Below are 138,193 nucleotides of genomic sequence, written 5' to 3'. Positions count from 1 at the left end.
GATTGAATTTTCGAAGGAGTTGATTATTTTTGTGATTTTTCTTTTTAAAACAAATTTCATTATAGAAGGATAGAATATATAAACAAAAGAGGTCTAACAATATAAAACACAATGTGGAAGGAGACATGAATGCAATGATACAAATTATAAAACCAGGATATATAAAAAACTGTATTTTGCTAAAGCAAGGCTGTAACTCCTTCATGTAAGTTTTGTCTTAATGTACAGTTTAAGCAAACTCAAATTCCTTTCAGGTTTTACTGCTGACAAACATTATGTACTTTGACTTTCCAAACTTTTGGTAATGGATATTCCTACTGAAGAGTATTCTATAAACTTGTGTTATGCAGAATGAAATCATAGACGGCAATAGCTAAAGTCATTACACGGTGTCCCTCATCGGTCTGTCAACAGATAATAATTTCATCCTCTTTTATGCCTCAGTCACACAGACATTTAATTCGAATTGAATGCGAATCGAATTCGAATCGAATTAGCTTATTTTGTTCACACACTCTTTTTTTTTAATTCGAATTGATTCAAATCGGCTTATTCAAATTATCCTATTCGCATTAGAAATACGCTTTTGTGAATACAAATTAAAAGTTAAAGTCGCTTGGACAGTAAAGTGAATTTGACGCGCATTGCAATTCAAATTAGAATTGACATTAGGATGTAAAACGTTTCCAATGCGAATTGACCTAATTTTAGAATTAGTTAATGCGATTCGAATTCGAATTACGTGTGAACTCAGCATAGGTATCACAAAATGAAACTTCATCTTTCAAAGAGCTTTTCATTTGATGCCAATTTTTCAACAGAAATTGCAAATATCTCATTGTAGTTCAAATTGTTTGAATTTAAAAAAAAAATCAAAAGAATGACACTTGAATTTTATTTCTATAAGATAATATACAAATAAGGAGATTGTATGATTACCAACGAGGTATCTAATGTGAAGCTTTAGCACAGGAAGCTTACACTAATTTTGTGATATTTTCCTGTATGCAGAGACCTAACTGCTAGATGTTTCATTACAACGTCGGCACCGCTCGCGAGAAAACCATGTTAAAAGAATGTAATCAAACGTGTGCTGAAAGGTCAAAAGTAATGCATGATTCTTAAAGAAAAAAATACAACAACAAATATAATTGTTACTGAAAAAAAATAGATTAAGAAATGGCTCTATCAATTCACTTGTTTGACAGTACTGGCTCCACAAAATTGTTAATCAATGTCACGATACGGTAATCGTCGGGAAACACTCGAAAGGTTATTAGCGACAACAATCATTGAATGAAAAAGTCAGTTACAGATTCGTAAAAAATATAAAACAAACAGCAAAAGTAAGTAAAACTTTATTTGGATTCGGCATATTTACAAACAGTACAAACATAAGCTCTAATGAGCTTTTCATCGAATATAAAACATATGCAATATCAAATAAAACAAGGCATGCAGCATGAAAAATAAAGAATAAAAAGCAGCACCAAAAATTAACTCTAAGCAATAGCATATACATGTATCTTGCAAATACCAAAACATATATATGAAGCACTAAAGAAGTAGGTTCAGTAAGACCCCTTTTTGGCCCTGAAATATAGCAGTTTTAGAAAATTGTGAAAAAGTAATCTTCAAGCTATATTTTGGAAAGTAAAATGCTTCTGCTATATGAATATGAGCTGTTTTTGACAATACAACGCACAAATATCGCGTTCTAGCATCATTAAGACAAGCTAAATTACTGAAATCTTTAAAATTGTAGAATTTTGGTTAATTTTTAGACGATTTCCGTCTAAATGAAAGTGGCCGCATTCGTGTTCATTCATAATATTGAAATGTAAGTTGTATTTGATGATAATACAAAAAATATATAAAGGTTGAGGATGAACACGGATGCGGCCACTTTCATTTTTTACCAAAACCATCTGAAAAGTGACGTGTTTTGGCATATTTGATAGATTTTCCATATTTAAGCTTGAATCAGAGCGTTTTTAATAACTAAATCAGTTAAAATCTTTCACATAAACTAATCGAATCAATTGAAATACACTTAAGTGTTTAAAAAGTGTCCAAAAACTTTCGTTAGATGAACATGAAATTTGAGGCCAAAATCGGCCTTTACCGGACCTATTCCTTTTTTAAAATTTGCAGTTTAAAAATTATTTTTAAGATAATTCATGATTTATAAAGTAAAAATATGAAATCTTTCAAAATTTAAAATGTAAAAGCAAAATTTCAGTTGCAATGCAAGCTGTTGCATAAAAAGCATAAATATAGTAACATAAATTATCTACAGGCAGAGCAGAAACATTCGGTTCCACTACAGGACTGAACAAGACTTAATAAATAGGGCTTAGATGAGTATATATGCATGCATTGGTTCAATAACTTACAGAACATTTAATTACAAAAATCAAATTGTAATTAAAAAAAGAAGAGTAAAGTACATGCAAGTGGTCGAGGAAAAAAGAAGAAAGTTTAAGTTTTCAACATTTTTGTAAACGTCTCACTTGTATGACAGCTACATCAAATCTTATTATATTGACAACAATGAGTGAACAAAACAAACAGACATAATAGGTAAACTGTCAAAAATAGAGTACAACAGTCAACATTCTGTTATATCTTAATCACTATAAAATCAAACCAATATGTAACAAAGAAGCCCAAAATGGTATAAAGGCGAAGCATATTAGCAAAAAAAATAATTAAAAACCAGAAAGCACAGTCACACATTTACCATAGTACAATAACAATAACGGGACGTATAAGTACAGAGCTACTTAAATTCATATATGTATCAAAGAAACATAAAAAAAAGGCATAGATAAAGCACATTAGCAAAAATGAAAGGAAAAAAAATAGAAAAATGTTTTACAAATTCACAATAACGAGATACATAAGTACAGAGCCGTGTCAAATGTATCAAAGAAAAACCAAAAGACATATTAACAAAACACATTAATTTTAGCAAAAATTAAAGACAAAAATACGAGAATTATCTTAGAAAATTTACACAATGACAGGGTGTATAACTTTAATCAAAATCTGGCAAATAATGAACACATGAGAGCGCTACAATGCACTTGTCCGTATAAATCTTAAAAATATTTGATCGTTACTGATTTTCTAACTTGTCCGAGACATTGCTGATATAAACGTTAACCAGTATAACACATTTAAAAAAAAATCAGGTTTCTTATATCTTAAATTATGACAATCAAATACCAGTTTTTAATGTTTTATATACTTTAAACATCAATCTATGAAATTCGAAAGTTTTTTTTTGCACCAACTGCTTGCTACATTTGGGAGTTAGGAACAGATGTTGTGCAGACCCCAATAAGTGTGGTTACGAGGCTATTTTTCATAAATTTATATTTCCAAGAGGCATATCATTTTTTAAAAAGTCGATCGGCCACCCTAATAGAAATGGTCCGACATATTGCTGATATTAACCTGTAGTTAAAGTTTTATAACAATCTGACAAGATTTGAGGCCATTTTACGTAAATTTAATATTTCCAAGGGGTATAACATTTGAAAACAAAAGTCGATCTCCTGATCGAAAATTATCTACTGATGTTGCTGTATAATTGTTTTCAATAGTCTTAATAAATGCTCTAGAACAAGTAGAAACCTAATGTAATCATACATTTCGAATGCCATTTTGCACAACCAGTGAAGTCTAACGGTGTTTCGACTCCAGATTTTGTTTTTAGGAAGAGAGTGACATCGCTTCCAATACAGAAAGGTCTGAAACGAATTGAAAAAAAGAGGAACTGATTAAGTCAAATCGTACGTACATGCATTGGAGATATAATAGCAGAAGAAAATGGAACGCTGCAGAAGAGGAACAAAGTTCTAAAAATCGGTGACAAACATTGATGGGACACCGTCAATAGATACCTTGATAGTCGTTTGGTTGCTGATAAGGACGATGCACTTAATTTGCGTTCCACTATTTCCGGTGCATCTAGAAAAGAAAAAGTTGAAAACAGTATGACCGGCCAAGCAATAATTATTCAGAAAGTGAAAATGGATTCAAAATTTGTTTCGTGGGATAAGTGAAAGCAATGGACTCAGAGAAAATACAGGGCAGTTACAGAACTGATCCGGGAAATGGTTTTATCGCAATCAACAAGGACATTTCGCTAGATCCTGCCCATTCAAGTGACGTCCGTCACCAACAGTCAGCACAACCCCAAAGAAAAGTCAAAGTAAAGAAAAGTTGTGAGATGAAATGAGAACGAAGAAAGTATATTTTGACGCTGTTAACAATTATGTAATCAAGCCTGGAGCTCAAGTTATCAACGTTAAAGGGAATTAAAAAAATATGATTTTTTTTGGAAAACTTTTTTACAGGCAAATGCTTTTTACTTAAATACGCTGTAATGAGTCCCTATATAATTGCATCCATTACTGAACACCTTGTATTCATTGACCTACTAATAAATCAGCTCTCTTAAGCCTGAAACTTTTGTTGAAAAGTAATAGATGAACTTCTTACTACTTATTGTATTAATGAAGTATAGTGTCCACCTTTTAAAGTAAATCTGTTAACTGTAATTCAGGTAAAACAAGACTTGTACTAGATTTGAAACATGTTAATAAATACGTAGAAAAGTAAAAAAAATAAAAAATTTAAAGGTGTTTATGAAGCATTTACTTTTGCATATAATTCAAAATGTAATTATAAATTTCATTTAAAGCATGGTTATCATCACATATATGTTCATAGTGATCATTAAAGATTTTAATGTTTTAATCATTGCCAGTGTGGTTAATTTAGATTACTGTTGGAAAACTTCATAAAATTTTGAAATTTGTGAAAATATGGCTTTACAGATTAGAAGTGATTTAAAAAAGTTTTGTTTTGTTGTAAATAATAGTCAGAGCATATGGACACCAGTTCAAATTATGGAATGGCTAGGTTTTAATTTAGGAGAAGGAACTTTAGAAATACCTCTAAATAAATTTGAGAAATTGAAAAATATTATATCTTCTTTATTTGAAAGTTATATATGTATATTACTTGTTGAAATTAAGCTACAGTATGTGGAAACATATTTTCTATTATTTGTTAATTAATGACAAGGCATTTACATATGACTATTTCTTGTAAAGATTATTGGGATTCTTGTATATATTTAAATAACAATGTTTTCCAAAAGACCAAAAGAGTGAAAAAGTATATTTAAACAAAACGCATTTGACTAACAGGTCGAACAACTGATGTTCTTTAACCCTGCTGACTGCCATTGGCGATTGCCAAATAAAATTGATCACAGGTTGTAACAAAATGGATCTTATTATAAATTTAATACGTCACAGAAAAAAAAAATTGTTAACTTGTGGACAGGATGTTGTGCCACAAACATTCGGTGTCAATATTTCTTTAGTACACCTTATCCGGATTTCGACAATAAATGTCTCTTCAGTGATGTTAGGGATCGAAACGGTATTTGGAAGGCCATATAAAAAGCACCCTCATTTTTAGATTAACTCTTGAATTTTAAGAGTCAATATATAGGATGAACGGATCATATAAACCGGAGGGAAAATATGATACATGCCCAAACAAAAAATATAAACGAGTCGAAATCCGGATATGGTGTACTAAACAAATATTGACACCGAATGTTTGTGGCACAACATCCTGTCCACAAGTTAACAATTTTTTTTTCTGTGACGTATTAAATTTATAATAAGATCCATTTTGTTACAACCTGTGATCAATTTTATTTGGCAATCGCCAATGGCAGTCAGCAGGGTTAAAGAACATCAGTTGTTCGACCTGTTAGTCAAATGCGTTTTGTTTAAATATACTTTTGCACTCTTTTGGTCTTTTGGAAAATGTTGTTTGTGCTGTTTTTAGACCCTTCTACAACGAAATTTGTTTGACATGCACACGTATAAAAATTGCGGTTTTTATCCAACACAGTCATAGGTTTGAACGTAGTTTTCAATTTAGACTCGTTTATATTTTTTGTTTGGGCATGTATCATATTTTCCCTCCGGTTTATATGATCCGTTCATCCTATATATTGACTCTTAAAATTCAAGAGTTAATCTAAAAATGAGGGTACTTTCTCTAAAAATGAGGGTGCTTTTTATATGGCCTTCCAAATACCGTTTCGATCCCTAACATCACTGAAGAGACATTTATTGTCGAAATCCGGATATGGTGTACTAAAGAAATATTGACACCGAATGTTTGTGGCACAACATCCTGTCCACAAGTTAACAATTTTTTTTTCTTTTTCTGTGACGTATTAAATTTATAATAAGATCCATTTTGTTACAATCTGTGATCAATTTTATTTGGCAATCGCCAATGGCAGTCAGCAGGGTTAAAGGACATCAGTTGTTCGACCTGTTAGTCAAATGCGTTTTGTTTAAATATACTTTTTCACTCTTTTGGTCTTTTGGAAAATGTTGTTTGTGCTGTTTTTAGACCCTTCTACAACGAAATTTGTTTGACATGCACACGTATAAAAATTGCGGTTTTTATCCAACGCAGTCATAGGTTTGAACGTAGTTTTCAATTTAGACTCGTTTAAATAACAATGTTATTGTTACTGTGACAAAATTAGTTTTAGGCATTTATATTGCTTATATTTATAGAATGTCTGAGTGAATGTCTTTCCGATGCCAGCGAATATGCAGATGCTGGTTTTATTGTCGGTTTATTAAATGTAGCTAATTTTATGTTGGACAAAACAGACAAGAGAGAATCAAAAGCCGTAATCAATATCTTAAACTTGTTAAAATTAACACTAATAATCAAAATGCAACAAAGATAATTAGAAAAGATGCTATCAAGAGCTTCGGGTAAGAGCTATATGTACAGATGTTTTTAAAATATTTTTAACTAATAATATTGTTCTAGAAATTGAACGGTTCCAAGAGATAAAAATATTCAAGCTGACGAATTGAATAAAATCTTCCATTTCGATGATAGGTGTGTTTTAGATATTATTTTCATCTGTAATGATGTCCTCTCACTTGGGATTTGTTTACGGACAGTAAAAATAGTAATGTATGTAAGTTTTTCTCAAAGTTTTTTAAAACCTGATACCTCCGGCGTTGGTGCATTTGTATATGCATGGTCGGTTTTTAATATCTGGATAGTTTCCCCTATTTATTTGATTAATAGGGCTATTAATTGTATGCAAATGTGTTGAGCAAAAGGAACATTAGTGGAACCTTAGTGGAAACAAGCTGTGTTATTGGCTTATGCTTGCGAATCGTTTAACATATTGATATTAAGGCTATATAAAAGAATATCTAGAAATCTAGAAATATGAAATCATTTTTTGTGCAAGGATAACTTCACACGATAACACTCTTCATTATCTTTAAAAAGGAAAATCACAAAAAAAACGAACTCCGAGGGAAATGCAAAACGGAAAGTCCCTAATCAAATGGCAAAATCAAATGATAAAACACATCAAACGAATGGACAACAACTGTCATATTCCTTACTTGTTACAGGCATTTACAATGTAGAACGGTCGATTTAACCTGGTTTTATAGCGCGTGTTTTTAAAATAAAATAAAATGTGTTCAGAGCTCTAAATTTGTTTAAAGAAATAAAGAAAATATCATTTGGTAGTCGTTCGACTAAACCAAAAATGTGATGGAAAAAAATGTTTGGTCTTGCGTTTCTATAGAGCAGCTTACCAACACACATAGAAACATGATTCTATGTGTTTCTATTATTCCAAATAGCAAGCCATGCAGAGTTTGATAATAATTAACATCATATTAATCTTATATATATATACTGCATGCTATTTTAGTGTTTCTTCAAATGTATTTTGTCCTTTTCAATAACCTTTAGGACCCCATGCCAAGTATGATGAATGGAAACTAACAGGGTTACTCTCTTTAAATTAAGGATATTATTTCTTTCATTATTAAAAATCGTTTTTACAGTATTGGATTACATATACATGATATAGTAAGGCTAATTAGTATTCATAATAACTTGACAACTATCAATTTGGTCTATTTCATCATGCGTTTATACACCAGTTTAATTATGCTTCTTATTAGAAATTGTCCTTGGTTTATTTCGAGGAAAAACTTGTTCATTGTTTGATAAGTACTATATATACCATGGTTTTTACGAGTTAACATATTTAAACAAACGAATCCGAAGGATGAGTTTGTTTAAATATGTTAATGAGTAAGACACATGGTATATAAAATTTGTAATATAAATAAAATGATTGACAGCTTCAAGACCTTCAACTTATATTGGAAATTGATCACGTTACAGTTTTATCCAATGAAATGGAAGCTCGCGCAAGTCACTTTTGCGCGCCTCGTGTATGATCTTTTGTGTATTTCATGTAATAGAACCCCTGAATTTGCAAAAAAGGAAAGGAAATGTCAGATTATCCCGACTTTTACTTAGTTTTGCGCCCCGTGTATGGTTGTTTGCGCAAGTTTATAATGTCATCAGACTGAGGTAAACAAAAATATCGGATTCCAGCGTCGAACAAGGATTAAATAATTATTCTAATGGCGGTAAGAATTGTTTTTTTTTGTTTTCAAGTATCATACAAATTAATCATATTTTACAGAATTTTCATCTCATTGAAAAATGCATATTTGTACATTTCTAGTTTTCGTACCAACTGCTTTCTTCCGTTATTTTATTAATTCGATTATTAGATTATTAATTTTATTAAAACACAATTTTAATGATAAAACACTGTATTTAAACAGTAGCGGATCCAGGGATCGTAGATAGTGTACGTTCCCCTAATTGATCGCAAAAAAATCATGTTTTTTCACAGATATTTGTAGCCGATATTTATTCCCTTTTCTATAGGTACCCCCTTTTTTTTAAATCGAAATTTAATTGGATCTTCGCAAAGGAAATGATAGTTTCACATTTCATTTTTTTCACAACTTAAAGAAGAAACATTTAGAAATTGTTTTCAAAATTAGGGGAATTATTTATTGCTTTTTGTTATGAAATGAAAACAAATGAAGATCTTGACCTTTTAGTACGTTTAACAGTTTTCTAAATATTTAAGAGGCGGATACATTTAAAACTGAAAAGGTGGAGCTTCAGCCATGGAATAACATGAACATGAATATGTTATTCCATGACTGAAGCTCCGCCTTTTTTCCTTTGAATTCTAGTTGAGTTGCATATTTAATCAGCAAAGTATGGTACAACATTAATTTGCATATAATATACCATGGTTTTCCCTCACCACACTTTTTAAGCAAATTATTTCATAAAAACATCAAAGGAAAGAATCTAATTTATGTTACAAGAATGGATATGTATTTCAAATCTTGAATGAGATTGAATTTAAAAAATGGGTCGAAACAATTACACATATACAATGTATATATATACTATTAACAAGTCTATACGTACGGTCGAGTTTGATATATTATTCTCCATATTTATATTCACATTTTAGTTTTTTCTATTTAACAAATTGAGGACACGGACTTGGGTTAATTATCTGATGAGTGAATATTTTTTTAAGACTTGTGCGGACTCACAAATAGCTAAGATCCACCCCTTTCTTTGCGCGGAGAGGGGGGAGCGGATCGTTATACCTTGTCTATCGAAGATTCATCTTCACATTGAAAAAATTGTAAGCTGTATAGACAGTAGATTATTGATATATTAAAAACCAATTGTTCAGAGAACAATTGTAGGTCTTTCCACTAGTAAAGATCTATTTTGATATTGAAATATTAAAAATCAGTTTTTAAAATGTTAGTTCCTATGGCTTTATGATGTATTTATATGAATTTAAAGCAAAGGTCAAAATCTAGAACGTCATATTAACCTATGACCTTGACCTCAATTTCAAGTTCACAAACCAAGGACCTTAAATCAAAAGACCCAAGGTCTTTAATATGTTTGGTTTATAAGTAATATCAATTTACGCGTAATTCTAAATGTAAGATGGGCAAAAACTCCCATTTATTGTCTGCGCACCCTTTCAATCAAAATATACAAGTAAGGACATGTCGCAACTAACAATTTATGAAAAATTATTTGTCTATATGTCGTAAGGTATTTGAAAATAAATGAAAATAAGCCAAAATCAAAATTTAGAATATGACCTTGACCTTTGACCTTGACCTCATTTTCATTTTTTTGGACAAAGGACCTCAAATCTGAGGACCCTAGGCCTATATCACTTATGGTTTACCATTTAGAAATGCATATCACTTAATTAAATGGAGAAGGGGGAATAACTCTCATATGGCGTCTCCGTAAAGCTTCGGTCCAAATGAATATCCTAATCCTGAAGAGGTAACAAGCAATTTGGTAAAAAAAAATTGTCGTAATCGTTAACGGTTGCGAAGGAGTAGTGGCCACAAGAAAAACAGTGTTTGTGGAGATAACTCTTACAACGTTAAGTATTTTGTTACGCAGTTGTGATTTTTTAAAGCGTATAAACTATACGATATCATATTCCAAATATCTATGCGACATCTTTTGAAACATCAAAACTACGCAAGAAATAAATTAGGTGGAAGAAAAAAAAAATAATTAAAAACCAATTGTTCAGAGAACAATTGAAGGTCTTTCCACTAGTAAAGATCTATTTTGATATTGAAATATGAAAAATCAGTTTAAAATGATAGTTCCTATGGCTTTATGATGTATTTATATGAATTTAAAGCAAAGGTCAAAATCTAGAACGACCTATTAACCTATTACCTTGACCTCAATTTCAAGGTCACAAACCAAGGACCTTAAATCAAAGGATCCTATGTCTTTAATAAGTTTGGTTAATGAGTTATATAACTTTAGGCGTAATTCTAAATGTAAGATGGGGAAAATCTCCCATTTATTGTCTGCGCACCCTTTCAACCAAAATATACAAGTAAAGACATGTCGCAACTAACAATTTATGAAAAATTATTTGTCGATATGTCATACGGTAATTGAAAAACAGTGAAAATAAGCCAAAATCAAAATTTAGAATATGACCTTGACCTTTGACCTTGACCTTATTTTCATTTTTTAGGACCAAGGACCTCAAATCCGCAGACCGTAGGCCTCTATCACTTATGGTTTACCAGTTAGAAATGCAAATCACTTATACCAAATACATAAGGGGAAATAACTCTCATATGGAGTCTCCGTATAGCTTTGGTCCAAACAGCCAACCTAATCCTGAAGATATAACGAGCAATTTGGTAAAATAAATTTGTCGTAATGTTTTATGGTTGCGAAGGGGTAGTGGCCACAAGAAAAACAGTGTTTGGGGAGATAACTCTTACAATGTAAAGTATTTAGTTACGCGGTTGTCAATTCTTGAAGCGCATAAACTATACGATATCATTTTCCAAAAATCTAAGCAACAACTAATGAAACAACCATACTACGCAAGAATAAAATTTGGCGGAAGAAAAAAAAAATAATAATTAAAAACCAATTGTTCAAAGAACAATTGAAGGTCTTCCCACCAGTTAAGATCTATTTTTTTTATCAAAATATTAAAAATTAATCTAAAATGTCAGTTCCTATGACTTTATAATGTATAAATATGAATTTAAAGCAAAGGTCAAAAGATAGAACGTCCTATTAACCTTTGACCTTGACCTCAATTTCAAGGTCACGAACCAAGGACCTCAAATAAAAAGACCCTAGGTCTGTAATATGTATGGTTAATGAGTTATATCACTTTAGGCATGATTTTAAATATAAGATGGGCGACAACTCTCATTTATTGTTTACGCACCCTTCCAACCAAAATTTATAAGTTACAACATGTCGCAACTCACAATTTAGAAAAAAATAAAGGTCTTTCCACTAGTAAAGTTCTATTTTGATATTGAAATATGAAAAATCAGTTTAAAATGTTAGTTCCTATGGCTTTAGGATGTATTGATATGAATTTAAAGCAAAGGTCAAAATCTAGAACGTCCTTTAACCTATGACCTTGACCTCAATTTTAAGGTCACAAACCAAGGACCTTAAATCAAAAGACCCTAGGTCTTTAATATGTTTGGTTATTGAGTAATATCACTTGACGCGTTATTCTAAATGTAAGATGGGCAAAAATTCCCATTTATTGTCTGCGCACCCTTTCAACCAGAATATACAAGTAAGGACATGTCGCAACTAACAATTTATGAAAAATTATTTGTCGATATGTCATAACGTATTTTAAAATATGTGAAAATAAGCCAAAATCAAAATTTAGAATATGACCTTGACCATGACCTTGACCTCATTTTCATTTTTTGGGACCAAGGACCTCAAATCTGAGGACCCTAGGTCTCTATCACTTATGGTTTACTAGTTAGAAATGCATATAACTTGAATCAAATGAAAAAGGGGGAATAACTCTCATATGGAGTCTCCGTAAAGCTTCGGTCCAAATGAATACCCTAATCTTTAAGAGGTAACGAGCAATTTGGTAAAATAAATTTGTCGTAATCCTTTACGGTTACGAAGGAGTAGTGGCCACAAGAAAAACAGTGTTTGGGCAGATAACTCTTACAACGTAAAGTTTTTTGTTATGTCGTTGTAAATTTTTAAAGCGTATAAACTATACGATATCATATTCCAAATATCTAAGCGACATCTTTTGAAACATCAATACTACGCAAGAAAAAAAATTAGGCGGAAGAAAAAAAAATAAAAAAATAATTAAAAACCAATTGTTCAAAGAACAATTGAAGGTCTTTCAACCAATAAGGATCTATTTTCATATTCAAATATTAAGATTCAGTTGAAATTTCAGTTGCTATGTCTTTATAATATAAAAATATGAATTTCGAGCAAATGTCAAAATCTAGAACGTCCAATTTACCTATGGCCTTGACCTCAATATCAAGGTCATAAACCAAGGATCCCAAATCAAAAGACCCTAGGTCTGTATTATGTATGGTTCATGAGTAATATCACTTTACGCATAATTCTAAATATAAGAGGGGCGAAAACTTCCATTTATTGTCTACGCACCCTTGCAACTAAAATTCATAAGTTACGACATGTCGCAACTAACAATTTAGTAAAAATGATTTGTCAATATCTTATAAGGTTAATGAAAATAAGTGAAAATAAGCCAAAATCAAAATTTAGAATTTGACCTTGACCTTTGACCTTGACCTAATTTTCCTTTTTTTGGACCAAGGATCTTAAATCTAAAGACCCTAGGTCTCTTTCACTTATGGTTTACCAGTTAGAAATGCATATCACTTATGTTATATACAAAAGGGGGGATAACTCTCAAATGGAGTCTCCGGATAGCTTCGGTTAAAACAAAAATCCTAATCCTGAAGATGTAACGAGCAATTTGGTAAAATAAATTTGTCCTTATCTTTTACTGTTGAGAAGGAGTAGTGGCCACAAGAAAAACAGTGTTTGGGGAGATAACTCTTACAACGTAAAGTTTTTGTGGTTACGCCTTTGTCAATTTTTAAAGCGTATAAATTTTATGATATCATATTCCAAATATCTAAGCGACATCTTTTGAAACATCAATAATATGCAAGAAAAAAGTTAGGCGGAAGAAAAAAAAAAAAAAAATAATAATCAGAACAAAACCTATAGGTCTTTCAACCGAAAAGGTTGAAAGACCTAATAATCAGAACAAATTCAATAGGTCTTTCCACGGAAAAGTGGAAAGACCTAATAATCAGAACAAATTCAATAGGTCTTTCCACGGAAAGGTGGAAAGACCTAATAATAATCAGAACAAAACCTATAGGTCTTTCCACGGAAAGGTGGAAAGACCTAATAATCAGAACAAATTCAATAGGTCTTTCCACGGAAAGGTGGAAAGACCTAATAATCAGAAAAAATTCAATAGGTCTTTCCACGGAAAGGTGGAAAGACCTAATTAAAAGTTAAACATTAAGTGGACAATCCAATGTTCTTAACTTTGTAGAATTAAATATTAGGAAAACAAATTATGCGTTTTAATTTACTGAAACCAAATCAATGTTAGTACTGATTACTTTTTTCTAAACCTATAGCCCCAATCAAAAGACCATTATACTATAACTTATTATTTTATACTTACAATTTAAAGTAAAGCAAAGTTTCAGAGTTAAGTGACTCATATCTAGTCCCAAGATCGCGTCTTTCAAAATTAATCTCAAAATCAAAAGTTCCTTCACGGAAAGAACGAAAGAACTACATTATAAATAATATACTTTAAATACTATAACACAGTTCATAAGAGCAGGCTATGTAAAAACCCACATATTCTTAGAATTCATAAAGGAATCATTTCAAAATAAAACACATGACGTCAGTACACGTCAAATCCCCGGACTATAAATTACAAACTATTTACTTAATAGACCAGTTATACTTGCACCTTCCTAGAGTTTTTTTTTTGTAACAAAGATGAATCTTAAGAACACAATTTTGACGGTAGTAATACAAATATTAATGGGAATTAATATTATAGACGGATCTCATTTTAGAGGTGGAATTATTTCATGGAAATACAGAGATAATAAGGTAAATTTCTACAATTGTATAATTCAGAAGATTACAGTAGCACTCAATATTTAAAAAAGTTAAATAACACAAATACCGAACACGAAGAAAAATTCAAAACGAAAAGTGTCTTATCAATTGCCAAATACCTCAAACTAATGGAAACAAGAATGTGTTCATAGTACACGGATGCCCCATCCGCACTATCATTTTCTATGTTCAATGGACCGTGAAAATGGTGGAAATCTTCGATTTGGCATTACAATAAGAAAGATCATATCACAAGGAAGATGTAAGTTTAAGTTTATTGGACTTCAACTTCATCAAAAACTCTGATACATGTACCTCGACCACACATTTTTACACAGCACAACAAATGTTAAAACTGAGTGTTCAGCAACACAAGTTTTTCATTCCAGATACTATTTTACAATCATGATGATTTAAATATTTTATATCTTAAAACTTTGATACATGTATCTAAAGTATAGAACTCTGATACATGAACCTAAAGTATAGAACTCTGATACATGTACCTAAAGTATAGAACTCTGATACATGTACCTAAAGTAAAGATCTCTGACACATGAACCTAAAGTATAGAACTCTGATACATGTACCTAAAGTATAGCACTCGGATACATGTACCTAAGTACAGAACTCTGTTACATGTACATAAAATATAGAACTCTGATAAATGTGCCTAAAGTAAAGGGAGTTCAATTTGCTACATGCGGTAGTTCAAAACACCGTCTAAAACTATTCAAACATATAATTTTGTTATTCAAGATACTATTTACAATATTGTAACTAGTGTAAGACTTTTAAACACTTTTAAAATACATATTAATTTTTACAATCAGATGCAATTTCAACATTCAATAGTAAAAAAAGGGGGGGGGGGGGTGTTAAAATAAAATGGCAATGAGCTAGTGTAATATAATCTTTCCAACATTCTTTTCTTTGAAATCCCGAATCTATAAAAGGTGAGGCAGTCTGAGTATTTCTAGTTAATTTGCAATCTGACCTATTAGGTGTTTATAGTGTGGGTGTGAAAAGAAAGGAGGGGACACATTTTACTCTGAAACTACGTATTTTGAAGCTTTGTTTCATAAATTAGAACGGACAGCGTAGATACAAGTATCTAGTTTCAGGAAAGGATAAAGAGTACTAAATGTAAAAAATCAATCTGACTCAAATAAAAAATTCTCTGAAACTGACACTAATAAGGTGTTTGATTTCTTCATTGACATTTGTCGCTGTGGGGACTTGTTTTTTCCCAAACAATCAGCATTCAGTACCTGATATTAATGTTTATAGTCAGCACTTTGGTGTTGACGTCAGTGAATACCAATGATATGGTCATTTTAATAAATTTCTTGTTTACAAAACTTTGAATTTTTCGATTTCTTATCCCACGTATAGATTACCTTAGCAGTATTTGGCACAATTTTATGAAATATTAGGTCCTCAATGCTCTTCAGCTATGTTCTTGTTTGGCTTTATACCTATTTTGATCTGAGCGTCACTGATGTGACTTATGTAGACGAAACGCTCGTCTGGCGTATTAAATTATAATCCTGGTACCTTTGTTAACTAATTATAATTTACCAGTTCATAGTAGAAATCCACGGAACTATCTACATCAAACTGTCGTCAGCTATTCCATGTATTCCGGTCATACGGACATAACGTGTAGATTAATCCAACTTTCACATTCTTGATAGTACTTACATTACATGTTTCAATTTATAAATCACTCTATGATTGTGTATTGGAAGTGGAATGTCTAATATTTTCTCGTAGATCAAACATTTGTTATGTGCAGTAACCGCAAGCAGCGGATATTAATATTGTTTAATTTTATGAATGATTTGAACTGACATGCGCAATAGAACAAATCTTCTCACTGACTACGATTTTTCAATAGATTCAATACTATTTCAACGTTTCGACAATTAATCATTAATCCCAAATCACTAATTCACAAGTTGTAAATCTAGTTTTTCTAAGTTTTCTTAATCTTTTGTTTATAGCATGTATAGTTGTATTCATTCTTTTGCCAAAATTCAGCAGATATAAATTTTTGTTTTAATTTATTCTCTGGTTACCTTTCATATTTTGCAGAGGAAGCTTCTTTTCAAATCCTTTGTCATTTAATGAATAGTTTGTAAACTATTATAAATAATCACTATTTATTGAAGGCATTAAAAGTATTCCATTATTTTTATATTATAAATACTAGAAATGTAACAATAATAACAAAATTTTGTAATTAATAGTAAAACATAATTTGGCAATGCAAAATAGGTTATATAAAAAAGTTTCTGTATTGACTGTTTCTTGAACTTGAAAGTCTTGTAGAAATTTTATGGTTTAAATATGGTTACTTAGTCTAACTTTATCATTTTGTCCATAAATTCAATTTGGTTTCATATATGATTTCCCCCTTTCAGAACCTAATGTAATACGATTGATAACATTTTATGATTTTTTCCCTCCAAAATAAATATATAGTGTAGGCAGAGACATATAATACAATTGTATTATATGTCTCTGGTGTGGGGTCATTAAAACGACCTGCTTCAAAAATTGGTTTGATAAATATTCCCCTTCCAAAAATTTGGATAACTTTTACGGCAGTGTAAGAACTCACTGGTGGCTTCAGCAGTTATCTTATTTTTAGTGGGGTTGTTGTCTTTTTGACACGTTCCCCATATTCATTCGTATTTTTTTGCTACACAAATGAAATAATCAACGATTGAAGAATTTACATGTAGTTCTACCATTCAAAATCCAACAGTGTGTTGTAAACGTAAAATTCCGAGCGTTCATAATTTATAAGTAAACACCATATTTGTAGAAAATATCAGTCCTGATGATTTATTCACATTACATGTATGACATGCACTATACAGACGTTACACAAAGTACAAAATACACGGCATACACTCCGATAGTACAAACATTCAGCCATATCAGTTGGAAAGCAGGTCACGGTTTGACCCCAAGTTTATCAGCAACAATAGAGTCACGTGACCGTGAAAATTCAGTAAAAAAACGGACTAGACAAACCTCATTTTTACTCACTAAATACTATTGTCGTAATAAAACCTTATTCACCTAAATAATCTTGAGTATCCATAGTTTATTCTCGTCAAAGCTCACACATCAAATCGAAGTCCTTTATTCTTTATTTTATCTGCAAACATGGAGTTTGGGTGAAAGTTGTAAGTCTCCTGATCGAAAAATCTAAATATTTACGAGGAAACTAAAAATGATGGGCTGAATTTAAATTTAATAAAGCATCTCAATAAGACAAACACTCGATATGAATATCTCGGCAATAGAATGTTGGATACGCAAACGTCAAATTGATTTCAAAACTATATTTTATCTAAGAGAATTAAAACTCTCATATAGAGTCTCCAGATTGCCTCGGTCATAATTATTCTCCATATCCTGGATATGAAGGGCAATCTGGAAAAAAACCCACATTGTTGGTTTCTTTTGTTGGTGTGAAGGAGTAGCGATAACAAGTTAACAATAACGTCCAAGGAAAAACCTATTTTCATTTGTATGTTTGTCTTTTCTTTTTAGCCATGGTGTTGTCAGTTTATTTTCGAACTATGAGTTCGACTATCCCTCTGGTATCTGTCGCCCCTGTTTCAAAAGAAATGTGTTTTCCTAATCAGAAACAATTTTCAAAATTAAGAAAGATATTATGATTTTTTTTTATATCCGCTAACTGAATGATATGCATGGTATTGAAAAGAATGAGTCGATTTGAATATAAAAGGTGTTTCAGTGCAGTCTTTTCAAAATTAACAATGCAATAAGTCAATACAAGTCAAGTTACCCGGATATGAATTATTTTACCTAGTTACTAGTTACTGTATTTTTTGCCAAAGTAAATTGAAAAAGGAATTCAATAATGACTTTTAAAAACCGTACGCTCGACTTTATCAGCAAACGTTACAACTAGGACAAAATAAAACAACAAACATTCCAAACCCAAGGAAATTCAAAACCGAGACATAATAAAGCATGGTAAAATAGTTTATATAACAAAGATTCAATATATAGCGTTTAAAAAGCTTTAACACATATATAAAGCCAACATTGAATGAAACTCTTCAACTGTGTACTTGTTTAGCTTTATAACTTTTTTGATCTGAGCGTCACTGATGAGTCTTATGTAGACGAAACGCGCGTATGGCATATTAAATTATAAGCCTGGTACCTTTAATAACTATTGGACTATTTGAAGGTTCTCGTCGATAAGGCATTTCAAAGTTCAAAAATATGGTTCCAGTTCTACTTTTTTGTCATTAATCTACATATAGCATTACTGTCTTCAAGTTGTAATGTGATTTATAAGTTTGACTATCCCTCTGGTATCTTTCGCACCTCTTTTATAACATTGTATTTATATTTTTTCTAAATACACATATAACATATATTCTTTATAATAAAGGGTCAATGCAACAGTCTTCTTAATAAAGTTATCCCTTCAAAAATCAGAATAAAATGTGACAACGATAAACGCTTTTTAATCCATCACTTCAAATTTATAAAAATAAACATTCACCAAATATTATTCCATATTCATGTTGCAACCATGAAATTAAGAGTAATTTAAAGCTTTTCTTTTTTTTTCTCGGCATTGTTTTATAATTGTCAAGGGTATCACGTGCAGTCATAACTGTAGTATTTTTTTACGGAAGTAAAATTTGATATCAATTTGAGTGCCTCACTATTGTTGTCATGTGAAAGGTTTGCAATACAAACGAAATAATCATCGATTGAAGATCTAATATAGTTCTACCATTAAGAATCCTAAGGTATAAGTAATTGCATATGTCAACAGTAATCATATCATATTCATTTGTATTTTCTTAAAAAATATTTCTTTCACTTTTAGAAGAATTCAATGCGGAAATAAAAACAAACACTAATGTAGTTCTTTATAAAACTTGATTTATTTGAACCTCAACATATCATTGACTGATTTATCAATCAATTGAATACCATGAATAATATATTTCTTATAAAGGGGAAAATACGGAATTGGAAAGTTGATTCACATATCTGCATAATGTCCCTTTAAATAAGTTAACAACCACTCTGATGTGAATGTTGAACCTATTGAAATCAATCAATTGAAAAGTACAAAATGTCATGTACGGTCAGTAACTAATAACACTATTTACTGCTCTTCGTAAAGAATTAACCCAATTCAGTGCGTATTATCAATAGATGATTTCTTTAAACAATATAAATTAAAAGATTACAGTTGCGACTTTATAATAATAATTGGAACTATTAATAACGAATTTCCTGTTTAAAAGTTCGAGTCTATATACAGTATCTGTGAAAAAAAACCTCCCGTTCATCAATTATTATTTAATTTCAGAAGTTGTATAGTCTCTACATATATGTCTATATGGTTGGCATAAACAAACCATAAACGTGTGTGTGGTTCGTGTACAGCCACAGGCTGTTTTTGAAATAAATATCCTTTTATTCTAAATAATTTTGTCGGTTATTGAATTTCCCTCGGATATGAAGATTTAGTCTCCCTCGAATAGTCATATTTAACTAGGGCGAACAAATCTATGATCTGCCTCAAACAAGAGAAATTAATGTTTAATGATTTTAACTTATTTAATTTATATAAGGTGTTCTTGGTTTTATTCATATGATTTATTACTTTGTTTATATAATGTCCCTCTTATTTTTTAAATGTATTTTTTTTTCTTTCTTTTTATGATTCGTATGGACAATGATTCAGCTTTCAAGATATTGTTACAGTTTTTTGCTTTGAATCATGCTGTGAAACTATTTGTTTCATTCGATACTCCGCCATTTTGAAATTATTACTTTATGGAAAAATTGGTTCTAGTTGGTTGCTTTATTACATTGTTAAGGTTGTTTTACCTATAATTATTTATAGAATTGGGAACATATCCGGAAAATACAAATAATAACATATCAATGAAAATGGATTCAAACAAAGTATACACTTCTTATAAATCTTGTTTATAGGTTGATTTAACCATATATCGTGAGTACCAAAAAATCTATAACTAACATATATATAAGTTATAACTGCTAACTTTAAATTTAATACATTTTTAAAACTAAGAAAAAAAGTATGTCAGGAAAGATGTTCCTGCAGAATTATTTTCTGTACATCTAGTCGCGTAGTTTTGGTGTGTACTTGCTATAACATGTATTAAACTAGATAACTTAACTACATATCTTTTTAATAATGTAGTTAACAATTGTGGTTGTCGCAAAATATATTTATCTTAAATGAACTTCTTTGCAGTAACTAATATTTTCTTTTCTTTATTTAACATTATTATTTCATCTTACAAAATAGGTAGACATTACATACAAATTATCATATACCGGCAGTGCATGTAACGATTCTCTTGTAACTGGTGAAGGTAGCATAATTTGCCATACCGGATGTGTTGGCAATTTGATAAGTCCACTTTCATATTATTGCACCGACAGAAGTGTCGATGAAAATTGGAATATGGGCCAAAGAACGGTGGATGTCACGTTACATTCTTCTTCCGATAACATTTACCGTTTTGGGTATGTATAAAATATTATTACATTGGTTGCAATGAATAACATTGATTTTCATATAAAAACAATAACTTCACAGTGAAAAAAACGTGCACGTGGTTATTTCACCCTCTACGTTATACAACAATAGGCGTTGTCATGAAATAGGATCAAAACATATAGGTGGAAATGATAAGAAGATATAAAGTTCCTTACATTTTCTACTTTAATTTAAAAAAAAAAACATTTTCCAATGTAATAAAAAGAATTATTAATCAAAGAATTCAAATATCGAAAAATATTCAACTCGTGAACAACACTGATAATTAACTCATGCGCTACGCGCATTCGTGAAGAAATGTGTTGTTTGGTCACACGTTGAATGTTTATCTCTTTTTGAATTTTTCGATTAGTTATTATATAATTATCATAAGTCATTGCAACTTACATATTCATTAATAAAGACCTTTTCCACGGCTCTTAAGAATACACATATATATATATATATATATGTACTACAGTACATGATATATAAGGCATGGAGGTGTTATTGTTGCAACATCTTTATGCCTTATATATCATGTACTGTAGTACCCCGCTAGATTAAAACTGACGAGGAAAGGTAACACACGGTCACCGAAAGCTTTATTTTATTGTAAAGCCCAGGTGGTCGTGAGGTCTAGCGGGACGGCTGCAGAGCAGGCGATTTGGTGTCACGATATCTCAGTAGCAGGGGTTCGAATCCCGGCGAGGGAAGAATAAAAATTTTGCGAAAGCAAATTTACAGATCTAACATTGTAGGGTTGATGTTTAGACGAGTTGTATATACATAATGTACACAGCCATGTATCACCATTATTGCTGGTGATCCGATGGATACATCTGTTGTAGAGTTGTCACTGACTCAGACGTATATATAAATATATATATATACAACTCGTCTAAACATCAACCCAACAATGTTAGATCTGTAAATTTGCTTTCGCAAATTTTTGGTTCTTCCCTCGCCGTGATTCGAACCCATGCTACTGTGATATCGTGACACCAAATCGCCCGCACTGCAACCGTCCTGCTAGACCACACGACCACCTGGGCTCTCAAAAAAGAGCTTCGCTGGCCATGTGTTACCTTTCCACGTCAGTTTTAATCTAGCGGCGTACTACAGTACATGATATATAAGGCATGAAGATGTTATTGTTACAGATCGGCTAAATTATCTATAGTTAAGGATCCTACAAATTAATGTAAGATACAGTCACAGAAAATAATTATATTCATAAGTACGTCTGAGTCAGTGACAACCCTACAACAGATGTATCCATCGGATCGCCATCAATGATGGTGATACATGGCTGTGTACATAATATATATACAACTCGTCTAAACATCAACCCAACAATGTTAGATCTGTAAATTTGCTTTCGCAAATTTTTGGTTCTTCCCTCGCCGGGATTCGAACCCATGCTACTGTGATATCGTGACACTAAATCGCCTGCACTGCAGCCGTCCCGCTAGACCACACGACCACCTGGGCTCTCAAAAAAGACCTTTCGCTGGCCATGTGTTACCTTTCTACGTCAGTTTTAATCTAGCGGCGTACTACAGTACATGATATATAAGGCATGAAGATGTTATTGTTACAGATCAGCTAAATTATCTATAGTTAAGGATCTTACAAATTAATGTAAGATACAGTCACAGAAAATAATTATATTCATAAGTACGTCTAGGTCAGTGACAACCCTACAACAGATGTATCCATCGGATCGCCATCAATAATGGTGATACATGACTGTGAACATAATTTATATACAACTCGTCTAAACATCAACCCAACAATGTTAGATCTGTAAATTTGCTTTCGCAAATTTTTGGTTCTTCCATCGCCGGGATTCGAACCCATGCTACTGTGATATCGTGACACCAAATCGCCTGCACTGAAGCCGTCCCGCTAGACCACACGATCACCTGGGCTCTCAAAAAGAGCTTTCGCTGGCCATTTGTTACCTTTCCAAGTCAGTTTTAATCTAGCGGCGAACTACAGTAATAATATATAAGGCATGAAGATATATATATATATATATATATATACGAATCTAAATTGAAAACTACGTTTAAACCTATGATTGCGTTGGATAAAAACCGCAATTTTATACGTGTGCATGTAAAACAAATTTCGTTGTAGAAGGTTCTAAAAACAGCACAAACAACATTTTCCAAAAGACCAAAAAAGTAAAAAAGTATATTTAAACAAAACGTATTTGACTAATGTTCTTTAACCCTGCTGACTGCCATTGGCGATTGCCAAATAAAATTGATCACAAGATGTAACAAAATGGATCTTAATATAAATTTAATACTAAACAGAAAACAGTTAATTTGTTGCCACGATTTTATGCCACAAACATAAGGTGTCAATATTTTTTTAGTACACCAGATCCGGATTTCGACAATAAATGTCTCTTCAGTGATGTTAGGGATCGAAACGTTTATTCGAAGGCCATATAAAAAGTACCCTCATTTTTAGAAAAAAGTACCCTCATTTTTAGATAGACTCGACTCTTGACTATATATATATTTTGTTATGGTACAGGTTAGTGTGTCCCTTATAAATAAAATATAAATTATTTTTACATGTTAACACACATGTGGCTATGGTATTTAACAATTCTACTATCTGTCAACCCTGGTGTCGAGTCACAAATTAAGTAGTTACTGGTATTGTAGCTTGCTGAACGGTCAAGGCTATGGAAGCGTAGCCGGCAAACAACTAAGGCACTGGTTTAAAAATGGTACCCCAGAAACGCTATACCATTAACTTACGTAGCTTTTTATTTACAACAGATAACAAAATTAATTCAGCTTTACAATTTTTTTTGATAAAAAAACCATTCGATACTCTTACGAGTTTAAATGAAATTAAAACCCACCACTTAAGTTAAAAATTTACAACCTCATTTTTGGTACGTTAATGGTTTCTTAACATCGTAGTAAGTGTAGTAAAACATCTAGGTCAATCGTGGTTAGGTTCTTTTATCCAACGGGCATGCATACAATTTCAAAGGTACATGCAGTTTACGGGTTGCACCAACCGCGACGGATTTGGTTCGCACAGTCAATATCCTTGGTATCAGTAGTGAACGCCCTGGTAGTGGACGGTAGTCTCTCTGAGGGCTGTTGTGCGCTCGTTTTATACTGAAATTCCACCAGTCTCTTGCCCCTATGGTGATGGTGGACAAATTACATAATGCTGATTGGGTGCTGATATCGGGTGATGAAGTTACTGACGTCAATAAACCTAGTGATGCATATGACGGCGATTTCGAATGTTGACAGTCTGTCGAGTCGGGTAATAGAAAAAAAACCAGGACTTAACTAAGGTTTCTCTTAGCATGTATGGCCCCGTTACAATATTCAGGCCGCTTTCAAATAAAATAGCAAGGTAATGAATCGGGAACGTTTGAAATAAGGGTAAATAGAAGACTGGCACAGTCGTTTATTTAGGGGACCCCCACTGGTCAAACAGTGAAGACGAACTTGATATCGTTATGTCCAGAGACATATCTAACAGTATTTACTTACAATAACAATTATAGTTTGCACAATGTTCATCAAATGTCTTTGTTTACTCGTTGATTAACAATAAACGACGAAATTTATCCTTAAAATTGTTAAATGTGTTTACTCAATTACTTACTAGATAATAAAAAGTTTTGTTTGAGGGTATGGCAGACAACTTTTCGGATTTATTACCAAAGTTGGAAACTTTCGGTCTGTTTTTATCTCGTCATTATAAAAATTATTTCAATCTTTACGTCGATTTAAAAAAGAGGAAAGAACTAAACACAACTGATATCTTAGTTTATCGCTATTTTGTGCATTTTTCCTTTGATCTTTTTTTGTGATAATTTTCATATCATGCTTCTCGCTTGAGATGGAAAAATTATCGCTAGAAACAAAGGAGGCCACGTGGCGTTGCTAACGAAATTGACATGAAATTGACAACGTCGTCATAGGTAAAATAGCGATAAACAGATTATCATTGGTCATCTCAACTCGGTTGCTTTTCTCACTTTCGCTATACCAGCTCAAGCGAGATATTCAATCTCGTTGAGATGACCAACGATAATTTATAAATATACGCTGTTTATTGGTCGTCTTGTAAAAAGAGGAATGAACATTATACATGTTATAATAATTAATAATTATGAAAAAAACACCAAAAGAGCTATCATAACGTATACGCTATAAAAAAATATTTGTTGTAAATGTGTTAATAAAGAACGAACATTAAATTTGATAATGCGTATTTTAACATAATATGATTTTTTGACACCACACTTTATTTAAGGTACGCAGGCGCAGCCTGGATCTCTCTAGTAGAAGGTGGAAGCAGCTGGTCATTGATGGCTACTGCAAACTTAACTGTTCGTTTGGATACTGGACTTATCAATTCTCCACCAATTTGTTCCATGCAACCAATTGTTAGACTGAAGCAAGGTTGTTCGTATTCAATGAAAATTCCAGGTAATTAACCAACAGATTGTTCAGAATATTCAAATACAATGTTTTCGCTATACTATGTGATGTAGATAACCGTATTTAGTGTAGGTTAATTGAACCACCCCCATAGTAACGTTTATGATTTACAGATATATATAAAATAGCAAATATTTTTTAAAAATGTTCAATATGCCATGACCAGAAGTATGAAATATAGTGCGGTTTCTAAAATGCATGGCTTAACTTTTAAAGAAAAAAAAGAAAACATTTATTCCTTTTGAACGATAAGTTACCAATTGAAATTAAATCTGATGGTAAATATGTTGAAAATTACTCAACGGAAAATGTTTTTTTTAACTGTTTATACTGGCAACATCTGCTTTCAGTTATAGATGAGGATGGCGATTTTGTTAAGTGTCGATGGGCGACCAGATCGTCAGGAATAAATGAATGCGGAGATGTTTGCTATGGTCTAAGTAATGCTACACTGATTGAGGTATATTTCAGTTTATAGTTTGGTTTTAAAAAACTGTTGATTGTTAACACACAATTGCTCATTTTTCTATTTTTGTTGTTATTGCTTAATATTGTTTAAAGAAAAATCAGGGAAGGATATTTAATGCAAACTAAATATGTGCTTTGGATATGTAATGATGATATATGTTTTTAAAACGATATTTCAAAATCGTGAATGATATTCAAGATGATGTTACTCTGACTTATCTGACATTTACATAGATTTGTATTTACTTGAAAACAAATGGAAAATACTATTATACTGACTTTATATTATCAATCCATATTGAAATGACCTATCAAACCATATATCATATGCTACATTCCCTTACTATCTTCACAGCTCACCTGGAGTATAATTTTATGAGCGAGTGGAACGTTTTGTTAGTGTCATGGTTCATTCCTGTCGAATTTTTCAGATACCAAGTCAGTGGTTGGCTTCTGTTTATTTTTATGCTTTGTCATTTGTGGTCTTAAAAATGTTGCTGAAAAATCATCGGTAGTTCCTGTTAAAATTATTCGCAACTTGTTCAGTCTGGAGCATAAAAATATATTGACTTATTGTATCAACAACAACCGGTCGTGGAAGAATTTATGTGGACCTTTTATTTGACTTTGCAATTATAATTTGTTTTCTTATATAGTTTGAAACATTACTTAATTTGTAAAGTTCATATATTCATAACCTCAACAAACTCGATACTTGGTATAAATGTAATCCTGTTATTCCATCAATACTTTAAGTTACCCTGTAGACGTCGTTTGGGTATACTCACCTATCGCTTGTTGTTTCATTAACTCACGAACGTATACAATACAATTAATTAAAAAATATTATACTATGTCGAAAGTAGAAAAATCTTTCAGTTTTGGGTTTAGTTGTCTCAATCTCAATCTTTTTCCAGGAAACATGCACTCTATCTTATAATGCGACGGGAGCACCAGGATGGTATGTTGTTGCGCTTCAAATTGAAGACTTTGCTTCTCGTATAGAAACAAATTCATTTAGTAGTGTGCCTTTACAGTTCCTGATCTATATTTATTCCGGCTTAAGTGATTCGTGTGACAGTAAACCAGCTATAGAAACTACTGTTGCCGATGGATCAGTAATCCACATTTCTATAAATACCATCTACCGCCAAACTATTGTAGCAAGCTCTTTGAGTTCGTAAGTATGACATTATACCAAATGTTTATTTGGTCTTATGCAGTTTTTAAAAATTCAAAATATACAAGATAATGGTACACACTGTGTATAAGTAAGTATAAATGTTTATAATTAAAAGTTTTAAGTTTTACGACATTTCCACGTAATAACTACAGATATATTAATAAGTATCACAATACCAGCGTGTCTGTTCCACCGGCCTAATTTGTTTGGCGATTCTGCGAGCCCTTGACTAAAAGAATACAGGAATCTCAAGTTATTGCTAAATAGAATAATGATTAAGAAATCAACAGAGTTTTAACAGGACAACATGAAGGCACAGACATGGTAACTTATGAGTTTATGAATTCACTTGGAAGTTGAAGGGAAAACAAGATGTCGTAGCAAATTGCGATGAAACAAATACAGAAAAAGTTGAAGCTTCCGATTGGCGTTGGAATACAAAGAACGATAAGGAGTTTTTGGATCCTCTCAATTGTAGCCGACATTCGTTGCAGGTGTTGTTTAACATCGGTGTATGGTTATATTTATCAATATATGGACGTATGATCGTCTAAAGGTCATCCTCCTCTTTCATCGATCTCCAATCTGTAGGATTTTATAAGCTATTTTTTTCTTGTTTTGGATTTTTTTTAAATACGCTTTGTTAACAATCGTTAATAAGAGTGTTTTCGGTCTATTGCTGTAAATTATTCTTAGATACTTTTGATTTTTTAACCCTGTATGCGTACATTGCCTATATAAATTTTAAAATTGTTTGTATGCACATTGAACGACAAATTTATGTGACGTATATAATTTTTCTGACGTCAGACACTCAAATCAATCCATGTCTTCGTAGATAGTAGATGTTTTTGTGTCCTGTTAAATTGTTCCTTTTAAAATTGTTATACGATGATGACTGATGTACCCATATTTTGACTATTTTATTAATTGTGACTGTTTATTTAACGCATCATGTAAATGTAGCGGAATTTGATGAGACTGTTATTAAAGTGAGAGGGTTAGCGCTATAGAACCAGGTTTAATCCACCATTTTCTACATTTGAAAATGCCTGTACCAAGTCAGGAATATGACAGTTCTTGTCCATTCGTTTTTGATGCGTTTTGTTTTTTGATTTTGCCATGTGACTATGGACTTTCCAAATTGATTTTCCTCTGAGTTCAGTATTTTTGTGATTTTACTTTTTAACAGAGATTAGAACGAATAACAAAGTCAAAGGTATGTTTGCGACGGCGTGTATTTTTTTTCTGTAACTGCTTGTTGAATATTAGTAAACAGTTGTAAGTATAACGGCAGTGTGAAGTAAACAGATACGCTTTGGTTTTTTTTAGCTTTTTTTTCAAAATCTATCATTACACAATCAATATTTCACGAATTTAGTATAAAAACGTCCTTTACAGAAATTAAGACAACAAAATACCCCCTTTAATCTGGTAAAATGCCAAAGATACAACTATCGACAGATGATAAAACTGCCAACGAGGAGTGGCAAACTAAATACCGGTATGCACCATATGGCTGTTCAACATTTGGACATCGCTTGAAAGATTTTGCTACTTAAAAAACATGATACACAAATGATTATATTGAATATATTAATCAAATAAATGTACATGTTTGTGAACTTCTTTGATGAGGATGTTGCGTAATACGTCTTTATCAACAATATCCACGTGTATTGCTGACGGGACCCATATTTAACTGTGATTAACCAAGCTTCCATCTTCCGGCAGCAGTTTTTTGTAATAGTTTCGTAGGTTCGCTTGCGTTGCTGGTCCATTGTGACCTGTCTGTTTAATTTGCAGAGACATTTACGACAGAAAGGGGTTTCATTAATGGTGGTAATTGATGATTGACCTCTGTCGTGCGAGTTCAATTGAGGTGGTATGTACGAGCCCCTTTAGTAACATAAATTTGTTTTTAGTTTAATTGGAAGAACAGTATTTGTTTGTAGGCAAATTATATGTACACTTCTTTGTACTTCAGTGTTTTAACAGCCTATACTGTTTGGAATTAAAAACTGTCAGTAATTATTCATTTTCACATTGCTGCCATATTTACACTACGTTGCTACAAAACGTCTTATCTAAATATTTTAGTGATTTTGAAAACTATAGTCTTCTGTAAGGCTGTTAATTATATTTATTTTGGCAACACTATGAGGTCATTATAAGATAACGTTTATTCCATCTCTTCCTCTAGAATAGCAGAAATAAATACAGTGTCACCATTGGGAATGAAAAAGTCTGATTTACTGACGTATGGTACATCTAATAATAAATGGTACATAAACGTAACATGGACTCCAACAGAGACACAAGTCGGCAGTCATATATTCTGCTATACAGCATTTGATAATAACAGGTACCTGTGCGTCATGTAAAAGAAATAAACGATTTTATACCACAATAGTGACATATATTATGGGAGCTTTCTTACATATTGTATACATTTTTATTTAAGTTCCTTATCTGAAATAATTGCCTTGCAAAAACTGAATTTGATATCATGTGTATATTTTGCATACACACACGAATGTTACAGCTCTCATGGTGAACAAATATTGAAAAAATTGACAACTTCTTTTTGAAATTTTATCATGTTTATTCGTATTTAAAAAACATTGAGTAAAACACACTATATGCATGAAGTGTCGACGCGGTTTTAAGAAGTATGTGCGTATGATCAGCGTTTTTACAAAAACAAACGTAAAAAGGCATTCGATTTTCATGATCACATTTATATGCTGAACTATAACATGACGTGCTATGTCCCTTTTTTCGTTTTTCTACCTGTGATTTGTTGGCCGATGTATATTGGCACGAGGTGCAGGTGTTGCCATACAAGTTGTATGCTGTTTAGAGAAAAGGTTACAAATAAAATCAACAAATATTCAGAGTTCCAATGTGTATTTACCTAAAGCTATTCAATAGCCAATTTCTGCTCATAAAAAGTAGCATAACATAAAAAATGAAGTTTCCAAATTAATGTAAAGTAAAGTTTAAAGAATGATCGCAATACGCACGGATCTGTCATTAAAATAAACTTTTATATGATTGTACATGTTATAAACGTGCTCAATATCAATGCTTCTTTGTTGATTGTTTACTATAAGGTGACAATCGGTAAACTACGGCTTCAAAATACGGATTAAAAATACGAAAAAAATTAGGTAGCTTCCATATTTTCACCTGATAACAGACAAAGAGAAAAAAATGACGATAATACGATATATTTGCATAAAAAAATTATGAAATTGTAAACAGAAGATTAAGTTTATGATACATACATTCATTGGTTTAAGAATTGGATAAACATTTCTTTTCACCAGTCACTCGTTTCATATGACTTTAATGTTATTTTTTATGTACACTTTTTTTTTATCAATTTATTTTCTGTTGTCCCTTTTTTCAGAGAAGCATCCGACCAAGAATGCATAAGACTTGTAGTAGCAAATGGTGAGAATGCATTTCTTATATATATCGTATTTTGTTTTGCTTCAAATGAAGTGCAGTTGAGGTAGTGCGGCACATTTTACTTAATTTGAACCACAATTGCTATGAACATGCTGAGTGAGCATGTCACGCATTTTTATTTCAAATTCCAAACAATATTTTTCTCTATGCTGGTCATTAAATTTTCGACATGACACAACAGAATGCAAACTATTTTGTATAATTTTAATGACGTTTACCAATTTTTTCCTGACTGTGTTGGGCTGTTAAATGTCGATTATATACCTTGTCAGTGCCGTGGCAATGCCACCCTGTCGATATCCTCAGTCACTAGTTATGTTACAACATAGCGCTTGAAAATGAGAATGACACTTATAAGAATGTTGCGTTCGAAGTGCTTTAATAGATTTATCTTCAACGGGAACACTGTATATACTGGAAAGGTATTGTATCAAACAAGAATCTTATAAGGCCACATAAAACAAATTTGGCCAATATAGATGAAACATAATATTTACATTATCATAACATTAAAACAATAATTTTGTATTTGGGGTAATGTTATCCTTTTAAATTGATTATTTTGGACAATGATTAGTGTAAATATTGTCTCTAGTGACGAAACATTATAATAATAATAAAAAAATCTCACACGTAGTCAATTACAAAGTATGACAAAATCAAATATGTTAAAATTCACTACATCTTTTATAATCAAAATATAAAGTGTTTCGTTGCCATGCCAAGACAATAATATCATTTCGCGGATTTTAAGTTTGATGAAATTTTATCATGATAAAAAATTTCAAATAGACTGATTTGTTTATTGTGCTGTAGAATAGAGATTAATATATTGTATCTAAATTTTGCCATACGTTAACTGGGTGTTTTGATGTCGAAATATGTGAATACCTGGTAGAATGAATAAATTGGCCGTAACGCGGAACAGCCGTTTTTTGTGTATTACTGCGTCTGCTCGAAAAGTAGACATATTGCGATTATACTGGTTGACGATAATAGGTGGTCAGGCTAGAAATGCAAATAAGACTTGAATTATGAATAGAGCTATGCTAATATTACTCAATAACCAATGCGATTTGTCATATTTTACTGTGATGGGAAAATGGCCTTTATTCTGTTAAATAAGGCCGTCAGTTTTCTCGTTTGAATTGTTTTGCATTGTCATTTCGAGGCCTTTTATAGCTGACTGTGCGGTATGGGCTTTGCTTATTTTTGAAGGCCGTGGGAAGACCTATAGTTATTAATTTCTGTGTCATTTTTGTCTCTTGTGAAGAGTTGTCTCATTGGCAATCATACCACATCTTCTTTTATAAGCTTCAATAAGGTGTTGACTTTGAAGAGAATAAGTATTCCAATATGGGGAGCTTATTACGTCATATGAATAGCCACTACAAACCATTAAAAGTCTAAAATTGCCTATATCTGTACTCGACTGTACTGATTTTTACTCGACCAGTCTGAATTCGTCTGAGATTTACTTGATAATACTCGACTGTAGTCTGAACCATACTTAACAGTCTGAATGTGTACTTGACCAGTACTTAACCCTTTTATACTAGTCAGAACCGTACTCGAGCTAGTCTGAACCGTACTCGACATAGTCTGAACCATACTCGACCTAGTCTGAACCATACTCGACCAAGTATTAACCAACCTAGACCTATTCTTTGTTACTACCAACTGAATTTTATCAATTTAGGATTTGTTTTTAATAAAAATAAAATTAAAAAATTATTAAAAATGTATGCAATACAGTATTGAAATTACAATTTCATAATAATCAATCATATAATAACTTCAGCACAAAACACTTACGTAATAATATATATCAACTTTTAAAATATAAATAAAACAAGTTGATCAAATTATCTAGAAAAAGGAATTGTGAATAACAAATGACTAATATTTTTCAATATTTATTCCAAATTGTGGTACCTAACTGAATGACTGGACTATTTTCATTATAAACTTAAACCTAGTATAGATTTAGTTCAGTTTAATTAATAATGCAGTAAATGTTTTTTTTTTTATTAATATATATATAAAATAGTATATCCAGGTGTAATGATAAGTCGTTATACTAAGGCTATTTTTTTCTTATTTTTTCTGTAGACTTAGCTTTAATTTTTTATAACCATGCATTGGCAAGCTTGATAACTCGTAATTGTTTGTCAGTAACTAAATGTACGATGATGTCCCATACGGAACCTTCTGACCTTGTTTGTTTACATTAAAATTTCAATGGCGTCAAAATCACGTGATGTCAATTCGTTATATCCAATCAAATTGCTCTACTGTCAATTAGGGGATTTTTCAGTCTACGGCAATTACGTTATTTCTTTCTGGGATATTGCTTCAAAATAGTTTGCAATAGTTCTGGGTTTTATTCAACAGGAAAACTCTTTTTTTGCCATCTCTTTTGACATCAAGGGAATTTTGTATGAATATTTACCTACAGTCATGATGGTCAGAATATCGATCTTTTTATAATGAATAAAAAGAAAATTCTATGAAAAATAAATGTAAATTGTTTCTTATTAACCAGCTCTATATGCCTGTTCAAAATTATGGCATGGACATCGTTTTTTCATATAGTTTTCCTTTCATTTTGGTTGGGCTTTTTTCGCGGGAAAATCGAGAAAGAGGTAAGGAGCATGTCATTTTTAAATTCCTAAAAATACGATTTGTTTGACCTGTATTGCCTGCCACAAGATTGATGATGCTGAATGGAATGTACACAAAGCAATGGAGGCCGGAAATGGGATTTTGTGAAGTTCTAGAATGTTTTTAAATATTCGGAAGTTGGGATTGAAACGGGCATTAGAAAATTGGCATTTTTTGGCAATAATTGTTAATAAATAAACAACAATGAAAACATACCTTTAGAAATGTTTTTTTATTCAAAAGTGCAGAAAAAACGTATTTTGCACTGTTTTTCTACGCCAGAAGTACCGTAGTGACATCAATGCGGAGTTTCCCCGTGTGTTAAGTTCAAACTCAAATACCTAACGAACTGACAAGATAAACGATCTTAGACTACGGTAGGATATAAAACAACTTAATAAATTTTAAAAAATGAGAGCTTAATTGTTTTGTTTTATTAAACCAAGAATTTAACATGTTTAATGTAATCATGATAATCGAATTTCCATATCTTTTAAAAAAGGAAATGTAATCCAAAGTAACAGTAAAAATTTATTTGAATCAATTTAAATATTTTTTTGTCAAATTAAAATGGCATATATAAAGCACTTTAATATGTTCTAATTACCACAGTACATTGTGTTTTACAGGTAAAAAGAAAGCACTGTTTTCTTAAATTCGTGTATTACTTGTCTGGTACATATATGTATATTCAAAGGCCTTGTTATTTAACTTAAACAGGATATTGCAATTTTGAACCAATGTTATTTAGAATTTTATACCTTTGACCAGGTGTGATCTTATTTATAAGTTTGCCCCCAAGCAGAGGTTATTCTTTATATTTTACCAGATATCAGAAAAACAAATTTATTTATTTATTTAATTTTATCCTTTTTTGATATAAATTATATATATATTTTTTTATCGTAAATATAATCAAAGATAAAGTTCTAATAAAAGGTTAAACAAAAATTAGAATTTTTTTTTTTTTTAAAAGTAGATTTTTTTTAGGTCTAGTATGGTTCAGACTGGTCGAGTACTGATCAGACCTTTGGTTAAGTATGGTTTGAACTGAAAAAATAGGTCGAGTACATGTCGAGAATGGGTTAAGACTGTTTCAGACTGGTCGACTATTTTCAACAGCAAAGATAAGGGTCAAGTACGATTCAGTACAGTCAAGTATGGTTCAGACTGGGGTCGAGTAATGTCAAGTAAAAGTCAGATCAATTCAGACTGGTCGAGTAAAAATCAGTACAGTCGAGTACAGATATAGGCCATTTCAGACTTTAATGGTTTGCAGTGAGAGCCATCATGAATTGCTCAATACATCCTAATCACTCTAAATGGATGACTTCACAATGCGATTTGTCAGTGTATGACTTGTTAACCATTTGTAATTAAAATTTTCAATTAGAAACATGTTTTGGAGGATCTCAATATGGTCGACTGCAACCTCTTGTATATGACCCAAAAGTTCGTCTGATGACGTAAATAATATCCGCACACTTCTATTTCGTTTCCTACCAAAATAATCCTCACAGAGAAATCAAATGTGACTATGCAAAGGACACAGAGTCATGATGATTATATTGTGGATGGAAGAGAAGCGACATACAAAATGGATTCTGTTAATTTAATAGTATAGATATATGTTAAGTCTATTAAACTAGTTGGGAAATATTGTTATGTCTGTTAAATATCAATACAATACAAAATTTGATAAGCGCAGAATAAAAATTTAACTCTGAGTTCATGTGTTAATGTCACAAGTATTCCAGAAATCAGTATTCTATTTACAGATATTGACGAATGCTCATCTAACCCATGTCAGAATGGCGCTACTTGTAATGACCAAGTCAACGGATACGAATGTGTATGTGCGGCTGGATTCACTGACACAAACTGCGAGACAGGTAAACAAATTGATAAAACATTTGCAATTCGTTATTTTTTCGTGACTTTATCTGACCTTCGTGATAGTAATGTTTGAGATATTTCCTTTGTTCTGTGCATTAATAATTATAAATTGGAAAACAAATATTGATTTTCATATTAAAGATATAGCTTGTATGGTTCAACAGTGAATAGTACGTGTCTCTTTAAATCGTTCCTTAGATCGTTATATAAATGATAATTTATTATGGGTTATCAAAAAAGAATAGTTGGTTATTTAAAAACAACATCAAGGCAATATTTAAGAAGTATATGTATTCGAGCAAATTATGAGATAAGTGATTACATCACTAGATAATAAGTGATAGACGCATATTCATACGCAATTGAAATAAATACCATTTATACATATATTAACTGACGGTCTTTACAAACATAACACATATTTTGGGAGATTTTTAAAACCCAAATCATGATTGATCCTTATATTAGTACGCATTATGTTTACCGTACTTGTAGAAAAAAGGAAAATTAGATACTAGCCTTAACTGAGGAAATTTAACGTACTGAAATTTTGAAGTCGCAACAAGTTTTAAAAGCGTTATTGGATACCAATGAATGATTCTTTGAAAAAAGGTTCCTCATAAAACAATTCTTTCAATAAATACTCATCATTTAATCATTATTAAAAATTATATCTTCATTTAACCGAGACAAAGCAATGACAATCGGAATTATACCATAATCATGATGCAGGCAGAAATACGTGAACGAGAATTTACTTGACATTTCACGCAAGAAACTCCACTCATTGTCGTCACACCCACGGTACAGGGAGGTACGATGTGTTGATGACCACCCATGGCCTGATATAAAGGTTTCTACAACGCAACTTCAGATAGGATAACGTAATGTCGTTTGCGAGACATGTTTTCGGCAGCAACGTCAACTAAATACCAGAAACAATTGTAAAACACACTTTTAAGTGTGGGACAGAGATCAAATCAGAAGGTACAAACCTACATTCCAATCAGAATTGCTTGACATTTCTGTCAATCATTTTGCGTTTGCTACAGCAGTCATTGTTGTCAACGGTGACACATCCATCGATTTGGAGAAAAAACAGGGTTTCAGTCATACCACATGATTTGAACAATAAACATTACTTAATAAATTTAACTTATGAACTGCAAACTTTTATAGACAACTAAGTAATGTATGAAATGAATGGTTACATGTATATTTTACAAGAATTGTATATTTAAAAAATAGAATTGAAAGTATGGTTTACAAATGTGTTTTCAAAGTAGATTACTATATGATTATTTTTAACAGATATTGACGAGTGCGCATCTAATCCATGTAAGAATGGGGCTACTTGTAATGACCAAGTCAACGGATTTAACTGTACATGTGCTGATGGATTCACTGACATACACTGCAAGACAGGTAAAAGATTAAAAAAAGACCATTTGCAATCCAACAATTCAAAGATCCTATATTCGAAAATGGTACAGTGTCGATCGGTTTAGTACAAAAATAATTGTCAAGTAACAACTTATAATTAGTTGATCATGCAAGACATGCTATTATCAAAGGAGTAGGTCCGGTAAGAGCCCTTTTTGGCCCCAAAATATAGCAGTTTTACAAAATTGTTAAAATGTAAACTTTCAGTTATTTATTGGATAGTAAAATGGTTCTGCTATATAAATATGGGCTGTTTTTGGCAATTCAATGCACATATATTGAGTACTAGCACCATTAAGTCATGCTAAATTACTGAAATCATCAAAATTCAAGCATTTTAGTTCAATTTTAGACGGTTTCCGTGTAAAACGAAAGTGGCCGCATTCGTGTTCATCCAAAATATTAAAATGTAGGTAGTATTTGATGATAATACATAACATATATAAAGATTGAGGATGAACACGGATGCGGCCACTTTCGTTTTTGACAAAAACCATCTGAAAAGTGACATTTTTTCACATATTTGGTAGATTTTTCATATTTTAGCTTGAATCGGATCGTTTTTTATGACTAAATGAGTTAAAATCTTTCACAAAAAGTCATCGAATCAAATGAAATAGACACTTAAAAGTTTAAAAAGTGGGCAAAATCTTTCGTCAGATGAAACTGAAATTTGAGGCCAAAATCGGTCCTTACCGGACCTACTCCTTTGCGCTTTCACATGAGAATATTCAGATACTTGTCATTTTTATTCAATTGAATGCATTTTCATGTTTGTTTTTCTTTGATTATTTGAAAAAAAAATCAGGGTAATATTTGACGTTAAGTATAATACTCAAAAAGTGTACAAAAGTACACCAATGTTAAAATAAAACAGGTAAAAAAAGTATTAGTAAATATTTCATGTTACAGATATCCTTCATCAGTATGATACGATAATGTTAAATGAATTATGATTAAACTTACACAATCTGTAATTAAAAAAAAATACATGTATTATGCTGTTATGCTACAGATATTGACGAATGCTCATCCAACCCATGTGAGAATGGCGCTACTTGTAATGACCAAGTCAACGGATACAACTGTACATGTGCTGCTGGGTTTACCGACACACACTGTCAGACAGGTAATTAAACACAAAATGGCGAAACAATTGAAATTTATTTTATTTTTGAAGCTTTATTTCAGTTAATTATTTTAGGTACACATTCTTCTGTATAAAATCAATCTGAATGCAAAATAAAAACTAAAGATCAATGTAATAAATGAGAATTTCTTTACAAATAAAAAAGTCTTTTAAGTCATCGTATAAATAGAGAAAAAAGTTCGAAAGCATCATTTACACTAGACCCTTCCCCGAAAAAAACAATTGAAAAAAGGAAAATCAGACATAACAAAAAAAGTCAAAGTAATGACGACAAATCAAGGAGAAAACAAATTCTGCTGGTCTCATTTAATGTAGATATTAACACAAGTTTTCAAGTGAAAGCATGATGTGCACAATAACAATGAAAATGTATGCTTTGTTCACAGACATAGACGACTGTTCCAACAATCCATGTCAGTATGGAACATGCATTGATCGAGTTGATGATTTTCATTGTGATTGTACAATCGTCCTCACAGGCAAAACATGTAACAAACGTAAGTACACTAAATAAATAGAAGCGATGAAAGATTGACAACAAGTAGCTAATAATTGAATTCAGGCTACATGGATTGTTTCACTGTTACTCGGATTACGCATTAGGTTTAGCTCCTTTTAGATTTCATGCGATTAACTGTTGAATACCTTAATTTTACTTATTAATCGATACATGAGTTTGAACATAGGTAAACTACTGTTGCCTTATTTTGCAACACCACACCAGTAATCCAGAGGGAATAATCATTTTAAAAACTTATATTTTAGAATACGTCCGAGGTTATCCATTGAAAAACGTAGTAAAAAATAATAATTATATATCATACATAATGAAAATATATAAGTTGAACAAGGATCTAATGCACGCTTATGATACAAACGCTACATATCTTCGATGAACAGTACGTTGATGACTGATGTATGCAAGAACGCATCATACGGGACAACAAGACACAATGAAGCTGGTCAACAAATTCCTTGACCCAATTCGTGAAATAAATTCATACATTGGCTTTATGTGTAAGACTTTGCTAAGCAGGAAGATGATTAGCGAGTATAACATGTCACATGGTATACCATGTAAATATTCAGTCTGCTTCTAAATCTCATACAACTTTGATGAGAATTTCCTTTAATGAATATTATCGAAGATACACGTAAAAGTAATAAAACAGATATGATGATATTCAGTATGTAAACTATACAAAGTAATTTTTCCTTTTCTTTTGATGGTGTTTCATTAGAGCAATTTCATACGCATAAACATCTTGATGTCATATGTAGTAGTGATTGAAAATAGAGTAAGCATGTTGATAAGTTGATAAAAAAACTTCGAAGCAGCATAATGTTTTACGAAAACTAAAATTTTGACTTAAGTGGTAATATTTGGAAAAAAGATATATGACTTTTATTCGGCCAATTTTTGAGTATTCATCAGAAGTATGGGGTAACTGTGGACAAGTATATTCTAATCGCTTGGAAAATATCCAAATCGAGGCTGCTTGAATAGTAACGAGATTAACAAGTTACGCTAACCGGAACAGTATCTTTTCAGAGACGGGATTGGAAAAATTAAGCGTCAGACGGGAGTTTAAAAAATCATCTATGTTGTATAAGATTAATAATAACCAATCGCCGGATTATTTACACGATTTGGTTCTGGATTTTGTATCAGATATTAAAAATTTGATTTTCGAAACTGCAGTCAAAATATTACATTTCCCGTAAATCGTTCATCATCTTATCAACAGTCTTATTTTTCGTCATCTATTGCATTGTGGAATTGTTTCGCCTTAAGTATGAGACATATTCCTACATTTTCTTTTTTAAAATAAAATTTTCATAAACTATACTAAAGAAATAACAAATCTCTGAGATATGGTTCTTTAGGAGACCGTTTGTTTTCTGTTTTACATACAAGGCTGTGTAGCAGATGTAGCGCACTGCATGCTGACTTGTTCAAAGCAATTTTGATGTGGTTTTATCAATGACAATGTTTAACACTATCTACTATATTGTATTAATTTTTGGAGATGATGCACTAAGTACTGAAGAAAATGATAATATTTGTTTATCTGTTCAAAAGTATGTAAAAGTATATAAAAATAGCAAACGTTTTTCTCTGCATTGACAACCCAAATTCTGTTTAGAACACATGTGATTAAGATATTTCTGTATACATGTTATGGCAATAATCGAATGATCTTGATGAAAAACTATTGTTATGTTATGATTTCAATAACGATTTAAAGGATTTAAACGAAAGAATGTCAGATTAAACTTGGATAACATATAAAGATCTGACGCATTATTTTGAGAAACACACAGACACATTAAAGTTATGTTTACACAAAAAAAGGAGATTTGCGCATAGGTAATTCAATTAACCATTCGGTGTGTTTTTTTTTTTTTTATACTGTAAAAAGATGCACTCGATTAAAATCCATAACGTTAAGTTTTCTTTTGTTTTCATGTCTTTATTCTTAAATTATTTGTTAGTATGAAATATTTGATGTAAAATTGAGAATGGAAATTGGGAATGTGTCAAAGAGACAACAACCCGACCATATAAAAAAACAACAGCAGAAGGTCACCAACAGATCTGTAATGCAGCGAGAAATTCCCGCACCCGGAGGCGTCCTTCAGCTACCCCTTAACAAACATATACTAGGTCAATGATAATGAACGCCATACTAATTTCCAAATTGTACACAAGAAACTAAAATTAAAAAAATACCAGACTAACAAAGGCCAGAGGCTCCTGACTTGGGACAGGAGCAAAAATACGGCGGGGTTAAACATGTTTATGAGATCTTAACCCTCCCCCTATACCTCTAGCCAATGTAGAAAAGTAAATGCATAACAATACGCACATTTAAAATTCAATTCCAGAGAAGTCCGAGTCTGATGTCAGAAAATGTAACCAAAGAAAATAAACAAAATGACGATAATACATAAATAACAACAGACTACTAGCAGTTAACTGAGATGCCAGCTCCAGACTTCAGTTAAACTGATTGAAAGATTATGATTTCATCATATGAATATCAGGCAAAATTCTTCCTATTAGGTGTTTAGTATCATACCTTCATAACATATATGAGAAGAACATAACCCGTGTCATGCCAACAACTGGTTTTCAAATAAATATGTTTAGTTCCGATGCAAAGACCCCATAAGTGAATCAATATTAACGCCAAAATAAGCAATCTTTAATGACCTGACAACAGTATCGTAACTATATCCCTTCCTGATAAGTCTATTTAAAGGTTTTTTTAGTTTATGAGGTGAATACTGACATTTTTGTGCTGTATAAAGAATATTTCCATAAAATATTGGATGTGAAATACCGGAACGTATAAGAAGTCTGCATGTTGAGCTATATTTACGAATGATGTCTTTATACCGATGATAAAATTTAGTAAATGTTTTGACTAGTTTATGATATCGAAAACCCTGGTGTAATAATTTTTCAGTAATACACAAATTTCTCTCGTTAAAATCTAAAACATTGTAACATACACGAGCGAATCTTTCAAGTTGAGATATATAAACACCGTAAGATGGTGACAAGGGAACGTCACCATCTAAAAATGGATAATTAACAATAGGAAATGAAAAATCATCTCTTTTATCATAAATTTTAGTATTAAGCTTTCCGTTAGTGATATTGATATCAAGATCGAGGAAAGGGCAGTGGTCATTGTTTGTATTAGCTTTATTTAAAAGTAAGTTCAACAGGATAAATTTCTTTAGTATACATACTGAAGTCGTCATTATTGAGAGCCAACATATCATCCAAATATCTAAATGTATTATTAAATTTGTCTACGAGATGTTGTTTCGATGGGTCTTTGCTGATTTTTGTCATAAATTGTAACTCATAGCAATACAAAAACAGGTCCGCAATAAGTGGTGCACAGTTTCAAAATTACCAATATAAGCATTCAATTTATCAAGTACTTCCAACGAGTTCTTGACACTCCAAAAGTAATTAATTCCACTATTTTCGAAGGCCTTATTTGAACAGTTTATTATCAGGTTTTTGATTGTACCAAGTGTACTGGTAAGAAGAATAGACAATTTAGTAGTGGAACAATGGCTTGAAGAAAAAATAAATCTATATTTGTAAGGTGTTTTGTGTAGCTTCGGAAGCCAATACATAGTAGGGACTTTCATTGTATTTGGTTCTGCTTGTAAAACAGTAGCTAAAAGTTTATGTTTGTTACAGATGTCGTTTTCTGAAAATGGAGTGAGTTGGAATGTTGGTGAATTGGTAATTTCTTTTTTCAGAACCTCAATGTAAAATTTGCGTCAAACAATAATAATATTATTAGCAGCTTTATCGGCCGGGACAAAAACAAATTCCTTGGCCAGTTCTTATAGTTTATGTTTGATACGAGAAATAGGTGTATTGTGGTTATTGTTAATAATAAAATGTTCTTTAAAATGTTGAATACGTATATCAACTATGTGCATTACTGAATTAAAAAAAGAGTCCAAAGATTTTTTGTCAGATTTTTCTCGTTTTATCCATTTTAAACAGTAAGTACGGAGTGAGTCGTGGATGATATTACGACACTCATTCCAATTAATAACTGACGGGGGACGATATTTAGGTTCTTTACTGAGGAATGATTTTAACTCTCGTTCTTGAACGATGTTAAGATCTCCTGTTAAAACATGGAAAACGAGTCCATAAATGTATGCGGAATTAATACAATTACATGAAGACAGTGATATTATCATCTTTACACAATTAGTTATAATTGCCGGGTAGATTTCTTGTAAATATAACAAATAAGAGGGAGCTCAGTATTGTCAAAATATCCAGGAATTTGTTCTTTAACAGAATGGTCGTTAAATATGTGTTCATTAAACAATGTGTATATTTTTTGGTTGTTTTTGAGAAGACGCTTGTGTCTAATCAATTTGTAATTTTTAACATTAAAATATGTTTAAACTAAACTAAACGTAAACGTGGGTTAACCAGTATGCTCATATCCTGTGCATCGATTGCATTATTAAAGAACAAAGCAGTATATAGCTTTGATTTTAATGAACTGTTAAACGAAATACAAGGCATTCAAGTGCATAAACAAATAGAAGGCAGCAAACGTATCAATATATTAGTATTCTTCAAGAATTTTCAGATATCGCTATGAGTACGCTATATTTAAACACATTGAATTGTTCAAAACAAAATTTGAAAACAGAATGTACTAATAATGTATTCACTCAAGACACTCACAACAATATTATTTTCTGTCATTAAAAATATACAATTAATCTATTTGTAGTTTCATCATGGTCCATAGCTTTTATAGCCTTTGCATCTGTTGCAGTTCTTGCGACTTGTTGTTGTTGTTGTGTTAGGAGTTTTTTTGAAATGTAAGTACTTTGAATATATACAGTAGTATAAACTTCTTAAAAATATTTCAGAAAGAAAAAAATCTACATTTAAAAAAAACCCCTTATCATTTACAAATCGCTTGTTTAGAATTTAGTTTCATCGAATTCTTTTTTCTTTTTTTATATATACATGAAATGGTTGAAAACTATGAGATTTTTCAAAAGATGAAAACAAACTATCAGCTTGCTATATCTGATGTTGACACAAATTGTCTTTAAATTACTTGTAAACGGAGGTGTAAGCTGGAATTTAGAGATAGTCAAGTATTTTTGTCAACATATTACTTCATATTCATATGATATGTGTGGTATGTGATAAACGTTTAAGTCTTTGCTTGTACAATAAAAAAATGTGTGTACTCTATAACCTTATAATATTTTTTTTTTGCATTTTTCAGGTGTAAACGAGACAATGAAAAGAAAAAAGTTAAACCACGAAAAATAAATGTTAAACCAAAACTACTGGATTTGGCATGGATATGACAGATGGGGATCAGTGTTCGTTATTACAAATACTACGGCAAATAAATGATATTATCTGATGTATATGTTATATTTTCAATTGTAGCAAATGTATCGCACATGTATCAATTTATTAGTAATCTTCAAGAATTTTCAGATATCGCTATGAGTACGCTATATTTCAACAAATGTCTTGTCTTTTTGTTTTAAGAAAAGTTTGAATTGTTCAAAACAAAATTTGAAAACAGAATGTACTACATATACTAGTAATGTATTCATTTAAGACACTCACAACAATGTTATGTTCTTTCATTAAAAATAAACAAATAATTTAATTGTAGTTTCATCATGGTCCATAGCTTTTATAGCCTTAGCATCTGTTGCAGTTCTTGCGACTTTTTGTTGTTGTTGTTTTAGGAGTTTTTTTGAAATGTAAGTACTTTGAATATATACAGTAGTATTGACTTCTTAAAAATATTTCATGGTCCATAGCTTTTATAGCCTTAGCATCTGTTGCAGTTCTTGCGACTTTTTGTTGTTGTTGTTTTAGGAGTTTTTTTGAAATGTAAGTACTTTGAATATATACAGTAGTATTGACTTCTTAAAAATATTTCAGAAAGAAAAAAATCTGCATTATTTTCAAAAACTTATCATTTACAAAACGCTTGTTTAGATTTTAGCGTCATCGCATTCTTTTTTCTTTTTTTATATATACATGAAATGTATGATAACTATGAGATTTTTAAAAAGATGGAAACAAAACTATCAGCTTGCTATAGCTGACATGTCTGATGTTGACACAAATTGTCTTTAAATTACTTGTAAACGGAGATGTAAGCTGGAATTTAGAGATAGTCAAGTATTTTTGTCAACATATTACTTCATATGCATATGATATGTGTGGTATGTGATATACGTTTAAGTTTTTGCTTGTACAATAATAAACGTGCGTACACTATAATCTTTAATATTATTTTTTGCATTTCTCAGGTGTAAACGAGACAATGAAAAGAAAAAAGTTAAACCACTCAAAATAAATGTTAAACCAAAACTACTGGATTTGGCATGGATATGACAGATAGGGATTAGTGTTCGTAATAACAAATACTACGGCAAATAAATGATTTAAAAAAAATCTAATGTGTATGTAATATTTTAAATAGGAGCTCCGAAAACTTGTTAAATGTTCGAATACCCTACAACTTCACTAGATTCTTTGCACTCAGACTGAGGTGATACATGTAAAAAAATAATTGACTACAACCGTTTCGTACTTTTTGTAGAAAACTGATAGCACGGATATGCACATTTTATAACGTATTAATATTCAAAATAGCATTTGTTTAAAAGTAATAGAAATGGTTGGAATTTATTTTTTATTCTTTTCAAGTTGTTTAATTTCAATTCAATAAGACTTTAACTTACCAATAATGAACAGCAATCGATAACAATGATTGTTTCATTTTTTATCATTTTGTTTTATGCAAACAAATCTACAATACCTTTTTCCTGTTCTGTTAGTACTCGAGCTTAAATCTTCTTTTTGTAATTATATTTTGTTTACATCGTTCACCAACTTATATTTTGTTTCAGGTGCTAAGATATTTACACTTGTTTAGTTGTTTTTGTTTAAATATTCCTAAGCTTCATTATATCGTTTTTTTTTGTTCAGTTGCTTTATTAAAATGATGGAAACCAAGTTAACTGTCTATGAATTGAAACTCGTCATCAATGCAAGGAATCACTTCAATGTACATAAGCAATCAATAGTTGTAGATAAGACATGTTAAAATGTGATAGTGTGCTTGAATACAGCTACCTTCGACTTTTAGTTGAATGTCATATTAAAAGAATTTTACGGATTAAAGCATAATGATAATGATTGTACAGAATACAAAATTACCATTTAAACATTAGATGGGGTTAGAAATGTCGTTTACACTTATTGTCATCTGTTGTTACATATATTTGATGCAATAACATAGATTTCTTTATCAGAAGTTATCGTTATATCGTTGATTTTTTTTACAAATTCATAAATAAAATCGAGTTTTGTTTTATGTATCTGTTTTTGCGTTTTATAATGTTGTTAGTCTTTTATGTTGTTTTTCAGTCTGTGCAATGGCGTTTTCATTTTATTTTCGACTTAAGAGTTTGAAAGTCCTTTGGTATCTTACGGAAAATAAAATATTATCATTGAACGAAAATCAAAGCAGCAAATTGAAGTTTTGGTCTCGCTCGAAAGTTAATCCAGACAGATGTTTCTCGAGCATGGACATCGGTATAATTGCTCTTTTGTATGTTTCGCATAGCACAATAAAGTAATAATTGTTTACATAAAAAGTAAAATCACAAAAATACTAATTTCGAGGAAAATTCAAAAGGGAAAGTCCCAAAACAAATGGCAAAATCAAATGAGTAAAAACATCAATCGAATGGACAACGACTGTCATATTTCTAACCTGGTACAGGCATTTTCAAATCAAAATGTTGGATCGAACTGGTTTTAATGGGCTAACATATTCGTTTCCATTTTGTCTATTCACAATAAACATAATCATGATAATTCTTTCGCCAATTGGTCTCTTGTGGAGAGTAATCTCATTGGCAATCATACCATCTCCTTTTTTATATTAAAAAACGCACAGCTGTCCACGAAACCGTCCATTGTTTTGATGTGCTAGCGTCGTTTTTACTCCAGAAGATGGAAAATATCAATAAACACTAATTTCTTATAATGCATTCTCTTTTATTTACCAAAAGTTACTCTTAACGTACAGAAAAAAATATTAAAGAACAGTTTAGTAATCAATCTGAAAGATGGCTCCTGTAGAAAAAAAATAGATAAAGGAAAATATGAGATAAACAGTAAGCCTAATATAAAAAGTTTTTTTTGGTCGACTTTTAAAAACAAATTTATTAAGAGGTTTGCAATTTTTGTTAAACAAACGAATGTTTTTATAAGTGCACCCAAAGTTCAAATTCAGTTAAATTAGAGTTATAGTAATATCATTGATGGACAAACACGCACACAGTGTGTTCAATTATCATAGGTCCATAGGTGACGACAAGGTCGGGATGTATGCTATCACCTACTTTGTGTGTCGTGATATTATTGTAATGTCACTTGTAAATATATTGGATCGACTTGCCGAAAAAAACAAACACCAATAAATTCTTCAGAATTTATCACCATTTTGACAAAAATCATGACATTAGCAACAATGAAAATAATTTCATTTAATACAAAAATGATAACATTTGAATGAAAATAAAAAAAAAACACGTTTAAATCTTACTATATATCATTAGGAGGTCTCCTGGATGTAAATAAATAGCAGTCAAGAATGTAGTAAAAGAGCATACGTTGTTGTTAATGTCATAATTTGACTTACATAACAATACCATGGATCTTTTTGTGCTATCATTACCTCGAGGGAAATGTATGTGATAGCATCCTATTTAAAACAAACAGTCTGTCTTCACATCAGATTATCACAGTACAATTTATAGATAAAAGTAAAGGATAAACTTGGCGACACCAGCAGAAGTATAAGCTATATCAAACTCTATATTGAAATATATATTGTCAAGTAAGGTATTAGAAATTATTAATATATAATTCTCGGTAAAATTGCTTCATACGCCATATCATTTAATCTTACGAAATTAAAGCATATGAAGGAATTAAATTATGCGTTTTTCATCGAATAACAGATTAACATTTGTTTGATTTTCACCTACTGTAAATTTTAACAAATCGATTTTAGCTCTATATACATTAACATCTATTATCTGTTTTATAGTCATGGTAATTATTTCTATACGTCAATTTATGCATGGAAACCGATGTATCTGAGCATAACTGTTAAAATGTTCAAATAACACTATGTAATAACCATTCCATTTAATTGTCATAAATACTTCTGTTAGCGCTGAGTCTGGTATCATTATAGATTTGCATACACCGAGTCGTTTTCTAAATACTCTTTGATGCACCTGTAGCAATATTCATACTGATCCTGTCATTTAAGAAACACCATTTTAACAATTCCGACAAATGAAATACTTCTATAAAAAAACATTGAAATCAATAACCAAAACTATGTTTTTTTTAATGAAACATATAGATAGATAGATATTTTTATTTTAAAGTACAACTTGGAACATATACATGAAATAAAATGTATTACAATTTTCAAACCTAAGCAGTCAATTAACATGTATATTTATACTAACCAGCCTTTAGAGGCTGAGTGATAACGCACTGTCATTTATGCACGGAAATTATATGAATACATTTCAAATCAATTAATCCTTATTATATCAGAGGCTTAATTTGTATTAGATACAATGTAGTTTCAATATATCAGTTGTGTTTAATAATTTAATGAGAAATAAGGATGAAAGTAACTTAATAATTTTGGTTTGATAATGTAAGGGTTGTACATGGAAAATTTGGAAGATAAGAGTTGTCTCTCTTATATATAAGTCTCTCTGAACAAAGGTTTTGTACTCTGGGAATGTATTCGTATTTGATTTTTCTGCCATTGTTTTGAGTCAAGTGTTAAAATGAATATGAAATAGATGAAAAATGCGATTGGCATACTAAATAATGTTCTTGTAGATTTGTTTAAAAAACATAATACTTGTGATAGATTTGTAATAAATTTCAGCCTTAAACATTTAAGTAAAAAGCAACAGATGAACAATTTTTTTCTTCTGTTTTTTAAAAGATCACACTTAAATCTGAAACATTCTGCAACCTAAATCATTGGACAATTCATTATGAAACTGGACCCATGTACTTTTTTAACAGTAAAACATATCTGACATACATTTAATGCTCAGACAAAAACAGAACGACAAATTCTTGTAAATGTTTTTTCCCCAGGTGAATAAGAGACTACTCTGAATGCCAAATCACACACAATAATTACCATGATTAGTATTCCGTCCTGTATGTTTCTTAGAGATGAATAAATAAAGAATGAAAGAACCTTAAAGCTTCCTTAAAAAATCTTAATTAAATGATTTTGAACGGGAAAATTAAATGCTATGTTTGTTTACGTTTGTTTTTGTTGCACTTTAGTGTTGTTTTATGTCTTTCCTCCTAAAGTTGATGTGTTTCCCTTGGTTTTAGTTTGTTTAGTTTGTTTTCTCTAAATCGACAAACTTTTGAGTACCGGTATACTACTGGTGCCTTTATTTGGTACTTGCCCTTTTACAATTCTACCGTTTTATTTGTAAACAACTTACATTAAATTAATATTTATCCAAACGAAACTTACAAATTCTGTGAAGAATTCAGGGCGTCTAACTTGCATTGTTCTAATAACTTGAAAAATATCAATTTCATCGTCTATCTCCATTTTTTCCAAGATAAGTTTCAATGCAACAAACACCCCGCTTTTACTGCAACCATCACTGAAAAAAGGACGGGTGTTGTTTCATTTTCAAATAACAACATCATCAACGTATAAATGATTAAGTAACACTTACTAAAAAAAACTGGTTTAAAAACACAGGGCAATAACTTTTGAACCTATCGGATGATTAAGGATAAGCATTTTAGTAGTTTAATATAAAAAAAATAATAATCTTAAATAACAAAAAATATAGTATTCTCATCGGTAATTATACCAGGTCTACTTATATTTATAATTTATTTTGTATTTGAATGTTCTATGCTCTTCTTTTATGTAAGCCAATATTCAATTCCACGACAAAATTAGCATTTAATGCAGGTTTAAACTGTTGCAATAAATGATAAATTGTCGTTAAAAAAGATTCTTTCATATAACATTGACACGTATCAAGATGTCTGAACAGATCTTTATTTATATTTTTATGATGTTTATCTCAGAAGAAGGAGAAAAATTGAAATATACAAATATACTTCATTTGTGTATTTTACGGTTCTTAATATCTTTGACGTATATTAATTACAGAACATTATGGGAACGAAACACTTACACACAATCATCTTGATCAACATACAAACTCCTAAAGTGTTGTGTTTACAGTGTTGCAGATAATTTCTTTGTGATTAATGTACAAATGGCATATTAAATTGCATAAACGAAAAAATGATGCAACAGAATATCATTTGCCACATTGTATGAATGGTATTCATATGTTATGGACTCACCTACACACAACAGTAATTGGACCTTTTTGTATTTTCCAGCACTCTATTACTTTTTTCATCAGTTCAAGTATAATGTTTGATGGAAGTATTGCATCATTGTTTACTTTACTTGTCGTAAAAACAGTTATTATCATCGGATCTTTTTCCTGTAGAAAAAAAAACCAGAATGTATTTTCACATAACTTAAATTGTTGAATGAAAATCACTTATTGATCAAATTCCGAACAGAACAGACGACACTTACACTGTTTATCCGCGTTTCATGTATTGTGTTGATGTGAAAAGTAAAATTTCTGAACTCCGATGAAAATTGAATACGAAAAGTCCCTTATCAATTGCCAAAATCAAAAGCTCTAACATATCAGACGAATGGATAACAATTGCCATATTCCTGACTTGGTTCATGCATCTTCTTAAGTAAAAATGGTGGATTAAACCTGGTTTTATAGTTGAATGAGAGTGACATAAAATTCAGATATATTGACAACGATGTGTGAATAGAGGTTTCTTTTCTACTCAGACATTTAATGTGGTATCATAAAGTTCCATTGTCATGATTTTCACAGTTATTGCTTTTAAACTTTGGGATCTGGGGTGATCAATCGTTAGTTTTTGTGTTTTTATATTGTGTTGTGTTGAGTTTGTCCTTTGAAAAAAAAATCATATGGTAACGGCGTCGTCTTTCTTATTTTTTGAACGAGGTATCCTTTTCAAAGTGCGCATATGGTACTATTTAATCCAGGTTCTCAGGTCACACAGTTGCCTTTTATATCTTACATTCACTTCATTTGAACTTGATGGATAGTTGTCTCATTTGTAATAAAGTAAACCAACTTTTGATACATAGGTGTAATGCATAGCAGAAAATACTAATTCTGCTTAGAAAAAAATGTTTTATAACCTTTTAAAACATTTACCTTATGATTCAAAGTAAGCTTAATCTCCTCTGGATTGGTTGAGGTGTCATTTACAATAGTAAAATCTTTAAACACGAGCACCTTCTGTCGTCCTAACCATTAGGGAGCATTCTAAGAGAAACACCATAATTAATTTAAATGATTTCATTTTTTTTAAGCAGATGAGTAAAAATACAAATGAGAAAAAGCACATAATAATATGGCAAACAACGTCTTCAAATGAAATAAAAAACAATACTGTTTTTTTTACATACTTAATTCAAATCAATGCATCTTATAGTAAACATTTTAACAATAAGAATAATTTAACAACTGTCATTGTACAATGTAGAGTATAGATATGTGGCGGAGATGGACAATTACCATATGATAAATAAGGAATGAACTATTGTGTATTATGGAACACCTTTAACAGTTGTTACCCAAATTATTCAGTTCTTTCTCCTTGTAAACTGATATCAACTGTAAAAGTTTTAAATGTAATGTGTTTTTGCCAAAACTATGAACTGTTAACATACATAATTTTCCTTGTTACTTTCTAAAATGAAATATAAACCTTTGGAATGATTAAAAGATATTTTGTTTCAAGAAATACTTTTTTTTTTTTTTTACAATTTTTGCTGAAATAAAAAGATAAAAAGGAGGTTGGTGTTCAGTGTATTTTTTAAATGAAAACGTGCTACCGTTAAATGTATTTCAACTACATATACTCCATGTTCAAATGGCGATATCTTACCTTGTTCAACTGGTCCAACAAAACAACAATATGAGTGTTATGGTCGTATACCATGGTCCAGAAATCAACAACAGTTTCTTCAAGAGGACATTACGTGACTAAATTCTAACTGTCATATGTATATCCCTGTAAAAAAAAAATGCGTTGTATTCATCGTCGGACAAATGATGTTTTCCATTATTTTCATGAAGTGAAATCATCCATGTTAATCATCAATTTTGGATATCCTCTCAGAAGATTATTATGTGATAGAGAATAAGAAAACATATAAACATATATAATGCATTATGAATTCAGTTTGTGATTATAAGAAACACCTTTCAATTTGCGGGATGTTAATTTTTTAAAAAAGAAATAGAAAAACATATTGATTACATGTGCAAAGTATTTCTGTAACAATGCTTCCTGTAAGTAAAACAAACTACTTGTTGAATTGATATGCCAATCATTTGTCAATTCGTCCTAAACTTGATCTAAAAACTATAACTATATTTAGAGACATAATCATAATTAATAATACAAATCATAAAGACGAAATATTTCTTGATAGAAACGACACTGCTCTTTGAATAAAACTCGTCAAATTCAAGTGTTTGGAACTTTTTTCGTTATTTATTTCTTCATCTGTTTCGGTTCTGGTTTATACTTTCTAAGCTTTCAATTACTTACTCGGTTTTGAGCGATCCTGACAAAATCTATTCTAAAAAAAAGCGCTTCGGACGCATGTAGTCAAAAACACTTTGTTTTCATGTTTAAAGTAGCAACTTTCAGCAGCACCAACAATAAAAAGAAAGAAAAAATAACCCGGTGTAATTATATATACAAAAGGGGACTGCCACATCGGAAATTTGAATATTTAGAAAACAAATGCATCTTTTCAATGAGTTTTTCTTAAATTCTGAAAGGCTTCAACCACGATCAGTGACGCTATATGAATAGCTAGATGTAACCTTTGTTTAAAAATATAACTGTTAAATTGAAATCTTAGTGCTAGAAGTCATTATACCATATTAGTCAAACATAAACATGCATTGTAATTTCCCCGAGAACATTTTGAACCCAAGAAGTTGTTGATACCAGTTAATCTCCTTAATTTTTCTTTGCATCTATGTATTTTTCAATCTAATGTAAATTAATTATAACAGAAAAGTTTACTCACGGGTATAATCACTGCATTGATGTAATCACTACGCGATTTTGAATAGGACATTGTATAAGGTCTATATCTATTGTCTAAAAAAAATGAATTAAGTTCAAATACATCTAAATTGCTTGATCCGTCATATTTTCTTCAACGAACTCAAATCATTTTCTAAATTTGGTAAAAAGGATAAAAAGACCCTCATCATTCTGAGGAAAACGTCTAATATATTGCATTTTAATTTTTTATCCAAGACATTAATTATTTTAAATTAAAGATAAAAAAAAATACATATAACATGATTTCTAAATTATATCGCATATTTCAAAATAATAATGTAAACAAAGTTCACGAAAATGAAAATACGAAATATTATTTTATAAATAAAAAAGAACAGAACTTAAATCTTGGCAAAGAATATATTTGAACTGCATTATCCTTCCTTCACTAGCGAGAGAGCTTACTTACAAATAAAACATATTTTTGCGATAGTCTGACAAATTTAAATACCTCCAATGGCCATAAAATTATATGACGAGACTTCATTAGGAGCCTTGTTCTTCTATTCAACGATCGAAACTTTTTTTGATGACGTCATTGTCAAATTCTAAATTTATTGTCTATGACAGTGGTTTTTCATTGATTGTTAATACAAGCTACGCAAAATCCAAACGGGGAGTTCATGAAAATCGACAAAACCAAACGCTATCACACTACAGAAAATATTGAAAATAACTGCCATATTCCTGTTTGACGAAGGCATTTCGAAAATGGTTTGTTTAATCCTGAAATTTTTAGCTAGCAATCAGATTCAGCTCATTATATATGTTATGTTTTATATAAATCCTTTTCAAGATCAAAGGAAAAAATGATTAGAGTAAATGTATTCTTTACTCACGTGGAAATATTTTCTTCATCGAATTTTTCGACATATTTTCTTTTGATGTAGCAGCAGAAAATGCTGATGCCCTTTCTTACATATGCTTATGGTTTAAAAAAAATCTATTTTGATGTGAAATTAACATATTTATCATTTCCCTTTTACAACAAAAAAAGGGGAGGGTAGAATTTTTCCCAGAAACCCATATACAAACTAGGCTTTTTTTTTCTTTTTCGAAAAGTCCTATAATCAATACGAGTAAGGTAAATGTATCATAAATACCTTATATAACCGACGAATTCCATGGGGACATCTGACTGCCGTAACAGTGATTCTAAAAAATTAACCTAATTGTTTCAACAAAATGGAGGTCCATGCCCCCCGCCCCCCTTATGAAAGAAATCAATCTCAGGCTTGATAGGTCTTAAAACTTTTCGATTTTGTCCCTGTAAGTAATTTTTTTTAGGGTTTGCCCTTCATCTTTAGAATTAAACTTAATTGAGAATTCAAATGATGCCCCCCCAAATGCATACACAAAAAAGAACCCCAACACACATATATAAAATGGGGTTTTGCATGTTCTCTCTTCATTCCTTAATTCGGTATTTAACTAACGGTTACAATTAATACCGCGCGGTGTATTTTAATAATTAAAAAAAAACGTGCACGTACAGAGTAAACAAATACGAATTACAAATGTGCAAAAATTGAGTACTTTTCAGTATACATAACAACGAGATTGGGAAGTAGTATATATAACTACCCACTGTCATCTCTTGATTTGTTGCGTATACGTGATTTGAAGAAAATAACGATGATCTTTAATGTTTACTTATTATTTAACAATAAATAAACGAAAAATTAGTATTTTATTACTGATATACATATTAATCAATCAAATTGTATGTAACATATTAATGTTCTACCAAAAACGCAAACTTTCGACTGATTTTTAACTATTTTTGAAAATTTAAGGTGGTGATCTTTAAGAAAAAATGGATAAATTCCTGCCCATGCGCAGTAGTTATCACATGTCAAGCTAATCGTTGATGATTATAAGTTCGATTTTTAAAAGAAGGCTTTCAAAGTTGTACTCACCGGCATTTCGTTTATCCATGAGTTGTATAAAATGTATTCACATAGTTTTTATAAGTTGGCAAGTTGTTTTAGCGGCGAATTCTGTAATTTTGTCAGCAGCTAACACACACATGTTTTGTTCAACCATACAAGCCGCTACTTTCGAATGCGCAGTCGTTACGTTCTTAGTGTTGCCATGGAAAATTTAACGGAAGAACACAATAGAAGATCTTATATAAATATAAGATGAGTATTATCTTTTATTTTAAGTTAAAAATTATTTTAATAAACTACTTTCTATATATCTAACTTCCTCGGGACTTTTTACGTTCAAACATCCAACAATCCAACATCCCACAAAAATCCAATAGTGACGTGAAAAACGCGTAAAACATACCTCTTGATGTACCAAGTCAGGAACATGGCCATTGTTATATAATAGTTCGTTTCTGTGTGTGTTGCATTTTAATGTTGTGTTTCTGATGTGTCGTAGTTCTTCTCTTATAATTGATGGACTTCCCTCAGTTTTAGTGTTTAACTCGGTCTGTTTTTTTCTAAATCGATTTATGAATTTCTAACAGCGATATAATACTGTTGCCTTTTTTTTAGTCTTAAAGTGAAACTTTATTTTAGTGGACGTTTAGGAGCCGGGGCCCGTATGCATAAAGTTACTTAAGTTATGATTTTCCTTAGTATACACTTAAGTTAAGCAAACTCCGCCGTTTTTTCTAAGTGGTATGCATACAAATTCTTAAACTAAGTATTTTCTAAATAAAATCTTAGTTGTTTTAAGTCACGCCCACAAAACTTAAGAAGGATGCATACATCTCCCTTTACTAAGAAAACCTCTTAGATTAAACTTAAGTACAGAGCTATCTTAAATTTTCAAAAATAGTTAAAAAGCAGTCGGAAGTATCCTTTTTTTGCAAAACATTTATAGATAACCTTCAATTCAATTGATTAATAATTATATCAGTTATATAATACTTATAATTCATTTCTTTATTGCTAAATATAAGCGATCATCGCAATTTTCTTCAAATTACGTATAATCAACAAATCAAGAGATAACATTGGGCAGTTATATAATGTTAAGTTCATTCTACCCTTATTTCCAATCTCGTTATTGTGTATACCGAAAAGTACTCAGTTTTTACAAGCACGCATGTAATTCGTGCTACTACTTCTCTTTTGTTAACTCTGTACGTGCATGTTTACACAAAAAACTTTGAACGTTGCATTGTTAAAATGTGAACCGTTAGCTAAACTGAATGAGGAAGGAGGAGACGAGGAACTTCGAGTATGCAATTACCTGTTTCTGTGTGTTAGCGTGTGTGTAAAAAGGGGGGGGGGCATATCATTTGAGTTTTTAATTTAGTTAAATTCTTAAGATGTACCGCAAATTTACCCTTTATTTATTATAGAAACTAAATCGAACTAAAAACATTTTGGTTGATCGTGTAGGGAATCACTGGAGCGGGCCCCTATTTATGGCAGGCACTGCCCCCAGTGCTTTTAGGTTTTAGTAAAGATTGTAGCCCCACCCCCTTTTTTAGTTGTAAAAGGGAAGTGATGAAAATGTTTATTTCAAATCGAAATAGATCATAGTTTTTAATTCCCCAGAACGAAAATGTAAGTTACATGTTATACGAAGCACATACGTACAATTCTACACTGGTGCTACGTCATTGAATCCTTTATTATATTTTGTTAGATTTAAGGACATATTCTGTTACATTGTAATATGTTACGTAGAATTGTTAAACATACCGGTTACAATTTAACCCCAGCTCTTAAAATAAAAGAAAGTATTGATCAATAAATGTAAATAATCATAACAAACTTTCACGGATGAGTACATGTGATGAGCCAGTATATATCATACGGTAATACAGGCACTCGTTTCAGAAAAAAATTTCCTAGAAAGGTATATAAGGAAAAAAAATCTGAGACGAGTGCCTCTGTTATATAAAGGTATATAGAGAAAAAAATCTGGGACGAGTGTCTGTGTACGGTAATTAGATAAAGGTTCCGATTTAAGTATTCCTTAGTTCAGTGAAAACTTAAGTAAGTTAATGCATACGACTTAATAAATTTACTTATTAACTAAGAAAATTCTTAGTGAAAACAAAGTTTAAGGAACACTTAAGTTAAGATGTTTTATGCATACGGCCCCGGGGCTTAAGATTTTATCTTTTGTTTTATCAGTCATGTTAAGTTAAATTTAAGAAATTGTAGCAAATACTTTCAAACCTTTTCAGTTACTTTTACGGATTTTGCAGGCAGTGGTTCAGTTGTTATAGTTCGAATGTATTCAAGTTGTTAATCTGTTAAATAGTTATTTATTTGATGTTTGTATTTTAAACAATCAACTTTAAATAGGAATAAAAAGGCAATATTTAGAAATAGGGATCATGGTTTCCATAAGGTTTGGAAAACCATATTTAAATAGGAAAACAGTTTGAAAGGATCTAACTGATATCTTAAAACAGTTGCCTTGACATTATTTGGAATACTGTATAAGGAAGTCGAAGAACCTGACAGAATTTCTTCAAACAATTTTTTTATATCTGTACCAGGAAGGTCCTGACCGTTAATTATCATTTTTTTTAAATTTCCTATTTACAAAACTTTGAATTTTTCGAAAAACTAAGGATTTTCTCAACTTTGTTCTTGTTTGGATTTAGAAGTTTTTTTTTTTTTTTTTTTGTTTTTTTTTTTTTTTTTTTGTATCTGAGCGTCACTGATGAGTCTTATGAGCCGAAACGCGCGTCTGGCGTATTAAATTATAATCCATGTACATTTGATAACTTTTTAAACCACTGGGTCGATGCCACTGCTGGCGGACGTTTCATCACTGATGGTATGACCAGCCCAGTAGTCAGCACTTTGGTGTTGACATGAATATCAATGTTATGGTCATTTTTTTTAAATTTCCTGTTTACAAAATTTTGAAATTTTCGAAAAACGAAGGATTTTTTTTATCCCAGGAATAGATTACCTTAGCCGTATTTGGCACAACTTTTTGAAATTTTGGGTCCTCAATGCTCTTTAACTTTGTACTTGTTTGGCTTTATATTTTGATATGATCGTCACTGATGAGTCGTATGTAGATGAAACGCGCGTCTGGCGTACTAAATTATAATCCTGGTACCTTTGATAACTATTAAACATCTTTTGAACTGAAAAGGAATAACACAAAAGGTTACTGCTTAACTCCTATTGAAATAATTAAACTTTATATTTATAGAAATGTGAGTTAAATAAGTAAATTATATAGCAAGACTCAAACATGTACAAATTCGCAGATATATCAGAACATTTTCTTATACAGTACCATATACAATATTATATAGGGCTAGATCACAACGCCCTCTTTTCCATGAATTTTAATTAATTATGCATTTCGTTTATTTAAAACTGACGTATTTTCAAAAGATAAGAGTTCTTACATTTTCATTTGGAACTCGGAGACTGATTTAGAGAGATTTAGAGAGGTGCTAGAAATGTTAGTATTTTATAATTGTACAGCATATTTGATGTAGAGCCCTAATGGTATATAAAACTGCAAACATAATAAAATGGAAACTTCAAAACTTGTTTGGATTTCTCTTCACCAGAATACATATGCAAAATCTGATTGTATGGTGTGTGTGTGTGTGTTTTTTATTAGAGCAGGAGAACAACTTATCATTTATCTATTGAATATTCAGTCTTCAGACTTGTCAGTGATAAATTTGAGTTTATACTTTTCCCAAGTGGTTGGAATACAGAGATTAACATTTTGTTTTCTATTGGGTTAGTTACCCCTGGCTCAATACAATACATTGAAGATATTTTAACCTTTTTTTACACAATAATATAAAAAAAAACATCCTTTCTATAGATTTAAGATCTTAAAATCCTTAGAGCTATTTATACTATTTCATATTGTGCTAATGCTCCAAAACATATAATAACCTGTAATCTTGGACTCATTTTCTGTTAGCAAAAAATATTCATTGTGGAATATAAATATTGCTACTATGATCTGCTGAACAGCAGTAAAACAAACCATAAACGGTATAATATCATTGCACCAGATGTCAAATGGGACGAATGTACAAGTTGCATTCACCACCTGTCTGATACCGCATGTTAGAGAGTATAATGTTCTTTGCATATTAAGAACCATCGAAACGACTCTTCTAGGGAATCAAACATTGCTTGTTGTACGGTAAAATTGATGTCCGTAAGCAATATTCTAGTATCTTAATGCTCCAGTGACAGTCAAAATTTCCCCGACCTTTATTCCACACAGTCTTTTTTATTGAACCATTTATTCTATTTATTGTTTATTTATTCTCGTACCGCTAAAAATGCCATCAATCAACAATAACTTTCTGTTTGTTGATCATAGGACCTTAAAAAAAAGAGGAGTTACCCATTACAAAGGAATGTGTTTAGTAAATCAGGAATAAGTTAAAAAAAAAATAAAAGACGTGATTTATTTTAGACATCAACTAACTGAATTAAGCCTGGTATGAAAAGGAATTGAATATTTATGTTATTTGTTATGACGGGTGCCATATTCGGACCTGGATCTGCTTACTCTTCTGGAGCACCTGAGCTCACCCCTAGTTTTTGTTGGGATTTGTGTTGCTTATTCTTCAGTTTTCGATTTTGTGTCATGTGTTCTATTGTGTGTCTGATTTTCTTTTTTAATTTTTAGCCAGGCGATGATAGTTTATTTTCGATTTATGAGTTTGACTGTCCCTCTTGTATCTTTCGTCCCTCTTTTAAGGGTGTAGCCGTTTCAGTTAAGTCTTTTCAAAAGTAACAATGCAAGAAATTGATACACGTCAAGTCACCAGGACTTCAATTATTTGTTCTAGTTACTAGTCATAACTGTATCTTTTGCCGAGGTAAATTTAAACTGAAAAAAAGAATCAATCGTCTTTATCAAACAACGTTACAACTGTGAAAAATTTAAAATAACAAAACTACCAAACCCCGAGTAAAATTTTAAACGGGGAGTCCGTAATCAAATGGAAAAACCAAAAGCTCAAACACCAAACGAATGAAAAACAAAACACGCCACTAACCGGGCCGAGGCATTCTCTTCAAGCATTTCCCGAAAAAAGGTTGGACAAGGTTTGTTTTTACAGCTAGCTAAACTGCCTACTTGTATGACACTTGATTTACATTCACTAAAATAGTGTGAGTAGTCCAAACAAACAAAATTGATCAATGGGAGAATAATTTCGATCCAAAATTTTTTTAAATTGCGAAAACATCCATCAAAGATATATAAAACATTAAATTAAATTATAAAAACAAACATTTGAATACAATCGTTAAGACTGAATTTTTATAAAATGAAGACACCAACAACCAAGATTTTGCAATCTTAGTACGAAACAATATAGCATAGTAAACTAGTTTCTATAACAAAGCTTCAATATTGACTGTTTCAAAAGTTTGATAAAATTCATTAGGACAACTTGAAAGGTCGATTAAATATTTCAGAGTTAAAATAGGATAACAAGTTCTACAACTTTTCTTAAATTCAATTTTTATGCTATATATAGCATTTTTTTCTTCTATATGTAATCAATTGATAATCATTTTTATACAATTTTCAAAATAAGTATATAATGCAACTCCTCTATAATCAAGGATCATTTACATCAATAATTTCCGTAACATCAAAATTACAAAAAGCCGTTACACCCAGTTATCAACATTTAAACGTTACCTTATTTGAAGCAATTTTATAAGATTTGATTTTTTAATAGGAGAGTTAATAAGTGCAAGTGATGCCTGAATTAAAGTTATTTACCAAAACTTATATTGATGGCCTTTCTATGGATGCCTCACTTGCCGTTAAAACAATAATATGTGTGCTACGGATTAGTGGAACATATATAAAAATTATTCCCGAAAAAAAAATCTATTTTGTTTAGTTGAACAGAGCAAAATAATGTATCAAAAAACTTTGGCGAGACCAACAGAGGAACAAACTAAAATTCAATTGGAATGGATAATAATATTTAGATCAGCATGGTTTCCATAGAATATCTAACAAAAAGACAAAAGACGTAACAGTAAAGATCCAAGTGTACTTGCAGTAGCTGAAAGCTAGCTCAAAGCCAATTACAGCTGATAAATAGATTATGTTTTCGAAGACAGTCATATTCATCTGCAGACATACTTGCATCCAAAGGATCTAGCATTAAGACGTAACAAACAGTCTGATATAGCATGACATTGTTCAAAACGTAAAGGTAAGTATCTATAGGTAAGACCATAAATGTTCTTAATTGTGTAGTAATAAATATTTTCAATAGAAGTAATACGTTTAAATTCATTGAAACAAACTCAATGTGAGAACCGATTTTTGTATGTTAAACCTTTTAATTCTATCAAAAAACCTAGAACTCTTTTATAGTAACTGAAATAAGAATTACAATTGAAGACATTAAGTGGAAAAACTGTTATATCTAGCCCCAAGATCGCTTCAATTGGTCAACATTATTATCAAAATCAAAAGGTCTTTTACAGAATGGCAGAAAAAAATTACCATTAATATGTTTATATCCGCATACCGAGTCCCTGTGAGCAGGATATAGACAGAAATATTTTGAAATTGAATAAAGGGGTCTTTTAAAAGTAAAAATACATGAATTCAATACACATGATACACGTAAAACTTCCCGGACCTTAATTGATTTTTCTTAGTTACCAGACCTTTCATAGCTGAATTTTCCAAGTGTTCGTTTGGTGATTTTTTTTTGGTTGAGAAATGAATTTTAAAAGCACCATTTTGACGGTAATATTATTGATTGAAAGTAATATTATAGAGGGATCTCATTTTAGAGGTGGACTAATATCATGGAAATTTAGAGACAATAAGGTAAATTTCTACAATTGTAAAAGCTAGATAAAATCGATATACTGTAAAACCAAACCCCATTGCTTCCTAACAGAGAGGTTTTTGAATTCCATGAACAATTGATCAAAACATTAAAACTATATAATTTAAAATCGTAATTTATAAAACGGAACGGGATTATATTTCAAAGAAGGTGGTAAAATTATAGGGAATTTTCTAAATAGGTTTTCCTTTCCAGAAACTAACAGGCTGACTGAGTGTACTACTTACAATAATTCAAATCTTATTGTATTCCAAATTTTGCCTATTAGGAGAGGGGGGAGTCAAAATACCATGGCTAAGAATTAGTTTTATAAAATTTGTTCCAATATACTTTTTTCCATCCTGATACTTTTGTTGTGGGGCTAAAATACATTGATTTCTTTTATAGATCTTAGGTTGCAAGTCATCTCATTCATTCAAACTGTTTTTATTTAATTATAATTGATGTAAAAAGTATTTTGAATGAATATATCTTTGAACATTAGAGAAAAGCCAATTTTACCCCAAAACTATGGAAAGTTGACCGTCATTTGATATCCTATTCTCAATTTATTATAGCTATTCACTTTACTATTTTATACGTTTATTTGGCATGAATAGATCATAATGGAACAGATATTCTTAATACTTATTTACTTAACAATGGAGTTATACCTCCCCACAATGGAAAATTGAATTATACCATACAGATACCATACCTTTAAATCAGCATGGATTATCAGTAATAATGAAAACTGAAAAATATGTTTTAGCATTTAGCTTAGCCATGCTATTTTAATCTCTCATCTTTAGAAACGCTAACCCTTTATAGACCCTAGATTGTCAAATCATCATATCCATTGAACCTTTATTATATATAAGTATGCTATGGTTAGTATGTTAAAGAATACATATAAAACATGTTGGAAAAGATGTTTTACCAACTTAACATACCTGTATATCATGGAAAATTGAACTAAGAAAGCTTAGATTTTCAAATTGTCATAGCTTTTCAAAGTACGTTATAAAAGCAATAATGCTCTCTTTTTATTAAGTATTATAAGATATATCGAAGATATTTGACATTTTTACTCAACAATGAAAAAACAAATTGCAACTACATTTCACCTAAGAGAATTAAAACTCTCATATAGAGTCTCCAGATTGCCTCGGTCAATTTTATTCTCCATATCCTGGATATGAAAGGCAATCTGGAAAAACACATTGTTGGTTTCTTTTGTTGGTGTAAAGGAGTAGCGATAACAAGTTAACAATATCGTCTAAAGATACACCTTTTTATGCGCTCTTTTTATTTGTCTGTTTGTCCTTTTTTTTTAGCAATGGTGTTGTCAGTTTATTTATGAACTATGAGTTCGTCTGTCCCTCTGGTATCGGTCATCCCTGTTTCAAAAGGAATGTGTTTTGTTAATCAGAAATAATTTTCAAAATAAGGATGATTTATAAGTTTGACTATCCCTATGGTATCTTTCGCCCCTCTTTTTAACATTGTATATATGTTTTTCTAAATACACATATAACATATATTCTTTATAATAAAGGGTCAATGCAACAATCTTCTTAATAAAGTTATCCCTTAAAAAATCAGAATAAAATGTGAAAAGGATAAACGCTTTTTAATACAACACTTCAAATTCATAAAAATAAACATTCAACAAACATTATTCCATATTCATGTTGCAACCATGAAATTAAGAGTAATTTAAAGCTTTTCTTTTTTTTTCTGTGCATTGTTTTATAATTGTCAAGGGTATAGCGTGCAGTCATAACTGTAGTATTTTTTTACGGAATTAAAATTTGATATCAATTTGAGTGCCTCACTATTGTTGTCAGCAAATCATGAGGATTATAATAAAATATAAAATTAAAGTTATTATTTGTCATGTGAAAGGTTTGCAATACAAACGAAATAATCATCGATTGAAGATCTAATATAGTTCTACCATTAAGAATCCTAAGGTGTAGAATTGCATATGTCAACAGTAATCACATCATATACATTTGTATTTTCTTAAAAAATATTTCTATCACTTTTAGAAGAATTCAATGCGGAAATAAAAACAAATACTAATGTAGTTCTTTATAAAACTTGACTTATTTGAACCTCAACATATCATTGACTGATTTATCAATCAATTGAATACCATGAATGATATATTTCTCATAAAGGGGAACAGTGTACGAAAATACGGAATTGGAAAGTTGATTCACATATCTGCATAATGTCCCTTTAAATAAGTTAACATCCACTATGGTGTGAATGTTGAACCTATTCAAATCAATCAATTGAAAAGTACAAAATGTCATGTACGGTCAGTAACTAATAACACTATTTACTGCTCTTTGTAAAGAATTAACCCAATTAAGTGCGTGTTATCAATAGATGACTTCTTTAAACAATATAAATTAAAAGATTACAGTTGCGACTTTATAATAATAATTGGAATTATTGATAACGAATTTCCTGTTTAAAAGTTCGAGTCTATATACAGTATCTGTGAAAAAAACTCCCGTTCATCAATTATTAATTAATTTCAGAAGTTTTATAGTCTCTACATATCTGTCTATATTGTTGGCATAAACGAACCATAAACGTGTGTGTGCTTCGTGTACAGCCACATGTGTGTTAACGAAATATATATCCTTTAATTCTAAATAATTTGGTATTGGTTATTGAATTTCCCTTGATCAAGGAGGATATGAAGTTTTAGTCTCCCTCGAATAGTCATATTTAACTAGGGCGAACAAATCTATGATCTGCCTTAAACAAGAGAAATGGATGTTTAATGATTTTAACTTATTTAATTTATATAAAGTGTTCTTGGTTTTATTCATATGATTTATTACTATAACTTTGTTTATATAACGTCCCTCTTATTTTTTAAATGTCATTTTCGTTTCTTTTTATGATTCGTATGGACAATGATTCAGCTTTCAAGAAATTGTTACAGTTTTTTGCTTTGAATCATGCTGTGAAACTTTTTGTTTCATTCGATACTCCGCCATTTTGAAATTATTACTTTATGGAAAAATTGGGTCTAGTTGGTTGCTTAATTACATTGTTAAGGTTGTTTTACCTATAATTATTTATAGAATTGGGAACATATCCGGAAAATACAAATAATAACATATCAATGAAAATGGATTCAAACAAAGTAGACACTTCTTATAAATCTTGTTTATAGGTTGATTTAACCATATATCGTGAGTACCAAAAAATCTATAACTAACATATATATAAGTTAAAACTGCTAACTTTAAATTTAATACATTTTTAAAACTAAGAAAAAAAGAGAGTATGTCAGGAAAGATGTTCCTGCAGAATTATTTTCTGTACATCTATTCGCGTAGTTTTGGTGTGTACTTGCTATAACATTTATTAAACTAGATAACTTAACTACATATCTTTTTAATAATTTAGTCAACAATTGTGGTTGTCGCAAAATATATTTATCTTAAATGAACTTCTTTGCAGTAACTAATATTTTCTTTTCTTTATTTAACATTATTATTTCATCTTATAAAATAGGTAGACATTACATACAAATTATCATATACCGGCAGTGCATGTAACGATTCTCTTGTAACTGGTGAAGGTAGTCTAACTTGCCATACCGGATGTGTTGGCAATTTGATAAGTCCACTTTCATATTATTGCACCGACAGAAGTGTCGATGAAAATTGGAATATGGGCCAAAGAACGGTGGATGTCACGTTACATTCTTCTTCAGATAACATTTACCGTTTTGGGTATGTATAAAATATTATTACATTGGTTGCAATGAATAACATTGATTTTCTTATAAAAACCACTATAACTTCACAGTGAAAAAAACTTGCACGTGGTTATTTCACTCCTCTACGTCATACAACAATAGGCGTTGTCATGAAGTAGGATCAAAACATAGTGGAAATGATTAGAAGAGATAAAGTTCCTTACATTTTCTACTTTAATTTAAAAAAAACAAACTTTCTCCAATGTAATAAAAAGAATTATTAATCAAAGAATTCAAATATCGAAAAATATTCAACTCGTGATCGAACAACACTGTTAATTAACTCATGCGCTACGCGCATTCGTGAAGTGATGTGTTGTTTGGTCACACGTTGAATGTTTATCTCTTTTTGAATTTTTCGATTAGTTATTATAAAAATATCATAAGCCATTGCAACTTACATATTCATTAATAAAGACCTTTACCACGGCTCTTAAAAATATATGTATATATATATATATATGTACTACAGTACATGATATATAAGGCATGGAGGTGTAATTGTTGCAACATCTTTATGCCTTATATATCATGTACTGTAGTACCCCGCTAGATTAAAAGTGACGAGGAAAGGTAACACACGGTCACCGAAGCTTTATTTTTTTGTGAAGCTCAGGTGGTTGTGTGGTCTAGCGGGACGGCTACAGAGCAGGCGATTTGGTGTCACGATATCTCAGTAGCTGGGGTTCGAATCCCGGCGAGGGAAGAACCAACATTTTGCGAAAGCAAATTTACAGATCTAACATTGTAGGGTTGATGTTTAGACGAGTTGTATATATATAGTGTACACAGCCATGTATCACCATTATTGCTGATGATCCGATGGATACATCTGTTGTAGAGTTGTCACTGACTCAGACGTATATATAAATATATATATATATACAACTCGGTTAAACATCAACCCAACAGTGTTAGATCTGTAAATTTGCAAATTTTTGGTTCTTCCCTCGCCGGGATTCGAACCCATGCTACTGTGATATCGTGACACCAAATCGCCTGCACTGCAGCCGTCCCGCTAGACCACACGACCACCTGGGCTCTCAAAAAAAGAGCTTTCGGTGGGCATGTGTTACCTTTCCACGTCAGTTTTAATCTAGCGGGGTACTACAGTACATGCTATATAAGGCATGACGATGTTATTGTTACAGATTAGCTAAATTATCTATAGTAAAGGATCCTACAAATTAATGTAAGATACAGTCACAGAAAATAATATATATACGAGACTAAATTGAAAACTACGTTTAAACCTATGATTGCGTTGGATAAAAACCACAATTTTTATACGTGTGCATGTAAAACAAATTTCGTTGTAGAAGGGTCTAAAAACTGCACAAACAACATTTTCCCAAAGACCAAAAAAGTAAAAAAGTATATTTAAGAAAAACGCATTTGACTAATAGGTCGAACAACTGATGTTTTTTAATCCTGCTGACTGCCATTGGCGATTGCCAAATAAAATTGACCACAAGATGTAACAAAATGGATCTTAATATAAATTTAATACTAAACAGAAAACAATTAATTTGTGGCCACGATGTTATGCCACAAACATAAGGTGTCAATATTTTTTTAGTACACCAGATCCGGATTTCGACAATAAATGTCTCTTCAGGGATGTTAGGGACCGAAACGGTTATTGGAAGGTCATATAAAAAGTACCCTCATTTTTAGAAAAAGTACCCTCATTTTTAGATAGACTCGACTCTTGACTATATATATTTTGTTATGGTACAGGTTAGTGTGTCCCTTAAAGGTAAAATATAAATTAATTTTACATGTTAACACACATGTGACTATGGTATTTAACAATTCTACTATCTGTCAGCCCTGGTGTCGAGTCACAAATTAAGTAGTTACTGGTAGCGTAGCTTGCTGAATGGTCAAGGCTATGGAAGCGTAGCCGGCAAACAACTAAGGTATCCCAGAAACGCTATACCATTAACTTAAGTAGCATTTTATTTACAACAGATAATAAAATTAATTCAGCTTTACAATTTTTTTAATAAAAAAAACCATTCAATTCTCTTACGAGTTTAAATAACATTAAAACCCACCACTTAAGTTAAAAATTGACAAAGACCTCTACGTTAATCGTTTCTTAACATCGTAGTAAGTGTAGTAAAACATCTAGGTCAATCGTGCTTAGGTTCGTTTATCCAACGTGCATGCATACAATTTCAAAGGAACATGCAGTTTACGGGTTGCACAAACCACGACGGATTTGGTTCGCACAGTCAATATCCTTGGTATCAGTGGTGAACGCCCTGGTAGTGGGCGGTAGGCTCTCTGAGGGCTGTTGTGCGCTCGTTTTTATACTGAAATCCCACCAGTTTCGTGCCCCTATGGTGATGGTGGACAAATTACGTAATGCTGATTGGGTGTTGATATCGGGTGATGAAGTTACTGACGTCAATAAACCTAGTGATGCATATGGCGGCGATTTCGAATGTTGACAGTCTGTCGAGTCGGGAAATAGAAAAAAAAAGGACTTAACTAAGGTTTCTCTTAGCATGTATGGCCCCGGTTACAATATTCAGGCCGCATTCAAATAAAATAGCAAGGTAATGAATCGGGAACGTGTGAAATAAGGGTAAACAGAAGACCGGCACAGTCGTTCATTTAGGGGACCCTCACTGGTCAAACAGTGAAGACGAACTTGATATCTTTATTTCCAGAGACATATCTAACAATATTTACTTACAATAACAATTATAGTTTGTACAATGTTCATTAAATGTCTTTGTTTACACGTTGATTAACAGTAAACGACGAACGTGAAAGTTTAGCACATTAAATTTATCCTTAAAATTGTTAAATGTGTTTACTCAATTACTTACTGGATAATAAAAAGTTTTGTTTGAGGTTATGGCAGACAACTTTTAGGATTTATTACCAAAGTTAGAAACTTTCGGTCAGTTTTTATCTCGTCATTATAAAAATTATTTCAATCTTAACGTCGATTTAAAAAAGAGGAAAAAACAAAACACAACTGATATCTTAGTTTATCGCTATTTTGTGCATTTTTCCTTTGATCTTGTGTTTATCTTTTGTGATAATTTTCATATCATGCTTCTCGCTTGAGATGGAAAAATTATCGCTAGAAACAAAGGAGGCCACGTGGCGTTGCTAACGAAATTGACAAGAAATTGACAACGTCGTCATAGGTAAAATAGTGATAAACAGATTATCATTGGTCATCTCAACTCGGTTGATTTTCTCACTTTCGCTATACCAGCTCAAGCGAGAAATTCAATCTCGTTGAGATGACCAACGATAATCTATAAATATACGCTGTTTATTGATCGTCTTGAAAAAAGTGGAATGAACATTATACATGTTATAATAACTAATAATTATGAAGGAAAAAAAACCCAAAAGAGCTATCATAACGTATACGCCATAAAAAAATATTTGTTGTAAATGTGTTAATAAAGAACGAATATTAAATTTAAAAATGCGTATTTTAACATAATATGATTTTTTGACACCACACTTTTTTTAAGGTACGCAGGCGCAGCCTGGATCTCTCTAGTAGAAAGTGGAAGCAGCTGGTCATTGATGGCAACTGCAAACTTAACTGTTCGTTCGGATACTGGACTTATCAATTCTCCACCAATTTGTTCCATGCAACCAATTGTTAGACTGAAGCAAGGTTGTTCGTATTCAATGAAAATTCCAGGTAATTAACCAACAGATTGTTCAGAATATTCAAATACAATGTTTTCGCTATACTATGTGATGTAGATAACCGTATTTAGTGTAGGTTAATTGAACCACCCCCATAGTAACGTTTATGATTTACAGATATATATAAAATAGCAAATATTTTTTTAAAAAGTTCAATATGCCATGACCAGAAGTATGAAAGATAGTGCGGTTTCTAAAATGCATGGCTTAACTTTTAAAGAAAAAAAGAAAACATTTATTCCTTTTGAACGATAAGTTACCAATTGAACTTAAATCTGATGGTAAATATGTTGAAAATTACTCAACTTTTTTTAACTGTTTATACTGGCAACATCTGCTTTCAGTTATAGATGATGATGGCGATTTTGTTAAGTGTCGATGGGCGACCAGATCGTCAGGAATAAATGAATGCGGAGATGTTTGCTATGGTCTAAGTAATGCTACACTGATTGAGGTATATTTCAGTTTATAGTTTGGTTTTAAAGAACTGTTGATTGTTAACACACAATTGCTCATTTTTCTAAGTTTGATATTTTTGTTGTTATTGCTAAATATTGTTTATATTGTTTAAAAAAAATCAGTGAAGGATATTTAATACAAACTAATTATGTGCTTTGGATATGTAATGATGATATATGTCTTTAAAACGATATTTCAAAATCGTGAATGATATTCAAGATGATGTTACTCTGACTTATCTGACATTTACATAGATTTGTATTTACTTGAAAACAAATGGAAAATACTATTATACTGACTTTCTATTATCAATCCATATTGAAATGACCTATCAAACCATATATCATATGCTACATTCCCTTACTATCTTCACAGCTCACCTGGAGTATAATTTTATGAGCGAGTGGAACGTTTTGTTAGTGTCATGGTTCATTCCTGTCGAATTTTTCAGATACCAAGTCAGTGGTTGGCTTCTGTTTATTTTTATGCTTTGTCATTTGTGGTCTTAAAAATGTTGCTGAAAAATCATCGGTAGTTCCTGTTAAAATTATTCGCAACTTGTTCAGTCTGGAGCATAAAAATATATTGACTTATTGTATCAACAACAACCGGTCGTTGAAGAATTCATGTGGACCTTTTATTTGACTTTGCAATTATAATTTGTTTTCTTATATAGTTTTAAACATTACTTAATTTGTAAAGTTCATATATTCATAACCTCAACAAACTCGATACTTGGTATAAATGTAATCCTGTTATTCCATCAATACAAAATGTACTTTAAGTTACCCTGTAGACGTCGTTTGGGTATACTCACCTATCGCTTTTTGTTTCATTAACTCACGCACGTATACAATACAATTAATTAAAAAATATTATACTATGTCGAAAGTAGAAAAATCTTTTAGTTTTCGGTTTAGTTGTCTCAATCTCAATCTTTTTCCAGGAAACATGCACTCTATCTTATAATGCGACGGGAGCATCAGGATGGTATGTTGTTGCGCTTCAAATTGAAGACTTTGCTTCTCGTATAGAAACAAATTCATTTAGTAGTGTGCCTTTACAGTTCCTGATCTATATTTATTCCGGCTTAAGTGATTCGTGTGACAGTAAACCAGCTATAGAAACTACTGTTGCCGATGGATCAGTAATCCAAATTTCTATAAATACCATCTACCGCCAAACTATTGTAGCAAGCTCTTTGAGTTCGTAAGTATGACATTATACCAAATGTTAATTTGGTCTTATGCAGTTTATAAAAATTCAAAATATACAAGATAATGGTACACACTGTGTATAAGTAAGTATAAATTCCCGGCCGATAAAGCTGCTAATAATATTATAAAACGGGAAAAAGCTGACAAAAAATCTTTGGACTCTTTTTTTAAATTCAGTAATGAAGATAGTTGATATACGTATTCAACATTTTAAAGAACATTTTACTATTAACAATAACCACAATAAACCTATTTCTCGTATCAAACATAAACTAAAAGAACTAGCCAAGGAATTTGTTTTTGTCCCGGCCGATAAAGCTGCTAATAATATTATTATTGTTTGACGTAAATTTTACATCGAGGTTCTGAAAAAGGAAATCACCAATTCACCAACATTCCAACTGACTCCATTTTCAGAAAACGAAATCTGTAACAAACATAAACTTTTAGCCACCGCTTTACAAGCAGAGCCAAATACAATGAAAGTTCCAACTATGTATTGGCTTCCGAAGCTACACAAAACCCCTTACAAATATAGATTTATTTCGTCTTCAAGCCATTGTTCAACTACTAAATTGTCTATTATTCTTACCAGCACACTTGGTACAATTAAAAACCTTATAATAAATTGTTCAAATAAGGCCTTCGAAAATAGTGGAATAAATTACTTTTGGAGTGTCAAGAACTCGTTGGAAGTACTTGATAAATTGCATGCTTATATTGGTGATTTTGAATCTGTTCAAAGTTTTGATTTTTCTACCCTGTATACCACATTGCCTCACATTCTCATTAAGAAAAAATTCACACACCTAATTAAATGGGCATTCAAAAAATCAGAATGTGAATATATATGTTCAAACTCTTTTAGGTCATTTTTTAGTAGAAATAAACAAAAAAACTATGTTAATTGGACATGCTTTGATACTATATATGCCCTTGAATTTTTACTAGATAACATTTTTGTTCGCTTTGGGGATTCCGTATATCGTCAGATTATCGGAATTCCAATGGGGACTAACTGTGCACCACTTATTGCGGACCTCTTTTTGTATTGTTACGAGTTACAATTTATGACAAAAATAAGCAAAGACCCATCAAAACAACATCTGATAAACAAATTTAATAATACTTTTAGATATTTGGATGATATTTTGGCTCTCAATAATGACGACTTCAGTATGTATATTAATGAAATTTATCCTGGTGAACTCACTTTAAATAAAGCTAATACTAACAATGACCACTGCCCTTTCCTCGATCTTGATATCTATATCACTAACGGAAAGCTGAATACTAAAATTTATGATAAAAGGGATGATTTTTCATTTCCTATCGTTAATTATCCGTTTTTAGATGGTGACGTTCCCTTGTCACCATCTTACGGTGTTTATATATCTCAACTTGTACGATTCGCTCGTGTATGTAACAATGTTTTAGATTTTAACGAGAGAAATTTATGTATTACTGAAAAATTATTACACCAGGGTTTTCGATATCACAAACTAGTTAAAACATTTACTAAATTTTATCATCGGTATAAAGACATCATTCGTAAATATAGCTCAACATGCAGACTTTTTATACGTTCAGGTATTTCACATCCAATTTTTTATGGAAATATTCTTTATAAAGCACAAAGGTGTCAGTATTCACCTCATAAACTTACAAAACCTTTGAATAGACTTATTAAGAAGGGATATAATTACGATACTGTTGTCAAGTCATTAAAGATTGCATATTTTGGAGTAAATATTGAGTCACTGATAAGGTCTTTGCGTCGGAACTAAACACATTTATTCTAAAAACAGTTGTTGGCATGACACGGGTTATGTTCTTCTCATATATGTTATGATGGTATGATACTAAACCCCTTAGGGGAAGGATTGTGCCTGATGTTCATATGATGAAATCATAATCTTTCAGTCAGTTTAATTGAAGTCTGGAGCTGGCATGTCAGTTAACTGCTAGTAGTCTGTTGTTATTTATGTATTATTGTCATTTTGTTTATTTTCTTTGGTTACATCTTCTGACATCAGACTCGGACTTCTCTTGAACTGAATTTTAATGTGCGTATTGTTATGCTTTTACTTTTCTACACTGGTTAGAGGTATAGGGGGAGGGTTGAGATCTCACAAACATGTTTAACCCAACCGCATTTTTGCGCCTGTCCCAAGTCAGGAGCCTCTGGCCTTTGTTAGTCTTGTATTATTTAAATTTTAGTTTCTTGTGTACAATTTGGAAATTAGTATGGCGTTCATTATCACTGAACTAGTATATATTTGTTTAGGGGCCAGCTGAAGGACGCCTCCGGGTGCGGGAATTTCTCGCTACATTGAAGACCTGTTGGTGACCTTCTGCTGTTGTGTTTTTTTATTTTGGTCGGGTTGTTGTCTCTTTGACACATTCCCCATTTCCATTCTCAATTTTATAAATGTTTATAATTTAAAGTTTTAAGTTTTACGACATTTCCACGTAATAACTACAGCTATATTAATAAATATCACAATACCAGCGTGTCTGTTCCACCGGCCTAATTTGTTTGGCGATTCTGCGAGCCCTTGACTGAAAGAATACAGGAATGTCAAGTTATTGCTAAATAGAATAATAATTAAGAAATCAACAGAGTTTTTACAGTAGCTCAGGATGAAAACATTGACTTGTTCCAGGACAACATGAAGGCACAGAAATGGTAACTTATGAGTTTATGAATTCACTAGGAAGTTGAAGGGAAAACAAAATGTCGTAGCAAATTGCGATGAAACAAATACAGAAAAAGTTGAAGCTTCCGATTGGCGTTGGAATACAAAGAACGATAAGGAGTTTTGGGATTCTCTCAAATGTAGCCGACATTCGTTGCAGGTGTTGTTTAACATCGGCGTATGGTTAGATTTATAAATATATGGACAGTATGATCGTCTAAAGGTCATTCTCCTCTTTCATCGATCTCCAATCTGTAGGATTTTATAAGCTATTTTCTTCTTGTTTTGGATTTTTTTAAATACGCTTTGTTAACAATTGTTAATCAGAGTGTTTTAACAGGGATAAGAACGAATAACAAAGTCAAAGGTATGTTTGCGACCGCGTGTTTTTTTCTGTAACTGCTTGTTGAATATAAGTAAACAGTTGTAAGTATAACGGCAGTGTAAAGTAAACAGATACGCTTTGTTTTTTTTTAGCTTTTTTTTCAAAATCTATCATTACACAACCAATATTTCACGAATTTAGTACAAAAACGTCCTTTACAGAAAAAAAGACAACAAAATACCCCCTTTAATCTGGTATTATGCCAAAGATACAACTATCGACAGATGATAAAACTGTCAACGAGGAGTGGCAAACTAAATACCGGTATGCACCATATGGCTGTTTGACATTTGGACATCGCTTGAAAGATTTTGCTACTTAAAAAACATGATACACAAATGATTATATTGAATATATTAATCAAATAAATGTACATGTTTGTGAACTTCTTTGATGAGGATGTTGCGTAATACGTCTTTATCAATAATATCCACGTGTATTGCTGACGGGACCCATATTTATCTGTGAATAACCAAGCTTCCATCTTCCGGCAGCAGTTTTTTTTAATAGTTTCGTAGGTTCGCTTGCGTTGCTGGTCCATTGTGACCTATCTGTTTAATTTGCAGAGACATTTACGACAGAAAGGGGTTTTCATTAATGGTGCTAATTGATGATTGACCTCTGTCGTGCGAGTTCAATTGAGGTGGTATGTACGAACCCCTTTAGTAACATAAACTTGTTTTTAGTTTAATTGGAAGAACAGTATTTGTTTGTAGGCAAATTATATGTACACTTCTTTGTACTACAGTGTTTTAACAGCCTATACTGTTTGGAATTAAAAACTGTCAGTAATTATTCATTTTCACATTGCTGCCATATTTACACTACGTTGCTACAAAACGTCTTATCTAAATATTTTAGTGATTTTGAAAACTATAGTCTTCTGTTAGGCTGTTAATTATATTTATTTTGGCAACACTATGAGGTCATTACAAGATAACGTTTATCCCATCTCTTCCTCTAGAATAGCAGAAATAAATACAGTGTCACCATTGGGAATGAAAAAGTCTGATTTACTGACGTATGGTACATCTAATAATAAATGGTACATAAACGTAACATGGACTCCAACAGAGACACAAGTCGGCAGTCATATATTCTGCTATACAGCATTTGATAATAACAGGTACCTGTGCGTCATGTAAAAGAAATGAACGATTTTACACCACAATAGTGACATATATAATGGGAGCTTTCTTACATATTGTATACATTTTTATTTAAGTTCCTTATCTGAAATAATTGCCAAGCAAAAACTGAATTTGATATCATGTGTATACTTTGCATACACACACGAATGTTCCAGCTCTCATGCTGAAAAAATATGGAAAACATTGACAACTTCCTTTTGCAATTTTATCATGTTTATTCGTATTTAACATTGAGTAAAACACAGTATATGTATGAAGTGTCGACGCGGTTTTAAGAAGTATGTGCGTATGATCAGCGTTTTTACAAAAACACACGTAAAAAGGCATTCGATTTTCATGATTACATTTTTATGGTGAACTATAACATGGCGTGCTATGTCCCTTTTTTCGTTTTTTTTTACCTGTGATTTGTTGGCCGATGTATATTGGCACGAGGTGCAGGTGTTGCCATACAAGTTGTATGCTGTTTAGAGAAAAGGTTACAATTAAAATCAACAATTATGCAGAGTTCCAATGTGTATTTACCTAAAGCTATTTAATAGCCAATTTCTGCTCATAAAAGTATCATAACATAAAAAATGAAGTTTCCAAATTAATGTAAAGTAAAGTTTAAAGAATGATCGCAATACGCACGGATCTGTCATTAAAATAAACGTTTATATGATTGTACATGTTATAAACGTGCTCAATATCAATGCTTCTTTGTTGATTGTTTACTATAAGGTGACAATTGGTAAACTACGGCTTCAAAATACGGATTAAAAATACGAAAATTAGGTAGCTTCCACCTCATAACAGACAAAGAGAAAAAAAATGACGATAATACGATATATTTGCGTAAAAAAACTATAAAATTGTAAACAGAAGATTAAGTTTTTGATACATACATTCATTGGTTTAAGAATAGGATAAACTTTTCTTTTCACCAGTCACTCGTTTCAAATGACTTTAATGTTATTTTTATGTACACTTTTTTTTTATCAATTTATTTTCTGTTGTCCCTTTTTTTCAGAGAAGCATCCAACCAAGAATGCATAAGACTTGTAGTAGTAAATGGTGAGAATGCATTTCTTATATATATCGTATTTTGTTTTGCTTCAAATGAAGTGCAGTTGAGATAGTGCGGCACATTTTACTTCATTTGAACCACAATTGCTTTGAACATGCTGAGTGAGCATGTCACACATTTTGATTTCAAAATTCCAAACAATATTTTTCTCTATGCTGGTTATTAAATTTTCGACATGTCACAACAGAATGCAAACTATTTTATATAATTTTAATGACGTTTACCAAATTTTTCCTGACTGTGTTGGGCTGTTAAATGTCGATTACATATCGTGTCAGTGCCGTGGCAATGCCACCCTGTCGATATCCTCAGTCACTAGTTATGTTATAACATAGCGCTTGAAAATGAGAATGACACTTATAAGATTGTTGCGTTCGAAGTGCTTTAATAGATTTATCTTCAACGGGAACACTGTATATACTGGAAAGGTATTGTATCAAACAAGAATCTTATAAGGCCACATAAAACAAATTTGGCCAATATAGATGAAACATAATATTTACATTATCATAACATTAAAACAATAATTTTGTATTTGGGGTAATGTAATCCTTTTAAATTGATTATTTTGGACAATGATTAGTGTAAATGTTGTCTCTAGTGACGAAACATTATAATAATAATAACAAAATCTCACACGTAGCCAAGTACAAATATGACAAAATCAAATATGTTAAAATTCACTACATCTTTTATAATGAAAATATAAGAACAGAATACTAAACGATCCTTTACTGTTTCTCTAAATTTTCTTAAAATAAAAGACTGAATGTTTTCTAATTTTATATTATTCACTTCAGATATCGGAATATGTACATCCAACCCATGTAAAAATACAGCTACTTGTAATGACCAAGTCAACAAATACAGCTGTACATGTGCTTCTGGTTTCACGGGCACAAACTGTGAGACAGGTAATTGACTTAACATTGCATAGGTTTTACTATAAACTTATAACTATGTCTTTATTATGAGTGTTGTGTTTTCGGTTCAAAATCGATAGATTAAGTGCAACATAATTCTGAGAAAAACAATTTACTTATAAAAATGCATTTGTCATGCTTTAGAAGTGAATGTTTCACTGACTTTCTTAATTCACGTTAGAAAAATGGAACACTTGTAACTGATAAAGTAATTAAGGTAATGGTTACTTTTTTTTTTAACTTTTGAGTATCACTTTCAAGAAAAATCATGATTATATATTATAATGACATCAATCAAGACAATATATCTTTTCGAAAAAAATTGCAATCTGCGTTCACATCGTAATACGTTCATGCAAATTCACAACTATTGCAATATATACTTTACGTAAACATTTTAAAATTTCCTTGCAGATATTGACGAATGTTCATCTAACCCTTGTCAGAATGGAGCTACTTGTAATGACAAAGTCAATGATTATAACTGTATATGTACTGTTGGGTTCACTGATACGCACTGCGAGACGGGTAAATCCTTTGCAAAAGTAAAATAACAAAAATACCGTACTCCGCGGAAAATTCAAAACGGAGGGTCTCTAATCAAATTGAAAACACATCAAACGAATGGATAAGCAGAAACTTAAGACAGGAACACAAATTGTACCATAGCAATTTATGATAAGATGATTATATTTGACCCTACTTAAAGAGTTATACAAAGTTCTTCAGTAAAATATAATGGTGAAGGTTGAAACATTGTTTATATGAAATATATACTTGTTTTGGTTCAACAAATGAATTGCCCGCCTTCCTTTCCAATTGTATATAAACACAACACATTAAAGATACGGTATACGTTATACGTTTTCAAAAACTAATACTTGCAAATTATAATGAGAAATTGTGGTATTTCTTTTTAACTTAAAGAGTTTAACTGTTTAGACAAAAACAGCTATAAATTTGAGCACAAGTGTGTTTAACAAGTTGAGAAATATAGTAAGGCAAGTGATGATATCGTTAGAATACACAAGTGATGTCAAGTTACCTAAAAATCCAGTTTTTGTTATAGATATTAACGAATGCTCATCCAACCCATGTCAGAATGGAGCTACTTGTAATGACCAAGTCAACGGATACAACTGTGCTTGTGTTGGTGGATTTACCGACATACTCTGTCAGACAGGTAAACAATTGATTAATCGCTTACAATCCATTATGATTAAATGATTGTATTCTACCTCATTTTGAGAGATCTGTTCCCGGTTCGTTTCGATTGGTTTCGAACAGAATTATCCTGAATTAAAATTTAGTTCATATAATCCAAAATCGATTCGTCATGTTTCCAAAGGGAATAATGTCCTTGAATTTACAAATGTATATAAGAACGACACATTTAGAATGTTTAATTTAAAACGAAAAAAGGGTCTAATGTATATTGAATTTTAATGTATAACTTTAGAAATAAATCCTGATTTAATAAGAAGCTGTATCTAGTGTATAGAATTGTGAGGCGTGTTGATATAGTAAGAATCAAACCCGGTTGTGATTGGCGCATAAACATGTGACTAAAATAATTCTGTATCTACATGTATTGAAATTTCAAATTTTGCTTTCAGAAATTGACGAATGCTCATCTAACCCATGTGAGAATGGAGCTACTTGTGATGATCAAGTCAATGGGTATAACTGTACATGTGCTAATGGATTCACTGACATACACTGTCAGACAGGTAAACAAATTAACCCCACTTTAGCAACAATACTGATAGAATATCCAAATTTAACTTTACTTTAGAAAACGTGTTCATCGTACACAGTTGTTCAGTTAAACATGATGTGATATGTTCCTGTCATGATGAAAGAAGTGATTTTTGCGTCTGCCTTTCCGAATTAATGGGCGTGTAATTCATGTTAACAAACACAAATACTTGTCATTACTAATGTGCAAGAGTTATAACTTATACTGAGCTCTTGAGATTGATATTAGCTTTATGAATATAAATATTTTTAACTAGACGAGAACCATTGTAAGTCCTGTTGAGATAATTTTTATACAAAATGTGATGAGCGCGGAATTGCAGACAAAACTTAGTGTATATGTGTTATAAAGCAACTCAATTTCAATATATATTTATTACAGATATTGATGAATGCACATCCAACCCGTGTGAAAATGGTGCCACGTGTAATGATAAGGTCAATGGATATACGTGTACATGTTCTGCTGGGTTTACAGACACTCAGTGCGAGACAGGTAAACAAATTCATTCAATATTTGCGATTCATTACGTTAAGTTGGTATTTTATTTAACCTTGCTTTAAAATTTGTGTTTCATGTACGAATTTTCGCAGTGAAACAAAGTTCTAAAACGGGAACAGTTATAAAATTGAAAAATGTTCTCGACATGATATCAAAAACAAACCTCGTGTTTATGCCTTTTCGAATGTCTTAAAACCCTAATCATTAATGATAAGTTTGTTGTTTTTAAAATAAAGGTAACTAGAAAACATCCGCGAAATCGCGAGCATTAAGACCGTGGTTTTTCGAGTATTTTACCCTAGCGTTAGCGAGGGTTAAAATGCGAATATCAATGACCAACCCATGGTTAAATGAAAACAAATCTACGACTGCCGTGAATTATTTCGATTCTAATTGGACAAATTCGGTATTTTTGTTAACCGTGAAAGCCCATTACATACAATACTGTTTTGGCTGTTCCGTGTTACCCAATTTTGATAATATTAGTAATTTTATATAATTCAATGAATATTGTTTTTTAATCGCATTATTGTACTTACATGATTCTTCAAATGTTATTTTATTCGTTTTGTTGCGTTCAAGAAGCTTTAAAACGCCCGGTAGTTGCATTTGATTTTTTTGTTCTGTTTACGGAAACCTACTTGTGACGTCACCGTGTTTCGTTGCCATGCCAAGACAATAATATTTCGCGGATTTTAAGTTTGATGATATTTTATCATGATAAACAATTTGAAATAGAGATTAATATATTGTATCTGAATCTTGCCATACGTTAACTGGGTGTTTTGATGTCGAAATATGAGAATACCTGGTAGAATAAATAAATTGGCCGTAACGCGGAACAGCCGTTTTTTGTGTATTGCTGCGTCTGCTCGAAAAGTAGACATATTGCGATTATACTGGTTGACGATAATAGGTAGTCAGGCTAGAAATGCAAATAAGACTTGAATTATGAATAGAGCTATGCTTATATTACTCAATAACCAATGCGATTTGTCATATTTTACTGTGATGGGGAAAGGCCTTTATTCTGTTAAATAAGGCCGTCAGTTTTCTCGTTTGAATTGTTTTGCATTGTCATTTCGGGGCCTTTTATAGCTGACTGTGCGGTATGGGCTTTGCTTATTATTGAAGGACGTGGGAAGACCTATAGTTATTAATTTCTGTGTCATTTTTGTCTCTTGTGAAGAGTTGTCTCATTGGCAATCATACCACATCTTCTTTTATAAGCTTCAATAAGGTGTTGACTTTGAAGAAAATAAGTATTCCAATATGGGGAGCTTATTATGCATATGAATAGCCAATACAAACCATTAAAAGTCTGAAATTGCCTATATCTGTACTCGACTGTACTGATTTTTACTCGACCAGTCTGAATTCATCTGAGATTTACTTGATAATACTCGACTGTAGTCTGACCCATACTTAACAGTCTGAATGTGTACTTGACCAGTACTTAACCCTTTTATACTAGTCTGAACCGTACTCGACCTAGTCTGAACCGTACTCGAGCTAGTCTGAATCATACTCGACATAGTCTGAACCATACTCGACCTAGTCTGAACCATACTCGACCAAGTCTTAACCAACCTAGACCTATTCTTTGTATCTATCAACTGAATTTTATCAATTTAGGATTTGTTTTTAATCAAAATTAAATTAAAAAAATATTAAAAATGTATGCAATACAGTATTGAAATTACAATTTCACAATAATCAATCATATAATAACTTCAACACAAAACACTTACGTAACAATATATATCAACTTTTAAAATATAAATAAAACAAGCTGATCAAATTATCTAAAAAAATGAATTGTGAATAACAAATGACTAATATTTTCGATATTTATTCCAAATTGTGGTACCTAACTGGATGACTGGACTATTTTCATTATAAACTTAAACCTAGTATTGATTTAGTTCAGTTTAATTAGTAATGCAGTGAATGTTTTTTTTATTAATATATATATAAAATAGTATATAAAACAACTTAATAAATTTTAAAAAATGAGAGCTTAATTGTTTTGTTTTATTAAACCAAGAATTTAACATGTTTAATGTAATCATGATAATCGAATTTCCATTTCAATCTTTGATAACCTTTTAAAAAAGGAAATGTATTCCAAAGTAACAGTAAAAATTTATTTGAATCAATTTAAATATTTTTTGGCAAATTAAAATGGCATACATAAAGCACTTTAATATGTTCTAATTACCTCAGTACATTGTGTTTTACAGGTAAAAAGAAAGCCTTGTTTTCTTAAATTCGTGTATTATCTATCTAGTACATATATGTATATTCAAAGGCCTTGTTATTAAACTTAAACAGGATGTTGCAATTTTGAATCAATGTTATTTAGAATTTAATACCTTTGACCAGGTGTGATCTTATTTATAAGTTTGCCCTCAAGCAGAGGTTATTCTTTATATTTTACCACTTATCAGAAAAACAAATTTATTTATTTATTTAATTTTATCCTTTTTTGATATAAGTTATGTATATTTTTTTTATATCGTAAATATAATCAAAGATATATTTCTAATAAAAGGTTAAACAAAAATTAGAAAAAAATATTTAAAAAAAAGTAGAGTTTTTTGGGGTCTAGTATGGTTCAGACTGGTTGAGTACTGATCAGACCTTTGGTTAAGTATGGTTTAGACTGAAAAAATAGGTCGAGTACATGTCGAGAATGGGTTAAGACTGTTTCAGACTGGTCGAGTAATAGTTCAGACTATTTTCAACAGCAAAGATAAGGGTCAAGTACGATTCAGTACAGTCAAGTATGGTTCAGACTGGGGTCGAGTAATGTCAAGGAAAAGTCAGACCAATTCAGACTGGTCGAGTAAAAATCAGTACAGTCGAGTTCAGATATAGGCCATTTCAGACTTTAATGATTTGTAGTGAGAGCCATCATGAATTGCTCAATAAATCATAATCACTCTAAATGGATGACTTCACAATGCGATTTGTCAGTGTATGACTTGTTAACCATTTGTAATTAAAATTTTCAATTAGAATCATGTTTTGCAGGATCTCAATATGGTCGACTGCAACTCTTTTCTATGACCCAAAAGTTCGTCTGATGACGTAAATAATATCTGCACACTTCTATTTCGTTTCCTACCAAAATAATCCTCACAGAGAAATCAAATGTGACTATGCAAATGACACAGAGTCATGATGATTATACTGTGGATGGAAGAGAAGCGACATACAAAATGGATTCTGTTAATTTAATAGTATAGATATATGCCAAGGCTATTAAACTAGTTGGGAAATATTGTTATGCCTGTTAAATATCAATACAATACAAAATTTGATAAGCGCAGAATAAAAATTTAACTCTGAGTTCATGTGTTAATGTCACAAGTATTCCAGAAATCCGTATTTTATTTACAGATATTGACGAATGCTCATCTAACCCATGTCAGAATGGCGCTACTTGTAATGACCAAGTCAACGGATACGAATGTGTATGTGCGGCTGGATTCACTGACACAAACTGCGAGACAGGTAAACAAATTGATAAAACATTTGCAATTCGTTATTTTTTCGTGACTTTATCTGACCTTCGTGATAGTAATGTTTGAGATACTTCCTTTGTTCTGTGCAATAATAATTATAAATTGGAAAACAAATATTAATTTTCATATTAAAGCTATAGCTTGTATGGTTCAACAGTGAATAGTACGTGTCTCTTTAAATCGTTCCTTAGATCGATATATGAATGATAATTTATTATGGGTTATCAAAAAAGAATAGTTGGTTATTTAAAAACAATATGACTGTTACGTTATTTATTGAGAAACATCAAGGCAATATTTAAGAAGTATATGTATTCGAGCAAATTATGAGACAAGTGATTACATCACTAGATAATAAGTGATAGACGCATATTCATACGCAATTGAAATAAATACCATTTATACATGTATTAACTGACGGTCTTTACAAACATAACACTTATTTTGGGAGATTTTTAAAACCCAAATCATGATTGATCCTTATATTAGTACGCATTATGTTTACCGTACTTGTAGAAAAAAGGAAAATTAGATACTAGCCTTAACTGAGGAAATTTAACATACTGAAATTTTGAAGTCGCAACAAGTTTTAAAAGCGTTATGGGATACCAATGAATGATTCTTTGAAAAAAGGTTCTTCATAAAACAATTCTTTCAATAAATACTCATCATTAAATCATTATTAAAAATTATATCTTCATTTAACCGAGACAAAGCAATGACAATCGGAATTATACCATAATCATGATGCAGGCAGAAATACGTGAACGAGAATTTACTTGACATTTCACGCAAGAAACTCCACTTATTGTTGTCACACCCACGGTACAGGGAGGTACGATGTGTTGATGACCACCCATGGCCTGATCTAAAGGTTTCTACAACGCAACTTCAGATTGGATAACGCAATGTCGTTTGCGAGACATCTTTTCGGCAGCAACGTCAACTAAATACCAGAAACAATTGTAAAACACACTTTTAAGTGTGGGACAGAGATCAAATCAGAAGGTACAAACCTACATTCCAATCAGAATTGCTTGACATTTCTGTCAATCATTTTGCGTTTGCTACAGCAGTCATTGTTGTCAACGGTGACATCGATATGGAGAAAAAACAGGGTTTCAGTCATACCACATGATTTGAACAATAAACATTACTTAATAAATTTAACTTATGAACTGCCAACTTTTATAGACAACTAAGTAATGAATGAAATGAATGGTTACATGTATATTTTACAAGAATTGTAAATTTAACAAATAGAATTGAAAGTATGGTTTACACATGTGTTTTCAAAGTCGATAACTATATGATTATTTTTAACAGATATTGACGAATGTGCATCTAACCCATGTGAGAATGGCGCTACTTGTAATGATCAAGTCAACGGATATAACTGTACATGTGCTGATGGATTCACTGACATACACTGCAAAACAGGTAAAAGATAAAAAAAGACCATTTGCAATCCAACAATTCAAAGATCCTATATTCGAGAATGGTACGATGTCGATCGGTTTAGTACAAACATAAGTGTCAAGTAACAACTTATAATTAGTTGATCATGCAAGATAAGCTATTATCAAATTTGCGCTTTCACATGAGAATATTCAAAAGAATATCGATGTTATACAAAGAAAATGCGTTATCAAAACAGATACTTGTCATTTTTTATTCAATTAAAGGCGTTTTTCTTTTTGTTTTTCTTTTGATTATTTGAGAAAAAAATCAGGGTAATATTTGACGTTAAGTATACTACTCAAAAAGTGTACAAAAGTACACCAATGTTAAAATAAAACAAGTAAAAAAAGAATTAGTAAATATTTCATCTAACAGATATCCTTCATCAGTATGATACGATAATGATAATGAATTATGATTAAACTTACACAACCGGTAATTAAAAAAAATACATGTATTATGCTGTTATGCTACAGATATTGACGAATGTGCATCTAACCCATGTGAGAATGGAGCTACTTGTAATGACCAAGTCAACGGATATAACTGTACATGTGCTGCTGGGTTTACCGACACACACTGTCAGACAGGTAATTAAACACAAAATGGCGAAACAATTGAAATTTATTTTATTTTTGAAGCTTTATTTTAGTTAATTATTTTAGGTACACATTCTTCTGTATAAAATCAATCTGAATGCAAAATAAAAACTAAAGATCAATTTAATAAATGATAATTTCTTTACAAATAAAAATGTCTTTTTAAGTCATCGTATAAATAGAGAAAAAAGTTTGAAAGCATCATTTACACTAGACCCTTCCCCGAAAAAGCAATTGAAAAAGGAAAATCAGACATAACAAAAAAAGTCAAAGTAATGACGACAAATCAAGGAGAAAACAAATTCTGCTGGTCTCATTTAATGTAGATTTTAATACAAGTTTTCAAGTGAAAGCATGACGTGCACAATAACAATGAAAATGTATGCTTTGTTCACAGACATAGACGACTGTTCCAACAATCCATGTCAGTATGGAACATGCATTGATCGAGTTGATGATTTTCATTGTGATTGTACAATCGTCCTCACAGGCAAAACATGTAACAAACGTAAGTACACTAGATAAATAGAAGCGATGAAAGATTGACAACAAGTAGCTAATAATTGAATTCAGGCTACATGGATTGTTTCACTGTTACTCGGATTACGCATTAGGTTTAGCTCCTTTTAGACTTCATGCGATTAACTGTTGAAAACCTTAATTTTACTTATTAATCGATGTATGAGTTTGAACATAGGTAAACTACTGTTGCCTTAATTTGAAACACCACACCAGTAATCCAGAGGGTATAATCATTTTAAAAACTTATATTTTAGAATACGTCCGAGGTTATCCATTGAAAAACGTAGTAAAATATAATAATTATATATCATACATTATGAAAATATATACAAGTTGAACAAGGATCTAATGCACGCTTATGATACAAACGCAACATATCTTCGATTAACAGTACGTTGATGACTGATGTATGCAAGAACGCATCATACGGGACAACAAGACACAATGAAGCTGGTCAACAAATTCCTTGACCCAATTCGTGAAAAAAATTCATACATTGGCTTTATGTGTAAGAATTTGCTAAGCAGGAAGATGATTAGCGAGTATAACATGTCACATGGTATACCATGTAAATATTCAGTCTGCTTCTAAATCTCATACAACTCTGATGAGAATTTCCTTTAATAAATATTATCAAAGATACACGTAAAAGTAATAAAACAGATATGATGATATTCGGTATGTAAACTATACAAAGTAATTTTTCCTTTGCTTTTGATGGTGTTACATTAGAGCAAGTTCATACGCATAAATATCTTGATGTCATATATAGTAGTGATTGAAAATGGAGTAAGCATGTTGATAAGCTGATAAAAAAAAACTTCGAAGCAGTATAATGTTTTACGAAAACTAAAATTTTGACTTAAGTGGTAATATTTGGAAAAAAGATATATGACTTTTATTCGGCCAATTTTTGAGTATTCATCAGAAGTATGGGGTAGCTGTGGACAAGTATATTCTAATCGCTTGGAAAATATCCAAATCGAGGCTGCTTGAATAGTAACGAGATTAACAAGTTACGCTAACCGGAACAATATCTTTTCAGAAACGGGATGGGAAAAATTAAGCGTCAGACGGGAGGTTAAAAATCATCTATGTTGTATAAGATTATTAATAACCAAGCGCCGGATTATTTACACGATTGGTTTCCCGATTTTGTATCAGATATTAGTAATTTGATTTTCGAAACAGTCAAAATATTTCTTTTCCCGTAAATCGTTCATCATTTTATCAACAGTCTTATTTTACGTCATCTATTGCATTGTGGAATTGTTTCGACTAAAGTATAAGACATATTCCTACATTTTCATAAACTATACTATAGAAATAATAAATCTCTGACATATGGTTCTTTAGGAGACCGGTTGTATTCTATTTTACACACAAGCCTTGGTAGCAGATGTAGCGCACTGCATGCTGACTTGTTCAAAGCAATTTTGATACAAAATGCATTTTTTATGTGGTTTAATCAATGACAATGTTTAACACTATCTACTATATTGTATTAATTTTTGGTGATGATGCTGAAGTACTTAAGAAAATGATAATATTTGTTTATCTGTTCAAAAGTATATAAAAGTATATAAGAATATCAAACGTTTTTCTGTGCATTGACAACCTAAATTCTGTTTACAACACATGTGATTAAGATATTTCTGTATAGATGTAATGGCAATAATCGAATGATCTTGATGAATAACTATTGTTATGTTATGTTATCAATAACGATTCAAAGGATTTCAACGAAAAAATATCAGATTAAACTTGGATAATATATTAAGATCTCACGCATTATTATGAGAAACACACAGACACATTAAAGTTATGTTTACACAAAAAAAAAGATTTGCGCAAAGGTAATTCAACTAACAATTCGGTGTGTATGTGTTTTTATCATACTGTAAAAAGATGCACTCGATTAAAATCCATCACGTTAAGTTTTCTTTTGTTTTCATGTCTGTATTCCTAAAAGTATTTGTAATTATGAAATATTTGGTGTGTTTATTAATTAATGTGTATATTTTTTGTTGTTTTTGAAAAGACGTTTCTTAGTTGTAACAACTGTGTCTTATCCATTTGTCATTTTGAACATTAAAATATGTTTAAACTAAACTAAACGTAAACTTTGGTTAACCAGTATGCTCATATCGTGTGCATCGGTTGCATTATTAAAGAACAAAGCAGTATTTTAATGAACTGTTAAACGAAATACAGGGCATTCAAGTGTATAAACGAATAGAAGGCAGCAAATGTATCGCACATGTATCAATTTATTAGTAATCTTCAAGAATTTTCAGATATCGCTATGAGTACGCTATATTTCAACAAATGTCTTGTCTTTTTGTTTTAAGAAAAGTTTGAATTGTTCAAAACAAAATTTGAAAACAGAATGTACTACATATACTAGTAATGTATTCATTTAAGACACTCACAACAATATTATGTTCTTTCATTAAAAATAAACAAATAATTTATTTGTAGTTTCATCATGGTCCATAGCTTTTATAGCCTTAGCATCTGTTGCAGTTCTTGCGACTTTTTGTTGTTGTTGTTTTAGGAGTTTTTTTGAAATGTAAGTACTTTGATTATATACAGTAGTATTGACTTCTTAAAAATATTTCAGAAAGAAAAAAATCTACATTTTTTTCAAAAACTTATCATTTACAAAACGCTTGTTTATATTTTAGCGTCATCGCATTCTTTTTTCTTTTTTTATATATACATGAAATGTATGATAACTATGAGATTTTTAAAAAGATGAAAACAAAACTATCAGCTTGCTATATCTGACATGTCTGATGTTGACACAAATTGTCTTTAAATTACTTGTAAACGGAGGTGTAAGCTGGAATTTAGAGATAGTCAAGTATTTTTGTCAACATATTACTTCATATGCATATGATATGTGTGGTATGTGATATACGTTTAAGTTTTTGCTTGTACAATAATAAACGTGCGTACACTATAATCTTTAATATTATTTTTTGCATTTCTCAGGTGTAAACGAGACAATGAAAAGAAAAAAGTTAAACCACTCAAAATAAATGTTAAACCAAAACTACTGGATTTGGCATGGATATGACAGATGGGGATCAGTGTTCGTTATTACAAATACTACGGCAAATAAATGATATTAAAAAAATCTGATGTATATGTAATATTTTCAATTGTAGCTCCGGAAACGTGTTAAATGTTCGAATACCCTTCAACTTCAGTAGATTCTTTGTACTCAGACTGAGGTGATACATGTAAAAAAAAATGTACTGACTACAACCGTTTCATACTTTTTGTAGAAAACTGATAGCACGGATTTTTATAACGTATTAATATTCAAAATAGCATTTGTTTAAAAGTAATGAAGAAATGGTTGGAATTTACTTTTTATTCGTTTCAAGTTGTTTAATTTCAATTCAATAAGACTTTAACTTACCAATAATGAACAGCAATCGATAACAATGATTGTTCCATTTTTCATCATTTGGTTTTATGCAAGTAAATCTATAATGCCTTTATTCTGTTCATTCTGTACACGAGCTGAAATCTTCTTTTTGTATTTTTTGTTTTTGTTTACATCGTTGACCAACACATATTTTGTTTCAGGTGCTGATGATCTTTACATTAAATTTTGTTTTGTTGGTTTTTGTTTAAATATTTATAGGCTTCATTATATCGTTGTCATAGAAATCATGTTCAGTCGCCTTATTAAAATGATGGAAACCAAGTCAACTGACTATAAATTGAAATCGTGAACAATGCAATAAATCACTTCAATTTACATAAGCAAGCAATAGTTGTAGATACGTCAGGTATAAGTGTGATATTGTACTTGAATACAACCACTTTCTACTTTTATTTGAATATCATATTGGTCATATTGAAAGATATATGGGGATAATGCATAGTACGAATTTTATTTGGTTAATGCAAAATGAAAAAGATTGTACCAAATACAAAGTTACCATTTAAACATTATATGTGGTTAGTTATGAAGTATACACGTATTGTCATATGTTGTTACATATATATATTTGTTGCAATAACGTAGATTTCTTTATCAGAAATTATCGGTATATCGTTGATTTTTTTTCTAATTCATAAAAAAAATCGAGTTTTGTGTTCTGTATGTGTTTTTGCTTTTCATAATATTGTAAGTCTTTTAGTTTTTCCTTTCATTTTGTGCAATGACGTTGTCAGTTTATTTTATGTCATTTTGTTCTTGCGCCTATCTTTCGTTATAAGGAAAAATATATATTCTAATTGAACGAAAATCAAAGCAGCAAATTGAAATTTTGGTCTCGTACGTTGGTTACGAAAGTTAATCCAAACGGACGTGACTTGCGCATGGGAATCTATTTAATTGCGCCAAGTTCAGGAGTCACATACACATTCTGATACAGTAATAGTTCTTTACATAAAAACTAAAATCACAAAAATACTGAACGCCGAGGAAAATTCAAAACGGAAAGTCCCTAAACAAATGGCAAAATCAAATGATAAAGCACATCAAACAAATGGACAACAATTGTCATATTCCTGACCTGATACAGGAAATTTCAAATTAAATGATGGATTGAACCTGGTTTCATAGCACTGACAGACTGGTTTCAATTTTTTATTCACAATTAACAAAATCATGATAATTTCTTCATTAATTGGTCTCTTGTTGAGATTACTCTCATTGGCAATCATACCACATATCCTAATTTAGCTCATCTGGCCTAAAGGGCCAAGTGAGCTTTTCTCATCACTTGGCGTCCGTCGTCCATCGTCGTCCGTTGTCGTCGTCCGTCGTCGTTAACTTTTATAAAAATCTTCTCCTCTGAAACTACTAGGCCAAATTTAACCAAACTTGGCCACAATCATTATTGAAGTATCTTGTTTAAAAAAAGTGTCCGGTGACCCGGCCAACCAAACAAGATTGCCGCCATGGCTAAAAATAGAACATAGGAGTAAAATGCAGTTTTTGGCTTATAACTCAAAAACCAAAGCATTCAGAGCAAATCTTACTAAATAAAATTGTTTATCAGGTCAAAATTTATCTGTCCTAAAATTTTCAGATTAATCGGACAACCCCCTTGTTAGGTTGCTGCCCCTGAATTGGAAATTTTAAGGAAATTTTGCTGTTTTTTGTTATCATTTTGAATATTATTATAGATAGAGATACAATGTACTGGCAATAATGTCAGCAAAGTAAGATTCACAAATAAGTCAAAATGACCAAAATGGTCAGTTGACCCCTTTCGGAGTTATTTTCCTTAATAGTAAATTTTTAACAACGTTTCGTAAATCTTAGTAATCTTTTAGAAAAATCTTCTCCTCTGAAACTACTGGGCCAAGTGAGCCTAAAGTAAGATTCACAAATAAGTCAAAATGACCAAAATGGTCAGTTGACCCCTTTAGGAGTTATTTTCCTTTAAAGTAAATTTTTAACAATTTTTCGTAAATCTTAGTAATCTTTTTGAAAAATCTTCTCCTCTGAAACTACTGGACCAAGTGAGCTTTTCTCATCACTTGGCGTCCATCGTCCATCGTCGTCCGTTGTCGTCGTCCGTCGTCGTTGACTTTCACAAAAATCTTCTCCTCTGAAACTACTGGGCCGAATTTAACCAAACTTGGCCACAATCATTATTGAAGTATCTTGTTCAAAAAAGGTGTCCGGTAACTCTGCCAACCAACCAAGATGGCTGCCATGGCTAAAATAGAACATAGGGGTAAAATGCAGTTCTTGGCTTATAACTCAAAAACCAAAGCATTTCGAGCAAATCTGAGATGAAGTGAAATTGTTGATCAGGTCAAGATCTATCTGCCCTGGAATTTTCAGATGAATCGGATAACCGGTTGGTAGGTTCCTGCCCCTGAATTTGGTAATTTTTAGGAGATTTTGCTGTTTTTTGTTATTATCTTGAATATTATCATAGATAAAGATAAACTGTAAACAGCAATACTATACAGGAAAGTACATGAAGTAAGACCTAAAAATAAGCCAACATGACCAAAATGGTCAGTTGACCCCTTAAGGAGTTATTGCCCTACATAGTAAATTTTTAACAATTTTCATAATTTTTTTAGATTTTCACTTATATTTTCTGCTGAAACTACTAGGCCAAGTTCATTATAGATAGAGATAACTGTAAGCAGCAAGAATGTTTAGTAAAGTAAGATCTACAAACACATAACAATCACCAAAACACAGTTTTGTCATGAATCCATCTGTGTCCTTTGTTTAATATTCACATAGAACAAGGTGAGCGACACATGCTCTTTAGAGCCTCTAGTTATAAAAAAAGGTCTACGAAACACACCATTGTTTTGAGGCGCTAGAGTCGATTTTACTCTAGAAGATTGAATCTATTAATAAACACTAATTTCTCATTCAGTAGTTCTCTTTTCTGTACCAAAAGTTACTCCTAACGTACAGAAAAAAATATTTAAGAACAGTTTAGTAATCAATCTGAGAGATGGCTCTTGTAGATAATGAAAAATATTAAAGGGAAATATGAGATAAACAAGATTACAGTACGCCTAATGTAAAAGTTATTTTTGGTGGAGTTTTAAAGCAAATTTATCAAGAGTTATGCAATTTTTGTTAAACAAACAAGTGTTTTTATGAGTGCAACAAAAGTTCAAATTCAATTAAGTTGAAATTATAATAATATTATTGATGGCCAAACGTTACTCCTAACGTTACATAGTGTATTCAATTATCTGAACTCAAAAGAAGAGTGAGACCATGTGTGACGACAAGATCAGGATATATGCTAATACCTAGTTTTTGTGTCGTGATATTAATGTATTGTTTCCTGTAACGATATGGAACGGACTTGCCAAAAAAAACAAACACCAAAAACAATAGAAATCTATAGCCTTGATAATTAAGAACTTATAACCATCTTGACATTTGCAACAATGAAATTAATTCAATTTTATGCGAAAACAAAAACGATAACATTTGAATAATCACAAAAACATGTTTCAATTTAACTAAATATCATTAAAAGGTCTTCAGAATGTAAACAAAAAGCAGTCAGGAATTCAGTAAAATAGCATACTTTGTTTTTAATGTCATAATTTGACTTAAATAACAACAATACCATGGATAATTTTGTGCTATCATTACTTCGAAGTAAATGTATGCGTTAACATCCTATTTTTAAAATCAAATTGTTTGTCTTCACATCAGATTATCACAGTTCAATTTATAGATTTATGTTCTATTTAAACTAGAGGCTCTCAAGGGCCTGTATCGCTCACCTGAAACAACCTGTTTTTTTTAATTCATATAAAAAAAAGATAAAATTTGGCTACAAATTAACAACACTTGGCCAGAAACTCATATTGAAAGGAACATTTATGCTATGTTTGGTTTCATTCAATTCAGTGGTTCTCTAAAAGAAGAAATTTGTATGTATTTCCCATAGGGTCCTATGTTAAACTAAGTCCCCCATATGGCGACCATCTAGGAAGTTGGATTGGTGACATAGTAACAACACTTGTTCAGCATCTCATTAGGAACATTCATGCTATGTTTGGTTTCAATCCATTCAGTGGTTCTCTAAAAAAACCCATTTGTATGTATTTCCCTTATGGCCCTATGTAAAACTAAGTCCCCTGCTGACGGCTATCTTTGATGATGAATCGGCTACAAATTAACAACACTTGGTCAGAACCCCATAAGAACCATTCATGATATGTTTGGTTTCATTCCATTCAGTGGTTCTCTAGAAGTCATTTGTATGCATTTTCAATTGGGTCCTATGTTAAACTAAGTCCCCCGATGGCGGCCAACTTGGATGATGGATCGGTTACAAAGTAACAACACTTGGTCAGCACCTCATAAGGAACATTCATGCCATGTTTGGTTTCATTCCATTCAGTGGTTCTCTAAAAGAAGTCATTTGTTTGCATTTCCCATAGGGTCCTATGTGAAACTAAGTCCCCTGCTGGCGGCCATCTTTGATAATGGATCGGCTACAAAGTAACAACACTTGGTCAGCACCTCATAAGAAACATTCATGCTATGTTTGGTTTTATTCCATTCAGTGGTTCACTAGGAGAAGTCATTTGTATGCATTTCCAATAAGGTCCTATGTTAAACTAAGTCCCCCCTTGCGGCCATCTTGGATGATGGATCGGCTACAAAGTAACAAAACTTGGTCAGCACTCCATAAGGAACATTCATACTATGTTTAGTTTCATTCCATTCAGTGGTTCTCTAGAAAAAGTCATTTGTATGCATTTCCCATAGGGTCCTATGTTAAACTAAGTCCCCCCCCCTGGCGGCCATCTTGGATGATGGATCGGCTACAAAGTAACAACACTTGGTCAGCACCCCATAAGAAACATTCATGCTATGTTTGGTTTTATTCCATTCAGTGGTTCTCTAAAAGAAGTCATTTGTATGCATTTCCCATAGGGTCCTATGTTAAACTAAGTCCCCCCTTGCGGCCATCTTGCATGATGGATCTGCAACAAAGTAACAACACATGGTCAGCACCTCATAAGGAACATTCATGCCATGTTTGGTTTCATTCCATTCAGTGGTTCTCTAAAAGAAGACATTTGTATGTATTTCCCATATGGTCCTATGTTAAACTAAGTCCCCTGCTGGCGGCCATCTTGAATGATGGATCGGCTACAAAGTAACAACACTTGGTCAGCACCTCATAAGGAACATTCATGCCGTGTTTGGTTCCATTCCATTCAGTGGTTCTCTAGAAGAAGTTCAAAATGTAAATTGTTTACGACGACGACGACGACGGACGACGACGGACGACGACGGACGACGGACGCCAAGTGGTGAGAAAAGCTTACTTGGCCCTTCGGGCCAGGTGAGCTAAAATGATGTTTCTGAGGAAAAAAGAAAAGGATAAACTTGGCGACACCAGCAGCAGTATAAACTATATCAAACTCTATATTGAAAGATATATTGTCAAGTTATAAGGTATTCAGAAATTATAAATATAATATTCTGGGTAAACTTACTTCAGACGCCATATCATTTAATCTTACGAAATGAAATTATTTTACGGAATTAAATAACTCCTTTTTCATCGAATAACAGATTAACATTTTTTTTTTATTTTAACACCTACTGTAAATTTTAACAAATCGATTTTAGTTCTATATACATTAACATCTATTATTTGTTTTATAGTCATGGTAATTATTTCTATACATCAATTTACGCATGGAAACTCTAACAATCATTATGGTTAATAGCTTATGACCGATTTATCTGAGCATAACTGTTGAAATGTTCAAATAACACTATGTAATAACTATTCCATTTAATTGTCATAAAAACTTCTATTAGCGCTGAGTCAGGTATCATTATAGATTTGTATACACCGAGTCGTTTTCTAAATACTCTTTGATGCACCTGTAGCAATATTCATACTGATCCTGTCAAAAAGAAAAATGCAGTCGTTTAAGAACCATTATTTTAACAATTCCGACCGTCGGAAATGTTTTTGGACGCATAGGAATTTTAGCCGTTAGAAAATTAAATACTTCTATAAAAACATTGAAATTAATAACCAAAACTATGTTTTTTTTTAAGGAAACATATAGATAGATAGATATTTTTATTTTAAAGTACAACTTGGTACTTATACAGGAAATACAATGTATTACAATTTTCAAACCTAAACAGTCAATTAACATGTATATTTATACCAACCAGCCTATAGAGGCTGAGTGATTATGCACTGTCATTTATGCACGAAAATTATATGAATACATTTCAAATCCATTAATACTTATTATATCAGAGGCTTAATTTTTATTAGATACAATGCAGTTTCAATTTATCAGTTGTGTTTAATAATTAAATGAGAAATAAGGATGAAAGTAACCTAATTATTTTGGTTTCATAATGTAAGGGTTGTACATGGAAAATTTGGAAGATAAGAGTTGTCTCTCTTATATATGTCTCTATGAACAAAGGTTTTTGTACTCTCGGAATGTATTTGTTTTTGATTTTTCTTCCATTGTTTTGAGTCAAGTGTAACTGATGATTATTAAATGGATAAATATAGGCAACAGTAGTATACCGCTGGTCTAAACTCATAAATCCATGGACAAAAAACAAAATGGGGGTAACGAACTAAAACCGAGGATAAGGCATTAAATATAAGAGGAGAACAACGACCAACACTGAAACATGCGATTGGCATATTACATGATAATCCTTGTCGATTTGTTGACAAAAACATAAGACGTGTGATAGATTTGTAATAAATTTCAGCCTTAAACATTTAAGTAAAAAGCAACAAATGAACGATTTTATTTTTTTCTGTTTTGTAAAAGATCACACCAAAATCTGAAATATTCTGCAACCTAAAACAATGGACAATTTATTGTGAAACTGGACCAATGTACCTTTTTAACCATATAACATATCTGACATACATTTTATGCTCAGACAAAAACAGAACCACGAATTCTTGAAAACGTTTTTTTCCCAGGTGAATAAGAGACTACTCTGAATGTCAAATCACACACAATAATTACCATGATAAGTATTTTGTCCGGTATAATAAATAAAGAATGGAAGAACCTTAAAGCTTCCTTAAAAAAAACTTAATTAAATGATTTTGAACGGGAAAATTGGATGCTATGTTTGTTGACGTTTGTTTTTGTTGCACTTTAGTGTTGTTTTATGTCTTTCCTCTTAAAGTTGATGAGTTTCCCTTGTTTTTAGTTAGTTTAGTTTGTTTTCTCTAAATCGACTAACTTTTGAGTACCGGTATACTACTGATGCCTTTATTTGATACTTGCCCTTTTACAATGCTACCGTTTTATTTGTAAACAACTTGCATTAAATTAATATTTATCCAAACGAAACTTACAAATGCTGTGAAGAATTCAGGGCGTCTAACTTGCATTGTTCTAACAACTTGGAAAACATCAATTTCATCGTCTATCTCCATTTTTTCCAAGATAAGTTTCAATGCAACAAACACCCCGCTTTTACTGCAACCATCACTGGAAAAAGGGACGGGGGTTGTTTCATTTTCAAATAACAATACCATCAACGTATAAATGATTAAGGAACACTTACTAAAAAAAAGCTGGTATAAAAAACTTTTGAACCTATCGGATGATTAAGGATAGTTCAGTAGTTTAATATGTAGGACTCAAATCTATGGTGGGTTCCAAATATATGGCAGATTCCTAATCTATGGTAAATGTGACGTTTTGCCATCCCAAATCTATGGCAGATTTTTTACAATCCTAATCTATGGCAAGTTTTGTAGTTTCCTAATCTATGGCGGATTTTTGTTGTTTCCAAATCTATGGCAGATTTTGTGCAAATGTAGAACAATTAGGCAGTACCTATAAGATCACTAACTTGTCTTAAATAAGTTGACATGTACGACAAAGGGAGCATGTCTAAATTATTTGTGAAATAAAAATTCCATAATGGTCAACCAAATCGTGATGCCCAACATAAAAAAGTGTAAAATTGATATACCATAATACCGAAATTAGGATTAATATGAACTTTCCTGGAAAAATACACGATCTGTAAATTGTGCCAGTTTAATCCATTTATTAAAACAACTAGACAAAAACAGTACATCAACAAACAAGAAAGCAGTTTTTATATAAAACATATAAACAGTTTGACTTTTCACATTGTATTTTTTTTTTAGCGTTAATCAATCTTATTTAACTGGTGAGTAAACTTGGTGGTATCCAGTAATTTCATGTTCTCACTTTAAATACTTTGCTAGCCGTAGACGCTAAAATATTTACTCTTACTCCATTCCCAAAATATCTACTACTAAAACAGCTGTGTCTTTCTTCATCTCGGGATTCGGACGGTACTAGTATATCAAAAAAATATTTTCCGTTCTATAGATAAAAGATCACATCTTTCTTTAAATTATCGGCAAATTGTTCTAGATGGGACAATACCCCTAATGCGCCTCGAAATGAGGAACACAAAAGTCACGTGTAAACAAAAAATCTCTGTGTAGTGATATTTGACACATTTATATGATAAACAAATGACTGAGCTGAACCATTAGTGTTAATTTAGAAAATAAGGGAACACAGAATAAATGTGTAAAAACCATGGAGCTATGAAATGTGTTCAAAGTATTAAAATTTCAAAGAACTTATTGTGTTAAAATTGGGATTTTTTACCATGAGGAGTGACATCGCAACAGGATACTCGGGGTTTTCTAAATTACGGAAAAATGAATCACACTTCGTACCCCGAAAATTTAACCACATATGTAAAAACGTCTCAGCTTCGAAACAAGCCATCATACATATACAAGTTTACGATATGGGCTGAGCAACAGAAGAAAACGTTACCATTACGGCCTATGGAATAACAATTGCGCATATTGCCCCATCTTGTGAGAAAGGATCCAGAGATATCTAAAGATAATTTCACCTTGTACACCACAGAAAATTGTTAAAATGATGGTTAGTAGTTTTTTATTTATACCTAGTTATCATAAATGATTTCAGATAGATATTATTGATAAAGAACAGCAAAAATTCAATAAAATTTTCACTTTTAAATGCATTACTGGCACGGGGCTGAACACTTTTTTTAGGCACAATCATAACTTTGTTTACCCCCGAGAGATCCGAAATGAATTGTTTATTTAATTGAAAATGGCAAGAAAAAACTTACATGTTATATAAATAAATTGTACGTAAACATGACACAATATAGTCTTTGTTATGCAATTATCATTCTGGTCTACAGGAATAGCTGATAATCAAGGGAGATAACACACTTCACACGAGTAAAGTGAGATACATCATACATATATATGTGCTTTTATCCAATGATTTGACCCTGGTCAGTAGATATCATATGCAAATAAACAGAAAAAAATCATGTACATGTATTAAGAAAATCACGAATTACTATTGTTAATGCACATTAGCAAAACACAAGATATTGTCATTTCTCAGTAAAAAGGGGGAGGGTCAAACCTTCTTGAAAACAATATTGCTATTCAACTACATGTATTAAGCTAGTAACCTACTACTCATTGCTTCTAATATAAACAGTTTAAATGAAGGTGGCTAAGCCACAAGGGAGAAGCATTTTTCTTTCTTTGTGATAAAACTTTCAAGAATTAGATTTTTTTCTCTCAATAATACTCATGTATTTAAATTAAATGATAACACAGTTTGAGTTAATTTTTTTGTCTTATTTCAGTTCCAGACATATCATTACTTTTAAATATGAGATGACAAACTAAAGGTTTTAAAAAGTCCTGAATAACTGGTAAGCATTTTGATTTATAAGGTAAGCTCTAAATTATTTATTTATGGTATTTGTGCAAATGAAATTACAGTCGGTATGTTAGAAATATGCTTATATGAAAACTGTTGCTATGGTCTTGCTATTAAATGAAAAGGCTTGGTTACTGATCTTTTCGACTCAACATTTCGAGTTAAATCTTGCGGCAACTGATTCTCATGTAACACTGCAAACTCTATTTAGCACTATTTTGATCTGTCATTATTTAATGACGCCATAATACGTGTGATGTCACAATGTTTCCTTTAATACCTCATGTGGATTTCTCACTGATAAAGGGTTTTCACTGAAATACATGTAAAAAGCCTTTTTTTCTCAAATAGAATTATGTGAATGGACAAGTTTTGAAAATTTGCACTTCATTGTACTCTAATTACATGATAAGAATGACTTTCCCAGTAGTTTTGAGGGGTTTCCACAGTATTAAATACCAGATGTCCACTAGTAAGAATAGTTATTTTGGTGTGGTTTTTTTTTATGAAATCTACATTTTTGCATAATTTCTCTGTCAAAATGCACTTTAAGACACAAGAAAATGTTAGAGAATGCTTTAATAGGGTCTGTGTATTGTAATTTAAGGTTATCATCAGAAGTTTTGTCCTTGTTTTGACTAGTAAAGGTATACTGGAAGAAATTAATTATACATACACGTTGTATTAAGAATAAATAAATATAGCGATAAAAGTGTCATTGCCATATAGTGCTGAAACGACTTTATTTTTTTTCAGAAATGGACAAAAATACACAGATTTATTCAGAATGTCATACCGATGAAGATCACCTAAAAATATTTGGAAACATCAGAACCATGGATTTCAATATGGGACAATACCCCTAATGCGCCTTGAAATGAGGAACACAAAAGTCACGTGTAAACAAAAAATCTCTGTGTAGTGATATTTGACACATTTCTATGATAAACAAATGACTGAGCTGAACCATTAGTGTTAATTTAGAAAATAAGGGAACACAGAATAAATGTGTAAAAACCATGGAGCTATGAAATGTGTTCAAAGTATTAAAATTTCAAAGAACTTATTGTGTTAAAATTGGGATTTTTTACCATGAGGAGTGACATCGCAAAAGGATACTCGAGGTTTGCTAAATTACGGAAAAATGAATCACACTTAACCACATATGTGAAAATGTCTCAGCTTCGAAACAAGCCATCATACATATACAAGTTTACGATATGGGCTGAGCAACAGAAGAAAACGTTACCATTACGGCCTATGGAATAACAATTGCGCATATTGCCCCAGATGGACATTTTTAAACACAGGACAACTTATATATGGTGTTATTATATTGTGACGTTATATTTTACTCTTTTTCCCGGAAGTTTACGTAAGTCATAAATCTGCCATAGATTAGGAGAAAACAAAAATCCACCATAGATTTGACGTTTGTAACGTTATATTTGCCATAGATTAGGAATCTGCCATAGAGTTTGAACCCGCCATAGATTTGAGTCTTACAAATATAAAAAAAATAATCTTAAATAACAAAAAAAGATAGTATTCTCATCGGTAATTATACCAGGTCTACTTATATTTTTAATTTATTTTGTATTTGAATGTTCTATGCTCTTCTTTTATGTACGCCAATATTAAATTCTACGGCAAAATTAGCATTTAATGCAGGTTTAAACTGTTGCAATAAATAATAAATTGTCGTTAAAAAAGATTCTTTCATATAAAATTGACACGTATCAAGATGTCTGAACAGCACTCTATTTATATTTTTATGATGTTTAACTTGAAAGAAGGAGAAAAATTGAAATATGCAAATATACTTCATTTGTATATTTTACGGTTCTTAATATCTTTGACGTATATTAGTTACAAAACATTATGGGAACGAAACACTTACACACAATCATCTTGATCAACATACAAACTCCTAAAGTGTTGTGTTTACAGTGTTGCAGATAACTTCTTTGTGATTAACGTACGAATGGCATATTATATTGCATAGACGAATAAATGATGCAACAGAATATCCAATGCCACATTGTATGAATGATATTCATATGTTATAGACTCACCTACACACAACAGTAATTGGAACTTTTTGTATTTTCCAGCACGCTATTACTTTTTTCAGCAGGTCAAGTAGAATGTTTGATGGAAGTACTGCATAATTGTTCACTTTACTGGTTGTAAAAACAGTTATTGTCATCGGATCTTTTTCCTGTAGAAAAAAACCAGAATGTATTTTCACATAACTTAAATTGTTGAATGAAAATCACTTATTGATCAAATTTCGAACACAACAGACGACACTTACACTGTTTATCCGCGTTTCATTTATTGTGTTGATGTGAAAAGTTAAATTTCTGAAGTCCGATGAAAATTGAAAACATATCAGACGAATGGATAACAGTTGCCATATTCCTGACTCGGTTCATACATCATCTTAAGTAAACATGGTGGATTAAACCTGGTTTTATAGTTGAATGAGAGTGACATAAAATTTAGATATATTGACAACGATGTGTGAATAGAGGTTTCTTTTCTACTCAGACATTTAATGTAGTATCATAAAGTTCAATTGTCATGATTTTCACAGTAATTGTTTTTAAACTTTGGGATCTGATGTGATCAATCGTTAGTTTTTGTGTTTTTATATCGTGTTGTGTTGAATTATGGATGTCTGTTTGTCCTTTTAAAAAAAATTATATGGTAACGGCGTCGTCTATCTTATTTTTTGAACGAAGTCTTTTCAAAGTGCGCATATGGCACTATTTAATCCAGGTTCTCGGGTCATACAGTTGCCTTTTATATCTTAAATTCACTTCAATTGAACTTGATGAATAGTTGTCTCATTTGTAATAAAGTGAAACAACTTTTGATACATGGGTGTAATGCATAGCAGAAAATACTAATACTAAAAAATGTTTTATAACCTTAACATTTACCTTATGATTCAAAGTAAGATTAAGCTCCTCTGGATTGGGTGAGGTGTCTTTCACAATAGTAAAATCTTTAAACTCTAGCACCTCCTGTCGTTCTAACCATAAGGGAGCATTCTAAGAGAAACACCATAATTGATTTAAAATCTTTTCAAATTTTTGAAGCAGATGAGTATAAATACAAATGAGAAAAGTCACATAATCATATGGCCAACGACGTCTTCAAATGAAATAAAAAAACAATACTGTTTTATTTACATATTTTATTCAAATCAATGCATCTTATAGTAAACATTTTAACAATAAAAATAATTTAACAACTGTCATTGTACAATGTAGAGTAGAGATATGTGGCGGAGATGGACAATTACCATATGATGAATAAGGAATGAACTATTGTGTATTATGGAACACCTTTAACAATTGTTACCCAAATTATTCAGTTCTTTCTCCTTGTGAACTGATATCAAAGTTTCAAATTTAATGTTTTTTTGCCAAAACTATGTACTGTTAACATACATAATTTTCCTTGTTACTTTCTAAAATAAAATATAAGCCTTTGGAATGATTAAAAAGATATTTTGTTTCAAGAAATACATTTATTATTTTTTTTACAATTTTTGCTGAAATAAAAGAATGATAAAAAGGAGGTTGGTGTTCAGTGTTTAAAAAAAATGAAAACGTGCTACCGTTTAATGTATTTCAACTACATACACTCAATGATTAAATGACAATATCTTACCTCGTTCAACTGGTCCAACAAAACAACAATATGAGAGTTATGGTCATATACCATTGTCCAGAAATCTACAACAGTTTCTACAAGAGGACATTGCGTGACTAAATTCTTACTGTCATATGTATATCCCTGTAAATGAAAACAAAATGCGTTGTATTATGCGTGGGACAAATGATATTTTCATTGTTTTCATGAAGTGAAATCATCCATGTTAATCATCAATTTTGATATCCTTTCAGAAGATTATTATGTAAATGAGAATAAGAAAACATATAAACAGATATGTAATGCATTATGAATCCACTTAGTGATTTTGATTATCAGTAACACCATTCAATTTGCGGGATCTTAACTTTTTAAAACAGAAACTATTTTTAGGGAAACCATCATAATAAATAATGACGAAATTATGGAACGCCGTAACTGTCTTATAGTGTGAATATTTAATGTGTTTTGTCGCTTTGCCTTTACGTCCTGTCATTTCTTCTTTATGTAATGTGCATATGCCCTTATATCCTGACATGGCATATCTGTGTTATGTCAAATTAGTAATTTGTTTGGTCAAACAATTGTATGATATGTCATTTCTAAACTTTGTTGTGAAAAGTATGCATAACATAATGCTGTAACTACTATATATTCTGTGAATACTTCGGAACTTTATGATCAACCACCTTTAAATTCTCTCATATTTTATCAATCTTGTGTCTATTCTTCTTTCACGTAAGTCAGCTAATAATTGCGACCTGTCTAAAGTGTTATTGCTAGGTCAAATGTTCTAAACGTTTTGTTTTGAAACACCTTTGTTCTATGTAAATCTCACGATATTATAGTCTTTTGGCGTTATATATATATATGTTGTGTTTATACATATGTATCTCCAGTCCAGTGAAAAACATAATATATCATGGTATAATTCATATGCGTTTTGCCGTACAGTTGATACTTTCTGTGAGCATGCATTACGTCATGTGCAAATGCCTTTTACACTATGTGCAAACCACTAATACTTTTTGTGCAAACTTCGTTTACCTTATGTGCAAACACCGTTCATTCTATTTGCAAACATCGTTCACCCTATGTGCAAACATCGTTTACCTTATGTTCAAACATCTATTACGTTATGTGCAAATACCTATTAAGTTAAGTATAAAAACTACATCATTATGTACAAACACTATTACGTTATGTGCAAACACTATTACGTTATGTGCAAATACCGCTTACAATATGTGCAAACACCGATTACGCTATGTGCAAATGCCTATTACATTATGTCCAAACACCTATTACGTTATGTCCAAACACCTATTACGTTATGTGCAAACACCTATTACGTTCTGGTAAACGCTTTTTTGACACAGATTAAAACGAAACGCATCAGTGATATACACTTTGAAAATTAAGAAAATTATAAGTTTTAGCTTTCAAAAAAGCTCTGATCTACTTCGCTGTATTCCTTTTCAAGATAATATCCATTGGATGCTGAATGTGAACTGAAGGTAATATCGGGTTGTTGATTTAGTATTGGAATAAAGTATATTTATATATTGATTGATATAAAAATGTTATATAAATATTTAGTTTTTTGTTCTTCTTAAAGAGTGTGCGTTATACATCCATTCTTTTTATATTTTGTTCACTTTACTTGATGAAAATTAAAATATTTACAAACATATAGACACGATTCTCGAGGTGTGCCTCTCTGGAGGTGTGCCTAAATTTACAAAGTCATAAAATACATTTAATGCATTTTTGTGAAAACATTGTACAGGAACATTTTTAGCAAACAAATCGTACATATTGCAGATTAGCAATGCAAGTAAAGACGTATTAATGATTGATATTTCAATTTTCAATTTCAGTGTGTAATATATGCATAATAAAACGACCATGAATTTATAACATTTGATCTGAAATGTAATACACACAGTTAATTTTCCGGCATTTGATGGCTTAGTATCCTCAGAGGAGAACAGTCTGTAAATATTTATCTCATTTAAGCCAAAAGTTGTTGCTGAATTTCAGCCACATCATGACGCAACCAAACATAATTTATATGTGACAAGTAATTATTTCAAGATGGCGTGTATATTTACTGAAACTAAAAGCTATGTACTGTTATTCGAAGCAAAATAAAGCTACATGTAAAAAACAAAATGCAACCTCAATTCTTTACGGAAAATGTGAACGGAAAATAAGTTGATATAAAAAAGAAGAAGACGTGGTATGATTGCCAACGAGACAACTCTCCACAAGAGACCAAAATGACACAGCAATTAACAACTTTAGGTCATCATACGGCCTACAATAATGAGCAAAGCACATACCGCATAGTCAACAATAAAAGGCCCCGAAAAGAATATGTAAAACAATTTAGACGAGAGCACTCTTTATGTAATGTTCTTTTCCATCTGCACCTAGCGGGTCATTTCATAGGTCGCCATATCTTGCATACATAATCATAACATATGGTTATGGAAGGCGCCAAATTACATTTGTGAGTTATAGACTTTTGACAAGGTCATCACAGTATATATGCGTCTATTCAGAATATATTGACTGAGGACAAAGATATTTTCTCGTCACCTTTTATCTTGTATTCTTTTTAATAAGCAGGGAGTTTTGGTAAAACTGAGTCCTGAGCCCCTATTAATCAAACTGTTCATAGAACCAACAAACACAGCTCCATCATTTTCAAAAATTCTGGTATCGCAACTGGTTATTGAATGAGAAATCAAAATCAAAAAGAGAAAACAAATAGGTTTTTTTAACATAAATTCATAATATGAACGGTTTGTTAAACTTGTAAGAAACATACATAAAGTAAAAAATTCTTTAATATGTATACACACGTACAGAAAAAGTGTGTTACCGCATGTGGAAGAATATCTCAAGAACGTTTGCGATATCCCATGCATCTTCTTTTTTTATATCGTTTTGTTCCTATAGAATTGAGTATAGAAATGGGGAATGTGTCAAAGAGACAACAACCCGAACATAGAAAAAAAACCAACAGCATGGATGCATAACGCACACTTTTAAAGTGGAGCAAAGTAATTTCCCATAAAACTAGATACGTTGTATGAATATAGCATTTTTACACCAATCAATATAATTATAAAAATCCACAGCTTGTTAGAAAGGTCAAAATTTTAATTTTCGTCATTTTCAAAATGCATATCAATGATGCGTTTTGTTTTAATCTGTGTCAAAAAAGCGTTTGCCAGGACGTAATAGGTGTTTGCACATAACGTAATAGTTGTTTGGACATAACGTAATAGGTGTTTGCACCTAACGTAATAGGTGTTTGGACATAATGTAATAGGCATTTGCACATAACTTACATGGTGTTTGCACCTAACGTAATAGGTGTTTGGACATAATGTAATAGGCATTTGCACATAACGTAATAGTGTTTGCACATAATGATGTAGTTTTTATACATAACTGATAGGTATTTGCACATAACGTAATAGGTGTTTTCACATAAGGTAAACGCTGTTTGCACATAGGGTGAAAGATGTTTGCACATAAGGTAAACGAGGTTTGCACAAAACGAATTAGTTGCTTGCACATAGTGTAAAAGGCATTTGCACATGACGTTATGCATGCTCACAGAGAGTCTCAACTGTACGGCAAAACGCATATGAATCATACCATGAGGTATTATGCTTTTCACTGGAGATACATATGTATACGTATAAACACAACATAACGCCAAAAGACTATAATATCATGAAATTTACATAGAACAAATGTGTATCAAAACAAAACGTTTAGAACATTTGACCTAACAATAACACTTGAGACAGGACGCAATTATTAACTGACTTACGTGAAAGAAGAATAGACACACCATAGATAAAATATGAGAGAATTTAAAGGTGGTTGATCATAAAGTTCCGAAGTATTTACATAATATATAGTAGTTACAGCATAATGTAATGCATACTTTACACAACAAAGTTTAGCAATGGCATATCATACAATTGTTTGACCAAACAAATTACTAATTTGACCTTACACAGAGATGCCGTGACAGGGTATAAAGGCATCTGCACTTTACATAAATAAGTTATGACAGGACGTAAAGGCAAAGCGACAAAACACATTCAATATTTACACTATAAGACAGTTCCGGCGTTCCATACGAAATGTTTCTGTATATAAACGACACTGCTCTATGAATAAAAATCGCCAATTATCTTACTACAAGGGCTTGGGACCTTGTTTGTTATTCATCTCTTTACCTGTTTCGGTTCTAATATATATTTAGCTTTCAATTACTCGGTATTGAATGATCCTGACAAAATCAAATCTTAAAAAAGCGCTTCTGACGTATGCAATCAAAACATTATATTTTCATGTTTTAAGTAGCAACTTTCAGCGACGAAAATAAAAAGAATGAAAAGAGACCCGGCGTTAAAATACATACTTGTTCAAAAGGGAACTGCCACATTGGGAATTTTCTTATTTAAAAAACAAATGAATCATTTAATGAGTTTTGCTGAAATATGCTATCATCCGAAAGGCTTCGTCCACGACCAGTGGCGATACATGAATAGCTAGATGTAGAATAATTAAAGGCAACAGTAGTATACCGCTGTTCGAAATTCATAAATCGATAAGGAAAAAACAAACCCGGTTATAAAACTAAAACAGAGGGAAATGCATCAAATATAAGAGAAGTACGACACAGCAGAAACACAACATTTAAAGGTTACACACACAGAAACGAACATAAATAATAACAATGGTTATTTTCCTGACTTGGTACAGGGCATTTAAAGAAAAATATGGTGGGTTGAACCTGTAGCCTTGGTTTAGAAATATAACTGTTACATTGAAATCTTAGTGCAAGAATACTTATAACATGAGTCAAACCTGGACATGCATTGTTATTTCCCAAAGAACATTTTGAACCCAAGAAGTCGTTGATTCCAAATAATCTCCGCAAAATTTTCTTTGCATCTTGCAATATATGTTTTATTCTAATGTAAATCAATTATAACAGAAAGTTTACTCACCGGAATAATTACTGCATTGATGTAATCATTACGTGTTCTTGAGTATGATATTGTATACGGTCTATATCTATTGTCTGAAACAAAATAAGATAAGTTCAATACTTATGAATTGTTTGATTCGTCGTATTTTCTGCAACGATTTCTGTTCATTTCATTAATTTAGTAAAAATTAATAAATAGACCCTGATGTAATCATTTAGAGGAAAATATATAATATGTTGTATTTTAATTTTATATCCAATACATTAACTATTTTGAATCACAGATAAAATATATAAATCACATGATTTATAAAAAAATATCGTATATTTAATTTTAATTTAATAATGAAAACTAAGCAGCACGAATATGAAAATACGAAAAAATATTATATTAAATAAATAGAACAGAACTTGAATCTTGGCAATGCATATATTTGAACTGCATGGTCCGACCGTCACTAGCTATAGAGTTTACTAACAAATTAAATAAAACATATTTTTGCGACATTCTGACAACTTTAAATACCGCCAATTACCTTAGAATTATACGAAGAGACTTCTTCTGATCAACAACAAAAACTCTATTCATTGACGTCATTGTCAAATTTAAAATGTACTGTCTATGACAGTGGTTTTTCACAACTGTCATATTACTGACTTGACACAGGTTTATAAATTTACTGAAATACTAAGGCTTTTCTATCTCAGGCATAGATTACCATAGCTGTATTTGGCAAAACTGTTAGGAATTTTTGTCATCAATGCTCTTCAACTTCGTACTTTTTTATTTGGCCTTTTTAACTTTTTTTTATTCGAGCGTCACTGATGAGTCTTTTGAAGGCGAAACGAGCGTCTGGCGTATATACTAAATTTACTCCCGGTTTCTATGATGAGAGTTTATATTCGAAAATTATGGGTTCAATCTTGATTTTATAGCTAGAATTCAGATTCAGCTCATTATAAATGTTATGTTATATATGTCGTTTACATGTTGCGATTTTGTACAGGTTATAATATGTACACAAATTGTGTACATGTAATTATTTGTACAATTCAAAAATACAAGTTATAACATGTACAAAAGTAACTCATACATGATATAGCATGTAAAAAATATTGCTTTAAAAATGGGTTTGATTAAATTAATTAATAATTAAATAGATCCTTGTCGAAGGTAATTTTTGTGTACCACAGCAACGGTGACTGCGAAATTTGAACTGCAATCATTACAAATGTAAATATTCTGCAATTTGGACAGTAATGTACCCTTTCATACGAATCCAGAATTTTGATGAGGTTCTTTTAACAGACTATATCAACATATCACTCATCATCCGATGTTTTTCTTTTGATTAATTTTTCTAGGGTTCAGGCTGCTTCAAAAGGGTTCTTTCTTTGTCAGTAGTTTTAGCTGCATCTGTTGCCTGCTTCATACCCCTGATATAATTTTCTATCCTCTCCTTTGTAAACAGGAAATTGTTTTCAAAGGAACTGTTTCCTCGAAATATCACGTATTTCATTGTACAATATATACTGCCTATCCACTTGCATAATAAATAGAAACATATTTTTATTTTCAAACTTTTCACGAGTTAAACCTATTTTTAATGAATATTTTGTACATGTTATAACATGTACGAGGCACTTTTGTACATGTTATAACTTGTATTTTTGCCTGGTACAAATTCTAACATGTACAAATTTTTTGTACATGTTATAACCTGTACAAAATCGCAACATGTACATGACATTCAAGATCATAATAATAAATGAATAAACTAAATGTATTCTTTACTTACGTGGAAATATTTTCTTTATCGAATTTTTCGATATATTTTCTTTTGATGTAGCAGCAGAAAATGCTGATGGAGGATACACGGGTCTCAGGGTTTCTAATCTCTAAATCAAAGATACATTGAAATTAACAATTGGTTATAGTACTGAATGCAAAGTGAATGATTGTAAAAAGCATTCATATAATTTAGTCAACTAACCGTATGACATTTCCCCTATTATTATTATTTTGTTTTTTATTAGAAACCTTTAACAGAGTATATATGGTTCTTACAAATACATTTAAAACATTTAAATGATTTCAAAGTTGAGACACATAGAGGCAGCAACTATGTTTCATAGATATAGGAAGATGTGGTGTGAGTGCGGCCTTCAACACGGAGCCTTGGCTCACACCGAACAACAAGCTATAAAGGGCCCCAAAATTACAAGTGTAAAACCATTCAAACGGGAAAACCAACGGTCTAATCTATATAAACAAAACGAGAAACGAGAAACACGTATATATTACATAAACAAACGACAACTACTGTACATCAGATTCCTGACTTAGGACAGGTGCAAACATTTGCAGCGGGATTAAACGTTTTAATGGATCCAAACCTTCTCCCTTTTTCTGAAACAATAGCATAACATCACAACATAGAAAAACATACGATAAAATATAAATTGGCAGACTTAACTCAATCAAAAAACGTATGATTACACAATGAACGAATAAATTTGATCTGCGATATTTGAATACAAATTCACAGTTAATTAAATATTAAAGACAAACATTCATGACCAAAAAGCTAACAAACAAATTCAAACAAAGCCATGGCAGGACATCACTGAGAAAAATTTAACCAATCAACATTCACTTTAGAAAAAAAACGGTCTCAAAAAAATTAATTATAATCTTGAAGTTTATACAAATGTAGTAAGAATAAGTGAAAAATTGAAGATATTACAAATAATCAAGCTGGTGTACAGACAAGATTCATATAAATAAAATATAACAAAAAAGCATTATAAACAGTATCAACAGGTCGAATTAACAAGAAAATACAATTTGAGAGTATTCGCAGTTACTGACAGCTAGTTAAAAGCCAAAACCAATTAATAGTAAAAAATCATGCATCAGAGACTAATTGCCAATTTAAGTCATTGGTAAGCGGATATTTGATTTTATTAATGAAACATTCGTTCGAACCAACTTTTCATGACATTGACTATAAAGTTAATATACCTGAAATTCTAGTTTATAAAGCTTTTGATTTTGTGGTAATTTCTTCTGTTCTTGATCCGAAGTATATTGACAGAACTCTTTCTTTGGTATAGACGTATCTGGTACCGAAAACAACTCCAACAAGGCTTCAAATATTGCCTCATATTGTTCCTGCAAATTATATGACTCTAGGTTATTATCTCTCTGTAACTGCAAACAGTTCATTTTAATAATTTTATCTACGAGGAGTTTATTTAGACCTACTGGGTCGATCAAACTGCTCAAATGTTTATTAGGAACCAAAATAAAGCAACATTGTCCTACATGTATGTTTCGAATACAAGGTTTAACAGATACGTTCATGAATGGTTATTACCTTTGTTTATTTCGTTTTGAGTTTTATATGGTTTAATATTTACATATGTAATACATTTTACAGTTTTATCTGAAGGTGTTGTGGATGTTTAAACGTAAATACTGTGTTAAAAAAAATCTTCATTTAAATCTATTAATTGATAGGAAAATAATAAAACAAGTAGCAGTTTTAATTCTGAATGGACACTGACATTTAAAAACAGGAGTTTCTTCAAGTTCATGGAGTATGATATATCGAAGAATTATCTTTTCTTCATAGTTTGGGGTCATTCCTTTGTTGTTCATCATGTCAGATCCTGTGAAAAAAACATGACTGACAAATGTAATGTTAACACAATTTTGTTGTTTTTGAATTTATAAGATTAGATTTATATAATGTTCACGAATAATGATCAATTTAGTAAAATAGAATTGTAGAAAAATGTACATGGCGACACATATTTGGATCCAAAGTATAAACTTCACATTTTGGACAGCAGTTAGCCAAATTAATGGCTGTGTCCTCTTTTTAATCCACTTCTATTTTGTTTTATTTCTCGTTACTTAATTAAAAATTTATTTAATACAAGCCATTATTTAAATTTTAGAGTAAATAAAAAAAAATGAAAATTGTTACAAAGTCATGCGACTTGGCTTTCAAACTGTGTTAATGGTAATTGTAATATTGTACTTGCATATGTTTGAACCATATTCATTCTGTCTTTTCTCATCATCTGTATATATTCCATCACATTTATATAACCAACTTCCTTTCCATTTTCATACAATGCATCTATAGCTATAAATGTCCCTGTTCGTCCAATACCAGCACTTTAGAATTAATAAAGTATTCGTTATATGTTATAACAAAATACAAAAACTTTACAGATACATCGTTTATATTTACGTGGACCAGAAGAAAGATTGTTTGTAACACTTTGATCTTAACAACTATTGAAATAACGTTGGAATATTAGTTCATTATTGTAGTTGTTATTCACCATTTATTTCTCAAGACACCAGCTATAAATATGAGTCTTTTGCGGTTCCAATTCAATATATATAATTAGATGAGATGGTTAACAGATAAAAGTACGTCACCGTTACCGGTTGACCTCTATTCTCGACAGTGGCCATTACTTAGTTTTCAGTGTGTCGGTTTTCCTATGACTTATAACATTTCTTTCTCAAATCAAAAATAAAATGATTACGTAAGAAGTTCCTGACCACTTAAACAATGTCAACCTTATTTTGGTATAGCAATTGACGGTACATTTTTGTCAAACAACTCAAGAAATAAAAGTTTTAGACTTTCTTGGTTTTTTATGCTTTTTTGTTTGAACTTTCCTATTTATTTACTTCACGTACATACCTGCAGTGTACAACAATCGGTCCAAGTTGATTACATGTTTTACTCATGACGTTCCTGTAAAAATTGACCACTTTGATGCTGTCTGGAACACCATGGTCAGGCCACTCAGTAAAGTGAAAATGATGAATTTCTCGTTCTTTCTCGTTCTATAATAAGAACAAACTATATTGGTGATCCTTAGGACACATGTATATAAATAAAAATATAATACAGGTATTAACATTTGAATTTGAAAATCGTTTGATCAGTGTTGGTACTGACAAAAAAGCTCGAAGTCAGAAGTGATCTTACAAAATGTATGACAACCAACAAGCTTAAAAATTCTTTTTTAATAGATATATGCACGAGAAGATGAAGATATTAAACGGATATTTTGATAACAATTGCGGCGTAAATACTACTTTTTGAAATCTGGTTCTAGAGCAAAAGTGCATAAGCTTGTAGTATTTATAGTTAAATAACAATACATACCGTAACTCTGTATAAAAAAGGAAATATTGGAATGAACAAGGGTAAATAACAATTAATCTATATTTATGCAGATTCGTCATATGTAGGGATTAACAACTGTATAGTTTGTTGAATTGTATTGAAGAGAATAATGGGGAATGTCTTGATATATATTTAATTTTGTCACCTTCAAATTTTTGTTCGATACTGTTAACAATCTGTACACATAAACTGTATGTTCTCTCTCTTCTCTCTTTGTCACTATATAGTTGTTTACGGCAATTGGTGTATTAACTGTTTCAGGCCAGTACATTTCACATTTTCTCTGAAGAGAATGTATGAAAATGAATTAAGTTACAATATCAAAGTTTTAGATTTCTTAATCAATACCAGAAACATATATGTGTAGCTTTTATTTCATTGTTACACGTGTAATATCTCTTGTACATCAAATGAATGTTGATTGTGTAAAGTATTTTTAATAGCTATAAGAAGATGTGGTAGAAGTGTCAATTAGACAACTCTCCATTCTGTTTAATCACAATTTGTTAAAGTAAACCATTGTAGTTCAACACGAATCCTTGCATTAGGCAGAGGTTTTCTTACTAGAATCATTGATATTAACCTATAAAATTCTTAAATTATTCCGAGAAGAAATAAGTTGCTGAAATGTCGTAACCTTGTTTGGTACCTTTTCATTTTCTTCAAGTTGTGTTACCATCACTATTTTCCCAACATTCTCTTGCCAAATCATGTGCCAGAAATCTCTCATCGTGACCTTTTTAGGACCTTCATATTGAGAAATTAAGAATATGGATAGTTACAGATAAGGTAAAAATTATCTAACAAAGAGTAAAATACTACTATTCTTTAGAAATTTTCTCTTTTACTCTGATGTTCACTTTAGGAATAGGAAAAGGCAAAATTAAGGCAGGAAACATTTTCAAAAAACAATACTTAAAACTACTCATTAACATCTAGCGGTTGCTTTTTCTTTTACGAAAGTAAGAATAGGGCTTCATAAAGAGTTTTGACATCACATGCATGTCAATTTACAGCCTCACAGAACCATAGGAGTATGGTATTAGAGAAGTAAAAGTTTTACAAAACACTTGTTTTAATATTTGAAACTAATAAACATAAATATAAGAAAATAATATGTAGATACAATTGCATCACATTTCAAAATTGCATGGTGAAGTTTTTTTTATTCGTACCTTGTGATGCTATATATGCTTTTTCCTGATCATAGTTCTACAATGATTAAAAATAAAGTAATAGAATCATAAGTTTTTTTTAAACTTTCATGGTTATTTCTATAACGCTAGTTTTTCGGTGCTAAAATGATGTATAATAAATATTCTAATTTTATTTTTTATGTTCATAAATAAAGAAATTAATAAAAAACTATGGTTTCAAGGTCCAGAAAAAAACGTTGATCTTGCCTTTTCTGGTCGTTGTTTATTCTTTAAAAGCTCCAAAATGTCAGTATTTAATTTTACAATCCTGGATGTCTGATCGATAAAATCTTGAACAGCGCGTCTGACGCTAATATTTCATAAACAGTTACATTTCATTTTCTAGCACTGGGTAGAAACCGCTGTTTGAGGACAGATATACTGGATAAATGGTTTTTATCAGCGTAGCTCACTGCTTTGAAAATGACATGATTATAAAATATCCTCTATCCCCCAAATTCCCCAATCATCAATTTACAAATTTATAATAAAAAAAAACCAAAAGTTCAAACTAACCATTAGAAAATTTGGGTTTTCAGTCTCATGCAGTGTATTGACTGATCATGGGATTTCAAATAATTATATTTGAGCGTTTCTGACCAAAGTGAACAAAAAAAAAAGCTTTGGGTGCACATAATATTAGAGTTATTATTTCATTAAATTATAATGAAGAACGCTGCCACTAATTGAATATAACCTGCTTATTCCCACGGAGCATATAAAATAACTTTCTCTTGGCAGTATTCTTGCTCATCGATTTTTCAAGTTATATATATTTTTATGCATTTTTATTCGACCATGGTGCCTTATTTTTGCACTGGTTTTAATCATTTGTTCGTATTTGTTTCTGCTTGTCTGCAAATCACGTAGTATTAAGTGTTAATACCGCATGATGCGGAATTAAAATGATGGTGCCGTAAAGAGTGTTCGTGGGAATTGCTAATTACTTTGGACCTAACACTTTTATAACGCAGTTCGTGACCAACGTATTCGTCAAAGGATTAACATTAATACCAAGTTATTAAATAACATGAATGAAACATTTAGAACTGGATGTCGATTCATCCACGCTATCGACTATTTTGATTATCATTTATTGTCTTGTTTCAATAAATGGTATAGTAATAAACGAAATGATAATTTCGGTATAGCAAAATAACTTGTGATACTTGACTTTTCGGATAACATGAATACTAATTTATTATTCACTTTTAGGAATTATTCGGCGTGAAATTAATTAGATACGATAGGAATTAATATAAACAAATTCTAGTATATATTCTTTCTATGCAACTGTCATACCAGTCAGAGATTTACTAGCTACAAATCCAGTTTGAATCCACTATCTTCTACATAAGGGTATGCCTGTACTACGTCAGGAATATGACAATTGTTCTCCATTCGTTTGCTTTGTTTGAACTTTAGATTTTATCATTCGTAAGACGACTTTCCGTTTTGAATTTTTTTGGGAGTTCGGTTTTTGTTTTTATTTACTTGTAAAGTATGTAACAAAGTTAAGGCTTACGAATTTTTGGTTTTGAGCGTTTCTAATGAAATTAAATCTATAAGCGACATGGAAAAATAAAATTAATGAATTAAATTTTCATTTTGTAGAAGATTTTACTCATCAGCCATCATGTTTCTTCTATATGCAAGGCAATCTGACAAATTAAAACAAAATTATATTTACAAAATATAACAAGGAGAGATAAAAACATACTGAATATACCATTTACACTATTTGTACATTTGAATTCCTAGCTTACATTGACGCACATAATTTTAAACAGTAGGTAAAATAGTTGTAAAACCTTCTACCATTATACCAAAACTGAATAACAAGAAAATATCTATCTCTTTAGTTTTTAAAATGGAAATATTTCCTCTTATAACTTAACCAATGCTATACTAAACTTACATCAATATAACTAGCATTTATGTAATCATGCTTCGTGTCTCCCTTCAGAACAATACGCGAATGGTCATCTACAATACATAAATAAATATTTTATCAAAATATACAAAATTGTCTCGCGTTTTTTCTTACATTTGTTAAACGTAGCAGTTTGACTATCAATAATAAACCATAATTCAAACAAAATAAATAAATATAAGCTTAAGTTTGAAATTTGGAAGAAGTGATTTTGTTGTTTGTCGTTTAATGTGGCCTTTTTTGCCAAGGCGTTGTCAGTTTATATTTTTTATGAGTTTGAATGTCTCTTTGGTGTTATGTGCCTCTGTTTTCTGAAATCCGAAAATATAAATCATATTTAATTAAGGATATTACGGATTTTTTATTGCGTAAACCCCTGAGGATTTACGCAGTATATATTGGACGAGTGCTGTAGTCTTTCGGAACACCGGATGTTATTCGGAACACTTCTGTTCTTTCCATGACCACCTTTCAAATACATGCGCAATAGCTATGACCACTTTTAAAATGCATGCGCAATAGCTTACTAATCTGTTGAATATGCATTAGCATCTTAAGTTGCTATAGAGATATTTTACGTATGATCTGAAATTTATATAATACTTTCTTGCACACTATTACAAGCTGCTAATATTAACCTACATGCGTAGTATTTTAATTAGTCAAACGATGTAACCAGTTGTGCTAGATATGAGATAAGATTTCATGTAAACAATGGGCTTTATATTCTGAACGAGAATAATTAAAAATAAAATTTTTAGAAAGAGTTTTAGTAGCATTTTATTTTAGATTTTACGTTAAGTGAAGATGTACATGTTTTTTATACTGAAATTAAAGGGAAGTCTTTCTTGCATATGATTAAATTACAGGTTTTTTTTTGTGTTAAATGTTGCAACTTTAATAAAAAAAAAAAATGGTTATTAAAAATAAAATTAAATAGATATTAAAAATGAAAAAATAAAATATTTTGAACGAGAACAATTAAAAATAAAATCTTTAAAAAAAGTATTAGCACTTTTTGAAATTTTACGTCTAGGATAGACCAAGGACATGGGAATCATAAATACGTGCCTGAAATAGGTGATAAAACGAGAATTTTTCAACAACAAAAAAATCGTTTATTGAAAATAACGTTAAAATTAATTATGAAAGTTATGTCCGTATTTATTTTCATTAATATTGCAAATTTAAAGATTTTTTCTTTGTTTAAATATTGCAACATTATTTACTTTTTTTTTAAAACAAGGAGGTCACTTAATAACCTCTGAATCCTTTTCGTTATTAAAATGCGACAGATAAGTATAGATATTCAATATGAAAAGGGGGAAAATAACCGTGACTGAAATCTAAATCTAAAATTTATTTTAAAAAAAACACATGCAGATGTAAGAAATGATACTTCAAGCAATGAAACTACGAATTAAATGTGCCACTTTCATTACGACTGATAACCTAAAAATGAATCATGGATGCATTTTTAGCAGACTTAACCAGGTCGGCGATAAGATATCGAATATAAAAAAGAAGATATGGTTTGGTGTCAATGAGACAACTATCTACAAGAAACCAAAATAACACAGAAGTACAAACTATGGGTCTCCGTACGGCCTTCAACAACAGGCAAAGCACGTACCGCATAGTCGGCTATAAAAGGCCCCGAAAAAACCATGTAAAATAATCAGTCAAAAAAGAAAATTAACAAAGTCCGTATCATCGTATGCGTAACTTAGTTGCTCACCAGAGGACCGCTATTCAAGCATTTAAACCCGCGTTCCATAAGTTTGAAGTACGTCGAAAAGCAAAGGTATACGCTTGGTGACCTCTTTTCCTTCACGAAAATTTTAATGGAACATAAAAAATTTCATTTATCTCAAGCGTTTGTCAAGCGTATACCTGTAAACTGCACGTACATAATATACACGCTGCGTGAGCGTTGAAAACGCTACAGAAAAGTTTGAGACACGTTAAGAGCACATTGCATACAAAAATACTCGTCGCCTTAAAGCTTTCATTCAGGAGAAGTCCGATACGGGTGAAACTTCATCAAACCTACAGAAGATATTACACCCTCTCCAACCATGCAACATGGGACAAGACATAGAAGTACAGAAACTACTCCCATTAGTTTGAGCTGTACAAGATCTACAAAAATATCCCGCCTGCCTCAAAGGTGCATAGGATCGACCATGGTCCAGCACTAATAATACAAGTATCAACCAGAGTTACAATGACGTGGTAGTAAGTCTTTAATGGCCTACGAGCGGCCTCCAAAAATGAAAAAAACAACTTTATTTAGTCGGCTATTAAGGGCCCCGACCATTAAGATTTAAAAACAAAAATCAAACAAAACTAAATAGCCTTATTGATAACAAAATAATTAACGAAAAAAATTGACCGACATGAATTATGAACAACAACCACTGTACTACATGTTCCTGGCTTTAGAATGGACATTGGTACATAAACAATGTGGTGGCCATAAACCCAACCATCCCTAATGAACCAAACCATAAGGACAACACATCGCAAGAAAAAAACTGTAAAATATCAGTTGCAGTTCGCGTTCCTAAAAATATGGGTAAGGTGCACAATAATCACTTACATAAAAACAATAGACACAAATCACAGATATAATTGACAGGTTGAATGCATCAACTTTACTAGCGTATTGGTAGCGTGCATGATTTTTTTTTTACCGCGGCCGACGTATGTCGGATCTATACGTTGATGTGTGAAGCCGGTATTACATTAGGTAAACAGGCAATGTCAGTTTCTAATTCTTACGCACAACAAAAGTAATATAAAACAATACATCTTTATTAAACAGTTATCTAATATATATAATGCCAAACAAGCATTTGGGTTTACGATTGCATTTCTTTTTTTAAAGAAAGCAACTTGTTTCATGTTTTACACTATTGATGTATTTTTCAAATGATTGTTTTTTATACATCAAATTGTCCGGTTGGTATTATTTGTTTAAATGGTATTGCTAATTATACAATTCGAAGAAAACAGAGCGTAGACTCTAACTCCTTTAATTAAATATTTCTCGCCGTTTCAGAAACCCCAAGAATAGATAACTTTAGCTGTATTTGGCAAAACTTTAAGGAATTTTTGGTCTTCAATGCTCTTTAATTTTGCACTTTCTTTTGAAAAAAATGTTTTCAATCGAGTCACTGATGAGGTTTTTTGTAGACGAAAGTCTCGTATCTTTAATAGTTTGTTCAATGGAACTGACAAACTTGTTGATTACTTTCTCGACTTTCTATCCGATTCTTACCTCTGATTCCTGTAAACCTTAAAAGTTTGGTTTAGTTGATGTAAAATAATAACAAAAACTAATAATTTATACAATTGATTAATCATTATTTGTTTAACATACATGGCCACGTTGTAAGAAAACGATTTTTTACTTTATTCTCTGCTTTTGAACCTGCAAGGTGTGCACAAACAAGCCCTTTAGGTAAAACCTACAAATAAAAAAAAATCACAAATGCATGTCAGGTTTAAGACTCACATATCACTTAAAGTTCATTATATTGAACAATTGATTAATTTAATAATACAAGAAATGGTTGACCCCTTCGAAACATTAATTGCTAAACAAAATTTAAAGCAAATATTACACTTTAATGTACATATATTTCGTTACCTCATACTCTTTCTCAAAACCCTCGTCTTTCTGTTTCTCATTTATAGCCTCTTTCAGATCTTCAACAAGTATCTTGTATTTGGAAACGTTGTGTTTACTAGGTACATTATTGTACACGTTGCCATCTCCATAGTCTTCTATTTGGAGTCCATTCTGTCTTCTGTCTGTCAAGGACACATTAACCGCCTGGGCATCAAATACTACTGCTGCATTTACATTCGCATAATTGTTTGCAGTTTTTGTTTCCTTTTTCGTATCTATAAATATATCTAAAAATAAGTTTTCATGATATTCAGTGTCGAGACTTTACTATACTTTATGTATGTATGTTTTGTTTCGATCAGCTCTTTAAAATTTTATAAGTTTTCCTCTAATTAAGACCTTGAGCATCTCTTAACTACATTAACGACAAATCTATATGGCGTATAAAATATTCTGACGTCAGACACACAAAATGAATGTGTTTGTAGATAGATGTTTTTGTGTTCTGTTAAATTGTACCTTTTAAAATTGTTATACGATGATGACTGATGTAACCATATTTCGACTATTTTATTTATTGTGGCTGTTTAGTAAACGCATCAATGAAAATATAACGGAATTTGACGAAACTGTCATCAAAGTGAGAGGGTTAGCGCTATAACACCAGGTTTATTCACCATTTTCTACATTTGAAAATGCCTGTACCAGGTCAGGAATATGACAGTTCTTGTCCATTAGTTTTTGATGCGTTTTGTTATTTGATTTTGCCATGTGATTATGGACTTTCCGAATTGATTTTCCTCTAAGTTCAGTATTTTTGTGATTTTACTTTTTAATCGTCGAAATTTGTATCTAGGGTTGTAAAGTTGTACTGTTTATGTTATAAAGGTACCAGTACATCTGGCAGTGCCAATTCCCTGCACAAATAACATAAAAAGTGCAACTGTCTACTGTGGATTAATTTTTATTCGTTGGATGTCAATTTTCGTGGGTTTCGTGGAAACAGGTGAACCACGAATTCAAATGATCAATGAATAACATATTTTCAATAGGCTTTGTATACAGAGATGAGCAAAACCATGAAATCAAATATCCACAAATATGAAAGTTTTCAGCAAGCCACGGAAATTGATACCAACGAAAATAAATGAATTCACAGTATTGAAACACTAAGTCAAGAATTTCTTTTCATTTATTCCAAAGGAACTAATGGTAATATTAAGAAAGTACCGATGAAATTATCAAACTCTAAATCAGGCATTCGACATCTTGAATATCAGAAGTGGATAAAATGACTGTCAATGTTATACAAAATATAGCAAAAGAAAAATGATTGAGAGGACACGAACCCCATATTAAAACCGAGGTTATACTAAGTGTGAGCGGGGTTTCTTCTCCTATAGTGCACCAGATACATAATCAATGTTAAAATCCGAAAAGTCTTTTATACATCATTGTATTGAGGTAATCATTTACTCATATTAAACATAATGTACCCTTTGTTTTAAGATTCAAGGTTATTATAATAAGCTGAACAGAAACTAGTCATGTGGATATGTATAAGACAATGTAAAAAATACTTGCTGAATATTGTCGGCTAAACACTTGATTTTGACCAGTGTGAATATTTACCTTTGTTTGGTATTAACCTGCGTCTGCAAATAAATAACTTAATATTATAAGCAGTGTAATAAAGTTAGACATAACATATGTTTTTGATATTTAATAAGCCTTTACGGATAAATCAATAAAATAGACATTACGTCTCAACAATCGTTATCTTTTTATTCTTTTATATTGCATATTAAATATAACATATCAATCTAGGAAAATATGTTTGTATGTCTACAGCTAGGTTAATATAAAGCTTGAAGACACGTATTCAATCTCGAATTAAAAGAATGGTACCATTTATATGGTCAACCGTTTGTTTGACGAAATATGTTTTGTAAAAGAGGAAAGAAAGATACCAAAGGGTGTAAGCACGGGCATATCGTATCAATTGGGAGACATATACTCCGTATGCAGGTGCTGCTGGAATGTTGCTATTTAAAAATGGAAACTTCACAATTGGAAAGCTGAAATCATCCTTTATGTCGTAAAGATGTGTTTACTACCGACCCTAGTTGTCCATTTCTAGATATAAGTCAAGATATGAGGCCGACTCAACTGTATCTGTTTTATCTTTTTATCTCTAGTTCGATGGGATAGATGCGTTCAACATTGTCACCAAATTTTGAATTATTTGGTGAAAGAACGCCATCCATACATTGTATAGCAGAAAGTTGAGTTAATGGATATTGCTAAATTTTATCGTTCTTCCTTAGAAATTCCTGTACGATATCAACCTCATAATGATAAAAATCAAGTCGAAAAGAAGATGGCCACAATTGGTTTCCATTGGAATTTGTAAGCTTAGATACACAGTTTGTAAATTTTTAAGATCAGTGTCTCTGGCGGAACGACATGTAAGAGGATTAATCGTACGACTAAAAAGGGTGATAACTAATTTCAAACTAATGTAGTCAGGAACCAGTTATCCAATGATTGATGTTAATTTCCATCTGGATATTTTCATATCATGCAGAGGCTTGATAAAGCCACTTACATTGTATTGGTTTTGTTCATTGTTGAATATTACGTCAACTAAATAAACATGGAGTATCAACCATAATTGCAAAGACTAAAAACTCGAGATTTTCTTAGAAGGTCGCATTGATTTCATCTACATTAAGACGACATGATCAATAGCATTGACAAAAAATATAACGAAGTGTCGATGTTGTTGTTTAACTTGTTCAGGTGAAATATCGCAGCGATGAAGCTATTTTTGTATGGAGGCGGCTTAAAGTGAGCAATAAACAAATTTTCTCAAGTCCATGTAAAGTAAATGAGCTTATAATTTCAATACAGTAAGACACTTGTATTTTGTGTGAATAAAACTAAGAGAGATAAATATACAATAGTTAAGTATTTTCCAAATAATATTGCATTAACAAAATAGATCTTACTTGTAAACTATAAATGCCGCTACCATTATTAACACAATTATAACAGCGGCCAAACTGCCACCTATTGCACCCGCTTGAGAAGATTCCGCTGATTGCAATACAGATTTAACTGAATCAATAAAACAATATAAGAACAAATGCAACGCCATGGTATATGATATAGTTCCAAACAAAAATACAAAAAGGCAACACTATAAAAATACACAACAAATAAAAATATACAATAACAGTAACAAAATAGAAAAAATATTATATGGTATTCAATAAGTGTACAGGGTACAGGGATCCTGTTCCACATGTACACTCATCGTGTTGGTAATGTTAGGGCAAACCAAGCTATGAGTCTATTTCAGTAGGTCAAATTCGTGAAAACTAGACGGAATTGTAGTTACGACATATGGAACGTATCTGCTATCATCTTTGACCCGGATAACCATAACAGTTAGCCAATTCTTGATGGCGTAACATACGAAGGAATGATTTCAATTTCAGCATTTGTAACTCTTGGTTTAAAAGCTTGCTTGTAAGCAGCAACTCTCTCAAAGTATATACACATTGTCATCCACATTGTGTGTCTATTTTGTCAGTTGGTATTTCATATTTCTTATATTAATCACAATTTAGGAAGATATAGTTTATCACCTATTTAATAATTTTAAAATATATGATACACCAACCTATGAAGTATCCCTTGATACTATTTATTCATGGAGAATTTTCAACAAAACCTATTTTATTGGACACATAGTCATTCTACAACAGTTTTTTTTATCTATAATGTCAGCATTGCTCGGATGTTCAATTTCTTTTTTGACATCTGTAAACAAGACTTTTTAGATTAAGTATTTGACATTCCTGATGTCATTACCAAAATAAATACCAATGCTTTCGTCTCTTTGACACATTCCCCATTTCCATTCTCAATTTTATTTCGACAGGTTTCTTATATTTGTACAATTAATATTAATATAAATATATATTTAATCTCTTTGTCCAAAGTTTCAGCACTGATAGATATCCAAATGTCTCACTTATACTGAGAACAAGACTGAAAAAATGGTGTTGTGTCATCAACAGCTTACTTACATTTTTATTAGATTACAAGCTTTTCCATCTAGTTTTATGGTTATAAATTTGAGCTCTTTTAATTTTAAAAAGACTTTAAGACCCAACTAATATTCCAGGCACACCATTTGATATCGTTACACACAGTTTAAAGCATCTGATAGATAAAGAAGGTGTGGTATTAGTGCCAATGAGACAACTCCACATCCAAGTCACAATTTAAAAGTTTACCATTATAGGTCAAAGTACGGACTTAAACTCGGAGCTTTGGTTTACTCCCAACATCAAGCTGTAAAGGGCCCCATAGATGACTAGTGTAGTACCACTTAAACGGGAAAACCAACGGTCTAATCTGTATAAAAAAACGTGAAACGAGAAACACTAATGAACCACATAAAAAAAAACTACTGAACATCAGATTCCTGACTTAGGACATGTGCAAACAATTGCAGCAGGTTTTAGCCTTTTTATCTTGAGTGTTATTTACTTTTGTTGTGGAAGAAAATAACGTCTTGCTAGTTGAGATGCCTTATGCTCGTAAGATAAAAAGATACGTAACAATAACGTTACGTTACGTGCAAAGTGTGCGCGAAAGTACGGGAAACAATTACAAATCTCATAACGTTCTAATGTCTCTTGGCCTATTTTTTTGACACTTTTAATAGGTACCTTCACCCTTATCTGACACAATAGTGTTACATCACAACATAGAGAGATACAAATCAATAAAATGAAGGATAGATTCACATTTAAAATAATCAATTTTTTAAGTTTTTGAGAATCAAAAGCTTTACAAGAATATAGACCTGTAATGTTCCTTCTATATAAGTTTTCTCTGAATAATAAACTACGGATTAGTCTTATGTTAAGGACACTATATGTTTTTTGAAAACTTCTTCCATTTTGATCTTGGCTACTACCAGATGGTAATTTTGTTGAGTTTTATGCCAACAAATAAGCTAGTTATTTTGTATGAATATTCAACAATGTAATTGGACGATAATTATTTAATGAAAGTGATTCCTCTATTTTATATATTTAAGAAATAGCACTTGTTTCGTTTGTTACAATTATTATTGAACATTTCAACCATAATAATGCCTAGATTATTCCAAAATTGACTTAACAATTCCATTGGCATACCATCCAAGCCCGAGGATTTATTAATCATCATTTTAGAAATTACGTTTAAACATTTGTTCTCAGACATTTCCTATGCATATCAAATAATTGATATAAGAAGGTTAACAACTTCAATATATATATATAAGTTTACCTTCATCGCATGCTTCGCCACTCCATCCCATTGCACAACCCCCAGGACAATTTCCTGTAAATGCGCTACACTGTCCAGCTGCACAATTACACTTCCTTGTGCAGTTGTTACCGAAATATCCAGCGTCACACACTAAAACATCAAAACTTTATTTTAGTATATACACAAACAATAGATATTCTTTATTGGTAAACATATGTATTTATTCTTTTATTTATATTGTGTTGAATAGTTCACATTATACATTTGCTCCATGCATTATTCACATGTAATTGATGAAATTTATCTCTAAAGCATATGTCCCATAGTCATTATATAAGAGCAACACAATGGAAAATATCTTAGTAATAACCAAGAATCATTGAGCAAAGCGACCGCCAAAGAAATATATCCATAGCACTATACTTTATGATTGTGTATCGTCTTTGAACCTTTTGATAGTTCTGATTATTACACATAGAAATATAACTTGACATCACGAATACATTCCGGTAAGGGCTAAGTTTGGCTTAAAATTTAAAAAGTACATCTGATTGAAGATTTCTGACATTTTTCAAACACTTAAATATCTAGTTCAGCCGATAAAATATATTTTGTACAAATACTTATGTAACAATAAAAAGTTTACATTCCAATAAACAGCGAATAGATTTGTGAAAATGCTTTATCTATACTTTTAAGAGACTGTTTTGCATGGAAAATTTGTGTTTACATGTTCAAGCGTCATGCTAATAAACGTAGATGTTTTAAAAATAAATGAAACTCATCAAAGATACAAGGCTTTTAAAACAGACTTCTGATTAACACCAACAAAATTTTAGAAAAGGTTTGAGCACAATGTGAGCACAATGAAAACTACGGAATAATAAAGCACATACTATTTCATATCTGAATGTCAAATAATCGTTGCCGTTTGTTTGCTTTCATCTCGTGTAGAGAAGAATTAACTTTTGTAATACTTCTATGAATATGTGTACTGCGCGCCTGTCACCCCTTTTTTTCTCCACTTTTGCAAAAGCTTTGGAACTATTCCAATTGCGTTGATATGATAAGTCATTTAGTTTATCATTTGAAATGGCATATTTTGAATATTCTAAATTTTACGTACCTTTGTTGCAGAATGCGTCATATAGATAACCAGGTCTACAGGTAGATGTATTATCACATAAGCCATTCGCTGGAGCACACATGCCCATTAAACATCCCTCACAAAACTGAGAACAGTTCTTTCCAAATTGACCACGAGTGCACTCTGAATGAAGGGTAAACAAATTCAATATGTGTAAACAACCCCTTGGTGGTCATGCCCACAAACCCATGGCCAACGACTCCACATTTGCAGTGGCCATACAAAATCTTACCAAGATTCAAAAGACTCATTACTAAAACAAAAGTCTGCTGATCTTTTTTTATACTGCAACTAGTTGTGTTTATTTCCTAAATATAGTAACAAAGCTATATTTAGTATAATGTCAATTTCATCATGGAACACTTTTTCCACAATCAGGGGTCCGTTAAGGGATGCAAATAAGTTTACTATTTGCGTTTCGATTTAAAAAGCTATTAATGTATTAGTTGCAGTATAAAACAATATTAGGTCAATGTCAGAAAAATATAAATATCAAATATGTACTCGGCGCAAAACTAGGGTTGCCATCGGTGGAATCTCGTCCTTCCTAGTTTGTCAGCCCCATTCTAAACAGTTTGTACTTTGACATTGACCTAATATTGTATATCTAGTTGATATGCATGCGCACAGCTTCATACCATGTCTTCATTCTCTACGTTTTAGGAAAATCTGGTGGTAGGTATGAGATGAGATGCGTTAACAATGTATTGCAGTCGTATATTTAGGTTAAAATGCTAAGTTTAAACTATAACTTCTTAAACACATTGATATTTTCTGCATATTTGCACATCTACATTATTTGTTCTTATCAAAGCAAAGTTTCATGTCATTGTACGATGTTGTTTCAGAAGTATTGCCTTGACAAGTACAAGATCGTCGGACGAGTCGAAAACAATTATATCTGCGTTGAGTATAAAAACGTTAGTATCCACAGATGAAAATTATTGAAGCTTTAAACATTTGACTTAGTTTTTTTGTTATACTAGTATGGTTAAATACAATATATCAATGTTCATTAAAATCGTATTCAACAAAACACTTAACATAGTTTAATTACATTGCTAAACAAACATTCTACTTATTATGGTTACTATGATCATTTTTACTAAGGTGTAAAAGGACATGTTAAAATTTTGGTAAATCAGTAAAGACGAGGGACAAAATGAGGAAACATCATGATCTCAAAAGGAGCCACACCGTGTGAATCGACAAGGTAAGCGTTAAAGACGGTCATAAATTTTTTATATAAAAAAAGAAGATGTGGTATGGTAGCCAATGAGACAACTATTCATCAGACCGACATAAATTATGTGATCATACAAACGAGAAAACTAAAAGCTTAGTTTAAGGGGGCTCGCGGGTATGCATCCATTTTGTTTTTATAAATATACGATTTCGCTATTTTTCTATAAATAAACTTTATCATATACTTTATAGAAAAATAAAATACCAAAACGATGTCACCGTTCATTTTACCTCATAATCTGCGTTTGAAAAAAACCATGCGATTTTGTTAAGGTACTTTGTTTCTGTTGAACTAATAGGAGAAATATAGGTAATATCGGAATAAAAAAGAGTTCAAGTAAAAAATCGCCTAATTTTTATGATTTTTAGTTTAAGTATAGCTTATTTGAATATAGGTCACCGATGAGATAAAAAAGATATTTCAATTTTAATGCAAAATTGAAAAAAAAATGGAATTTTTCTAAAAGGAGTAAGTTCGGTAAGGGCTATATTTGGCACCAATTATAAAGTTTATAGTTACAAGACAATATGAGTACAACTTTTGACGTCATAATGAAACGCAGATTCGTAAAATTTTCAACAAAATGGCTAATTTCCTATCTAGTCACTGTCTTAGCTATAATTCATTGTGATATTGGTCAATAAATCCGAATTTGAAATTTACGCCAAAAAGGGGGGCCATCTTAGGATTTTACCGAACATACTCCTTTATGTACCCTCAAGCCTCCTTACAAAATACAATGTACGGAAACAACTATGACAAAAGATGAACTAAAGTCAACCAATAGATTATATGCTCATCACTTGAAGCAGACAACAAATGAATATTGCGTGGTTAAACATATGTATGTGCAATCAACTTTGCCCGTCACAGGAGACAGTGGCAAATTGCTCAAACGCGCGTCTGGCGTATAAAATTATAATCCTGGTACTTTTGATAACTATCAATATAAAAACTAACTATAAAGATACGTTGCAAATGACATGAATCATTATACGAAGCATAATAAACCAACTAACATAAAAACAATATGTAAAAAGCACCTACATTAGAGTACTCGCAGTTATTAAAAACTAGTTCAAAGCCAATTACAACTGAGAACTAAATAAGGTGTTCTTAAACATAAGCATTAATCAGCAAACATTTGATTTTAATTAAAGGGCATCATAAACAACATGAGAAACGTATGAAATTGTGTGTATAGTATATTTTCTATGATAAATGCAAATCACTACATATTTGAGTTGCGATCAAATAGTATTACGAAACAACTTATTATTGGCAAATCAAATTATGAATAACAAAGGTTATGACCAGTAGGAATGCATTATTAGTATTGTAACATTCGTTTTGATACCATTTTTTACAATCGATCATTTTGCATGAGTACTTTTGACACCACCAATGAGCCCTAAAAGTTGGTTGTCTTGGTGTTCATTATAAACATTGACATCGTTTTGTTACGGAACTTTTTTGATCGTGGATTGGAGTGAATGTTTTTCGCTTTAGTTAATAAAGTACACAAGATCATAATTTTTTAACAGCATATCTAGAATGTGCTGTCCTTGGAGCATGTACTTTACTTATATATGAAAAGACTAAGTAAACTTTTCCTTCAGGCTTTTGAAATAAAGCCGTTTAAGAAATTGTGACCTTTTTGATAGTTTATGATAAAGTATGGACAAGTGTAAATTATAATGAAAACCCGGATATATTGTCCATATATAGTTCATAATTGATTTTACCTTCGTAACAATTGAATCCATGCCATCCAACATTGCAGTCACCATTGCATCCTCCTGTCATGTGATTACATGGTGCAGTGACACAGTTTATTGAACATTTCTCAAGACAATTTTCCCCGTGGTAACCATGTTTACAGGCTGTTAGATAAAAATTTAAAAAAAATAAATACTTTTAAATGAGTAAAACAGATGCAGAGGATGAGTTTCACTTTTTTAATATAAAATATAACAGTAGAGAGCAATATAAATATTTTGATCTGCATTTATACAGCAAAAGCGGCACATATTTTTTTTAAAGTTCTGTTACTAACAGTTAAATTAAAACAGAAAAAATAGTATTCATTTAAATATAGTATCCCCTTGGATCAAAGATATTTTCTCTTTCGTTTGAGTGAAACATGATATTTAAAAAAAAGTTTAAACCACTGTCTTTTCTGCTGCCTTTTCTTTTAGTTAAAACATTTTTATTTATAGTTGTTTTGGAAGCCAGTTATTACAACTTATATTAATCCAATTCCACTTTGAGGATGCGAGTGCTTCCTTGTAGCATTGTAGCATAAGTGTGCTCTTTTCGAAACCTAAAAGGGTGTCTTTTACGTGCAAGAGATGCTCTCTCTTAACACATATCAGCCATTTATCGTCTCCTTCCGACAGACTATCATTGTTTTTCAAGACCATACTTGCAAATGGTGTCAAGGGCTTATTCTTTTATCTGCTTTTGATAATTTTTGAATAAAAAAATTATTAGTTTTTAAAATCTTTTGTTTCATCGCCTGAATTAAATGTTAAAAGAATCAACCGTTGAAACCAAATTCAAAATTAACAACAATAAAAATAATGTAATCAAATTTGCCAATTGCATAAACAAAAGGAAATTTAATCTCAACTATAAACAAGAAAAGAGATGGGCGCAGATAATTTTTTTTTTTTCTAAGGGACATTTTAGCGCCGATATTAGAGATCATTTTAGCGCAGGATTAATCCGTTCACATGTATTTTCGATAGCAAATTTTAGCGAAAACATGCCTAGTTGAATAGGACTCTCCTTACTAAAACCACGAGCATAATTTATGCTGGCTTAATATTAAAGTTGTATATATATATATGTTCACTTCAGTTCATCTTGGAAATAAAAGAAATTTTAGAGTTGTCACTCAGATATTCACGCTTTTCTTGATATCATCAAATTACAAACAACACCAGATAAAAAATACAACGTATAGACGAATGTGCACCACAATCTAGACAAGATAAAAAGGACCTACTGCAACTTCATGAACAGTATTGTAAAAGGGGTATAACCAGAGCCTATTACGTACGTTCTCTGGGAAAAAAATCCAGGCTAGAACGGACTTTTAAAATCTGATTTAACCTTTCAACTTTTAGTGTTATATCTTAATGGACATGATATTTTTTAAATTGTGCTGTCTTGATTCTATTTCGAAAAATCATTTATCATACAATGGATTAAAATACTGCGCTAAAATGAGCATTGATCATTTTCATTTTCGCTCGAATGGGTTAAAATCTTGGGCTAAACTTGGCGATAAAACGTCTGATTTTTTTTGGTAAAATGTTCTCCGCCGAAACAGATACAGATATTAATTTTAAGTTACGGATTTGTATGACTAGATATTTGCTATCTCGAAGTCTTCGAGGGCCATGCAAATTAACTTATTTCAATTAGATATAACTAATAGTAATATGTTAGGATGTTTCATTAATCGTTGCATGTGCCCATCGAAATTGATAAAGAAACATGCCAGGCTTTTTGAGGAAAGGGAAGCATATTTTGTCCTTGCATGTTGATATGTTCCTGGAAACACAAATATCACAATGGAACTATCCATTTTGTTCTGACTTGAAAATGTGCAATTGATCCTTTTTTCTAGTATTTTCTTTTCTACAATAATCGTTCGTTCTAAGACACCAGGTCCCATGTACTGAATAGAGAATTTTCAAACAAGTCCCCAAAATTGCCTAATAGATAGAACGGGAGGGAGATGGTTTCAGAAACATTTAACCTGTTAAGAAAGTTTTGAATAAGCATTCAATGACATATTTGTCGCTGGACGTCAGATAAACAATCAATCAATACACAAAAACATGCGCAAATTTGAGTTGCGCAATGTTTCAATCAATCTCATTATTATGATTAAATCATACTATTGGTAGAGAAAGGAGAAGGTCCGGTAAGGGCCGATTTTGGCCTCAATTTTCAAGTTCATCTGACGAAATATTTTAGACACTTTTTAACACTTAAGTGTCTATTTCAGTTGATTAAATTAGTTTTTGTGAAAGATTTCAACTTATTAAGTCATTAAAAACGCTCTGATTTCAGCTTAAATATGAAAAATCTACTAAATTCGCCAAAAATCGTCACTTTCAGATGGTTTTGGTCAAAAATGAAAGTGGCCGCATCCGTGTTCATCCTCAACCTTTATATATATTATGTATTATCATCAAATACAACTTATATTTCAATATTTTGGATGAACACGAATGCGACCACTTTCATTTTAGACAGAAACCGTCTACAATTTGTTAAAATGCTGAAATTGTGAAGATTTCAGTAATTTAGCATGACTTTATGGTGCTAGTACCCGATATATTTGCATTGTATTGTCAAAAACAGCCCATATTTATGTAAAAGAACCATTCTACTTTCCAATAAATAGCTTAACGATTACATTATCACAATTTTGTAAAACTGCTATATTTTGGGGCCAAAAAGGAGTCTTACCGTACCTACTCCTTTACAATTTGTTATATCTAATAGACAATTTGGTATTTCTAATTGATAATTTGTTAAATCAAACTGATAATTTGTTATATCAAATTGTTAATTTGTTATATCAAATTGTTAATTTATTATATCAAATTGTTAATTTGTTTTATCAAATTTGTTATATCAAATTGATAATTTGTTATATCAAATTGATATTTTGTTATATGAAATTGATAATTTGTTATATCAAATGGATAATTTGTTATATCAAATTGATAAATATAAATTCTTACATTGATACCAGTGGATTATCGGATTTATCCAATAGAGATAGTTAAATTATGATTTTAAAGTCTGAGCCGCCTCGGAGAGGACTTTAAAATTTATAATTTAACTATTGAGATTGGAAAATCCGATAATCCACGTGTAACCATGTAAGAATCTGTTTCTCTAATGATTAAAAGACATTTTCTATTTTTGTTAACCGAAAATCCCCTTCGAGTGCCTTTCACCTTGCACGAAGTTGTCAATTTCATTAACACCTGTTATCATATTTTGATTTATCCAGTTAGCTAAAAAGGTCATGGCCCTTAAAATCATCCAATGATCTTTTGTGATCACCAGCAACCACACGTTGATTAAATTTTATGCAATGGGTTCGGAAAGGGATAATTTTCCATAGAATTAGAGAATCTGTTATATCAAATTGAAAAAAAATAATGTTAGATCAAATTGATAATTTGTTATATAACATATTCATAATCTGTTATATCAAAAAGTTAATTAGCATGGCACGTAAAGGCTTCCGTAATTTGCGACGTTAGGCACTACATGTCAAGTTTTACAGAACGTAACGCCAAAAAGAGTAAAAAAAACATTGTGAAACATTATGACTAGACAGACGAAGTCGCTGTCTGTGTCATTAATACTTTCGACATTTGATCAAAAATGGGTTCAAATAAATCCCTGAACAGTAGATTTTAACGTTAAATAGTATTTTTTGTGCTATTATGATTTCAAATTTCCCCCTCCAAAACTGTATAACATGACTATTCAAACTTGTAACCAAAATGTAAAAAACTGCGTTTTGTGACTTTTTGACTAGACAAACACAAAAAGATCGCGTTTATTTTTTTTTAATATATTTTCTTTTAAAACTTCTACACAATTTTTTCATACACCTAAAAAAGTTTGTATAAAATTTCAGATCGTGGAAAAGACTGCACATGCCTACTCTTTTTCATAAGACACTTAACAAATACGCCAAAACGTCAGAAAACTGTGAGTGTGACATTAAAACGGATTAAATGAAATAAGCAGTACTTACTAATTAAAGACATAGAAAGTTATATATTCATTGAATAATTTGACACAAGAATGAAAAGTCAATATTATGTCTCGGTTATTGTATAGAAAGGTATATACTATGAAATATTTACATAGTATTTACCTTTCTATACAATATCCAATTTAGCACATATTTACAACTTGAGTAATCCTGTAATTAGTCTATTGATATGTTCTGGATGCAGCTCATTTACATAGTTTTGTAAATCTACTCACTATAATATCATTGTAAAAATGGGATTTCAAAAGACGCTTGACTTTAGAATGTAAAGAAGGTAGCTGCTGGTGTAAGTATGTTTATTGATATAAAGCGTTGTTTTACTATACATGTACTTATTTACATGGAAAGATGACAAAATGAATTGACCAAGAGCGGACAATTCTTAAATTGCAGTGAAAGCTTTACATTCTTGAAAACATTTTTTAAGTTCACATAAAACCTAAAACTATCTTGAAAATGCGTTTGAATGAGTACAAACAGTTGGACCCCCTCCCACATTTTTGAATGAAACGCCTTTTAAAAATGGCTGGATCTGCCCCTGGTATGTACCCATAGATAGTCTAGTGAATAGTTTATACGCATGAAATATTTGTCACTAGACATTAGGCAATCAATTATCGACCAATTTATGACTAAATATATCAAATTGCTTTATTAATAATTTCCCTTCAAGAGATTCATGGTTGACTTTTTTTGTGTACAATGTAATTGCATGGAAGATAAAGGATTACAAATTTTAGATTGAGTTGTACTTTAATCAAGGTATAAAGCACCATAACTATTACTCTTTATTTTAATGAAAGAAACTTTTTTAATTGTCAAAACAAAATTTAGATCAAAAGATTGATTAGTAGGATGTTAAAAATCTGTTTGAAAACTAATTACAAACTATTTCGTTAATTTGGAAAACAGAATTTATTTCAAAATAGCCAGTAGCATTTTTTGTTCTAATATCTTGATTACAATACAATGAAATCTTACCCTTGTGTTCATTCATGCGTAGTTACTTAGTACACGGAAAAAGTATGTACTATGAAAATTAGAAGGCAAATTCAAGCAATTTGAATGGACGAGAAGTTGTAAGTATGTGCTAAACAGTAATGGACTCAATAAGTTGTGTCTGTATCTGTCGGGCGCCCTGCTCGAACTCCATGTGCAATAAGAATAACTAATCCCGCCACTTGCGGTTCTGACTAAAAACCAAAGTCCGGAACTTCCTAATATACGGAACTTAACAAACTCCCCTTCTTTCTTTTGAAGGAACTAACTGTTCAATAATGTTGTCAATAAAAAGTAGATGTTCAATTCTTTTGAACTCATTAGACATGTTACGAAAAGGTATATTCACGACGCTGAGGTTGACAATTTACACTTTAAATGTGGGGACTGTGTCACAACACCAAAGAGATTGCCTGTGAATACATTGTATTTTATTTAAAAAATTCATTGATCCTTTCGTAGGCAATTCCGTATGGAACGAATATTCAATAACATTTAAACGATTAGAAATATAAGAAATACATATTAATAATTTCCAGTAAATTTTTTAAGTAACTATAATAATACTGCAAAAAGGGAGGGGGGACGTTCATGTTAATACAGTAGATGTGCGGGGCAACGGAGATACGGGGTACATACGTTTGTGAATTCTTTGGCGAGCCCTTAATATATCTTGCAAATAGTCTTAAATAATCTGTTGTATGCCTACTCATGAATATATGTGTAACGATCATTTTTATATAGTTTAAAATATCAAACAGTGTATGTATTTTGATCCAGTTGTTTGCCACCTAAATTGTTATCTAACCTGTTTTAAACAACTAAAACACGATTTCAACTTGAGACATGTTGCACTATATATAGAAAAATTTCGCCCCGTCATATAGCTTCGAAGGCATGTATTTTCTTTCTTTATTTCCTTAGGACTTTGTCTCAATTTCTAAAGTTTCAGCTCATTTCGTATTTTCTGTGTAATAGTTTGTGATTGATTGATTGTTGGTTGCTTAACGTTCAGTGACAAATATTTCATGTATGTTTAGAACAAGAAGAGGTTTGTGTAAAATATGACTCGCTACTCATCGGTTGAACAACCCTGCAGAGTTTCAAAAGCATTGCATAATGACTTAGGTTTGCATTTACATCTTTAAACCACCTTATGCAGATATTGTGTATTTCATAAATTCCTAAAACATTTGTGGAAATTCGCCAACCGTTTCATAAGAAAATGAGAATATGAAAAAAAGTGACACCGAAGACCGATTAGTCTTTCCTGCTAGGAGTTTCTCTAAAACAAATATGTTTTTTTTTTAATTAAATCTGTTGAATGGGTACCTATTACTACCCCACGGAGGTACCAGTTGGGTTTTTTTTCAGGGAGAGGTGGGACTAGGATTAAATTTGAAAAAAGGCATGACGGGATTTTTGAGTTAAGAAAAGGCAGTATGAGTAACTTGGCCAAAAAAAACCACTAAAATTTAACTTGCTTACTATGTATAATATTATCAATCTAGAATTGAATGAACTTGTATAACCCTCAGCACCCCCCCCCCCCCCCCATTTTCTACAACACCTTCTCCTACGCGCGTACACCTTTTATGTCTAATGACAAGTTTTAGCCAGCAATGATATCACAAAAGCAATTGCCGTATAAGATGTTAAATGCATAATGATGTTCTAGATAAATGTAATTTGAATTAACCAAGACGATATAACCTATTTAAATCTATAATCAATGTTTTGATACCGTCCCCAAATTTTAAGTCTAATTTGTCAACCTCAGCGACGAGAATATACCTTTTCGTAACATGTCTATTAAAATATTCCACATAGTCTATGTACACTATTTATAAATCTGGCTATAGAAAAATACTCATCCAAACACCTGTTCCCTAAGACACCATCCTGAAGTTCCCTGAGCAGGTTATGGCATGAAGCTCCTTTTTTAATCAAGCAATCAGCAAGTTGATGTTTTGTTTCAATCCATTTGACCGATACTATTTGGTGCATTTGAATTAATTCTCGAATGCTGCTAATTTCAAGCCTAAGCCTTTTTTCGGACACTTGTTTAGTGGATTTAATGGCATCCCACAATGAATGACAGTCCTTTAGGCAAGTTTTTGGCAATTGAGTTGGATCAGCTTTACCATACATAAGCTCTGTATACAGTGAAGCTATAAAAATACCACTATCAATAGCATCAGCCATAGCCAGGGTTTCTGCTGCTATAGTGCTTCTTGCCACTCTTCTTATTCTTTTTGATTGCCAAGTTATAAGCGAGAAAATTCCATTTTCACCAACAAGCACAATGAAATGTCCTCCAAGTGTGCCTCCGTCAGATAAATTACCAAGGGTAGAATCACTAAATACTACAAGTCTAATTGCATTATCATTTCCTAGTTTTCTGAATTTCTGAATTTCAAAGTGACAGTTTCAGATTTAAGGTTTAAATCATTGTGATTGCTTCATTAAACGTTTGTATGTTTGCCTTTTTAAGAGATGAGGCAAGGTTTGATGCATCAAATATCACATCTGGTCGACTTTGTCTTGCAATCCAAAGTATTTGTCCAATTTTAGATTGTAAAAGTTCTCTTTCTTCTTTGGTAAGAAGTTCGTCTTTGACTCCCATACGACTTTTTTCAATAGGAATAAACTTGAGACTATTTTGATAAGTGTTTTGTCTTAAATGCAAGTCATTTTCATGTTTTGATATTTCTATTCCAACATATGGGAATGACCCATTTTCCTCTAATTCTTCTTTTCCAACACAAAATGTTGATCTATTTATAAATTTCTCTTCAAATTCTTTTGATCCGACCCATAAAAAGTCATCAACATGACAAGTAAGTACACCTTCTACGCTGTCTTTATTTTTTCCAGAAAAATACAGCTGGGTCAACCTTGGATACACTAACTTTATATTGTTCAAGAACTTCTTTTACTCTATTATACCAACTAAGAGAGGAAACTGAAAGACCATAGACACATTTGCGAAGTTTCCAGATAATATCTTAGCACTGAGCTTCCATTGGTGGTTTGACATAAATCTTTCTTTCTATTTCAAAAAAAGCAGTTTTAATGTCCATTGTTCGTGTTTTCCAACTTCTTTGAGCTAGAATAGCTAGAACTAATCTTAGGGAATCTGTTCCACAAGTGGATGAATCTTTCGGTATATCATCTCTGTTAAATTCTTCAAATCCTCTCGCAACTAATCTTGCCTTATGTATTGTTCCTTCTGAGGTATCCTTAAAACTACATATCCATCTCGTAGAAATACACTTTTGACCGGTATCTGTGCATTCTTCTTAAACACTGTTGTTTTTCCATGAATTAAGTTCTTTCAGTTTAGCTTCCCTGAATGATACATCTTCAAAAATCATAACACTATCGTCATCAGAACTAGGAAGTTCTACTTCTGTAGCAACATTTTCTAATTCCGTTAACTTACTCATGTCAACTGAAATTTCTGCTCCTTTAAGTGTGATAGGTTCCAAGTATTGCAGGTTAAACCAGTTTTTAATACTTCCTGTTGCCTTTCCAGCGCGTCAAGTAACCTGTTCACCACTTTCAGCATTTTTATATTTCACTGTTTGTCCTGTTTTCATGTCTGCAAGTTTGGGTCGTTCTGTTCCTGCTATTGCATTTTCTACTTGTTCTTCATTAATTGCATTTTCGTCTTGTCCTCCATTATTTACATTTTCATCTTGTCCTTCATTATTTGCATTTTCGTCTTGTCCTTCATTAATACCATTTTCAATCGTTTCAACATTACTATCACTATCATTTTCATTATCAGTGTCACTGTCACAATAATTTACAAATTTGTTTTCATGAACTGGCATTGACTTAGAAATAATCCTCTTAGCTTCTTTTTCTTGTTCAAAATTACCAGTATTTTTGTTTTCCTCTGTTCAGGTATTGTTGATACCTTCGTTAATCTGCACTGATGCACTCTTACAAGCATACCACCATGTCTTACAAAAACAACAGCTCCATCCTGTCAAATCACGACGCCAGGCCCTTTCCACTCTTTATTATCTGGTCTTTTATAGTCAACTTTATCACCTGTCTGGTAGGAAATACCACTTGGACGAGTTTGCTTTCTCAATGCTCTGCGAATTCTTTCAGAACATTCACTTCTGGTGAAAGCTGTTCTAGCTGAGTGCAAGGTTTCAATATGTTTTCCAACCACTTCACTCATAATGGTACCCTCTAGGGCAGGCAGCTTATCTGATAAAACACTAGGTAGGTTTGGATTGCGTCCATAAACTAACTGGTATGGACTATACCCATGTTCATTATCTAATGCATTCTTTGCCATGAGAGCCCAACTTAAAGCAATGTCCCAGTCACAATTATTATCTGCTTTCAATTTTAGTAATGTGTTCGTAAGAGTTTGATTATGCCT

At 31.4% G+C, this 138,193-nt stretch overlaps 4 protein-coding genes and 1 long non-coding RNA gene across 5 annotated transcripts; 3 read left to right on the top strand and 2 right to left on the bottom strand.

Annotated features, from left to right (window-relative positions):
• Window positions 1-25,941: 25,941 nt before the first annotated feature.
• Window positions 25,942-43,789, top strand: LOC134700355 (fibropellin-3-like). The gene is made up of 10 exons (XM_063561713.1): window positions 25,942-26,041; window positions 26,967-27,229; window positions 29,436-29,597; window positions 30,648-30,691; window positions 35,152-35,265; window positions 36,581-36,694; window positions 37,728-37,841; window positions 38,249-38,359; window positions 43,160-43,250; window positions 43,670-43,789. The coding sequence occupies exons 3-10, from the start codon at window positions 29,470-29,472 to the stop codon at window positions 43,752-43,754; spliced, it is 801 nt and encodes a 266-aa protein (XP_063417783.1). The 5' UTR covers window positions 25,942-26,041; window positions 26,967-27,229; window positions 29,436-29,469; the 3' UTR covers window positions 43,755-43,789.
• A 3,119-nt stretch (window positions 43,790-46,908) lies between these two features.
• Window positions 46,909-50,885, bottom strand: LOC134700356 (receptor-type tyrosine-protein phosphatase epsilon-like). Its single transcript, XM_063561714.1, has 4 exons — window positions 50,802-50,885; window positions 49,885-50,030; window positions 49,025-49,160; window positions 46,909-47,755 (listed from the first exon to the last, which is right to left on the bottom strand). Exons 2-4 carry the CDS (start codon window positions 50,016-50,018, stop codon window positions 47,684-47,686), a joined length of 342 nt encoding a protein of 113 aa, XP_063417784.1. The 5' UTR covers window positions 50,019-50,030; window positions 50,802-50,885; the 3' UTR covers window positions 46,909-47,683.
• An 18,003-nt stretch (window positions 50,886-68,888) lies between these two features.
• LOC134700412 (fibropellin-1-like) lies at window positions 68,889-84,161 on the top strand. The gene is made up of 12 exons (XM_063561808.1): window positions 68,889-69,009; window positions 69,362-69,471; window positions 70,423-70,685; window positions 74,742-74,903; window positions 75,941-75,984; window positions 76,798-76,911; window positions 77,335-77,448; window positions 77,990-78,103; window positions 78,537-78,650; window positions 79,061-79,174; window positions 82,586-82,699; window positions 84,037-84,161. Exons 1-12 carry the CDS (start codon window positions 68,889-68,891, stop codon window positions 84,159-84,161), a joined length of 1,509 nt encoding a protein of 502 aa, XP_063417878.1.
• Window positions 84,162-94,351: 10,190 nt separating this feature from the next.
• On the bottom strand, window positions 94,352-110,766 carry LOC134700353 (receptor-type tyrosine-protein phosphatase F-like). Its single transcript, XM_063561711.1, has 8 exons — window positions 110,279-110,766; window positions 109,053-109,152; window positions 107,273-107,346; window positions 102,246-102,371; window positions 101,510-101,620; window positions 100,637-100,782; window positions 96,143-96,278; window positions 94,352-94,694 (listed from the first exon to the last, which is right to left on the bottom strand). Exons 1-8 carry the CDS (start codon window positions 110,618-110,620, stop codon window positions 94,623-94,625), a joined length of 1,107 nt encoding a protein of 368 aa, XP_063417781.1. The 5' UTR covers window positions 110,621-110,766; the 3' UTR covers window positions 94,352-94,622.
• On the top strand, window positions 97,242-99,695 carry LOC134700352 (uncharacterized). Its single transcript, XR_010103845.1, has 3 exons — window positions 97,242-97,733; window positions 98,485-98,553; window positions 99,318-99,695. It is a non-coding gene; the product is annotated as an uncharacterized LOC134700352 (long non-coding RNA).
• Window positions 110,767-138,193: the final 27,427 nt, after the last annotated feature.

This window comes from Mytilus trossulus, unplaced genomic scaffold, assembly GCF_036588685.1.
Source record: "Mytilus trossulus isolate FHL-02 unplaced genomic scaffold, PNRI_Mtr1.1.1.hap1 h1tg000138l__unscaffolded, whole genome shotgun sequence".
NCBI classification, from domain to species: Eukaryota; Metazoa; Mollusca; class Bivalvia; order Mytilida; family Mytilidae; genus Mytilus; species Mytilus trossulus.
Note: the sequence above shows the minus strand (reverse complement) of the source record. Positions and strands in the feature narration are given on the sequence as shown.

Excerpts from the sequence above, each read along its gene's own strand:
- LOC134700353 (XM_063561711.1), bottom strand. The coding sequence starts at position 110,620 with ATGAACGTATCTGTTAAACCTTGTATTCGAAACATACATGTAGGACAA. Across the intron at positions 102,372-107,272 it reads TCAATGCAGTAATTATTCCG|GGATATACATATGACAGTAA; the intron begins GTGAGTAAACTT and ends TTTCATTTACAG. Across the intron at positions 100,783-101,509 it reads ATCTTACTTTGAATCATAAG|GAAAAAGATCCGATGACAAT; the intron begins GTAAATGTTAAG and ends TTTTTTCTACAG.
- LOC134700412 (XM_063561808.1), top strand. The coding sequence starts at position 68,889 with ATGGCAACTGCAAACTTAACTGTTCGTTCGGATACTGGACTTATCAAT. Across the intron at positions 69,472-70,422 it reads GTAATGCTACACTGATTGAG|GAAACATGCACTCTATCTTA; the intron begins GTATATTTCAGT and ends ATCTTTTTCCAG. Across the intron at positions 70,686-74,741 it reads GTAGCAAGCTCTTTGAGTTC|AATAGCAGAAATAAATACAG; the intron begins GTAAGTATGACA and ends CTCTTCCTCTAG.
- LOC134700355 (XM_063561713.1), top strand. The coding sequence starts at position 29,470 with ATGAAAAAGTCTGATTTACTGACGTATGGTACATCTAATAATAAATGG. Across the intron at positions 35,266-36,580 it reads TGACACAAACTGCGAGACAG|ATATTGACGAGTGCGCATCT; the intron begins GTAAACAAATTG and ends TATTTTTAACAG. Across the intron at positions 43,251-43,669 it reads GTTAGGAGTTTTTTTGAAAT|GTGTAAACGAGACAATGAAA; the intron begins GTAAGTACTTTG and ends TGCATTTTTCAG.
- LOC134700356 (XM_063561714.1), bottom strand. The coding sequence starts at position 50,018 with ATGATAATAACTGTTTTTACGACAAGTAAAGTAAACAATGATGCAATA. Across the intron at positions 49,161-49,884 it reads CCAATTACTGTTGTGTGTAG|TGATGGTTGCAGTAAAAGCG; the intron begins GTGAGTCCATAA and ends TCCTTTTTTCAG. Across the intron at positions 47,756-49,024 it reads CTGAATTCTTCACAGAATTT|GATCAGTATGAATATTGCTA; the intron begins GTAAGTTTCGTT and ends CTTAAATGACAG.